The sequence below is a fragment of the Pelodiscus sinensis genome, chromosome 10, assembly GCF_052426305.1.
Source record: "Pelodiscus sinensis isolate ZL-2025 chromosome 10, ASM5242630v1, whole genome shotgun sequence".
NCBI lineage: Eukaryota > Metazoa > Chordata > Testudines > Trionychidae > Pelodiscus > Pelodiscus sinensis.
In genome coordinates, this window is record NC_143061.1 from 39,975,715 (window position 1) to 40,119,893 (window position 144,179).

Sequence of the window (144,179 nt, forward strand, 5' to 3'; positions counted from 1 at the left end):
TGTGATTAATGCAGAACTATAGGACTAATCAAGTCATCCCTAGACAGATTACATGCTTAGCACTCTGGACCTCAGTCTGAACATTTGCCACATACTGTAAAATCTCAAGTATAATGCACACTTTTTTCCCCTTTTTTTAGGGTCAAAGCCGGGGTGCACATTATACATAAGAGCTATTTTTTTAAAGTTTTAAACTCCCCCTCCCCTCCAAACAGAAACTTTCCCGCCACAGCCACGCCAGGCTCCTAGACAAGGTGAGGAGCCAGCTGCGCCGCCAGGCTGCAGCGCCCTGGCTCACTGCCTTCCCAGTGCTCCTTCAGGCTGCATCCAGGGACCCCCGCGGCAGGTCCGAGCTCAGCTGGGCAGGGGGCCCCCGCGGCAGGTGTGAGTTCAGCGCGGCGCGAGCTCAGCTGGGCAGGGGACCCCACGGCAGGTGAAGCAAGGAGCTGGGGGCGCCGCTAGGCTGCAGCGCCCTGACTCACTGCCTGCCAATCTTGGCGTGGGCAGTTGGGGAGAGGGCCCTGCGGCAGGCACGAGCCCCTTCCTTCCTATATATCCACACCATAAAATCGAGAGTGTAATGGGGGTGCGCATTATAAATAAGAGTTTAGTTTGTTCAAGAATTCTGACGTTTAAAAGGCAGGAGTGCATTACACAGAGGTGCGCATTATACTCGAGAGAAAGGGAGAATTAACGGGAGACAGGAATTTTACGCACGTGAGTAAAAATGTTACCAACAATTTTTTTAAATTCAAAGTATCTTCCCTTTGAAAATAGAAATATTCTCAATGGTCTTAATTCACTACCATTTTCAGAAGTGGCAAGAACGTAGTTTAAATGTGAAGGGTTAGATATATCCTCAACTGATGGACAAGTATCTGGTTCCACCAAATCAATGGCACAACTCTTCTGGGCTATGGTTCTGGTCCAGTCTGACTTTTTTGTGGGGAAAAACAAATCAACACTCTGAAAAAGTGAAGAACAGGAAGTTCAGGGCTTAATTTGTGAAACTCTATTTTACCTTTATTTTTGAAACAATGTCCAATTACAAATAAATAATTCATACAATATAACTCAGTTATGATATACACTTTTTCAGGCAGTTCATATTAACAACCAAACCAAGACTACATTGAAAATGAGTTTGCATTAAATAACCAATTACAGTAATATACAACTGGTCATTCAATTACATTTTCAGCCTGGTCTAATGTGTACAAACTTAAAAAGAGACTCCTCCTCTTGCCAGAACAGAAGACACAGATGTATACATTTCTTACAAGCTCAAACAAATGAACACATCACATTCATAAAAAAAAAAATGCTGCAACACAAGGTCTAAGTGGAGTTCTGAAACAGAGGAAAAAGCTTGTGAATTTCAACAGCATAAATATAAAAGTTTACTGCCATGCACTCTTATCTTATGGCAGTTTCTGCCTAAATTTACAAGCTTTGTAGGAAGTTTTTATGTAGAGGTTCAATTCCTTACATTTCTCCTCATCCTACCTAAAAAATTGATAGCACATATCTATGTGCCATATTTTTAGTTTTAATTGCACACAGCTTTTAACTTCAACCTCAGAAAAATTTTTTTACTGCTGAGAAGACACTGCTTCCCCTTGAGGTACAGTCAATTTTTCTGTAAACTGCAATAAAAGCAGCATCAATAAACTTATCATGTCTTTTCTGACATCTAATTTTTAATTTCCTAACCACATCCAGAAAAAAGCTCTCTCTATTCCCTATAAAAACACTTGTGACATCTGGATTGAAGCGCCAGTCTAAAGTCTTGAAGCAGTTAAAAAAATAACCCTTCAAAATGCAGAAGATTTGTGCCAACTATTCATCTTCCAGTCCTGGTTCTTACTGGGTCAATTAGTCCTCTTTTAAATGCAACTCAAAATTCATAGTTATGTACATTTTCACCTGGGGATAAGTAACTAATAATCACTATTATCCCACTGATTCAGAATTATAAAAATTTTAAATTTGTTCTTGTCAAAATGCTTCTTTGCAAGAGCCAACTTTTACAACTTTTACAACAGTCTCCTGGCTGCAGGTCCCACCCTCATATTCTTATTATGAGAACCATGAAAAAGTCAAGGCTAAATTCAGCTTTCATTTTAAAAAGTAAGTTCATAGCCATTTTCATTGCAAAAGTAACCTTGAAAATAGACATAAATACTATACTGTTGAAAGCCCGTGACTGATTTTTTAATAGGTTTTTTAGAATCCACTGTGGCCATTGCAACATGTGAAATCCATTCCATCAGGCTGGTAGATATATATTTTTTTAAGTTCTGGAGGCCAGGAAGAGCAGAAAGTCTCCAAATCAGTTCATAATTGGGGTCTGGGGCCAGTCAGGTAGGTTACCACCATCAGTGAACTATTCCTCTGCTAAACAGCTAGCATAGCCTAGAACCACAAGATGAAAGGATGATGGCAGTTCAAACACTCAAGATGTATTGTAGCTCAATGGATTACAATCACATGAGATATGTGCATTTCATTTCAGTTATGATTTATGACATGAGCTGCTTTTATGGCACTAGTTATTTAATGTAACTTTTCTCCCATAGAGACTGCTCTTAAGAAGCTCTGAATAGCCACAAGTGACTTTTAACAGGATTTACAGTTATTCAGAACCTCAGGATCAGGCCATTTATTTCCCCATCTTTGAAACAGACTTAAAATACTTACCAAAAAACAATTTTTAGGCCCACACAAAAATTCAAAGGCCTTTGTCACTAAGTAGAAACTGTATAAAATTGCTTTACTGATTTATTGTCATGTTCTGTAGAAGAAACAAAAGCTTTCTCTCTCTAACAAAACTAATCTGATGTCAGCAGAAACTGGAACAATTTCTCTACATCAACTTAAAAGTACATCACAAAAGAAAATTGGATTGAAAGACAGATGTAAACTTAGATTATAGCCCAACCTTCTGACAGAACTGGAAGGATAGTAAAGATATATTAATAAACTAACATTAAATGTGTTCAGTTCTATGATTTATTCCAAGTGCATTTAAGAATTTAACAGTATACTTTAAATTATCATTTCTTTCAGAGTTTATCTTCTGGATTAATAAAGTGTATAATATTTTAAATATACTGCAGAGTACAAGTTGTTAGCCATTTTTTTTATTACTTTAGTTTTCCTTGAATCACAAAAAAGTCATTTGCAAACTTGAGGAAAGTGTATCAGCTGCTTCAAAGTGCAGATTCTATTTATGAACTTTATTGCTTCTCTATGTCATTTGACAATGCTAATCCATATTTTATTCAACTTTTTTCTATACCTAACATAGTGACACTTTTCTTTTGAATTTGGCAATTCATGTGCTCCCATTCTTCAAATCACTTTCCTACAATTAGACTTAGCTTCATATATCTGACATGTGTTTGTAACATCCTTAAGATTCAGATCAATGACCATAGACTGAATTACAACAGACTCATTATCTTATTTCTCACACAAGAATGATTTAAACTTATTTTTAATTCTGACAATTCCATTTGACTAAATACACTAACCCTCACCAAAAGGTACAGAGTTAGCCAATACCAACAAAAGCGCAAGTCCATGGCAACCCTATAAGTGCTATTAAAAATACAGCTCACTCTTCTATTATTTAAGAGACTGAAACAAGGTATTATACACTTTCAGCAGCACAAGAAACCTGCTTGACTTTGGTCTCCTACACAACTGGACTGTATAAAGATCAATTTTCATATATTTCAGAATTAAATTTTTCATCAGAGTTCATGTGATTTACCAATGCTAAGAGCTGAATAGAACAGTTTCAGGTACTGAACTTCTTTTGTACAGCCTATAGCATCAAGCAAGCATAAAAGACCTGACTTTTTAAATTATAATTTTATACATATATCTCATAAGAGGGAAGAAAAATCTGCAAAATTTAAAGTTCTTTTAATACTTGTTGCATCACAAAATGCACCAATGCCTTTCCATAGTCTCATGTGACCCTGATCAGGATATTTTCTCTAAACTAAAAATAAAATACATATTTGAAACCAATCTATAGACTCTCACTTTAGACCTAGCTAGCACCCAGAACTTTTGAAATGAAAGCTTCACAGGGCTATTTATATTTAAATATAGAGACTCCTTTTTAAAAAGCCAAGAATTTGGGTGCAACAATTAAACAACCAAGCAAGTAAACTAATATGACCCTTGCTGACAAAACTTCAGACATCTGCCTTCACAACAAAAAAGATTATATCAAGAAAAGAACATGAAATGATTAATAGGGAAAGATTTTCAAAGGTGCAGATGGCAGTTGGATGTCCAACCCAACTGGAACCTAACTGACATTTATATCTTTAAAAAATTTCCCTCCAAAAGACTTGGACTGCACCTAGGTTTGAACATGACTATTATCAATTATTTATAAGCAACAAAACAGAAAAACTGAATTGTGCGTGTAAGACTCATGAGAAAAGAGATGATTTTGTTAAAGTTCTGACAAACTTTCAGAATTCATTTTACTTAACACTTTAAAGATCTCATAACTTTTGAACAATGCAACTTCTGTACAAAATGGCCTCAAAATATTTTAAAAGTGAATTTCTATATTAGATAGATTATTCACAGATGTAGCTTTTGCTGCACTAAATAGCATCTTGTATATTAATAAAACTTCAAACAACATATTCTCCAGGGCTGCCTGCTTATATACAATGCTGTGCCATGCCGGCCTTTCTTTTTTAGGAAAAAAAAATAAAATATTTAAGGAGCAACCATCAGGCACATCTTTCAGGTGTATTTCATAAAAGTCAGAATGTCAGACTTTTTCTCTCTCAATTTACAAAAACAATTGCACAGCAACAAATAATCTGGTCTTCTGTCCAACAGTGATTTGATGTATAAGCATTTTCAGATTACATAATTTTGCAATATCAATAACTTTTCATATTTAAATATTTATATAAAAAGGCCTCCAGAATAACTATTTCTTACATAGCCAAGTTATCCCTCTATACAGCCAAACGTTAAAAAGTTTCAACCAGAACATTATACAGGATTTATAAATCATATTTAAAAACTTGAGGCTCCAAAAAAATCCACAGTTTCCCAAAAGGACTCAGGAAAATCCATATACTGACAGGGTATCAGAGAAAACTGGAAAGAAGGAGACAGACACAAGTTTGCTGCCTTAACACTTTACTAATCCTGACAGTTAAAGATGTTGATGTTATCAGAAGTAACTGTTTAAACTGAAAATGAGGAATGGTGTTTTTGTTTGTTGGTCTCAAGTACTGAGACATGAGATTCAAGTATTTCCTATTTGATCTGAGCTCACTGTAGCAAAGCAGCACAGGAAAAGAATTATTTAGTTTTTCCGTACATTCGATCAATGTCCACCTGGTAGTATGATGTAAGCTCTCTGCGTTTTAACTTGAAAGCGTCTGTCACCAGACCTGTCTCAGGGGTCCAAGGATCAGGGCTCAAACGAATTTTTATTGGTATTTCAAATTTCTCCAGATGAGCTGCAATTAAAAACAAACAAATAAAAAAAGATTTCAAATGTATGTGGGTTTATTTTTGTTGTTTTCCCCTCAATTAAAACATAGATTGAGGGGGCTAAATCATGCTCTCATACAGAAAAGCCAATGCTACAAGGATAAAATTACTCTACATTAAACTTCAGTTTGCTGCCACACAGAGGTCTTCAAAGTAAGTGTAATCACAGGATCTCTGGAAATTATATTCTCATTATCATGGGATGTTCCCTATGTGCTTGGGCCATTGTGCTGCTCACTGGCTCACAGCTGCATGGCTCACTCAAGATCTATGATGCAAGGCCTGTTTTCTGACCCTGACTTTCTAAGTCGTAGAAAGCAAGGCACAGAAGTGAATTTATTTAGGATGAAACTAGTGCTACTTCCTCCTGTTTGTTTCCGATGGTATTCCTAGAAAGCTGCTGGGAGAACATGTTGAGTATAAAAGGAGATTACCTACCTCTACAGTAACTGATATTCTTCGAGATGAGTGTCTCTGTGGGCGTTCCACATTGGGTTGGTGTGCCGCTGCCGAGCCCAGTGATGGAGATTTTGACAGCTGAACTCCTGGAATGTGTATGCGCCGGCTGAGAGCGCCATGCGCTAACTGCCTACACTGCATATGCGCGAGCCCCACACCCCTTCCTCAGTTCCTTCTCTACCCCGGAGTCCGCTGCTAGACAAGCATAACCCCGAAGTAGAGGGAAAGAAAGGAGGGTAGTGGAGCACCCACGGAGACACTCATTTCAAAGAACACCAGTTACTGTAGAGGTAGGTAACCTCCTTTTCTTCTTCAAGAGCTGTCCCCGTGGGTGCTCCACATTAGGTGACGAAAAACCATGTCTTCTTGAGGAGGTAGGGACTTCGGGTCAGGAAGGAAGGCAGTGGATAAGACCGATTTTGAGACTCTGAGGTTTGATAGAGGGTCTGTAAGAGTGCATAGTGTTTAGCAAATGTTTGTTCCAAGGACCTTATAGCGGCCAAGCATATGTCTGCTAGTGGGACCTTCCTTAGGAAGGCAATAGAAGTGGAAACCACCCTGGTGGAATGGGTTGTTATTCTGTCTGAAGGAGCCACTCATGCTTGCTCATAGCAGAGCTTGATACAGTCTACAATCCAATGCGACAGTCTCTGTGAAGATAATGTGCTGCCCTTATTGTGGCTCACTATGGAGACAAAGAGTCTAGGAGAGGATAGGAAGGGTTTGATGCATTGTAGATAGAAAGGCAGAGCTCTACAGAGATCAAGGGTCTACATCCGGGTTTCAAAGTCATTCGTGTGGGGCTTCAGAAAAAGGGTAGGTAAATGAATAGTATGGTTGAGGTGAAATGAGGAATGTATCTTCGAGAAGAATCAGGAATGGGTGGGAATATGATCTTGTCCTTGAAGAAAATGGTATAGAGAGGGTTGGCCATGAGGGCTGTGCTTTCTCCCATTCTTCTAGCCAAGGTAATGGCCATGAGGAATGCTGTCTTCACGGACAAGTGCAGCAAGGAGCACAAAGCCATGGGTTCGAAGGAAACTGTTATAAGCGTGTTTAGTACCAGATGGAGGTACCATGGTTGCATAGGCGGGGCTACGTCTGGATAAAAAGCTTGGAGTCCCTTCAAAAACCTGCGTGTGAGTGGATACACAAAGACTGAAGTATCATTGATATTGACATGGAAGGTGGCGATAGCAGCGAGATGGACCCTGAAGGAAGTTAGCACCAGGCTGGTCTGTTTGAGATTGGGGAGGTAGTTGAGGATAGTTGATATTGGTGCTGTGCATGGTGAAAGGTTCTTTTGAGCGCACAACACCACAAACCCTCTCCATTTGTGTGCATAAGTTTTGCGCATGCTAGGGGCTCTGCTGTGGAGGAGAACTGTTTGTACTTTGTGGGAACATCAAAGATCTACGCCTGAGAGCCATCGAGGAGCCAAGCCATGAGGTGGAGAGAGGCGAGATTTGGGGGCTTGGACAGTGACAGCAGGGTAAGGAGGAGGTCCCAGAGGGGAGGTAAGTGAATGGGATGAACGAGGGACATCCTGGTCAGGAAAGGGAACCACGGTTGTTGAGGCCGTGTGGGCACAATGAGGATAAAGGGAGCTCTGTCCCTCCTGATTTTGTGTATCACTCTGTTTAGGAGTGGTATCGATGGGAAGGTATAGAGTAGGTGTTGTGCCCAGGTGAGTAAGGAGGTATTGCCCAGGGAACCCTTGCTGATGCCTGCCCTGGAACAGTAATGTTGGCATTGTATGTTCTTGGCAGTGGCGAATAGGTCTATGACTGGTTAGCCCCAGAGGTGGAAAATGTTGGCCTGAATGCTGAGGTTTAGTTAGTATTCGTGTTTCGGAGGAAGAGCTTGACTCAGAGTATCGGCAGTAGTGTTGAATATGCCTGAGAGGTAGACTGCTGTGATACTGATATTGTACCTTATGCACCAGTTCCATAATGTGCAGCCACTGAGCAAAGTGCGCGAAAGCGTGCGTCTCCTTGTCTATTGATGCAGAACATTGTGGCTACATTGTCAGAGTATAGTTGGATCTGGTGGTTGGCTAAAAGGGACAAGAATTTTTTGCATGCATAGCGGACAGCCCTGAGCTCCAAGCTGTTAATCTGAAGTTTTGCTATTTGAAACCACAGGCCTGGAGCGGTGTGCTGGTTCTCAGTTACTTCCTGCAAGGGGATATTAAGTTCCACCACAACTCGTTTGAGCAAGTCGTGGAAATGAACGAAGTCATCGGATGTGGACGGGGTTGGTGGAGGAGCTGCCTCGTCGCTGTTGATTGCTGTTGCGGGACTGGCTGGTAAATTCTCGTTGGGCAGCCCAGCGTCTGCTTGACATGGTTGTAATGTCTGCCTTTTATGCAAAGTGTGTTGATTACTACTTGACTTAGATTTTGATCGGGGTGCCACCCCCGTTCCTCCAGTACTGAAACTGCAGAAAAGGTATAGGTGAGGGTCCCCACAGGTTTGGATACCGGGGGACCATGTTATTGCAAGCTTGGTATGGAGCAGGTGAGTGTAGCGAATGACCTGACCAAGGAGACCCATGAGAAGAAAAACGGATAATAGATTCGCCCTCAAGAGTCAGAAGAGAAATCTTGATTGAGACCTGCTGGAGAGGCTGGCTTGACAGGTGAGTCGATATTGTCCAGAACAGGAGAACTGAGCGTGGAGGAGATCAGCAAGTTGCCCTGATGCATATATTGCTGTGGGGTGGCGTGAACGCGCAGTAGCATTGGCACCACTTGAGGTAGTGGGCGAAGAGACTGCACAGAGCAGGATGAGCCTTCCAATGGTGGCGGCATTAGAACATACAGCTGCTGCGTTATTCCCCAATGCGCTGCTATTGGCACAGGGTGTTCCCATATTGAGAGAGGCGGGCAGCTGGAAGCCTGAAGCCCCCGGGTGAGAGGAGGATTCCTCAGCCTTCGCAGGCACCGTGGCAGTGGTTCTGGAAACACCTGGGACGTCAAAGATGCTGAGGCGCAGTGCTGCAGATAAAACTGGCAGTGGGAACTTGGGAGACAGCCTCTTTGAAGGTGGGGCTGCATTCAGCATAGAGGTGGACCATTTCTTTGAGAGTGCCTTATCTTTGCATTTTTTGTGTTTTGACTAGCCAGGGTCCGAGGCAGGTATAACGAATCTTCGAGCATTATAAGCTTCGGCCTGAGATCGCTGTCATGTCTGGTTCTTGCCTTCATCATAGAGCAGTGAGGGCATTTGTGACAGGTGAGGGTATTTGTGACATGAGTTTCATCAAGGCATTGGATGCATTCATCATGTCCATTCGATACTGGGATTGCCTCCGTACAAGTCATGCAATGCTTAAACTGAGGGGATCCCAGCATTTCTAACCACAAGCACTTTGTTGCGATAGAGATTCCCTTAAAGTTATTTTACTCCATTGTTTTCTTTCTTCAGTTTCTGTTTCCTTTTCTCTCTCTCTCTCTCTCTTTTTTTGGGGGGGGGGTCAGGGAGTGTAAAACCCGGATTGTATTAAAATCTGTCAGTCTCATTGAGTTTGTCGTCCTAAATCTTTAGATCTTTATGTTAGTTGTGCTGTCAACTGCAGTGTCTCTGTGGGATGTTTTGTTTTTTTGAGCAGAAAAGAAAAAAAAGTGGTGCCACGGTTTAAAGCGCAGCATCCACAAGAAGTGAAAAACTCTTTACATCAACAGGAGAACTCTAACAATTGCAATGAAGAAACAAGTGATCTAATTATGAGAGAGGGGTCTAATTCTAGTAGAGAAAAGCTGAGAGAAAATGCTGTAAGGAGAGATGAAGGTTCCGTGTGAAGCCGGAGGCAGTAGAGAAGGAACTGGAGAGGGGAGGAGGATTTCCACATACTCAGTGTATGTAGTTAGTGAGTATGTGGTGCTCTCAGCCGGCGCATGCGCAATCCAGGGGTACAGCTGTCAAAATCTCCATCATTGGGCACGGCGGCGGCACATCGATCTAATGTGGAGCACCCCCGGGGGGACTTCTCTCTCTCGAAAAATAGGTGCTCCCCTCACTATAATATACAGTACTTTCCCAAACCTACACAGCCCATTAGACGGTTTGTGAAGATGATCTTCAGTGAACTCACCAGAAAAGGAAACTGACGAGAAGGAGAATATCATTTACATTTTACTTTCCCCCTTTCATTGTTTTCCCACCCTTTTTATTCACTATGGAACACAATGGAGAGGAATATTTGACTATTACTTTTTAGCATGAAAGCTAAAGTAATGAAGCAATGTAAAAATAAAGTCAACGGAAGACTGAACTAATGAAAACAAGTGTCAGTGTACTGCATATTGTATGCTCATTAGCTTACATAATAGATAATATAAGCAAATTAAATATTAAAGATTTTGAGATAGGCAAGGAGAAAAGTGAGAATTACTTGTCTGTAACTGGAGATACTTCAAGATGTTCTGCCCCTATCTATATTCTATATGTGGGTATACATTAAGGATATAACAGAGTAGTCGATTAATCTATTAACCAATAAGTAAAAGCTCCTTACTCCCGCTGCAACTTTGCATTTAAACTGTAGCAAGAGCCAGGTGGGCAGGCAGCCCGGCTCAGTCTCAATTTGCGCCAGTGGATCTATGGACCTACTCCCCGCTTGAGATCCCAGTGTAGTGTAGGCATTGCTACTAGGAGAAGGTCTTATTGACCATGCTCTAATAATCTGAATATAACAATAGGGATATATTACTGACCATTGGGCAGAATGGTGATAGTGACTGTGAAACACTAAGAGAGATTAGAGGTGCTATTAAAAAAAAAAAAACCCTCAAGAATAATGGTGGATTTTAACTATTCCCATACATGTCATTGCAAGATAGGGATAAAGTTTCTTGACACTTTAAATGACTGCTTCGTGGAGCAGCTGGTTCTGTAACCCACAAGAGGAGAGGCAGTTCTTGAAAAACACCTGACCTCACCATTCCTTATAACATCAGTCTGGAACACGAGTGGAACAACTGTGCAGGTGCACACTAAGAGTACGTCTACACAGCAGCATTATTTCGGAATAACTGACATTCTGAAATATCACAGTGCATGTCTACACTACAAGCCTTTATTTCAAAATAATGTTGAGCTGGAGGACTTCTTGCTTTGACTCATAGTAACCCACATTTAATGAGTAAGAGAAGTCGAAGGAAGAGTATTTTTCCTTCGACTTCCTGCTATGTAGAGCATGCCAAAAGCCAAGTTAAGCTATTTTGACTTCATCTACACAACTGATGTAGCTGAAGATGCATAGCTTAATTTGATGTTAGTCCTGCTGTGTAGACAGACCCTAAGACATTACTTGCTAGAAATATTCAGTATCAGCCACATGGAGCACTTATTTATCCATGTGAGATCACAGACACAAGCACTCTAAGACCAATTATGTAAATTATATCCCCTACCTCGCCCACACTCAAAAAGCATTCTTACAGTTAAAGTCAAGTTTTGCAAAAAACACAAACAACCATTATAGATGCCTTCTACTTCAGATGCAAATTATACATAATAAACATCTTTTGTAAATTGATATGTATCCTTTATTTCTATGGTTTTACATGTTATGGTTTTACAATACATTAAGCTCCACAAAGCAAATAAAAATTTAACTAACTGATCACCTGAGAAAGCAGCTTCAGTTAGTATCTTCAGTACCTCTTTTTCTATTTCAGGACTGGTGCAGATCTCTTCCCAGGTTCCTTTAAATCCTTTCTTTCGAGCTAGTTCTGTAAGCTCTTTTTGATTTGGCACAAGAAATGCAATGACGTAAGACTGGAAACTGAGAAGTATAAAATGTACTTTAGTATTAATTTTGTGGAGTTAACTAGTCATTTAAAAACAATTATAAAGTTCAAATTTTCTAGTTAATATGTTGATTTTTTACTTTTGTCTATCTAGAATCTCACAGAAATAGTACCTTTTCTTAATAAGCAAAAGTCTGTATTACCAAATATGGTTACTTATGCCACAACTGACCCAAGTAAGTATTAAGGGGAAACATGAGCCTTCCACTTCCTCCAGTGTAGAGAGTCAATGGAGCAGTCCTGTGCTTAAAACAGTGGCTGCCGTGTGCCTGAGGGTCCCTGCAGGGTGGTCTGCGGACTGGATCTAATGGCTTGGCAGGCCAGATTCGATTTGTGAGAGATGTCTTGCCCACCCCGCCCTAGGTAGATCCACCACTCACTATCCCCTAGGGAGGTGGAATAAGACACTAAAGACATAATTGACAGGAATATTTTTCCTAGATACACCAAGGACTGGTGGACCATTCTGGCAGGTTAACAGATATAAATGCAGGCTGGTCTATAAGGCTACAGCTACACGGCCATGAGTTGTTTTTTTTTGCGGAAGAGGATATGGAAATCATGCTCTCATTTGCATATCTTCTTCTGATGCTTTTTGTGGAAGAGGTTTAGCTGATAAAAAGCCCCGGGTAGATGGCACCATTTGTCAGAAAAAAAACCCTTTTTCGCACGATCCCTTATTCCTCAAAAATCAAGGTTTACAGGATCTTGCAAAAAAGGGTTTTTTTCCCCAGCAAACGGCCCTATCTACACGGGACTTTTTATTGGCAAAACCTCTTCCACAAAAAGATATGCAAATGAGAGTGCAATTTGCATATCCTCTTCCACAAAAATATGGCAGTGTAGCTGTAGCCTGAGTGTTCATGACACCAAGATATTTTGGAACTCAGTATTAGTTTAAATTACCAGGGAAAAGACTGCCCTCAGGAGCACTATGGACATTAATGACGTGGAGTTTTGTCCAGTTATTTTGGGAGATCCAACTTATCTCTTGGCACCCTAACAAACAGAGTCATTTTCAGGCTATGTGAAGAGAAGGAAGGAACATTGTAATTATAAATGATTGTGCATTTGGTCATTTGAAAGACAGACAGGACTGAAAGCAGCAGGGGGAAAAAATCCACTAAATTGTATTTTGTACAATGTTTGAGAGAGCAAGGGGGAAAGTCTTATAGGTGGGTGGGAGAGTGAAGAGAGGAGATTTGTAGGGCTGACATTTCCCTGCATCCCCCTTCTGCACCTACAGGGGAAAATGGACCCTCCTGGATGCATAAAACAGTTGGCATTGCTGCTTACTCCCCCACTGGACTGCTGCTTCTTTGCCCCAAGCAGCCCAGATGGTGCACAAACAAAGAAGGGAGAGCACAGCTGTTGATGCCTCAGCACAGCCCATGTGGGGAAGTGACCTGAATGCAAGGAGCCCTGGCTTGTGTCTTGAGGGGAGAGGAAGAGATAGAGCACATGCATGTCTGAGTATGAGTGCACTGTCTCTTTAGCAAAGCACTCGGGGTCAGGAACATGCAGGGCTTATGTTGCAACACAAGCAAGAAGAGCAGCTCCTGCCCCCACCACACCAGACAGGACAGTGCCAGTCCAAAGTGGTCAGGGTGGCTCAGGGGAAAAAGGGGTGGAGGACAGAAACAGCAACACCTGCACATGTTCTGGAGGAGCTGGGTGGTTATCTAGCTGCCTTCTGCAGCTCGGATCTCCCCAGCACCAGCACTGCTACTCACCTGCCTGCATACTGCCACCATCAGGGCAGGTCAGGTGGAGATCAAAATCCTACTCATGGTCAGGGGTAAAGTAACTTAAATTTCTTATGAATACTGTAGAGGATATGACTCTTCAAGCCTGGCCTGGGTTCCTGGCTGGGACTCTGGTTCAGCTGAACCAGATGCAGGGCAAGAATACTGTTCTGTTCTGGTAGGGCATGACTGCGGCTGGCTTTCCAGCTGTCCATAGTCAGGCTCCTGAGTGACTGGCTCTCAAGGAGCAACTCCTCTCCAGCCTCCTCCTACTCATTCTCTGATGATTCTAGCCAGTTGTCCTCACTGGGAGAACAAGGGCGTACAGGCAACAGTCTCAGAATAGTGGCTGGGATGGGCTGTACTGTAATTGGATAGAATCCCATCTCATTCATCAAAAGTGCACAGGTCATATGCCCTCTGCCAAACTGTTCTTTTATCTCCCGTTTCAATGTTTCTCCTAAGCATTTTGCTTTCTATCTGGCACTTGGATGGATCCAGCTCACTACCGCTCACGGACATCTGCTTTGTAATGTCCACCAAAAACTTCTTATATCTGTGGCTGGCCGCAAGCAGGGCTGGCCCACAACATTTTGGTACCTGAGAGGGGAGCTCAAATGATGCCCCCAGTCTGCCTGTTATGTCTTATGCCCTGCTTCCTACAGCACAACACTCTACCATCTTTGTATTTTCTTTGCTCAAGATGCACATATGCACCAGCAGGAGACACAATTTTCTACACTCTGGGTTCTAGTGCCTCAGTCTGGCACCTGAGGTGGCCGTCTCAGTCTGCCTCATGGTAAGGCCAGCCCTGGCCACAACAGTTTCTTGAACTGACACTTCTCTTTGAGTGTTGATGAGATCCAGTGACTCAGCTTGGCTCCAAATAGCTGTACAAGGCATGTTTTGGGGCTTCTCAAGTGCTATCACATTTGTATTTTCAGAATAATGATGCACTGAATCTAGGAGCAAAAACCAAAATCTGGCTCTGTATCACCTTTTAAAGGGGGGCAAGGGTCATTCAAGGCACTTGACACCAGGGTAGGAAGGGCACACGAGTAAATGAACAGATCGGTAAGAACTGACCTGAAAAGCACAGTGGGATGGCTGTTGGAAGCACGCAAAAAGGTGAACAGCAACCATAAGCACACAGACAAAAGACCAAACTAATTCAGTTAGGAGCAAACCTAGTCCACTTGCAGAAGTATTCCAGAGTTCCCATGAAACGTGGAGTTGGAGTGCAGTAATGAGGCACATCATGCATACTCAAGCATGTTCAAACCAGATTAACTAGATTTGATAAAGTTTAAAGTCCCCATGTAAACAAGCCCTCAATGAGATGCAACATTAGTAGCTGAAGAGCAGTTTTCCATTGCTGCCCTAGTATCTAATGGTGGATGGGTCAGCAGGATTCTCCTTTCACTCTTGCAGAGATCCTCAGCACATTCAGTTACTTGCAGCAGATATACAAAACAAGATTTCGCTACAGATGTATTAATTGTGTCATGCATGAGTACTTATGTATCAATGAGAGATAATCAATGCTTAATCTTTTCAAGTTTTAGATATGATTATATCTGGAGCCGAGTGTGCATAGGCACACTGCAAAATGTCAAAAAAAACCAAAACCACCCCAAAACAAAGAGGGTGCCCTTGAAAATTTTTAATGTTAAGAATGTGTACAGATTTATATTTTCTATATTTCTTTCAAATGGACAAAAACCTTTGTCAGCAAAAATGTTTCATGTTCAATCACTGTTGTGTTTAAATAATAGAAAATATAGAACCCAAAGCATTGGTAACATCAGCTCTTACCTGCTTGCATATGCACAAATGTTATCTACCAGTGAAAGACTCTTCAAAGCTGCCTCAACTTTTCCAAGAGAAACGTATTCTCCAGCCTGGAGTTTTACAAGGTCTTTTTTACGATCTGTTGATGAAGAGAAAAATTAAATAAATGTTGTTTGCAAAATGAAAATACCATGGCCTTAAGTCTACCCATTTCTGAGATCTAAGCATATAATGCAACATAAGCATATTTCTGTGCACTTTAAATGGGATAAATTTAGGGCCAAGTTCCAGTTTCTGGTATGCACAGACAAGAAGTAAATTAATCAAATTCCTTAGATAACTCACCAATTATTTTTAGACATCCATCTGCATGGAACTCTCCAATGTCTCCAGTGTGGAGCCACCTCTGTCCATTCTCATCCACAGTGAAATCTTTTTTGGTTCGTTCTTCATTTTTGTAGTAGCCCATGGTCACATTTTGGCCTCCAATAAGAATCTCACCTCTAGGATATGGCTTATCAGTATTATAATATCCACCTAAAAACAGAGTTAATTATTTTCTAAACATGATATTGGTTTTAAAAGAAATTAAACATAAATCTACAAAATAAAAACTATTCCAAGCAAATGTACATAGTTTAATAGATTTACGTTTGGTTTTTTTTAATGCAAATTAGGTTTTATAGGGTAAGTCATTAGTTTAGATTAGAATTGTTATTTTTGAAAGCATATTTTTTACAATAAATTTCTGAATCATAACTAAGGAATATTAGTGACTACAAACCATTTTTAGCGTCTAGCTAGAGATGGGTAAGCACTATGCATTAATGATGCTATTCCTACGAGAGTAGAGGGCCAACTCAAGGAATACATATCACCTAAATCTCATTCAAAGGATTTAAGTGAGACCCAAAACAAAGGGGTGAATTTAATTCAATGTCATGAGGAAAAATCTCTCCAAAAAACAGGCTATGTCTAGAATGCAGGCTTCTTTCAGAAGAACCTTTTTCATAAGAGATCTTCCAGAAAAACTCATTCTGAAACAGCATATCCACACTGCAAAAGGGCATCAAAAAAAGCTATCTGCTTTTTCGAAAGGTAGCGTCCTCATTGAATGGACACTGTCTCGCATTTCAGCTGTGATTACTATGGACGGAGTGGCCACCAGAGAGGGCAACTGTGCTTTTCCCCTTCTTTCGAAAGAAGTCCCTCTTCCACATCCACACACGCCTTTTTCTGAAAGAGCCCTCACAGAAAAAGGCTTCTTCCTTGTAGAATGAAGATTACCAGTGTCGGAAAAACCCCTCTGTTCTTTCAACTTTCTTTCGGAAGAACATGATTGCAGTGTGGATGTAACTGAAAAACTCTGTAGTGTAGACATGCCCACAGCCACTCCCCCATACAAACTAGATGAGACTTTGAAGGGAGGCAAAAAACTGAAACAGGTACTTCAAACATCTAATTAGATCCACTTAACTTAATAAGCTTCCAGTTCTTTCTCCCTTGTTTATTATTACATTGCTGCTTGTAAATTGCATTATGCCTATTGTGAAATTTTCTAACAACAATAAGAAAAGAAAATGTGTACTTGTAGTTTACCTTGAACCCTAGGGAATCCAAAAACCCTGGCGTGGTACATACAGAGCTGTATCTCTCATTTCAGTGTGTTAGCATTTAATAATTCTCTACATAGGAGGGCATGTGCATGTATGGTCATGTAACATGAAAAAATAAATAAATATTATAGTAAAATATTATTTTTATATTATCCTATTGCATAAGAACATAAGAACATCAGAACAGCCGTACTGGGTCAGACCAAAGGTCCATCAGCCCAGTAGCCTGTCTGCCGACAGTGGCCAGCACCAGGTGCCCCAGAGAGGGTGGATCGAAGACAATGATCAAGCCATTTGTCTCCCGTCATCCCTCTCCAGCCTCTGACAGAGGCCAGGGACACCAATTCTATCCCCTGGCTAATAGCCTTTTACGGACCTAACCTCCATGAAATTATCTAGCTTCTTTTTAAACTCTGTTATAGTCCTAGCCTTCACAGCCTCCTCTGGCAAGGAGTTCCACAGGTTGACTACACGCTGGGTGAAGAAGAACTTTCTTTTTTGAGTTTTAAACTTGCTACCCATTAATTTCATTTGGTGTCCTCTAGTTCTTCTATTACGGGAACTAATAAATAAACTTTTCTTTATCCACCCTCTCCACACCACTCATGATTTTATATACCTCTATCATATCCCTCCACAGTCTCCTCTTTTATAAACTGAAGAGTCCCAGTCACTTTAACCTCTCCTCATATGGGACCCATTCCAAACCCCTAATCATTTTAGTTGCCCTTTTCTGAACCCTTTCCAAGGCCAAAATATCTTTTTTGAGGTGAGGAGACCACATCTGTACACAGTATTCAAGATATGGACGTACCATGCTTTTATACAGGGGCGGTAAGAAATTGTGTCTTATTTTCTATCCCTTTCTTAATAATTCCTAGCATCCTATTTGCCTTTTTGACCGCCGCTGCAGACTGTGTGGAAGTTTTCAGAGAACTATCCACAATATCTCCAAGATCTCTTTCCTGATTTGTCGTAGCCAAATTAGCCCCCATCATACTGTACCTATAGTTGGGGTTATTTTTCCCGATGTGCATTACTTTACACTTATCCACATTAAATTTCATTTGCCATTTTGTTGCCCAATCACTCAGTTTGGTGAGATCTTTTTGGAGTCCCTCACAGTCTGCTTCTGTCTTGACTATCCTAAACAGTTTGGTATTATCCGCAAACTTAACCACCTCACTGCTTACCCCTTTCTCCAGATCATTTATGAATAAGTTGAACAGGATTGGTCCCAGGACTGACCCTTGGGGGACACCACTAGTTACCCCCTCCATTCTGAAAATTTACCATTTATTCCTACCTATGTTTCCTGTCTTTTAACCAGTTCTCAATCCAAGAAAGGACCTTCCCTCTTATCCCATGGCCATGTAATTTACACGAGAGCCTTTGGTGAAGGATCTTGTCAAAGGCTTTCTAAAAATCTAAGTATACTGTATCTACTGGATCCCCCTTGTCCACATGTTTGTTAACCCCTTCAAAGAACTCTAAAGGGAAATCCTGTCTTACTAATCTATTACAGAAACCATGTTGACTTTTGTCCAACAAATTATGTTCTTCTACATGCCTCACAATTTTATTCTTTGCTATTGTTTTGACTAATTTGCCCGGTACTGAAGTTAGGCTTACCGGTCTGTAATTGCCAGGATCGCCTCTAGAGCCCTTTTAAAATATTGGTGTCACGTTGGCTACCTTCCAGTCATTAAGTACGGAAGCTGATTTAAAGGATAGGTTACAAACCACAGGTAATAGTTCAGCAATTTCCCATTTGAGTTTTTAGAACCTTTGGATGAATGCCATCTGGTCCTGGAGATTTGTTAACATTAAGTTTTTCTCTTTGTTCCAAAACCTCCTCTAATGACACTTGAATCTGAGGAACTGTCCTGGATTGATCAACCACAAAGGATGCTGCAGATTTGGGAATCTCTCCAATGTCCTCAGCCGTGAAGACTGAAGCAAAGAAATCATTTAGTTTCTCCGCAATGGCTTTATCGTCCTTGATTGCTCCTTTTATATTTCGATCATCTAGGGGACCCACCGTTTTTTTAGCAGGCTTCCTGCTTCTAATGTACTTAAAAAACATTTTGTTATTTCTTTTTGAGTTTTTGGCTAGCTGTTCCTCAAAATCTTTTTTTGCTTTTCTTATTACATTTTTACACCTGATTTGACAGTGTTTATGTTCCTTTCTATTTATCTCACTAGGATTGGACTTCCACTTATTAAAAGATACCTTTTTGTCCTTCACTGCTTCTTTTACATGGTGGTTAAGCCACAGTGACTCTTTTTTAGGTCTCTTGCTATGTTTTTTAATTTGGGGTATACGTTTAAGTTGGGCCTCTATTATGGTGTCTTTAAAAAGTTTTCATGCAGCTTGCAGGGATTTGGCTCTAGTCATTGTGCCTTTTAATTTCTATTTAACTAACCTCCTCGTTTTTGTGTAATTCCCCTTTTTGAAATTAAATGCCAGGGTGCTGGACTGCTGAGGTGTTCTTCCCACCACAGGAATGTTAAATGCTATTATATTATGGTCACTATTCCCAAGCAGTCCTGTAACAGTTATCGCCTGGACCTGATCCTGCGCTCCACTCAGGACTAAATAGAGAACTGCCTCTCCCCTTGTGGGTTCCTGCACCAGCTGCTCTAAGAAGCAGTCATTTAAACCATTGAGAAATTTTATCTCCGCTTCTCTTCCTGAGGTGACATGTATCCAGTCAATATGGGGATAATTAAAATCCCCCGTTATTATAGAGTTCTTTATTTTGGTAGCCTCTCTAACCTCCCTCAGCATTTCAATGTCAGTATCACTGTCCTGGTCAGGAGCTCGGTAATATATCCCTACTGCTAATTTCTTATTATTGGAGCACAGAATTACTATCCATAGCAATTCTATGGAACATGTTGATTCATTTAATATTTTTATTTCATTTGATTCTACATTATCTTTCACATACAGTGCCACCCCGCCACCCACCCGGCCTGCTCTATCCTTTCGATATATTTTATATCCCGGTATGATTGTGTCCCACAGATTTTCCTCATTCCACTTGGTTTCAGTGATGCCTATTATGTCAATCTCCTCCTTTAATACGAGGTACTCTAGATCACCTATCTTATTAGTCAGACTCCTAGCATTTGTGTAGAAGCACTTCAAAAATTTGCCACTGCTTATTTGTCTGCCCTTCCCTGATGCATTGGATTCCTTTGTACGCGGTTGTTTGTCTCCTCCCTTCCTCTCTTTCTGACTACAGCTTAGAGAATCTCTATCAATGGATTCTCCTCTAAGAGAAGTCTCCTCCGATTTCCATGCATCTCCGTACCAATCGGCTTTCTCCCATCTCTTAGTTTAAAAACTGCTCTACGGCCTTTTTAATGTTTAGTGCCAGCAGCCTGGTTCCACCCTTGTTTAGGTGGAGCCCAACCTTCCTGTATAGGCTCCCCCACTCCCAAAAGTGTCCCCAGTTCCTAATAAATCCAAACCCCTCTTCCCTACACCATTGTCTCATCCACGCATTGAGACTCTGAAGCTCTGCCTGCCTACCTGGCCCTGCGCGTGGAACTGGAAGCATTTCCGAAAATGCCACCATAGAGGTCCTGGATTTCAGTCTCTTTCCTAGCAGCCTAAATTTGGCCTCCAGGACATCTCTCCTACCCTTCCCTACGTCATTGGTACCTACATGTACCACGACCACCGGCTCTTCCCCAGCACTACACATAAGTCTATCTAGATGCCTCGAGAGATCTGCAACCTTCGCACCAGGCAGGTAAGTGATCATACGGTTCTCCCAGTCATCACAAACCCAACTATCTATGTTAAATTGTCCTTTTCATATGTGTTCATTTTTTTAAATTGTATCCTTTGGTATATATGGTTGTGACTATTTTCTTCCACTATTTGATCTGAGGAAGTGGGTCTGGCCCACGAAAGCTCATCATCTAATAAACCATCTTGTTAGTCTTTAAAGTGCTACATAGTCCTGTATTTTGTTCCAACTATCTATGTTTCTAACGATCGAATCACCCACTACTAACACCTGCCTCTTCCTAACAACTGGCATTCCCTCCCCCTCCGAGGTATCCTCAGTGCGAGAGGATACCGCAACATCCTCTGGAAGAAGGGTCCCAACTATGGGATGGTTTCCCTCTGCTCCCATTGAATGCTCTGTTCCGTTGAGACTTTCATCCTCCTTAAGAGCACTGGGGCTCTCAGACTGGAGGTGGGACAGTGCTACAGTGTCCCAGAAAGTCTCATCAACATATCTCTCTACCTCCCTTAGCTCCTCCAGTTCAGCCACCCTGGCCTCAAAAGCCCGAACTCGGTCTCTGAGAGTCAGGAGCTCCTTGCAACGGGTGCACACATACGCCACCCGCCCACAGGGCAGGTAATCATACATGTTACACTCGACGCAATAAACAGGATAGCCTCCACTCTGCTGCTGGACTTCTGTCTCCATTTTTCTTATGAATAAGTTTAAGTATAAACTGGGCTTCTTTTTAAATTTCTGGAATATAGATTATTATAAGAGTTATTGCCTAGGAATTCCAGTCATGGACAAGCATCCCATTGTGCTAGGCAACATACTAACACAAGCTGTAAATCAGAACTGTTTAAAAATTATTGTAAGTATACGGATAACCAAATCTATAAATATTTATAAACTTTATAGCAGCTGGGGAGATTATTTTTTTTAAAATCACACCTGTGTGCAATGAGGTAGGAAAAAAAACATTCATCTACTAAACTAATATTATTGAAACACAGTAGGTTTCCATTCATCCTGAGACACCAAAAACAGACTAATTTCATGGTTTTATTATACTAACCATAATTTCCTTAGACAAATACCAATCATTTTCTATTGTCTACATTTAAAGTATCTAAATATTCTATTTCACTTCCTCTTCAGTAAATAACACATGCACTGTATTTCTTGGGGTACTGTTGTATGGGAGCTTGGTTGAAGCTTACTGGTCCTGTGCCATCCAGGCAACAGCTTTAACTTACAGTGTGGAAAACTGTACATAGTGTAGCCAAATAAATACAAACTGAAATACATACATACATGCATCTGGAGTTTCATTACATAAGAGTTTTCTTACCTTCTTCCCAGTTCATTAATTTGATTTCACAGCAAACCAAAGGTGCTCCTACTCTCCCTGTAGTGTAGTCCCAGACTAAAATTAAAACAATTTTTCAATGTAAAATATGCAAGTAGTGATAAGAAATACATTTTATTTATCAAAATTAAATAGTTGATCTTCTTAATTTAAGTGCTCACAGCACAACTTTCAAAATGTGCAATTAACATACACACACACACACACACACACACACACACACAGATTAGGACCTTGATCATGCAACAGGAGAATAAGGTGAAAAGCTCAGATTTAATCATATGGCTCTAGGCATTCACAGCAACTACCCTCATCGATCATATTACAGTACCAGAGCCTACAACTGTAAATGGAGGCTTACCTGCTTCCTGAGTAAGTCAACAATATATAAATTAAAAAATTCACAATAATTTATTGACACTGAATTTTGAATGTCTTTTCTGAACTACTTTTGAACTGATAAGATCCCAACATGGGAATTTCCATCTCAATGTTGGCCATCCTACGCCGCTGGATTCTTGCAACAAATTTATTCAGTTCAGCTAGCACATTCAAAATTCCAAAATTCAGTTCATACTATTTCAGGTTTACCGGCTACAATTTGAACAAAAATTTATAAATTAATATATTTAAGCACAAAACCTCCAGATTATGCCTTCTAAAATTAAACTATCCCTAAAAACCACAGAAGTCGTCCCTCAGTATTTTCCCTTTTACAAGTTTGTGGACATAAATCGAAATGAATACTCCATTGAAGATTATACAACCAAAGATCATGGCATCCATTTGGACATGCCAACACTAACCTTCGGTGATTGTTCCAGCCCCAGCTGACTCAGTTAATCCATATCCCTGTCCCACAGGGCAACAGAAACAGATGTTCATAAATCGCTGAGTTGCAGCAGAAAGTGGAGCTCCTCCACATAGCAGAATGCGAATTTTACCACCTAGCAGCATTCGTACTTTCCGGAAAATTAGGCTAAAAATGCAAAGTTAAGACAGCAGGATGTTTTGGTTGCTTAAAAATAAAAGAGCAAGAGAATTATCTTGTTTTGCACAGACATAAAAAATATTCTCAAAATTCAGAGATTTGTAGGTATGCAAGAATGCAGGATTAGATCCACAAACAATACACAAAAGTTTTTCAAAATAATGTTTAGATAGAAATTTTTCAAGTTATAATTTTTGCATTTTAATCTGCAGGATAAGTCAAATTGTCTTGAAGATGTTTTACTGAGATAGCACAGTTCTAATGTCTATTTGCCCACATTTTTTAAAAGAAAAACGAACTACAGAAATCTGTGCAACTTTATTATCTCTTTCAGGGTGCATTTACAAAGCACTCTTAGCTCAAGATAAGCTACGCAATTTGAATTATGCATAGCTTATTTCAAGTGTATTTCAAAATAACTTGCTATTCCAAAATGCCCCTTAGCCCTTATGGAATAAATGTTACTGGCAAGTTGGACTAAACTGTCTGTTATTTCAAAACCTATTTCGAAATAACAAGCTTCTTAAATAGACGCAGAATAGCTCCACAGTGTAGACATACCCTTAGTCTCAATAAAGTCTGGAATCACTTGACTCATACAAGTGATTTGAGCATAGAGGTATATTGCAGGAGTTAAGATTCTTGCAGAGTTGAAATCTGATTTTCCATGTATCATGTATATGTAAAAGGCTCAGAAAACGTGAACAGTAGTCCATAAATATTCCTGTGCTGTTCATTTTAATCAAGGATTACAAGGGGATTTGATTTAACTTGATGTGACTGGACCTTTTTGTCTGTATTTGCGAGCGACTACCTTCTGCTTCTATAAGAACTCTCATAGAAATATAGGGCTGGAATAGACTTCAACAAGTTATTAAGTCCAGCCCCCTGTACTGTTGCAGGACCAAGTAAACCTATATCATCCCTGGTACAGATACTAAGTTTGACTTTCACCATTCTTCTGAGACCTCCCCCATTCTTTAGGAGTTCTCAAAAATAACTGGTAACATTTCAAAGATTACTTCAGCTAGTTCCTTAAGTACCCTAAAATGAATTTCATCAAGTCCTGCCAACTTGAATACATTTAACTTACCTAAATATTCTTTAACTTGTACTTCCCTTACTCTGGTTTGCATTCCTTCTCCTTGTTGTTAATATGAATAGTATTGATGATCTGATCATCATTAACACTTGCAGTAGAAAACTCATGCAAAATAGGGATTATACGACTTAGCTTTCTTGATGTCATCAGCTATGGATTCTCTTTCCCCATTCATTTGAGGACTTACACTTTTCTTCATCTTTACCTTATTTCTAATATTTTTTAAAAAAACATAACTTTACATCCTGTTATGTTCCTTGCTAGGTGTAACTCACTTTATGCCTTAGATTTTGCTTTCTTGTGCCTTTCAGATTTTGTGCTATTCTTTTGTACTCCATTAGGAGTTTCTGCATGTTTCTGCTTTTTGTAGAATTCCTTTTGCTTTTTGGATTATTAAAGAGAAGCTGAAGGAGACATATAGGCCTCTTACTGTTCTTCCTATCTTTCAGAATAGTTTTGCTTTTAATACCTGTGTTGTTGAGAAACTACCAGCCCTCCTCAACTCCTTTTTCTTATTACCTTACAGCCCAGCTTTATAATAGTAAGGTTCACATTATGTTAAAAACAAAATATAATAAAACTTGCTTCGTTATAAAAATAGATTCTTCCTTCCAGGTATGTACAAAGCCCTCCTCCTGCCCCCCCAAAATAAAGCTAATAGAAGCAACACAATAACTTGAATAGGAAAATATCCAAGCTTTCAAATTACTGAAAAGAAAATAATTAACATTTCTATTATATTTATATTAATAAATGCTGAAGTAAACCCAATTGAAATACTGACTCATTGTGCGACTTTAGGTAAGTCAATGGACTTGTGCCTAAAACAAAGAGCTTTAAAATTAAAGAAAAGTAGGACTCACTGAAGACCATATATTGTACATATGGCAACATTTTTAAAAAGCCCAATAAAACAGAATTGAAAATCTACCTGTCACAAAGTGGTGTAGAGCAGCCTTTTGAAATCTGTTCCATTTTGTAATTGTAGGCCAATATAAACAGATTCCTTTGGAAACTGGTCATTTCGTTCACTTTATTCATGACATTTTTGTAGATCCGATCCATGATTTCCTTGTTAAATTAAAGAATTAAATACAAAAAGCTAAGCAAGTTAACAGCATTACTAAATTTAATGTACTAAAAGTCAAACATGCTAGTACATTTCAAGGAACAAAACCTGCCTGTTGCTCCTACTTCTACAGGATTACTGTAGCTGGGGCAGGGTCCTTAGGAAAAGGCCAACGAGACAGAGCAGCAGTAAAATGCACTCCCAGTGCGAGGAGGCGAACTGTGCAATCCTAATCCTACCAGCTGCCTGCAGTATAAGTGCTATGTACCTGGGGAGCTTGATATCTCCTAACCAGCATCTGATGCTGCACTGGATATGCTGTGCAAATGGCATGTTTGCTAACTCTCAGTGTTCTTAAATGCCGTGGAATTTGCTTATCCAAGGGTGTGGGCCCCGATCAATCCCTGTCCTATCCCTTCAGCATTAGCAAAGCCTAGAGAAAAACACTGTCCTCAATTTATAGTTAAACCTTAAAACGAGACAAAAATAATTATAAAATCTTAATGTACAAAGTAGAGTATTAGTCAGACATTTTGAGATTTCTGATGGCTTGCACTCCATACTAACTACATTTGGAAGTATAAAACTAACAATTACTGCTAGATATCGCTTTTCAAATATTCCATAAGTAATATACCACAAAGTGCAAAGCATACCCACTACATTCTTTACCCACAAAAGGCCTAATTATCTTGTGTATTTTTTTCCTTTAAACGAATGAATGAATGAATGTTTATGGCAAGACCAATTTTCCACATTCTTTTTACATAATGCTGGCAAACTCATTGCTCTGTAAGGGACATTGCTTATTAGGAGACAATAGTACAACAGGTGACAAATAGAACAAAATGTCTTCTATAGATCATATTTAGCGAATTTTACATAAATCATATTTATACCAGCTACTATTAGCAATAGCATGATAAAAGCTGAAATGCCATGATAAAGAAGTTACTCATTTTGTGCTGTAACAATGGTTCTTTGAGATGTTTGTCCCTGTGTGCGCTCCACTTCAGGTGCTGGTGTATCCTTGCACTAGCGATCCGAGGCTTTTCATAGCAGTGCCCTGTTGTGCCACACATGCGTAATCAGCACCTAGTGGGTCACTGGTGCCTGTTAACTGCTCACACAACATGGTTCCCTCCGTTCCTTCTCTACCATGGAAATCGGTATACAGCCTCCAAAGTAGGGGAGGAAGGAGGATGGCAGAGCACCCACAGAGACACATCTAGAAGAACTATCTTTACTGCACAAGGTAACTATTTCTCCTTCAAGTGCTGCCCCTTTGGAAGCTCAATTCAGGTGTTTGTAGAGCAGTGTCCATTCTGAGGAGGTGGGCCTTGGAGCTGGGCCATGGACATGGGTGAAAAGACAGTTAGTCCTACTGTGGCTTCAGGGACTGTCCCAGTGGTTATGGTGTAACGTTTAGCAAAAAAGTCAGAGGATAGGTGGCTGCTCTGCAAATATCGACAAGTGGAACATCTCTAAGGAAAACTGTAGATGCAGCTACCACTCCGGTGAAACGGGCTGTTATTGTCTGTGGCGGTTGTTTGTTATGAATGACATAACAGGTATGTATGTACAAGGAAAACTATTTGGAAAGCTGTTGGGAAGATATGGCTTCACCCTTGGAGCATTCAGCTATGGACAAAAAGAGTCTAGTTTATTCTTGTCCAGATGGAAGGCGAGAGCACAGCAGACGTAGAGCATGTGAAGCGATGCTTGCAGTGAAGTCTCATGTGGTTTGGTAAAGACGATATATCGGTAAATGAACAGTTTCATTAATATGGAAGGCGGATGCTACCTTAGGTAGGAACTTAGGGCGTGACTGTAAGGTGACGTTGCCTTTGGTGAAAACGGTGTCAGGACGGTCAGCCATGAGGGCCACTATTTCTCCAACATGTCTGCCTCATGTGACTGCCATAAGGAATGCCACATTTATGAATAGATGGAGAGGAGAACATATGGCCAATGGCTCAAAAGGGCTCCTTACCATGGGGTACGTGTTCTGAATCCCCATGAAAAAGCATTTTGTGATGGGATGGAGAAAAAAGCAAGGAGCCATTTATTGGGTCATGGAACACGGTGATGGCATCCAAATGGACCTTTAATGAGCTAAGATTTAAATTCCTTTAAATCTAATAGGTAGTCTAGTACTGTGAACAGAGGTACTGAGGTAGGTGGAGTGGGTTACGCAGTTGCATATGGGGGCTCCTGGGAAACCAGTGCATGTGGGGCTTTTAAGCTGGCTCCACTCATTTACTGGCTCTCACCTACTCACCCCCCTCCCTGCACTGCTGCCTCTGATAGAGGCAGCAGTGTGTGGGGGGGTGGGAGGGAGGGGAGGGAAGGGGAAGGAAAGGTGGCTCCCCGGTTAACTGTTTACACAGTTATACTTTCATGTGCCTAGTAGTATTTAGGGAACCAGAGGCAGCAGTGTGTGTGTGTGGAGGGGGGGGGGGGGTAAGGGGAGGGAAGGGGAAGGAAAGGTGGCTCCCCGGTTAACTGTTTACACAGTTATACTTTCACGTGCCTAGTAGTATGTAGGGAACCAGGTAGGTAAGCCACAATAAGTGTAACATCATGGCAGATGCACCAATTCCATAATTTAACAGCCTTTCACACAGAGGGCATTCGACTGTGCACGACTTTGTCGATTGATGTAATACATGAAGAAGGTGTTGTCTGTACGGATTCAGATCATTGTGTTCTGGTATAAATCACAGGAAGTGCTGGCAGGCTTTGAGTACTGCCCTGAGTTCTAATATGTTGATGTGTAGTGAAGATTCTTGAGGAGACCATTTCTCCTGAATCACGTGGCTTCCTACATGAGCTCCCCAACCAAGGAGAGAGGAATCTGTGGTTTTGACAGAAGTTAGCACGACCTGATGGAATGGAATGCCCTGGAGGATATTTTGAGGTTGTGTCCACCAACGTACAAAAGAAAGAATATGCTGTGCTACTGATACCATTTTTTTCAGTTCATCACTGGAGTGAACATATACTGTGGCAAGCTAAGCCTGAAGGCAGTGCATGGACAGCCTGTCAAACTTCACTACATATAAAACAACAAAAGGTCTGGTAGCACTTTATTGACTAACAAAACATGTAAATAGTATCATGAGCTTTCGTGGGCACAGCCCATTCACTACATATGTTGAGGCAGCTATATGTCCAAGAATTTGGAGGCAGGTCCTTGCTGTAGTGTAAGGGCAGATTCAAACTGTATCAACAAGAGGGATGAGTGTGTCAAGTCTGTCTTGGGCCCAGGCTTATTGATTAATCATGTAAATTGGGTAAACGTTCGCATCCCTATGTAGTACAGGAATCTTTCCTAGTATTCAAGACTTAGTCCATCTTGGAAGGAAAGACATGGCCCTCTTTAAGGCATTTGACACAGGATGAATGTCCATCAGAAATTGGCCTGGGGTCTTTACAGGTGTCAAATTTTTTTAAATTCTGGTAAACCAGGCATGATGTTGGTCAAATGGTGGGCAAAAAGTGAAAGGTGTGTGGGGTGGGGGAGGGAGTTCCTGTGAGTGGGAAGGCTCCAATACATAAGGGTTTTGATGGTTTGTTGGTTTCTTTGATTGTTTAGAAGAAAAGAACAAGGTTATTTGAAAAGGGGTAAAAAAGTCAAGGTGTTTAACTGTAGTCGTACTTTGTAGGTGAAGAGAGGGCAACTGCTGGGAGCTCCGTCTGCTACTGAAGATGGTAGAGAAGGAACTGAGGGAACTGTGCCACATGCACAGTCAATGGGTGCCAATGGCACCACTAGGTGCCGACTGTAAATGTGCTACAGGGCACTGCTATGAAAAGTCTCCTATTGCAGCATGAGGACACACCAGCACCTACAAGGACAGCACTTGAAGAAGAAGTGTAATTTCCACCAAATAGTGTTAGTCAGCTAGTATGTAAGAATGTTCACACCACCATGTAAATATTTATATCATATTTTAAATAAAAAGTATATAATGTAAACCTGTCTTACTGCCAAAGGTCTCCTCTTTGTAATTTACAGTAACTATCAAGATATTATTCCTCTTTGTCATGTAAGATTTGAATGATGAAATATCCTTAAAAGAAAGCATCAAACTTACTGGTACAGATGCCATTAGGGTAGGTCTAAGCATAGTAACATCTCCTTTGCTTCCTTTCTTTATTTTAGAGGACTAAATAGGAGAAATAAATAAGGTTAAGTGAAGCATTTATACAGATTTTAAAAATGTAAATATGTAAATAGAAAGGTGATTGTTTTCTTAACGAGAAAATCAGTGATATCAGTTTCTAGAGATCCTTCACTGTAAAAATTGCTTAGTAGTCTAATGTATTGATTTCTAACAAAAAATATACCTGTTTATATTTTGGTATGAAAAGATTTTCTTACTGCTTTCCTTTAAAAGTTTTGAACAGCTATTAAGAAATCTATTGAAAGTTTATCTTTTATTCCTGTGGTGCAACATATATGAGTTATATACCTGATCAGCTAACGTCTGGGGTGATGAGTAGCCAATACGGCATCCATGAGATACACAAACAAGTTCAGCGCTTAACTCCAGAACATGAGCAAGAGGCAAATATCCAATATAAACGTCTTTTTCCCTGAAAAAAATTAAAGACACATTCACATTGTACTATTTAGCATCTTCTGTACAATCACTTAAAATCAAACTGTTTTTACAGCACCCAATTAAACAGAAAAAAATAAAGAATATGAATGTGCCTGAAAACCAATCTCAGTATTTTTGAGCATGTATGTGTGGTTTCGAAAGTTATGAAATGTTCATTTTTAATTTAAGGCCTTTGAAGAATGTTATTTACTTATCAGAGAACAAAAGATTCAAAAAGTGATCACTTAAAACAAAGACCACAAAGATGGGACAAAAGTCTATGTTATACAAAATAAAGGCGCGGTATAGAATTTACAGCTACAGAGGGAAAATGAAGGCAGGGAGCTTTACCCTGCTTTTATGCCCTCCTGATTCTGGACTGCTCCAGGAACTTCTGTGGTCACAAAAATAATTTAGATCACTCTAAGGGCTAACTTACATCACCCACCACAGACTCAGGCACAGTGCTGCCCAGAATCTCTACAGAACACTGTGCTGCAACTCTGCCCCTCATATGCCCCTTCTGCCTCTGCCTTTCTGTGTCAATTTTTGCTAGTCATTTGGATTTAAAAAAAAAAAAAAACCCTTTAAAAAGATACATAAATAAAAAAAAGTCACTCCATTCAGAATATTCGCAGTGAACACTAACTTGTTTTTCTATGAAATATCATGCTTTTAACTTAAAGCTAAGATCTACCACATAGTAAATGGACAAAGAATCAAAAACACATCCTTTGAACAACTTGGAGAAAATAGCTGTATGCTTGCTTGTGGTCAACAACTTCACTCATGATACAAAGAAACTCTCCACATCGGGGAAAGATCTGCATGGGACACAACTTACTCAGGGGTCAGTCCATCACTGTGCAATGAGTGCCCAACGGAACTAAGGGCCATCACAAACTCACACTTTCTATTCCAAGTAAAAGGCCCATTTCTTTGAGTTTTCTATCCCTAACACAAATAAATGGAAAATCAACACCGTAACAGATATTCAAATACTAATGCACTACTGGAAAATACTCTGTATACTTCAGTGGTAATGAGTACATTCTAAGAATCTACATAGAGCATCTAGTTACACAATAATTAATTTATGATTACATGTAATTACAAGCCCTCTTTAATGAAAACTGTTATTGGTACATACCCCAAATGAGGAATTCTTTCAGCCATACCAGTTATGCCAGCAATAAGGTTGCAATGAGAGATCATGACTCCTTTTGGAAGTCCTGTAGATCCGCTTGTGTACATGATTACTGCAATATCTGAGGGTACAGGCCTGACGTGCTGTTTGCTTACTGTAATTTTTATTAAAACAAATTATGCACAATGTATAGAAAGCAACTATAAAATTTAAAATCTTGATAGCGTACAATATAGTGATTATTCTGCTAAGGAACTAGACATTACTTCTGTGTCTATTTACATTCAGTGAACCAGATTATGGCCAATCCCTGGCACCTGCACAGGGTGAAACAAAATTTAAAGTGTCCCCTAACTTCTCTGCAACATCTATAATACTGTGTAGTTACAGTAAAGTAAAAATCAGATTCTTCAAGTGTACTATATCTCCACCATACACATAGTTGAAACAGATGGGAAGAATGGGGAATGAACAAAACTTTGGTTCCAAAATTCAACGTGCTGGACAGCATAGCTGCACTAGCATGCTAGGAGATGTACATATTGGGGTGCATGAGTAGGCTGAGGACTGACTGGCTAAGCAGCAGTTCTGCAGAAAAGGACCTAGGGATTACAGTGGATGAGAAGCTACAGATGAGTCAACAGTGTGCACTTGCCAAGAAGGCTAATGGCATATTGGGGTGCATTAGTAGAAGCATTGCCAGCAGATCTGGGGAAGTGATTATTTCTCTTTATTCGGCACTAGTGAAGACACATATGGAGTACTGTGTCCAATTCTGCCCCGATCCACCCCGTTAGATAAAGGATGTGTATGCATTGGAGAGAATCCAGTGGAGGGCAACAAAAATGCTGGAGCACATAACACATGAGGAGAGGCTGAAGAATTTGGGCTTCTTTAGTCTACAGAAGAGTATGTGTATAGGAGGGGGCGAGGGCGTTGGGGGGTTTGCTGGCAACTTTCAACTACCTGAAGGGGGGTTCCAAAGAGGACGAAGAGAGGCTGTTGTCAGTGGTGACAGATCATAGGGTTGGAAGAGACCTCAGGAGCTCCAATCCCCTCCCAATTAAATCATTCCAGCCAGGGCTTTGTCAAGCCAGGACAGAACGGACAGATTACAGAACGAGGAGCAATGTTGCCAAGATGTAATGGGGGTGATCTAGGTTGGATATTAGGAAAAACTATTTCACTTTGAGGGTGGTGAAGCACTGGAATGGGTTACCTATGGAGGTAGCAGAATCTGCATCCTTAGTGGTTTTTAAATCCTGGCTTGATAAAGCCTTGGATAAAGATGATTTAATTGGGATTGGTCTTGCTTTTAGCAGGGGCCTGTATCCTTTCAACCCTATGATTCTATCTGTTGCACCAGGTATAGGGCACAATATATCCCCACCACAGCAGGGTGAGGAACCAGGAGTGTGACTGAGTCAACCTGCTTTTGTGTATTCCTGGGGAATAGCAACAACACACTGCCCCATACATGGGGTTCAGAACAAAGCTACACTTGAGCTAACATCAATTCTGAAAACCACATTCTATTCACCTACTATAATTTCTATGAAGATGGTGTAATTCATTTGAAATAAGGAATCTACATAGAACTGTAAGAACATAGGCCCTAATCCTGCAATTTATTTCCTATAATCAAATTTAGTTAGTTTACTGATTAAATGGGGACAGGCAGCAGGGACACTGCCAGGCTGGAGTGGCCTGACCTCCCCACTGCAGGCAGGGGCTGCTTCCAGCCACATGTGGGGCTGGCCAGCTCCCAGACTGCACAGTGCTGCTGCTTCCAGGAGCCATTGCCGGCCCCCTGCTGGGCTGCCAGCTCCCAACCACCTGCAGCAGGCCGTGGGTGGAGGATTGCTTACCAGGTATCTGCTAAGCACCACCCGTTCGGGTGGTAAGATGTTACATCCCTAGTTAGATATATAATTTATACATTATACCATGACCAAACAAGATTTTTTGCAGTAAAGGCCGGGACTCTCCTGACTCATTCAGGTTTAGCTGTACAACAGTTTCTCCAAACCAAGTATTTAAAAAGTACATACCATTATCTGCCTTGGCCCCCATTGCTTGCACGGAAGCCATGGTGTGAACAATGACACCCTTGGGGAATTCTGACCATGTTGATGGTTTGCCATCCACAGTAATGATATGTCGTAATAGTGGAACCTGAGAAACAATTTCCTGTGGAAATGGAGACTTGTGCTTCATTTTGCAAGAAAAGCTGGTGCAAAAGTTTATACCAAGAATGAAACAATGTATTTTTACAGCACACGTTAAAATATTACTGAGACCAGCAGACCACAGGCACCGGGACTGAAGAGGCAGCAGCGGCGGTTCCCTGCGCTTCTGAGGCTTTGCTCTGGCCGCCGCTGCTGGGGACTGTCCCCAGCAGACCACAGGCAGCGGGACTGAAGCCGCAGCCGTGGCGGGTTCCCGCCTGGTGCCCCTGGTTTGCTGGAGACGGTCTCCAGCAGACGAGGGGCACCGGAGCAGCTTACGAACGGGGCTTTCTCGCCCCGGAGCTCGCAGGTAGCAATCCGCCACCTCGACCTCCGGGGCGAGAAAGCCCCGTTCGTAAGTGCGGATCCGACGTAAGTCGGGGACTGCCTGTACTATTTTAGAATTTATAAAAAGCTAGTTACATTTCTGCATATATGCATTACCAGTTTTTTGACTTTTAATTATTTAAGATTTCAAACTGAATCCATGAATTAACAAAGCATTTCTGACTTTTGCTTAAGTAAAATTGATTCCACACTGAATGTAGCCATTTTTTAAACAGAGGAGAAATTCTCTCATGAAGTGTACTTATTTTTCCAAGTACAATATTAGATTTAACATGTTATTTCTGTAATTGAAAAGGATGCTGTTAGGCATGAGTGATTCAACCTTTAAGCAACTTTAATAAAGATGCTTAAGCTGATCTACCATTTCTAAAAATGACACTGAGTCAAGCACAAAGACTGCCATGTTGTACAATCCATTGTCTGATAGGAGAACAATTAACAATAATCTAGGAGTGCTGAATTTTGACACATTTACTATTACACATGTACTTCATGCATTATTGTGTTCTGTCTATTTGCGTCATTTCTGATTACTCAGGATACTGAAAATAAGTATCAGCCATGATCTTATAATACTTTACAGAACACAAGCAACCTTGTAGGTCTAACCTTACCTGCCCTGTTTTCTGCTAAAAGTAATAAACAAACCAGTTAAATGTTAGGTTTCACTGGTTAACCACTTAAATGTGGGCAGGTAGGCTGGGCAGGCCCTTCCTCTCCCCCCGCTATCAGGGGCTGCTCCAGCCAGGCTAAAGCACCCCCCCCCCCCCCCCCACTCACAGTTTGCTGCTCCAGTTGAGCCACGCTGGGCCCGCTGCAATCAAGGGCTGCTCTGGCCGGGCTGGAGCACTGATGGCAGGTCATGGGGCATAGAGGATGGGAGGCTGCTCCAGCCCTCGCTGGTAAACCAGTAAGGGTGATGCTTAGCGGTTAACCATTCACATCCCTACTTTGGCATTATTTTCACAAATCAAATGTGAGCATTTTTCCGCACAAATCCAGCTCCAACAGTGCAAACTCTTTTGTACTGGAGCCTTTTAGCTACCCAGCTCAGTAAAGGTAGGTAAGATATTCAAAATGCCTCCAGCTTGCCTACAGAATACAGTAAAAGTCCTTTTATTCAGCCCTTCACCAACTGGTAAGCTCAGTAAATCAGTGTTCCTGATCTGTACAGATAGTCCGGTTTATAGCGTGGCTGGTGTCGGGTTGGCAGGGAACTGGGGCATAAGAGGGGCTGCAGGGCCTGTCCTGGGAAGTAGTATGGGTCTGGGAGGTGGCCTGGGACGTGGGAATGGCTCAGGGTGTTGGTTGGTGGGAGGCGCTCACCTCTGGCAGCCCCCACAAGCAGTTCCCCCTCCCTGCTGTTGCTGGCAGAAGCACAGCCAAATGTCTCTATAGGCATGCTGCCTCCATCCCCCCCTCCAGGAGTGCTGACTCTGTGGGAATTGTGCGGGGGTGGCATCTGCTGATAGAAGCAGCATGCCTACTTGCAACAGAGCCACCTGGCCATGCCTCTATCAAGAGTAGCAGGGATGGAGAGCTGCTTGCAGGGACCCTCAGATGTGAGCACCCCCTCAATCCAGCACCCTTAGCCCCTCCCATGCCATCTCCCTTGCTCCCTCCCAGACCCAAACTCCCTCCCAAACCCTGGGTCCCACAGTCCCTCCCACATCCTTGCCCCACACCCACCCCTCACACTCCAAACCTTTCTCTATTAGTTAGCTGGGATTGTTAATTTACTGGCACCCTCTGTACCTTCAGCATGCCAGTTAAAAAAGCTTTTACTATGGCCTCCTCAATTGGAAGGACCTGTATTGTTGCACCAGTGCAAGTAAAATTATAACACATTTTCTGAGAGTAGTGGCAAAATTCCACCCAAATTCTTCTACTGCAACCATCAACTTAGTATCTGAAAACCTTACCACTAATAAGAGAGTTAAACCAATGAGTAACACTTTCCTTAATCTTGTTTGGCTACTTTAGATGTTAGTAGACAGATACATTAACATGCTTTCTTGCTTACTTATATAAAATTTTATAGGACTTATTCTACACTGCACTACTGCACAAAAGGGTAACGGGATTATAAAGTATGTGTAAACATCTACCGAATCAGACTGGTAGGTTTTTTACACTTCATCCTTGTAACATACAAGTTGGCAGATTCCTGCTATCTGTGAATAGTCCTTTGGTTTCAGTGAAGTTGTGTATGGGCTCACCTTTCTACACCCTACATTTCATATACAACATTAAGGCCTCACTTTGTACTGGTATAAATAACTACACCTTACACTCACAAAGAGTGTAAAATCACTCCAAGAGTCAAGGAGTGTAAAACATTTGCTTTAGAAAATGTTTGATATTTTTGTTCTCTTATATTGTGAAAAAAGAAACATTACAAAAAGGCAAGAATATCAATAAATTGGGACATATACATCAGCCTGTAGTCTCCTACATCAGCTCACATACACTACAACAAATTTAGTCACAAAGAAAAGGCATTCCTTACCTTCAACTTTGTTTGCATCAGTTCTTTACTAGTAATGATGGTTGTCACCTCACTTTCCTTTAATCCATGTACTATTGCTGGGCCTCCTAAAGTAGCATACAATGTAACAACTGTGGAAGAAAAATTGACATGATGAATCCTTATTACAAATATTCAAGATATTTCAAAGGTCTTCAAAAGAAAAGAAAAAGAACCTCAGATTAACCAACTCAGGCAAGGGACTCAGCACCTGTGTTGCCAGCTAAAATAATGGCCAAGAAGATACACAGTCCTATGGTGAATGCACGTTTTAGTTTGCTTATGAGAAAAATCAAGAATATTGCTGACATGAGTATTTGTAGTTAAGTAAACAATAACTGAATATTTCAAAACTCACACCAACCTGCATAACCCACTCTAAATTTTCTCCTCAACCTTCCTGGCTTTTATCATTTTAAATACAGACATCTGTTCTTAATGTGTAAGATTTTACACTGTACTTAATCTTCCTGCATATAAGCAGGCTAACTCTAACTGATTACTTTCTCTTTTCAAAAAAATTATATATTCCATTATTAGACCTTTTGAATCAGTGACTAATCAGAAGCTATTTATAAATTCTAATTAATACAAGGTTGAACTTTTCTTAGTTTAAATATGGGCTTAGAATTCCCTTCAAACAATTGTGACAAACAGCATTTCCATTGTCTGTCAAATACACAGTTTCTCTGTATATGACTAGTATAAGTTAAATATAATTGCATCTAGGAGACGCTGAACGTAGGTTCTGAACCCCATACAACAGGTGATAAAATTTATACATCCTTGACCAGTTTGTGACACTTACACCATCACTCATTTTAATTTCAACTTTAGCATATTCTTGTGCTTTAAAAGGTGCATGCTGATTGTCTGGGTGGTTCAAAAGTCCTGTTCTTCTGTATACAATGTTACACAGATAGAAGAATGTTAGGGCTTTTTTGCATTCCTCCAAGATAAAAAGAATTACCTTCTATCAGAGAGCAAGTCAGACTAGATACACAGGAATCTAATTCTATATGGCAAATCCTACTTTTTTTTAATCTAGTCAATTATAAAATCAAGTTAGACTATAAATCTAAGCCTCATCACATGATGTACTTCTAAGGATTCCCACTATTATCCATATGCATTATGTATAGCTAAACATCTGAAAACAATCCTGATTCATAGTCTTTATCCCACATTTTGTATGAGTTTGCCCCCAAATCATTTCCAGCTGTAATGAAAAAAAATGAGAGTTTGAGTGGGAGGAAAAACATGATTGCATTTATACAAATGCTTCAATAAATTCATATTCTGCTATTATTACTATTAAAAAGACTCTACACTGATTTTCAATTATATGTAACATTCAGTTAAATTATAAAATTATAATATGCACAACTGTAGTTTTCAAAAAACTACAGTAGCAAAAGTTTTCTTCTGCAACAAATGCCAAAATAAATTATATTTAAAATTAACTCCCCTCAGATTTGTGCCTAAAAGACTCTACACTGAACAGAGTATATAAATTTCCATATATAATTTATAAATAAAAGCAATGATGTTTAAGTAAATAAATGTTTATTCTTGAAAGCCTAATTCAATCATCTCCTAATGAAGCGAATAAAATATATTTTATTTCCTCATTTGCACAGTGTAGAATATGCAGTACGTGGCACTTCAAAACAGCAACTAAATGTTCTAAGTTTCCTTTATCTGACAAAACAGGACCAGTTATCCTTTTAATTTTGTCTGTGTTTAGTATATTACATTAAAATCACCAGATCTGAACTACCTATTGGACTTTTCAAACATTGATCCCAATTCTGCAATCAAATCTGCATATAAAGAAAAGGGCAGAAAGAACCATTCAGAGGGAAAGATCTTTTAAAAAAAAAAACCTACAGTATAATCTTAAAGGCAAAACTAACTTTACTTTCAGAAAATGGAATACCAACTGAGGAGCGAAGAGAGTTTAGTGCAGTTCACCGCCTGAACAAGTTGCAAGATTACTAATTCTTTTCACCTTTGGCACAAATAAACTGCAAGTTGAAACATAGAAGGAGGTGCCATTATCAGAATCAGATTTTTTTAAATTTCACTTGTGCTTTCATCTGGAATTAGTTTGCTGAAAATTTTTATGTGGTGAGGAGGGGAGAAGGGAACCACTACAATTTAAAGTGTATTATTGCACTAACTTTATTTTAGTAAAGACAAACCCCGATACCAACAAAGAAAAAAGTCTCAGCCTATTAGATGGCATTTAATTCTTGGAACTAACAACTCATTATGTTAAACTAAGAAAAATGCAAAAGCAGCCAGTTTCTTTTATTCAGAAAAGTTAATAGTTGACCTTTTCTTACTTTTTTCTTGTTAAAACTGTCTGTCATAGTTTAGGACTGTTGCAGGGCAAATGCACATGCACATTGTTTTCTTTAATTTGGTGGGAGAAAAGTACAGAAGAGTGGCTCTACTAGTTCCCACGAGCTCTCTCCACTTAGTCCAGTGACCCCTGTTATACAAACAACTTAGCAAAATTTAAGTTTCCCCAAGCCAATTAGCATACTGAAACTCTACAGTACTTGGGAGAGAAAAGTATAATATCTGAAACAATCATTTACAGAATTATGCACCTACAAAGCAAACAAGTGAAAAACAAATAAGTTATGTGAAAAAGTTGACTAGGCTGAGAGGTGTATATAGTTTTCAAGATGGTGTACTGACGTCATGGAGAAAAAGAAAAGTGAGCTATGACAGCTGCTAGCCATTATCACTAATGCTGATCTGCAAAGTCAGCACTTCTCAGCAAAAGAACCTAACACTTTCTCAGGCACATCTGAGATTTTATGATATATACAATCTTGTGATTAAGTCTGAAATTTAACTTCTATTTGTATATTTGATTTTGGTATTGATTCAAGAAACTTCAGAAAACCAAAACTTCTAAGCACTAAATGTGTCAGCTTTTAATACAGGGTGAAAACTTCACCCCATTAAAGTCAATGGGAATTTTTTCATTGATTTCCAAGATTTCACACACATTAAAATTAGATTAATTCACTCCCTACTATGACTTTAGAAACCTGATATTAGGGTGTTTATGGACTTACTCCTAAATTTGGTGAATTTTATAGATTTAATGAATTGCATAAAATTATGATGATTTGATTACATATTTTTCATTAAAAAGACTTCTATGAGGGAGCTATATCCGTAGTGGGAGAAAAAAAACCTAGAGACAGCCAACCTCTGATTATCAATGTATTAGAAGTATGTTAGGGGAAAAAGCAATACATGATTCCATGTTTTTTGTGGTGTTACTTAATACTAACTCGGGTCTTTCAGTTGTTCCAAATGAGTGGGATTTTGTGCATGAACAGATTTTGAAAAATGTAAAAATTCAATGTAACTGCTACATTACCAGTTAAAACTAGTTGCATAAATCACTTTCTTACATACCCACTCTTCTTTGAAATGTTAAACAATTTAAAATTTGAAATAAAAGGTAAAAATAAAAAATGAATTATGCAAGATTTTTCTAATTATCAATTAATCTTAAGTTTTATGCAGTTCATGAAATATATAAAAATACACCAAATATAGGCATAAGTCCATAAACACCAGGTTTCTAAAGGCATTATATTCATCACCATGCTGTCAGTTTAAAGCTTGTATACTATGCACTCTAGAATATATTTTGTTGATATGATACCATAAAAGATATTACATTTTACATTCCAAGAGTCTGGCATGGTACAGCAGAAATAAGTTTTCCTTTCCATATCATCAAATTTAAAAAAATATTAATATCCCTATGTATAATTAAAAGCTGGAGCAGCACAGTAAGTGAATCATTTACCATATTGCTAATGTTAGAACAGAATGAATTATGTTTTAACTAAGTGACTACGTGAACAGTGCATGACAATATCATCTGCCAACAAAAAGGTCAGCCAAGTTCACACAAGATCACATACTGCTTAGACACTAAATAAGATGTCAGACAGTGAGCTGAAGCACGTCTCACTGAGAGAATTTAAAACATTAAGCCAAATAAAGTAACTCCACACACTAAGGGTATGTCTACACTACAGCGCTAATTTGAACTAACTTAGTTCGAATTAGTTAATTCGAACTAAGCTAATTCGAACTAACGGATCCAGACTAAAAAACTAGTTCGAATTAGCGTTTTGCTAATTCGAACTAGCATGTCCACATTAAGTGGACCCTGAACCAGGCTTAAGGATGGCCGGAAGCAGTGCCGGCAGGGTATCAGAGGAGGACTTAGAGCGTGGAGATGCTGTCTCAGGCTAGCCCAGGGCTGCGCTTAAAGGGACCCGACCCCCACCCCGGACAGACAGTTCTCAGGGGTGCCCCGCTTGCAAAGCAGTCCTGGCTTGGAGTGCCCGAACTACCCACACTGGGCACATCACACCACTCGGCCATCAGCCCGGCTGCACTTGCCGCAGGCTGCCATCTGGGGTGAGGGGGCAATTGGGGGGCTGCAGGAGAGCTTCCACCCCCAGAAGCCCGCAGAGCCAGCCCAGTCCTCCCCATCGGGGGCTCGTACCCCATTCCTCCTTCACCTCCTTCCACTTACCCTTCCCTAGCCCCTCTTCTTGATGTACAAAATAAAGATAACGTGTAGTCAAAACTAGAAACTCTCTTTATTGAACAAAACTCAGGGAAACTGGGAAAAGGAGGTGGGAGAGGGGAAGAGAGAGGCTGGGAGAGGGGAGGGGGAAAACTGGGAGGAGGGAGCTGAAAGGGGGAAGCAAGGGAAAGGAGGGGGTAGGGAAACTGAAGGATCAGGGATGGGGGTCTCGCCGGGCCAACCGCCTCCCAGCACGGCGAGGGAGGGGGCCTCGGCATCCCCGGGGGGATGGGGTGGAGGGTGCGGAGGTTGAGGTGGGGGGTGTGGACATTGAGGAAGAGGTTGTGGGGGTTGAGGAGGAAGAGGTGGGAGGGGGGGCAGGAGTTGGGGGGGCAGCAGGCACAGGACCAGCACGGGGCACCATGCTCTGCAGCAGGAGCTGCAGGTTGGTGCTCAGCCCTTGGACCTCAGCCAGCAGCTCGTGGCGGACCTGCAGGTCTTCCCGCATCCAGGCCTGCAGTGTGCGGTGCACGGCTCGCAGGGCACCCAGGTGCTGGTCCCGGTACTCCTGCTCCGTGCTGGCGGTCCGGAGCAGGCCGCGGGTGCGGGAGCATGTCCCGGGCGGGGTGGTGCGCCCTGCACGAGCAGCTGGTGCAGCTGTAGAGAAAGAAGAGAAGTGGTCAGTTCTCCCTGGGGACGCAGAGGATGATGCCCAGCCCCCTCCCCCACCCCGCAACGTGAGGGTGACCATGTCCTGCACCGTCACAGCCGCTGTGCTTGTACAGAGGCCATGGTCAGGATGTCTGGCTCTCCCCGGGACTGGGAGCTGCCCCAAGACCGCACCCATGTCCCTGTGCCATGTATAGTGTGGCCGGGGCAGCAGGGGGGAGGGGGAGATGTCCCCTGCCTCCGTGTAGAGGGGACATGTGAAGGGAAAGCATCCTGCTGGTTCCTGCCCCGGGGTCGGGAGCATGTCACGTCTCTTTGCACAAGCATGTGCCTATTGGGCCATGGCCCCTGGGTGTCACGCAGCTGGAGCCACCTGCCCAAGGGTGGCATGGCACATGCTCGCACGTGCACAGGTGTCTGCGTGATCCGTGGAAGGCATGGCCCACGCGCGCGGTCTCTGGTCTCCCTCCCACCTCCACCCTCCCCTCCTCCCCGAACTACTTAATTCAAACTACTTACCCGGTACGGTCTCCCTGACCGACCCTGCTGGAACAGCTGGCGGTGGCCCCTCCGGTGCACCCAGGTCAGGGCCCTCTGGTCCCGGCTCGCTGTCCCCCGGGCTGGCACGGACTGCCCCTCCCCCCAAGAGTTGGTGGAGGGCGGGGAAGTAGGGGCAGGTGTCATCCCCTGCAGCAGCGCCACCCCTTGTGGCCCTGGCGTACCCCTGCCGCAGCTGCTTCAGCTTGATTCACACCTGCTCTTGGGTGCGCCTGTGTCTCTTGTGGGCCATGGCGGCTGCTATGCGTTCCTCCTCCTAGTGCGGAGATCTTGGAGATTGGGGGCCTGCCCCCAAATCTCAATGAGGTCCATGAGCTCCGCACTAGTCCAGGGGGCCACGCGCCGTCTACGGCCCCTGGGTGCTCGGGACTGGGCAGGGGACGGCTCGCTGCCACTGGCTGCCTGGCTCATGGTGGGGCCACTGGCTCAGGGGTAGACACTGCTGGCAGGGCTGTCTGACTCCAGTGCCGTCTGGCCAGAGTCTACCCCTTTAAGGGCCCGGGGCTGGGGGAGAGGAGAAGAGTTTTCCTGGTTGTGCCCAGAGAGGCCACCAGGGGGAACCTGGGAAGGGCTAGCCTCCCACTAGTTCGAATTAAGGGTCTACACAGCCCTTAATTCGAACTAGTAAGTTCGAACTAGGCTTAATCCTCGTAAAATGAGGTTTACCTAGTTCGAACTAAGCGCTCCGTTAGTTCGAATTAAGTTCGAACTAACGGAGCACTAGTGAAGCGCCTATGAAATTTAGTTCGAACTTACGTCTGTTAGTTCACTACAAAGTTAGTTCGTAGACATACCCTATTCTACACCATCCATTAAGACATTTCACTGTTACAAATTCCAGAAAATATTTAAAAAATTTAAATCTATTTCATTTCCAAGGATAAAATAAATGAACTGTGCAGCTGTATCTTATTCCCTTGGCTGTTCATTCAGAAAATAATGGATTCCACAAAAGTGGAAGAGGATGGATCTACACAGGAAATACATTCTGAAGTCTCAGTTAAAGGTGAGTAACCCTGTTCATTTGAGAACTGTCTGTGAGGATCCCTGTGCTTGGGAGTTTATCTAACAATAGGAATATTTAAAGATTAAAGGATTGTGTCTCATGATAAATCAGTTCTCCAATTATGGGTAATATTGTTATAAGTTGTATTAAAATTGTCCCTGGAGATCTCATGGGCATCATGGTATTAAGCAGTGGTTAGATATTTAGGGATAAAGGGACTGTGTCTCAAAGAAATTACTATTCAAACAGACATGACACGAGGGGAGGGATGGCACAAAGATAACTTATCCAGGGTCACACAAAGCAGATCAGTGGTAAAGCCAACAAACTGCGTTTCTCAAGTCGCAAGTTCAATGAAGTGACCTATCCACTGGACCATACTGTTTCTCTTCCTGTGCACCCAGGCTGACAATTCTCTACCACTTCACAAGAACTGGGCTTGGCAGATGCCTTTTGACTCTCCACTAACAACGTTGCATCTCCAATATACAATCAATTGCTTTTGGTTCCTACTGAGACAAAATGTTCCTGTCTCCCGAATGCAAGATCTAACCCCATTTCCAAGACCAAGATATTAGAACGGTCATAGATGATACGGAGCATTTTGTTTTCATAAACAAGTTAAACGTATTTGCTATTTCAACTGTGGAGCTGTGAATAAGTCACATGCATTCTGTCTAGCTTTTGTTTTCCTGATTACACTCAAAGTAGAAGCATAAGAGGGATGATATGGAAAATTCTGACAAGAATCTAGAGCAATGAAGAGAATGTTATTTAGCAGCAAAATAAATCTATTTGGTGGTTCTTATTTCCAGGCCTGCAATGAGAGGGAGCAAAGGGGACAGCTCCCCTGGCAATTTAAAAGGTCCCGGGGCTCCTGGCTGCCACTACTTCAACAACTACAGTGCCCAGAGTCCCAGACCTTTTAAATTGTCACCAGAGCCCGCAGCGACACATGCCTTGTGGCTTCAGTGGCAATGAAGAGCTGGCTTGGGGAGAAGATAACCCCCAGGCCCATCCCTTCTGTACGAGGTCCCACCCCTTCCAGGGACCGAAGCCAGCTCCCCCCAGGACCCAATAAAGTCTCTCTTGCCAGTTTTTGACTACAGACTTGATCATAGCACCTTTTGAAGACCACTCATAACATGCATAGTACTTGTGGCTCCACTGATTTGGCAGATGGAGAGATGTGTATTGCTCTTTACTAGCTTTTATTCCAATTCACTGAGTCTGGGTTCTTCCTGCTGAAGGAACAGATGGATTCAGGTACACTCCCAAGGCTGTGGAGAATGCATGAGCCTTAGTGAAGTGCACCCTAACCTGGGGTGGCTCCCTCTGAGCCAGCTTATAACACTCTCTAATACACGAGAAGACCCAGGTGGATAATCTTTGGGTCAAAATAGGAAAGCCCTACATTCTGTCTGTATAGGCAATAAACAGCTGTGTTGAATTACGGAAAAGTTTTGTTCTATCTATGTAAAAAGCCAAGGCACGCTTGGCATCTAAAGAATGCAACACCTGTTCTTTAGGGGAGCGGTGTGGTTTTGGAAAGAAAACGGGTAAGACAATTTCCTGTGCCATATGAAAAGGCGAAACCACCTTGGGGAGCCGGGTGTGGGCAGAGCCTAACATTATCCGCCGAGAACACCAAGTAAGGCAGCTCTATAGTCAATGTACAAAGCTCGGAGTCCTGGCGTGCCGAGGTTATGGCTACCAAGAATGCTACCTTTAGGGATAAATGTCTTAAGGAGCAGGTCGCCAAGGGCTCAAAAGGGGGAGACATCAATTTTTTGAGCACCAGACTGAGATCCCACTGGGGAACTGGCGGCTTCACATGAGGGCTCACTTTGTCTAGGCCCCTTAGGAATCTCTTTACTATCGGGTCAGTAAATAGGGAACTAGACCCCCCCCCCCCATTTACTGACCCGTGGAAAGCAGAAAGGGATGCCAAGTATACTTTAATAGATGAGGCGGATAGGCCAGTGTGCCGCAGTCCAAGTAGATAATTGAGCACCAGCGGAACTGGAGCCCAGCATGGGTCCAGCCCTTTTTGGGATGCCCATACGGTGAAACGTTTCCATTTAGCCTCATAAAACTTTCTAGTAGAGGGCTTTCTACTACCCAACAGGACCATCTGAACTGCCTGCGAGCAAGCCCGCTCAGCACGTGTTAACTACTGATAAGCCACGCCATAAGGTGGAGTGATCTGAGATTCGGATGGACTATGAGTCGTCCCCCCCTCCCCCGACAGGGCTGAGTGATGAGGTCCGGGACCATGAGCAGGGGTTGCGGCTTTGTACACAGCATCTCCAGCAATATCGTGAACCAAAATTGTCTGAGCCAGCTCGGGGCGATCAGGATTACTTGAGCTGTGAATGCTTTCACCCTGGCGAAGACCTTGGGGATCAATGGGAACGGTGGAAACGCATAGAGAAGTCCCTGAGGCCATTTCTCTGTTAGTGCATCTCCCCTGGACTGCTTGCCCAGCCCCAGAAATGAGTAATAGAGGGGGCATTTCTTGTTCTCTGCTGTGGCAAACATATCCACCCGGGGATAACCGCACCTGAGGAAAGTTTGACCCACGACCTCCCCTTTCAAAGACCACTCGTGGGCTCCGAAGGACCTGCTCAGTGCATCTGCTAGCAAGTTCTTGCAACCGGGCAGGTACTTGGCCTGAATGTGGATTTTGTGTTCTATGCACAGGTCCCATAGGAGCATCGCCTCCCTGCTCAGAGAGTAAGATCGGGCTCCCCCATTTGTTCACATAGGACACGGCTGCCATGTTGTCGAGGCGCACCAGAATTGAGCGCTGTGAAAGCATGGGTAAGAACACCTCGCACGCTTTCCTGACTGCCTGTAACTCTCTCACATTGATGTGTAGGATCCTCTCACAAGGTGTCCACACTCCCTGTGTTCTGCAGCGGTGTATGTGAGCTCCCCAGCCTACGTCAGAGGCATCCGTCACTAACGTGACTGAGGTCAGCTCGATCTGAAACGGTTCCCCCCCCGCAAACCACCTCCCTCTGAGTCCACCATTGTAAAGAGATAAGTACTTGCGGGGGAACAGTGAGTAGTACGTCCCAGTGTGCTGAAGTCTGATTGAAAACAGTCGCCAGCCACGCCTGGAGGGGCCGAAGTCTCAGCCTGGCGTGGTGGACGACGTAGGTGCATACCGCCATGTGACCAAGCAGCTTCATACAGGTGTAGGCCGAAACAAGGGGGGGGAATGCTTCAGGTCGTTCACCATGGTCAGTATGGTATCAAACCTTACCCTGGGGAAGGAGGCCCGTGCCAGCCTGGCACTGAGGAGGGCCCCAACAAATTCTCTCTCCTGACAAGGGATCAGCATTGACTTCTCGTCATTCAGTAAGAGCCCCAGCCTCCTGAAGAGGGACTGTATAAAGCCTACGTGAGCTGTTACCTGCGCGTGAGAGCGCCCTCGAACCAGCCAGTCATTCAGGTAGGGAAACACCTGTATACCTCAGGTCCTGAGAAATGCAGCTACCACCGCCATACATTTTGTAAACACTCTGGGGGCCGTAGAGAGCCCAAACGGAAGAACAATAAACTGGAAATGGTTGGGGAACACAACAAATCGCAGAAAATTCCTGTGACTCGGCCTTATCGCTATATGGAAATAAGCGTCTTTGAGGTCAAGGACCGTGTACCAATCGCCCTGCTCCAAGAGTGGAATGATGGAGGCCAGGGTTAACATTCTGAACTTCGTCTTTACCACCTCCTTGTTGAGGTTTCGAAGGTCCAGAATTGGGCGAAAGCACCCTTTCGGTTTTGGGATAACAAAATAACGTGAGTAAAACCTCCTGCCCTCCAAACGGGAGGGGACCCGTTCTATCGCACCTTTCTCAAGGACTGCGAGGACCTCCTGATGCAGGACGGCCTCATGCAATGGGTCCCTGAAAAGGGATGGGGAGGGAGGGAAGGAAGGGGGGGAAACCCAGAAACGGGATACAATAACCCAACCTTACAAGATCAAGAACCCATCTGTCCGAGGTAATCTCGGTCCACGTTTGCACGAAATGGGATAACCTGTCCCCAAACATTGGGGGGGGGGGGGAGATCGGGACATGGCCCTCGATGATGGTGTCAAAACTGGGGCTTAGCTTGGTGGGTAAGGGGCTGACTGGTTCCCCTAACATTATTATGATGAGGGCAACGACACCTGCAGTTAGAGGTTGAAGCTCCCATCGTCCCTGCGCCCCCACCGGGAGGACGAGGTTGGCGCCTCCAATAATTTCCACGGCCCTGCTGAAACTGTGGTAAACCCTGCTGTCAATAGGGGAGTTGTCGCCTTTGAGGAGCTGGCGTGTGTATTCCCAATGACCGAAGTGTCGACTGAGTATCCTTTAACATGTGCAGTCTAGAGTCTGTATGCTCTGAGAAGAGGGCCTTTCCCTCGAATGGGAGGTCCTGGATAGTAGACTCCACCTCCGGAGGAATGCCACACACCTGCAGCCAGGCGCTGCGCGCATAACCACGCCCGATGCCATAGTCCTGGCGGCCGAATCTACAGCCTCTAAAGAGGCTGTAGAGCTGTGCATGCGATTGTCCTGCCCTCAGCGGTCACGGTAGCAAATTCTTGTTGTGCATCAGGTGGGAGCCTATCTCTAAACTTGTCGACAGCCTGCAAGGTATTATAGGCATATCGGCTTAGCGTTGCCTGCTGGTTAGCAATTCAAAGCTGTACTCACCCCGTAGCATAAACCTTACACCCCAATAAGTCCAGGCGCTTAGGTTCCCTGGCCTTTGGGGTTGAGCCGGGTTGTGGCAGCTTTTCTTTTTGTGCAGCGGCTTGGACTATGATGGATCCCAGGACAGGGTGCGAGTACAAGAGCTCATGTCCGGACTGAGAAATAAAATAGCGCCTCTCAACCCCCTTAAAGTTCAGGGTGAGTGAGGCGGGGGTCTGCCAGAGAGTGGTAGTAATTTTGGCTACCGTTTTGTTTAGCGGCAAAGCAAGCCTGGCAGAAGCATCCTCTGACAGGATGTCCACCATGGGATCTGACTCTTGCGGAACTGGCTCCACAGGTACACCCAAGTTGGAGGGAAGGCGACGTAAAAGGTCCTGATGGGACCTAGAGTCCATTGCTGGCATGGATGGCACAGGGTCAGCTACAGCCTCATCTGGGGAAGAGGATGAGGAAGACTCTCTGAGGCTCTAAAGGTGGGAGCACCTCCGGCGGAATAGGCACCGAAGGAAGCTGTGGACCCAGCTGAGATGGCACCACAGCCAGAGGCAGGTGGTTTGGGGCCTCCATATGGAAAGCGTGAACCCCTGGAGGTGACGGAGGCCTGGGAAGCAACGCTGATGCAGGGGTGTGTCGGCAGGAGGCGGCGGACATCCGCGAAAGTATCGTGAGCCCCTGCCATTGATGATAAGCCCATGGCGTCCAAAAAGGCCAGGGGGGCTGAAGGCTGAGGGGGCCAGGACTGCTGAAACCCAGACTGGCGCGTGTGGGGCCGGGAACGAGAACGGTGCTTGGATGAAGGTCTGGAGGAAGCCTCCGAGCGGAGCGACTCCACATCTGACTCAGAGGAGTAGTCAGAAGCGGACCAAGGCAGTGCTAAGCCAGGCTAGTCTTGAGATGAAGGAGGCTTAAGCATGGCCATAGACTGCAGCTTTGTAGGAAGCCTCACTTGAGTCGGTGCCGACGAAGTGCGTGCATCAGCTGATGCTTGTTGACTGTGCTCCATGCTTTCTGGTGCAGGCACCGGATCACCGGTGCTAGATGGGGCAGGCACTAAATGGAGAGCCTGCATCATAACCGGTGCCGCAATGAAAACTGATGCTGGGGCGAGCGCTGTTGCCGGAGCTATGCCGGGTGCTTTTGCCGGTGCCCAGGCGGGTGCTAAGCCAGACGTCCGCGCCGGTGCCAAGGTAGGCGCTGGTGCTATTGTAGGGTCAGATGCCAGCACCGGCATTGAAATTGACGCTGGTGCCGCAGTAGAAGCGGCCAGTACCGGCGTGTGCAGCTGAGCCGGTGCCGTGGGCACATTAGTCAGCGCTGGAGTTGGGGGTGGCGCCCTCGCTTGGCACAGCACCTGTTAACACCCTGGTGGTTGTTGGGGCAGTGCAGCTACAGAAAACGGCGTGCACTGGTACAGGGCTGGCTGCGGGGCACAAGACACAGACATGGTCGGTGCTGGAAGCAGTGCCCATACCTTCTCTGGTGCCCACTGCACTTCCGTTATGGGTGCCGGCAGCGTAGTTGTAAGGGACGGCAACCCCATGTGCTGTTGCGGGGTGGTTGCCGGCACCACCGTCGACCAAGGCTCACAGTGTGGGGGGGCAACTGGGGCCATCATGGCTCCCAGTGTCAGCCGCTGCGATCCCGCTGGCCCCAGCACCAACTGCAGGGAAACCATGAGGTGGATCAGCTCACGGGCAGCCTTAAACGTCTCAGGTGTAGATGGCCGGTGCAGTGACAGCATGCCTGGGATGTCTGCCAACCCGCCTTTTTGAGTTCCCGAAAGTGCCTCAGAGCGCTCGGATCTCCGCCGATGGTGTTTTCCTGCACCAGACTTGTGGCCGGGCGATCTACCCCTTGAAGTCTTGGCCCTCTTCGGGGCCGGGGAATGTGAGCAGTGCCTTGGTGCCAGTGGCGTGGGCACCGATGCCCCATCACATGCCCCCCCTGCACTCGCCGTTTGCGGTGCAGAGGTTACCCCGGTCTCAGGACCCGGTGCCGGTTGCAGAGCCTCCTCCATCAACAAAAGTTTTAAGCTCGAGTCCTTCTCTTTCTTTGTCCGCGGATTAAATGCCGGATAGATTCTGCAGGTGTCTGTCAGGTGGCTTTCCCCCAGACACTTTAAGCAGTTGTCATGGGGGTCATCTCTGGGCATGAATTTTGCGCAGGAAGTGCATGGCTTAAATCCTTGTGGTCCAGGCATTCCCTACCCCCTAAGGGGGGGAGGGAGAACAAAGGAAAAGAAAGTCCAACACTAAATACCTAACCAATGGGATAACTATTAGAGAAGTATTTACATAAAGAGATAAGCGGGGAAATTGACTAGGTAATTGACATGCTCCAACCAACCGTCACTGACGGTAAGAAGGAACTGAGAAGGAGGAGCATCGGCAGGGGTACTTATGTGCTGCTATAGTGGCACCACTCCAGGGGGCGACCTGCCGGCGCTATGGGTGCTGCTAGGGGAAAAACGCTCCGCAGAACTGTGCACGTAGCGCACACACACCTCACTCGAATGGACAGGAGCAACCACTCGAAGAAGAAAGTGTGTTCTTGAGCTCTTCAAACACCTGATCTCTTATGGAAGATGAGCACCTGCTTCCGCCTGCCCCCTAAGTGTAAACTTGTAACCGCTGAAGTTTACAAAAATAAACGTTTGCTAAAATCCGTACTTACATTTACCCTTAAAAATGCATGTATCCTAACAAATGTTACAACAATTCTTCAAATTAAGCTATCCACAAGTTGCTAACAGACATCCTTAAACACAATGCCATAGAGCAGGGGTGGGCAATAATTTTTGGTGGGGGGCCACTCCAAGATTTTGGTAAGTGGTCAAGGGCCGTACTTTTCTGTAGACGACGGTGCAGGGTCTAGGGTGGAGGTTGGGTGCAGAAAGGTGCATGGGGTAAGGGATGGGGGTTCAGGAGATGGTGTGAGGTCTGAGAGGGTGTTTGGATGGAGGAAGGAGTTGTGACCTGGGTCAGGGGATTGGAGTGTAGGTTCCAGGAGGGAGTGTGGGTGCAGAAGAGGGTTCCGGCCAGGTGGAGGGTTCTAGGAGGGGATACAGGGTGGGGAGGGAGTTGTAACCTGGGGCAGGAGGGTGCAGAGGGTTTGGATGGTGATCTGGGGGAGGGAGTTAGGATGCAGGAGGGGTTGGGGTGCCAGAGTCAGGTGCTTGCTGGGAGGAGTTTGCCTAATTGTCTCCTGGCCAGTAGCCCCAACCTGCTTGAAAATACAGGCTGCTCCCTCCACGTGGCTTTCAACTCCTGCTGCCCCAGTCTCTCAGGCCAATCTTTCAGCTCTGATTGACTGGCTGTTTCCAGCTAATAGGAGCTCAGAGATTGGCTGAGGTCAGTTCTTATTGGCGGGTTGTTTCTGGCCAATAGGAGCTGAGGACTGAGCTGAAGGCAGGGAGATTGAAAGAAGACTCCCCTTCCCTGAAGAGCAGAGAAACACAGGGACTGTGTTAAGCTTGTGCCTGAGGGTCCCGGCAGGGTGGTCCGTGGGCTGGATCCTGTGGCTTAGCGGGCTGGATCCAGCCCCTGGGCCATATTTTGCCCAGCCCTGCCATACAGCCTACATTACCAACATCTTAAATGCAAAATGTAAGCAATGAAGCTGTAATGACTCATGAGAATTCCTGTTATTGCCTTGGCTCTGATATGGCTGCTTCATGTTCCAGGGTCTCTGGTATATTAGTGCAAATACAGATCTTCTGCAAACGCAATCGAATATATGGCACTCTAAACAGAATCCAAAATTTTACTATTTCTTATTTCATTTCTCTTTTGTTTTCACTTAGGTGGATCTTTGAAATGTTGCTTTTATTGACTAGTCCTAATTCTGTGAAAAATCCATCTCAAGTAGTGACTAGACCAATAAAGATGCCAAGAGGCAGAGCAGCTATTTCTTCAGCAGACTGAAAAAAAAGTAGTGGATGGAAATGAATGAGACCAGCAGAAATACAAATGCAGCAGGAGAAAAGAGGAAAGAAGGGAAGGAGAAAGAAAGAGGAGAATTAAGACAGATCAATGAGATTTAGGAGACTTACATGGCCATCCAAAATGGGTTCCTGAATGAACATTAGTCTTAAGTAAAACAATATAGCTTATTAAACTACAAATTATTTAAATTGAGTTAACTTTTACTTATAACAATTTGGCAGTCACTTCATGACAGTGAAGTGATGGATAATAGAAAAGATTAAAAAAATTGGGTAATCTCAGATACACTGGTATATAGTTTTGGTCTGATATAATACAATAAATATAAATCTTTATTCAAAGTAAATTTATAACAAGGAAAGAGTCAGCTTATAATGCAAAAGGCAGCAAGTATCCAATCAAATATAAACCATATCAAATAAAAATACACTTCTGACTCAGATTCAATTATTTCTTTCCAGATTTTTATTTATTGACTTTATTGTAAAGTAACTACTGTGATCTGCACTGCTCCTCTCTCATGGAGAAGCAAAGCACAAACCAATATGAGGAAAATATACTTATTTAACTTTTATATATTTATTGGAACTTTTCTACTTTTGTGGATCCAGGCTTGATAGGACATACCCAAGTTTTTGCATCTAAAGCAGCATTTCTCAAACTGTTAGTTGGCACCCCAAAGTAGGTCATGACCTCCTTTAAATGGGTCTCCCAAGCTATCTTAGACTTGCTGGGGCCCTGGGCTGAAGCCTGAGTCCCACTGGCTAGGCCCAAAGCCATAGCTTGAAGGTTTAGCCTGCTTGGCAACGCTCAGGTTACAGACCACCTGCCTGGGGCTCAAGCCCACCTTGGTCTTCAGCTGTGGTCCCTCCCAGCCAGGTGGGGCACTCAGCTTTGACCCCCCTTACTTGAAGCAATGAGGCTCAGATGGTTTCTGGCTTTGGTCTTCCGTGTGTTTGTGAAGTAATTTCTGTTATCAGAAGGTGATCATGGTGCAATGAAGTTTGAGAACACATAATCTAAGTGTGTAATGTAACACACCAGAACAGAATTAGACAGATTATTTTAGCATAATATTTTCCATGTAAGACTGCATACAGTCTATAAAATAAAATATATTAAAATAAACTTCTAAAACATGAAGTAAACTAAAGATCAATTTGAATTTTCAGATTGTGTCAATAGATCAAAAGATATTAATTATAGAGTATATGAAGTACTTACGTTGGTAATTGTACATAAAGCAGGCCTGTGCAGTGATCATCCACTCTGCTCTAGTCTCACAGAAGATGGCAATGTTAGTCTTCGGCTGCTGCCCCAATACTGCTAAGCCATTTCCAAAATTAGTAGCTTTAATGAAGACATCATCATATGAGAGCCAAGTGTATTTTCCAAGGATGACCTAATAAAAGTAATATAAATGTACATAAATGTAATTTAGAAAAAGGTAGGCCCCAAGATTTCAAATTGTGATCCTTATTATACCTTAGGTCATGTGAAAATATGAATGATGCAAGTCTAAAAATATAATTGTCAACATTTCCCAAAGGATAATATTCTTGCATTAAAACAAATTATAGCATCATGGAAGTTCCAATCTTGTCCCTCAAAGTCCAAATTAAAAAAAAAAAAGGCTCTGTACAAGGAAACTGTGGTTGTTGAGGGAATGGAAATTGGCTATAGAGTGAGTATGGTGTACAGTGGACCATAACCCCATATACAAGAACCACAATATAGATGTAGTTCAAAGTGCTAGGATATCCTCTCCTCTACTGTCCCTCCCTAAAAATGTGCCCACTACAAACCCAGAGAACTGGTACAATATTCAGTTCCACAATTTACAAGGAATGAGATCTCCTCTAACAAATACCGCAGTTTTTGTTTCTGCTCTTCCACTACAGCATTTGGGGTCTTCTGAGGGCTTGCTAAATACCACAATTATTAACCCTTTAACATTTAAGATTTTTAAAAGTTTATTTTGGAAAACATTAAAAGCTTAATAGTAAAGTATTCTCTCTAATATCCCTTTTGCTTTACTTGTATGGAAACCTTCCTGGTTTCCAGCCAGTTCACCTACCTGCCAACTTACCCTTCCCATTACCTCAGCAGCCTACCATGCAGGCTCCTGGGAAATCCTAACTCCCCAGTACCACACCAGTCATTTGGCTGAAAAGCTTAGGCTTCCCATCCTCAGCCTAGAAAACACAGGTTACTACAGAGACACAGAGTCTGAGAGCTCAGAAACCTGTCTGAAATTGACACAATATTCATCAATTTCATGACTATTCACCATTGAATAGCAGCTGTGAAACTGAACTAACTCTAGTTAGCTTCATTTAGCTGCTGCTTGTGAGTCATAGTAAAGGTAGGTACTGGGGTTATTCATAAAGAAAGAACTCCCTCATCAAAAATATGGGCAACTAAGAAACCAGGTGCTTGGCAACTCTGGCTCCCAAATTCCCAGTAGATCACTTGACTAGTTACCATAAAGTTAGGGAATCAAAGAGCCTGTGGATCTCATTCTATTTCAAAACACTGAAATATTCCTGCTGTGTTTTTAAAACATTATGTATTTAGCTGGTCTGTAAAAAATCCAAATATTTGGATATCCATCCTGTTTTGGGATGAAAACATTTCCAAAAGACTCAACCTTCTTTGCAGACCCAGAAATCAGTTTTACTGACAGCTACCTGGAGCAATGAGCAGCACAGCTCATTTAAGATCACCACCACCAAACTCTACTCTCAGCCTAGAATACTAAGGGATGCAAGGGGGGAACCTACTTCATGTAATATTTATGACTCTCTCCTTATATGATTTAAACCATCCACTAAAACATTTCCTGCCAATCAATATAATTTGCAGAAATGCATGCAAAGGTCCACAAATTACTATGAAATGAGTGGAAAGGGATCCATTAAATAAACAATGGATTAAATAAACAATTCCGTTAAAAGCACTTTAATCCTTCAACAGATTTGTGTTTATTAGATGTTACATTTAAGTTTAAACTAATTTGGCATGCAACATCTAAACTAGGGAAGTCCAACTCCAACAGATTTTATGATGCAGATTAGACTAGTGCTTTTCTTAACTAGAGATCAGCAATGATACAGGTTGTGTTTAGGGAGCTTTTATTAACAAGAGAAATTTTACCTCTATTAGCTACCTTGAGTACTGAAATAGTTAAGATGTAGCAGCATGCACCCCAGCACAGGTTGAACAAGCCTACCTGGAACACTGGTAAAGGCACATGCTGTTGAGGATTCACAAATGATCTCTCAGCTAGTCAGATCAAAGCTAGCTCCAATACATATACATGAACTGCAACTACATCTCCTGATTGCAGTGTCGATAAATCATTAGCTTCCTACACCTATGCTTCCTTGATTTCCTGAACTCATTTTCCTTATCCTAAGCCCCATGTACCCTGCATCCTTGTTTGTTCCTCTTTTCCATGACAGGTCAATGTTCTACCACCATCTATATGCCACTTCCTCCTGCCTTCATAAGCACACATTTTTTGAGAATGTGAAACAAAGCCTCATCACCCTCTCCAGGTCTCCTAATAGAGGGACAGCTGTGAATGGGAAAAGGGGGAGTGTCAGAAGGAGGTATGAGAAGAGGTAAAGCCTCAGCAGCACAGTGGCTGCTTCTCCAGACCGGGAAGGCTGATCCAGTTGGTTCTTACTTGCTTTTTGACCCAATCCTGGGTGCTGCAGCATCCACTCCTGCCCTTCCTGAACCCACTTTCATCTCCACAGCTTTACATAGGGGAAGAGCCCACAAAACATTTCCACTGCAGAGGTGCTAGACCTGACTACCCTTCCAGTTTTGCAATCCTTGTCTCCAAGTACTCTAACTCCAAATCTATTTCCCTTCTAATTTGACTGACACCATGTTCACATTCCTACCTAAACTACCTCAATTCAGCAGCCAGAGTCTTATCCACACACACACACACACACACACACACACACACACACACACAACCAGTTTATACTACTCAAAATACTAAGGCGATTTTTCCTCCTGTAGGCATACAAAGATAGGCTGCGTCTAGACTAGCAAGTTTTTCCGCAAAATCAGTTGCTTTTGTGGAAAAACTTGCCATTGTCTACACTGGCCGCTTGAATTTCCGCAAGAACACTGACGACCTCATGTAAGAAATCAGTGATTCTTGCGGAAATACTATGGTGCTCCCGTTCGGGCAAAAGTCCTTTTGCACAAAAGGGCCAGTGTAGACAGCTCAGATTTGTTTTGCGCGAAAATGGCGATCGGGGCTTTTTTGTGCAAAAGTGCATCTAGATTAGCCACGGATGCTTTTGTGCAAAAGTGCTTTTGCGGAAAAGCGTCTGTGCCAATCTAGACGCTCTTTTCCGCAAATGCTTTTAACGGAAAACTTTTCCGTTAAAAGCATTTGCGGAAAATCATGCCAGTCTAGACGTAGCCATAATGTATAGATATTTATCAAAAAACTATTTTGAAAATTGGTTTAAGAATTTCCCTTGCACAGCTTCAAGATTTCTACTAAATGGGGCGGGGTAAAATGATATTTTCCTTTCTCGTCATTCACTTTGAAGGTTCAGGAAAGAATTATGAGATACATTGGAAATCAATGGTTTAGAACCTTTGCAAAGGAATACCTCTAATTGTTTTTTTTTAAATTGTCATGGATTAGTTTGAATTTTAATGTAGTCATTGTTAAAAGGTTTTCTGATTTTTAAAACAATTCACAATTTTGGCTCTTAATCCACAGATAATACAAGAGCAACAAAGCTTGAGTATTTACAAAAGCACTTTCTAGTGTACAGTAGTTAATGCCAAACTTAACCAGTTTACTATACAGGATGAACCTCTTTAGTCTGGCACACTCTTGTCCAGCAGTAGCCGTGGTCTGCCATGATTTTAGTTAGCTGGATGTATACACATCATGGGTGTGGCTAAATTTCCTATGGTCCCATAAAGTTTGTTTACAGCCACTAGTTCTGGCTGTCCATAGTCTGTGCTCTTATTTCACTCTGATTTACCACTAGATGTCTTCTAAGAGCCCAATAAGCAGTGGAAATGTTAACGCTACCAGACAAATATTGACCTCCGCTGATCAGCAAATTCTCTGGTTCAGGACCAGTCAGGTCCCAAGCGTGCCAAGACTAGAGATGTTCAACCTGTATAAAAATCCCAGTCCTACAAACACTTATGTACATGTTTAACTTTAAACACTTCATCAGTCCCTATGGAGATTCCTCAAATATGTAAAGTTAAGTATGCACATAGTTGTTTAATGGGCTCTAAGGGGTCAAAAGGAAAGTAAAGAACCTCTCTTTTAGCAGACATTTATACCCTAACATTATACTAAGTACCAAGGCAATGCTTAAAAGGTCTCAGGAAGAAGCAGTCAACCTTAAGAGTGGAAAACAAAAAATAAATACTGCCCTCTAGTGCGTCTGATTTTTTCATTTATTTAAATAAATTAATTGCTAAAGTTATACAGAGTATTAATATGTACATTTTCCCATTAAACAGAAGTCAAATAAATATTAAATATATGACAATGTTTGAAAGCATTGAACAATAACCATTTAGTGGTTCTTGGACAAATCTCTTTCACATATTTGTCCATTCAGTATACAGGCAGTCCCCGGGTTACGTACAATATAGGAACTGTAGGTTTGTTCTTAAGTTGAATTTGTACGTAAGTCAGAACTGGCGTCCAGATTCAGCCACTGCTGACACTGACCAGCGGCTGACTATAGGAAGCCCGAGGCAGAGTTGCTCTGCCCTGGGCTTCCTGGAATCAGCCACTGATCAGTTTCAACAGCGGCTGAATTTGGACGCCTGGGACAGAGCAGCTGGGGCGCTGCCGGGTTGGTCCCGCAGCACCGCTCCTCGGCGCTACTGGACCACCCCGGCAGCACCCCAGCTGCTCTACCCCAGCTGTCCCCAAGTCAGCCGCTGCTGAAACTGATCAGCGGCTGATTCCAGGAAGCCCGGGTTAGAGCAACTCTGCCTCAGGCTTCCTGTAGTCAGCCACTGCTCAGTTTCATCAGCAGCTGACTTGGGGACGCCTGGGGCAGAGCAGCTGGGGTGCTGCCGGGTTGGTCCAGTAGTGCCAAGGAGCGGTGCTGCGGGACCAACCCGGCAGCGCCCCAGCTGCTCTACCCCAGGCGTCGTCGGCGAGAAAAGCCTGGTCTGCTGGGAGAGTGGGTGGCACACGAGCTGCGTCCCCCCCCCCCCAGCAGACCAGGGAGACGCGGGTGGCGGGACCGCCAAGACGCACCGCGGTCCCGCCCACATCCTCCACGGCTTTGCTCCGCCTCTCCCTGGTCTGCTGGGGAGGTGCTCCCCCCAGCAGACCAGGGAAATGGGGAGCAAAGCCTCGGAGGACGCCAGCCGCGGGACAGCCGCGGCGCATCTGGGCTGTCCCGCTGCCCGCGTGCTCCGCGGCTATGTTCCGCATCTCCCTGGTTTGCTGGTGGGGGGCTCCCTCCCCCAGCAGACCAGGGAGACATGGAGCAGCTTTTCTCGCCCCGGAGGACGTGGGCGGCGGGACCACGGCACATCTGGGCGTCCTGCCGCTCCCGTCCTCCGGGGCGAGGAAAGCCCCGTTCGTAACTGCGGATCCGACATAAGTCGGATCCGTGTAACTCGGGGACTGCCTGTAGTTGTCTCAACAGTCCCAGGATATTAGATTCTCCCATGTCTTCTCTGCATTCTTAGAATGTGTAAGATTTAAAGAAAATACATTTCTGGGGTGAAATCTTTGCTTCACTAAAATCAATGTGAGTTGTGAGATTAAGTTCAATGAAGCCAAAATGTTATGCCTGGTTTATAATCTCAAATCTATTGTCCAATTTACAGTATAGAGCTAAGAATGAGGAAGGTGTTCCAGTTGAAATTAATCTTTTTTTTTTCCAAACACAAAAGCATATAAGTTAAAGAAAACTAGTTAAACATCCTTTTCACAACCCAAATCCATTGAAACTTTCCAATTAAATTAGGCTTCCAGTTAAGTTTTCAACTATTTTCAAGATTCACACACCCTGGCATTTTCAAATAATACACGGGGAGAGGAGAGAGGGAAAAAGTTCGCTGGTTCTCTTGTTGATGTTTAAAAGCAAACTGATTGCAGTTCCAGTACTGTGAAATTCCAAAAAGATAGCAAAAAAATATTTTATCTTCATTCATTTATTGCAGTCTTGGTTATTATTCTCAAATACAGAACACTAGAAAGTGTACCCAGCACTGCTTGGTTCCTTAATTAATTGGGTTTTTCTTCATTTAACTCACTGCTCTGAAATGGGGCTGGAGATGAGAGATTCAGTATGCAGGTTGCCCCAGAAAGAGGGGTTCATCTGCCCACTGTCCCCAGGCAGAATGCACTGCAGCAAACAGTGTACTCTCCCCTCTCTCCCTGATGGAGAACAGCCAGCAATGTTCCTGGATGAATCTGGGGGCTGAAGCAGTCCCCAATGACTTCAAATGGAACCATAGTTATTCAGTGCTTCTGAAAATCAGATAGATCCTCTTTTTAAAAACTACAAAATTATACAACTCAACTTGCTAACATTCACACAAGCAAATTGCCTCTTCAGGGAGAGTGGCCCAAAAGACAGTGCTCTTGATCGGCTGTCAGAAGATCTGGGTTCTATGCCTAGATCTGCCCACTGACTTACTGAGCGACCCAAGGTAAGTCATTTTTCACCAGTTCATTCTGCTTCCCAACTGGCAATAATTAGCACCCTTTGTAAGTAAGTGAATATTTATCAATACACTATATGAATAAAAGTTATGAATTATTATATAAATGTTTAAAAGCTGGTTCTGAACAGTGACCAGCTGCATTTACAAAGAGAACTAGAGAATAAAGAATGATATAAAATGGGAAAATTAGCACACAGACCATTGAGAATTAGTAGATATTTGACTAAAGTATCAGTTAATCTGTTCTAGACAATAGGTTTCATAATTTTAGACCAATGAGAGAAATGTAAGACTTCTAGAAAGATGTAACATAGATTTGTTGTAACATTGTAGCATCTCTGGCAGATGCCTGTTAGTCTTCAAACTTTTTCATAATATGTTCTCTACAGAAGAGTTTTAGGGAATTACATTAAAAGCTATGGGAAGTTTTGCTATTGATTTCAGAGACAATAATTAGCCCAAAGTCCTATTTCAAAAATTGTACAGGTTGGATCTCCCTTGTTCAGCACCCTGGGAACCTGACTGGTCCTGGATGAGGGAACCGACCAGACAACGGGAGGTCCTCTGACACCTGCCCTTCAGCTTACTGCCCATCTGCACTGCTGCTTAGTTCCGTCCAGCCAGGCTGCCTACTGGCCAGCCCCTGCCCTGGCTCCACTACCTGCTGGGTGGCACCTGGCCAGCTGCTCTGCTTCAATTGGGCTGATGCAGCCACATTCCTCTCCCTGCTCCCAGCTGCTGGGTCCGCAGTCCCAGCCCCGCTGCTGGGTGGCACGTGACCTCAGCTATACTGCTTCTGTCGGGCTGCTGCAGCCCAGCCCGGCTTTCTCCTCCAAGGCTGCTGTGCTGCAGCCCTGGCCCTGCTGCCGGGAAGCAGGCTACCCCAATCATGCTACTGCCACTGCCCGGATAACTGCGGACCTGCTGCCACCACCTAGGATATTACAGCACCGCTGCTGCCTGGGCTGACGTGGCACCAGCCAGGCTACCCCTCCTGGGCAGCCATGGGCTTGGCCCTGCAGCAGGCCAGCAGGCAGCCCAGACAGCACTCCACTCCCGCCCGGACTGCCCCGGTACCGCCTCTGTCCTGGCTGCTGCAGCCCCGCTGCCACCAGGATAGTGGGGCTCCCAGCTGCTGGCCCTCCTGCTCCAGGGTCCTCTCATCTAGCAGCATCCATGGTCATGCCAGACCACAGATGTTGCCGGACAAGAGAGTCCTGGTCAAAGGAAGTGCAACCTGTATAAGCCAATTCCTGCCATCCCTACTGATGAAGTTCGCTGTCAAAACCCTGACTGCTTTCAATAGGTGTCCTACTAGAAAAATGTGCAAAGTACCTTTTAAAACGTTTACAGTTTGATTTGTTTTGCTAAACACTGTATATTACATTTTAAACAAGAGACAACATTTCTTAACACAAAAAGAAAATGTTAAGAAATTCTAAAAGCAATCTTATGCAGGAGTGCCACCCTATGGAACAAAACAGCATAGCATCAAGCATAGCAATCTGTCATATTAAACCTCAAGTAGGGACATTAGAAAGTGTAATTGAATAGTCGTGTAACTGCAAAAAATATTATCAATTACACGAGTATTTGACAGTCCCTGGGAGCGGGAGCGGCAGCCAGTGCACTCCCAACCCCGCTCCTAAGGAGCCCCTGCCACCTCACGCTTCTGCCTCTGTGTCAGAGACAGCAGCACAGGGTGTCAGGAGGAGCCAGTCCATGAGGGGAGCTGGCATAAAAACCTGCAGTGCAGGGTGGCAGCTGCCACTGTCTGTGGGGAATCAGAGCTCCCCAAAGACAGAGGCTGCTCCACAGGATGCGGAGCAGCCTCTATCCGCAAAGACCTCGGACCTCCCACGGACAGAGGCTGCTGCCGCAAAGCAGGCTCGCCATAGACACAGGCTGCTCCATGAAATGCAGAGCAGCCTCTCTCCATGGGGAGCTCAGCCCGCCACAGAGGTCCTCCCCACTGCACTGCTGCCTCTAATAGAGACAGTAGTGCAAGGGGGTGCAGGCACAGCCAGTGCTGGGAGGAACCGACTTTTAAGCTGGCTCCCCCCAGCACTAGCTCCTGCCAGCCCCTAGCCTCCTGCCTCTGTAGAAGGCAGCAAGGTGGTGGCAAGCAAGTCCACGGAGCCAATATGCACAGGGAGCTGGCTTGAAAGCTGGCAGAGACAGTAGTGTAGGGGTAGAGGTGGGCAGGCAGCTACTGTGCTCATAGAAAGCCAGTTTTTAAACCAGCTTCTCTCAGGCACTGGTTCCTGTGGGACGTGGGGGGAGAATTAGGGATGTAATAGACTCATAGACTTTAAAGTCAGAAGGGACCATTATGATCATCTAGTCTGACCCCCTGCACAGTGCAGGCCACAAAATCTCACCCACCACTCCTAGAATAATCCTCTCACCTATATCTCAGATACTGAAGCCTTCAAATACTTTGAAGACCCCAAGATGCAGAGAATCCTCCAGCTGTGATCTGTACCCCATGCTACAGAGGAAGGCGAAAAACCTCCAGGGCCTCTGCCAATCTACCCTGGAGGAAAATTCCTTCCCGACCCCAAATATGGCGATCAGCTAAACCCTGAGCATGTGGGCAAGACTCACCAGCCAGACACCCAGAAAGTTCTCTATAGTAACTCCTATCATCCCTCCATTGACCTATTTCCCACTGATAATGAATGGTCAATTAGTTACCAAGATCATGTTATCTCATCAAACCATTCCCTTCATAAACCCATCTAGTTTAATCTTGAAACCAGATAGATCTTTTGCCCCCACTACTTCCCTTGGAAGCCGTTCCAGAACCTCCCTCCTCTAAATGGTTAGAAACCTTCGTCTAATCTCAAGTCTAAACTTCCTACTAGCCAGCTTATATCCATTTGTTCTTGTGTCCACATTGGTATTAAACTTAAATAATTCCTCTCCCTCCCTGGTATTTATCCCTCTAATATATTTAAAGAGTGCAATCATGTCCCCCTTCAGCCTTCTTTTGGTTAAAGTAAACAAGCCAAGCTCCTTGAGTCTTCTTTCATAAGACAGGTTTTCCATTCCTCGGATCATCCTAGTGGCCCTTCTTTGTACCTGTTCCAGTTTGAATTCATCCTTCTTAAACCCGGGAGACCAGAACTGCACACAGTATTCCAAATGGGGTCTCACCAATGCCTTGTATAATGGCACTAACACCTCCTTATCCCTACTGGAAATACCTCGCCTAATACATCCCAAGATCGTATTAGCCTTTTTCACAGCCATGTCACAATGGCGGCTCATAGTCATCCTATAATCAACCAGGACTCCGAGGTCTTTCTCCTCCTCTGTTACTTCCAACTGATGTGTCCTCAGCTTATAACTAAAATTCTTGTTATTAATCCCTAAATGCATAACCTTACACTTCTCACTATTAAATTTCATCCTATTGCTATCACTCCAATTTACAAGATCATCCAGATCTTCCTGTATGATATCCCGATCCTTTTCTGAATTGGCAATAGCTCCCAACTTTGTGTCATCCACAAATTTTATTAGGACACTTCCACTTTTGGTGCCAAGATCAGCGATAAAAAGATTAAATAAAATTGGCCCCAAAACTGATCCCTAAGGAACTCCACTAGTAACCTTCCTCCAACCTGACAGTTCACCTTTCAATATGACCCGCTGTAGTCTCCCTTTAACCAGTTGCTTATCCACCTCTCAACTTCCATATTAATCCCTATCTTTTCCAATTTAACCAATAATTCCCCATGTGGTACTGTAACAAATGCCTTACTAAAGTCAAGGTAGATTAGATCCACTGCATTTCCTTTATCTAAAAAAATCTGTTACTTTCTCAAAAAAGGAGATCAGGTTGGTTTGGCACGATCTACCTTTTGTAAAACCATGTTGTAATTTGTCCCAATTGCCATTAGCCTCAATGTCTCTAACTACTTTCTCCTTCAAAATTTTTTCCAGGATCTTACATACTACAGATGTCAAACTAACAGGCCTATAGTTACCCAGGTCGCTTTTTTTTCCTTTCTTAAAAATCGGAACTATACTAGCAATTCTCCAGTCAAATGGTACAACCCCTGAGTTTAGAGATTTATTAAAAAATTTTGCTATTGGACTTGCAAGTTCATGTGCCAGTTCCTTTAATATTCTTGGATGAAGATTATCTGGGCCCCCCGATTTACTCCCATTAAGCTGTTCAAGTTTGGCTTTTACCTCGGATATGGTAATATCTACCTCCTTATCTTTAGTCCCATTTGTTAACTTACCATTATCCTTAAGCTCTTCATTAGCCTCATTAAAGACTGAAGCAAAGTATTTGTTCAAATATTGGGCCATTCCTAGATTATCCTTAACCTCCACTCCATCCTTAGTAATTTTAGCGGTCCTACTTCTTTTTTTGTTTTTTTCCTATTTATATGGCTATAAGAATAGTATAGTTGATTAACCAATTAACTGATAAGCAAAAGGTTATAGGATAATGCTACAGACTACACGCATTTCCCTCCCCCTGCCAATAAATTTTCTCTCAGGCAGACCATCAGCCCAGCTCAATCCTGGCTTGCGATGGGTCTGTAACCTACTTCTGCTGCAGCTCTGCATTTAAAGTGTGTTGGAAGACTTGGGTGGGCAGGCAGCCCGGTTCAGTTCCAGCTCGCGCCAGGTCCGGAAGCTCAGACAATCCATTCTAAGCTGCATGACAGCAGTTTCACAGGTGATTAATCAGCCCACCCTGTCAGTCAACGCCATGCATGGAGCCCTGAGCCTTTGACTGGGCAGGACTGATTAATCACCTGTGAAGCTGTGCTGCTGCACAGCTTAGAGAGAGCACTGGTCAGGACCCAGCATGAGCCGGGACTGCTTCAATTCCTGCTCAGGCTGGGTTCTCTGCTGTGCCTTTTCCTATGAAATGTAGCAAGAGCTGCTGGTGGCTCTTATTACATTTCAAGGCAGAGGCACAACAGGGATAGTGAGCGCCTCTTTACCCCCTTATCGACTAGTCAAGCAGTCAATGGAAATGCTATCAACTACTCAATTAGCTGATTAATCAAAATTTAGCATCACTAATACTCAGAAGCAAGCCCAATTTGCATGAAACATGAATGTGCTCTTGTGCTTATGTTACAAGCAAACAAAATTGGGAACTGTACATCAAAATAGGTTATATGTATGCACACCTTATGAAAACAAATGTTTCTGCACAGTATCTCCCTTTCACCAGCACATTATCTTCAGAGCAAGGCAAAAGGTTTGCCCTCAGTTAAAACTCCTCTGTAAGACAAGTTAAAAAAGAACACATATGCTAACATATGCTTGTGTGTGCATACATTACTATACGGATATTTTAACCATATTTTATGTTTTTTGTAAATAAAACACCACGTGTATAGTTAAAATATCCCTGTTAACTTTGAAAGTAAAGGAAGTTTCCAACTAAAAAGATTATCATCACCAAAATTAATCTTTTTATTAGGAAGATGGCAGCCCTTTCTTCCCTTTCTGGAAGTCCTAGAGAGCACAATACTGGCATTGATTGGTTCCTGATCAGAACATACTTGACTGAGGATACCATTGGAGCATGCAGATTTCATTTTCTAGATCTCAATACCTATCTATCCATGCAGATCTTAATAATACCATCTCACAATCATGCTATGAAAGAGTTTAAATAATGTGAAATAATGGAGGAAATATTACTTGACTTATCCTTTTAGGCAGTAGCATGCTTCCTAGAGCCTTACAAAAAGCATGAGTCAATCATCAACGAAGACCTTAATTTACAAAACTAAAGAAAAGGCTACTGTATGAAATCATCCCACTGTGCTATTTGAATTGTTCAAAAAGTACTATTGGAATGGTTTACATTTAAAAAAAAAAAAATCTGTATTTCACCTTTAAGGTGACTGCACCAAAACAAAAAGAAGACTTTGCAATTATGAGCTGTGGTGCCAAACAGGAAGTTCTTGTGCAAACAAAACGTCCATTAAATTCAATTTATTAGAAAAGCACATACTAGTTGATTTGTTTCAGATTCTATGTTGTCAAGGAAAGTTTAGAGAAACACAAGTAAGATTTTTCACAATACTTTAAATCCATTTCCTCCTCTACCTCTAGATTTCTAACAAGCAGTACATTCTCCCCAAAAAATCAGAATAATTTTGCACAATAATTTCACCATCCATTTTTCCTGTTTCATTGGAACCATAAGTGATGATATCTAAAAAGTGCAAAAAGGATTTTAGATTTGTCTTAAAACAGGGATTAATGTAAGAAGGAATTGTAACTCTTGCCATGGCTACTTAATCTCAGAAAGAAATTTAATTGTTTAGACCATATCACTCTAGTTAGAGCTGTTGCAAAGGAAAGTACTCTTTTTTAGTTAAAAATAAAAGTTAAAAGCAGACAAAAAAACCCTTACCTTTTTAAAAACTTTTCCAGAGGGCTGGATTTCATCTTCCTCTTTTAAGACTTCACGTGTCCCTAAGAGTTTTTTGTCCTTAAATTTAGTTTTAGCATATTTGAAAACTTTGTCGAGTGTGTCACATCCAGGATATAAAACTGAAGCTAAGCAATGCAAGCTGTTCACAGACCTGTAGGGACTTCCAGATTTGTTTGTCACTGGTTTAGCTTTAATTTGCTTTGATTTTGCTATGGTCTGTCTTGAGCCAGATAGTAGGTACCATGGAATGTAGGTTATAAATGAGTACACGAATATCATAAAGTTTATTAAGTGCAGAAGAACAGGATTGATAGTATGCTTTAGCTTCATTCTGCCAACTTGTGAAGGCTGTAGATCAACAGGAGAGTTTGACAAATTTGTTGATTACATGTAGATCAGGGATGACCTGAAAGAGAAAGAAAAGTCCATTTGCCATCCCATTCAAAAACATGTATTTAGCATTTTCTAATGAAGAGTTACCAAAGCAGTGATTTATATATTTAAGAGTTAATTTATGCATTTAAGCATACACAACATTTAAAAACTACTTACTAAGTCATCTTATTCTTCACTTGATTTAATCAAATTTCCAGTTCCAATTTTTAAATAGATGCACCCACAAAAACCAAAGACACACGACCCAACCACGTCAGAATATGATAAAATTCTGTGCGTATTTTTTAACCTGCTGAGACAGGATGTTTGCCCTGCACTGGCCCTTGAAGGGGCTGAGAGTGAAGCCCAGCTGGGGACAATATAAAGAGGGACTCTTGGAGGGAGGAGAAGAGACCTGACTGCTGCTCTGGCTAGAGAGCAGTAGGGACCTGACTGCCAGAGAAGCGAGAGATTTCCTGGAGATAGAGCAGGGCTGGGGAGGCTTTGGCCAAGTAAGCCCCAGGCTGTCAGGCCTGAAGCCTCGGGGGCTGTGACAGGCAGCCATAGTAGGCAGGGCTGTGAGAGGCAGCCTGGTAGGCAGAGGCAGCAGTCCACACACCCACTGCCAGTCTTCCTCTAGCCCCTGCCTCCAGATCACACTGCAGTCTGTACCAGCCACTCGTCACTGGCAAAGGGTGTGTGGACTTGCTGCCTATGCCTACCAGGCTGCCTCTCATAGCCCTGCCTACCATGGCTGCCTCTCACAGCCCCCAAGGTTTCAGGCCTTTCAGCCGGGGGCTTACTTGGCCAGAGCCTCCCCAGCCTACCATGTCTGCCTCTTGCAGCCTAGCCTATCATGGCTGCCTCTTGCAGCCCCTAGTAAGCTTCATGCCTTGTAGCCTGGGGCTTACCTGGCCAAAGCCTCCCCAGCCCTGCTCTATCTCCAGGAAATCTCTCGCTTCCCTGTCAGTCAGGTCCCTACTGCTCTCCTGCCAGAGCAGCAGTCAGGTCTCCTCTCCTCCCTCCAAGAGTCCCTCTTTATATCGTCCCCAGCTGGGCCCCCATTAGCAGAGCTGCCTCAGCTGGGCTTTACCCTCAGCCCCTTCAAGGGCCAGTGCAGAGCAAACACCCTGTTACACCTGCAATCTTCAACTCCTTCACTTTTGAACTATCAACCTACTTAAGTCTGTGAGGAAAAGTAGCAACACCACTGATTTCACATAGTGATCAATAGATACATCAAATTAAGATGTTGGCCAAGTCCCTATGAAATCCTACAGCAGGGGCCAGAATATTTTTGCAGTACAGCCCAGGAATCCGAGCAGCCCATGAGGGGTGTGTTCATACCTGTCCCCCAAGCCTCACCTCTTCCCATCACCAGGAGTGGCCTAGTGTAGGGTGGCAGCAACCATCAGTCCTAAACATAACCGTACCTTAATGACATTTGGAGACATGACAGAGGAATTAAGATAGTGATATAATTAGAATTTTGCTCTATGGACAGACTTAAATACTGCCATGGTTGCAGTCAAGTGTGCCTAAATTTCAATCAATAAAGTCCCCATTGTGCCTAAATCTCTACTGTGGGTATAGATGCAAGTACCAAGAGTGTCTGACACTTGAACACCTAGCTCATGCCCAAACTCTAGCAGAATTTTCAACACAGGCGTTGCTCTGGTCACCTTTACAGTAGGGCCCAATTCAGTAGGAGGTTTTGGAAGCCACTTACTGGATCAGGCCTCTCACAATATTGTAGTGTCCTTCTTACATTTAGCCCCACTGTTAAGTTGGGAACCACTGCTTTGTGGTCCATGGACCTCTGATAGTCTGAGATGGTACTGTAGGGGGTCCACAGAAAAATTAAAATTAATGTACAGTGTATAAACACAGATGTATTTTAATTAATAAATATTCCTATACTGTTTATTATAAATATACATTAAATACTTAGTTCCATGATCATGTTATATGTCACCCTGCTCTCACCATTCAAAAGTTGTGGGAAAAGTTTAGTTGGGCTAGCAAAAATAGATCGGTGGATCAAGACAGGGATTCTGAAAAGAAAAGAACTGGGAGACCATTGTGGAACATAAAGTTCCACTTCAAAATAAACACAAAGTAAAATGAAAACACAAAAATATAGCGATGTATAATATTTTTTTACTCCTCAAAAAATAAGGAGTAATGTTAGTTCGAACCAAGAGGTTTGGTTCGAACTAACACGTCCCAGCGCGCACTTCCTGGTTCAAAACAGCTGTTGAGTGGAGTAATGCGCCGGAAAGATCATGCTAATGAAGCACGGGATATTTAAATCCCCACTTCATTAGCAATTTCGGTCGCCTACATTTTCATCCCTAGCTCGAACTAGGGAGAAAGTGTAGACGTACCCTGAGTGATCAACTCTAGTACAGTATAGAATTTTTGTGCTTTCTTAATGGAATATCACCACTACAATTTGATAACATCTTCCAAAAGGGAATAAAATAGTATCTATAGTTCCTTTCTGAAGAAAGGATGGAAGTATATTTTAGTGATCCTACTATGATCTCGTTGCAATATGGAAATACTTGCAGAAGAATGATAAACTATGACAGAAGGAACTTCTTGTTGGCAACACAGATTTGTCACCTTCCTTGCATGGCTGAAAGGTGGAGAGAAAAAAAAAAAACTAAGATACTTTCACTCCTTTGTTTTTCTTTAACAATTTTTCTCCCACACTGATAGGGAAAGGAATCTCAGGCGGGGAATTAAATAAGTGCTCTGTATCTGAATGAATAAACATGACAACATTTTCAGCACAATGAGATTAACACACTCCAGAACAGATCTATATTTGCATTAGCCATATAGGCCATGGACCCTTTGTCTTGTAAGCAAAAAAGTCAAAAAAGCTGTCAGAGGGAATAGAGAAAACCCCCACATCAAGTACTCCTGCAATGTCCACCTTGCCACTGAAGAAAACATGGATCACCAGCAAGTCTTGAGCAGATGGTCATATTTATAGGTAAAGCAAACAGATATTTATGTTCTCTCCACTGGAAAGATATCTGAACTGTTATCTCCTACCCAGGAATCACCCATAAGGGTATGTTATGGAGCGAGCACTCCTTCTTGCCAGATTAACAGCAATTAAGAAGGCCTTACAGAATGCAATCCAATAGTCAGAGGAGATATGGACCTATACCTTTCCGCTAATGTATTCAGAATGATAGCCTAACTGTTCATTTACACCAAAACTTAGGCTCCCAAGACTCTGAAAGACATTCAGTGCACAGAGCATTTTCCCCATCATCAAATGTACAGGTGGACATTTCTCAGGAGATATCAAATGCTTGTAGGTTCCTTATGTGTGGATAATGATGTGGGAGAAGGAAAAAAATCCAGCTTCTCTATGAAGAGGCAAAGTTGAATTTCTAGGACTAGCAATTACAGTCTCTTCCCGACTTATGAACCGGTTACGGACCAAGCAATTGGTTGTAACTCAGTTCGTTCGTAAGTCGGACCCCATAGAGTTACACGCGACTGCGCTGTTCATAAGCACGGATCGCGTTCGTAACTTGGGGTCTGCCATTTACAATAGCTTCAGTCGTAACTGCGAATGGTCGACCGTTTGCAACTCGGGGACCAGCTGTCCGAAAAAAAACCCCAATCATCTTTTTATATGCAGATTCACCAGTTCTTATATGAATTTTTTTCTTATCTTCATGCAGTCAACCATAGAGGAATGCGTTGCTGTTTTTACAGAAAATCACCTCTCCCCCCCACCCAAGTAGATTTTTTTAAATGCTCAACAAAAAACACTCTTATATTCACATTTTAAAAATTGAATAAAAGATTATTTTCATTAAGATACAAATATCTGTAGATTAATGTGTTCTGTAGAATAGAGAGACTAAATTTTGCATATGAACTATATGTCAGTGACCCTTTAACATTAGATATTCCAGAAATTCAATGTAGGAAAATGTAAATAAATATTCAGCAGCTGCTGTATATATAAAGACCTACTACAAGCCAGACCATCACATTTTGTGTAGGACTGGTTCCAATAATCTGGCTATGGAGTAAGAAAAAGCCACGTTGATCCTGGAGTGGTCAAACTGATTCTGGAATCAGATCCTGATTATTAAGTATGAGATGCAAGATAACTCAGGAGCATCAGTATAAATCTTTGAGGAAAAGCTGCTACTAAGAAGTACACAAACATTGCAGAAAGCTAGAAATAAGCATGTTAACGTGCACACACAAAATTGCTACACAGTTGTACATGATAATTTTTTGATGGAGCAGTAAAACGTGAGAATGGGAGGAAACTAGAAATCTCCTCTGTTCTCTCTTTCACTCCTCCAAGTCAATGCAAGTCAGGCATATTTATTCTGGATCTAGGGGAAATGGGACTGGCAGTTTCCAGAGCTGATCCTTCCTTCTTGGGGTATAATCTGTGATTTGACCTGGTGATCTACTTATCATGCTAATACTATTCTACCCTTTACTTTCAAAAGTAAACTTTTGTGAAATGAGAAAGAAAGAAATCCGTACAAAAATGTGTTTACTAACTGATCTGCTTATCCTGTAACAACAACCACACTAGAATACACATGAGCGTCAAGAAAAAGAAACCTTATGCAACTTTTCATAGTGGCAGGTAAAGATGTGAAAGCCACTGCCGGATGCTTCAGTCTCAGCTTATCCCAGAGGTGCTGTCACAGGCAAGCGTGTGAAATCTACAGAAGAAAAATCCCAATTAAATAAGGCAATTATAAATGCATTGGAATTGTTGGACTTTCACCCAAATAACTTCTGTAGCTTAAGGTCTGTAATTTTCCAAACAATGCTACTCGTGTTGCATAAAATAGCAATTGAGTAATCAAATGTTTTCAAAATTTAACAAGAAGATTTACAAGTAGTTATTGGCTTGTTTGACTCAATATGCTGATTGTCAGATGTGATATCATAATGGCAATACAAAATGAAACACAATTGCAGTGTGTGAAAAGACAGACCAAGGAAATACTAGATTACAATTGTTTCTACAGAGAGACTAGAAGAATCAGGAAAACCAGTGATGCTTGTCTCAAGAATTAGAGGTTTGGGGGTTTTTTAAGTTCAAGATAGAAGCTTTACCTGGTGTTGCGTGGGTCATTAACTCAAATAATTTTTGTTTTTGGAAAATAAAATGAAATAAAATGCTACATTTAAATTGTTGCTCTGGGGTGGAGCTAGGGATGACGGTTTCAGTATGCAGGTAGTCCAGAGAGAAAGAGAGGTCCAGGTCCAGGTTTGTCTGCCCCTGCACTCCCCAGCCAGGGTGAGGAATGCAACAAACTGGTGTGCTTTCCCCTCACTTCCTGATGAAGGAGAATAGTCAGCAATGTTCCAATATGAATGAGAGGAGGGGGAGCTTCAGCCCTTCCCTAATGGTCATGTAGGGGGTGCGAGAACAGACCCAGCTAGCCCCTTTCACCTGCCTGGTGATTCTGTTTCTTTTCAGTTTGGTTTTAGGTGAAGCAATCCCATTCCAGGCATATCCCATTTTTTCCAGGCACAACCAAACCCTTACTTCAGGATTTAATGCATCTGAGAGTACTAAGAAATTTGGCAAATGTCATTGCGGAGCCTTTGGCCATTATCTTCGAAAACTCGTGGAGATCGGGAGAGATCCCAGATGATTGGAAAATGGCAAATGTACTGTCCATCTTTAAAAAAGGGAAGAAGGACAATCCAGGGAACTACAAACCAATCAGCCTTACCTCAGTGCCCAGAAAAATCATGGAGGGGATCCTCAAAGAATCCATTTTGAAGCACTTGGAAGAGGGGGAAGTGATCAGGAAGTCAACATGGATTTGCGAAGGGCAAGTCCTGCCTGACCAACCCGATTAGCTTCTATGATGAGGTAACTGGCTCTGTGGATATGGGAACGTCAGTGGATGTGATATACCTTGACTTTAGCAAAGCTTTTGATACAGTCTCCCACAATATTCTTGCCACAAGTTAAGGGAATATGGATTGGACACATGGACTGTAAAATGGATAGAAAGCTGACTAGAGTGACAGGCCCAACGGGTAGCGATCAATGGCTCGATGTCAGGTTGGCGGTCGGTTTCTAACAGAGTGCCCCAAGGATCTTTTCTAGGACTGGTTTTGTTTACCATTTTTATTAATTACCTGGATGTGGGGATGGATTGCACCCTCAACAACTTCATAGATTACACTAAACTGGGAGAAGCAGATACGGTAGAGGGCAGGGATAGGGTCCAGAGTGACCTGGAAAGATTAGAGGATTGGACCAAAAGAAATGTGATGAGGTTCAACAAGGACAAGTGTAGAGTCCTACACTTGGGATGGAAGTATCCCAAGCGTTGTTACAGGCTGGGAACCAAATGGCTAAGTAGCCGTTTTGTAAAAAAGGACCTGGGGATTACAGTGGATGAGAAGCTGGATATGAGTCAACTGTGTGCCTTTGTAGCCAAGAAGGCTAATGGCATATTAGGGTGCATTAGAAGGAACATTGCTAGCAGATCCAGAGAAGTGATTGATTCCCCTTTATGCGGTTTTGGTGAGGCCACATCTGGAGCATTGTGTCCAATTCTGTCCAGTCCACTACTGAAAGGATGTGGACGCATTGGAGAGGGTCCAGCGGAGGGCAACCAAAATAATTAGGGGGCTGGAGCGCATGACCTATGAGGAGAGAGTGAGGGATTTGGGTTTGTTTAGTCTGCAGTAGAGAAGAGTGAGGGGGGATTTGATAGCAGCCTTCAACTTCCTGAAGGGAGGTTCAAAGAGGACGAAGAAAGGCTTTTCACAGTAGTGACGGATGATAGAACAAGGAGCAATGGTCTCAAGTTACAGTGAGAGAGGTCTAGGTTGGATATTAGGAAAAACTATTTCACTAGGAGGGTGGTGAAGCACTGGAATGGGTTACATCGGGAGGTGGTGGAATCTCCATCCCTAGAGGTTTTTAAGTCTCGGCTTGACAAAGCACTGGCTGGGTTGATTTCGTTGGGATTGGTCCTGCCTTGGGCAGGGGGCTGGACTTGATGACCTCCTGAGTTCTCTTCCAGCTCTATGATACCTTGCTTTAAGATATGATAAAAGGAAGCTGCATACCAAAGTTGGTGGTCCTAGCTCTTACTATTTAAGAGGCGTCTTGGACAGACAGACAGATACACAGACAAACAGACATACAAACTCTCAAATATATAGTAGGCTAGGTCACATGGACTGCAGTCTCCAAACCAAGGACCACTTCACTCTGCTTAACAAGTTACATGTGTCAATGAATTTATTTTTAACAACTGTTTAAGGTAATTATGCTGAAAGTTCTCATTTCTAGTGTCTCTCTACTCTAGCTCCACTTTTGGTGAATCCACTGGGAGACTGTTTAAAAAAGCTAGAACACGGAAATCCCACAAATTCATAGAAAAATTTCAAAGATGGTCACACAAGTACAATTTTGGGGTCAGTATACATTAGCATGAATGTTCATAACACTTTCAAATTCGGTGAACCTTGTGAACAAAAAATCATTTGCTTTTTATTAATATTCACAGAAATTAAAGGGATTGAGATTATAGGTTTTATTTAAAAAAGCATTTGAATACTTTTTTAAGTCGCTTCAGGGGATAGCCAAGTTACTTGAAAAACTTTAACTTGAAAAACTTAAACAACAAATAATCTTACAGAACCTTAGACTAAGAAAACTTGTAGATGGTATCATAAGCTTTTGCGGGCACAACCCACTTTTTAAGTAATTAGTCAAGGTAATCAAGTCGATATAAACACTTGTAATACACAAATTTAAATGTAAAAAAAGTTTGTCTCCACTAGCTTCCATCTGCATTTTCTCTGTCTCCTTTCTTTCACTGACCTCTACCATATTTCAGCACACTCATAAAAATCCTCCATTCTAGCTGTTAACCAAAATATTTTAGGTGATTTCCAGCAAATTATTTACTAGCAAGAGGGATGCAGTGAGAAGCAAGATATACTACTGAAATCATAATTTATATTAGCAATCATTTAATTAATGATTACTCTGATACTTCACTCAAACCTATTTTACTTAAACCTAATTATTAAGTTAACATATTAAGAATAACCTCATTAAGTATCATCAGTACAATATTGTCAACACTTGGAATGATAATTTCCAAGTGGACAGATACTTGAAAACTTGAGTTTAATGTTTTGAGATGGGAACAGAGATTGAGAGATGACTGTAGTCACTCATCAGCTTAAATTCTTTTAGTCTGGGAAGAGAGGGGAAGCAAAACTGCATTAGGTGGTTTTTTCCAGTGTTTTACATATAACCATCACTGCATTAGCTAATGCAATTTTTACACCAACCAACCAATTTCAGTCAACAAGAAGTTAAATTTACTGTTTTACTGAACTTTTCAAGATGTACAGTCAAAATCCTGGCTTTAAATTTCTCATTTTGGACTTTAAATATATTCTTGCTTAGCTCACAGATTGTCTTTTTGGTTAAATTTTCATGTGGTCTCTATTTTCCAGTCAATATACACACACAAGCAGGAAACAGATACAAAAGTGACTATCGAGCTACATTTTACCAGGGAAAGTGCTCTAAATCAAATGGGTCTCTAGATGTCTTATAGAAAGAATATTTTCTCAAAATAACTTTTCTTATTTAAAAAAAACCCGCGCAAAGTCAAAACATTTTCTCGAGACACGTAGCAAAACCTTCCTCCCAGAAAATGAAATATTTCGTCCCTGTACTTAAATGATAACCTGGGGCAGGGTCCATTTTCCTGAACTCTGCCGCCAGCACAGCCTAAGTGAAAGGAAATTGAAGGCAAGACGCAGCGCACACCTCGGAACTAGAAACCGGCAACGGCGTCAAACCACGCTCCTCTCCACAGCTAGGGAGGATCACTGACCCCCAGCCTCTCTCCTTCCCACCGTTCTCCGGCTCCCCAACGATCGTCTACCCTGCACTCCCTTAAAAGGTCTGTGCGCTTCCGCCCGACCTTACCTGCGATCCTCTCCCGGGCAGCCCACTCGCCTTCCCCCCACACGCCCCCGCGAAGTCTGGCAGGCAGCTCCTACTGCCATTCATTCAACGGGGAGCGGGGTTAAACGCGGCTCTAAGCCGGCCAGCGTCTCCGTAGCAACGGAAAATCTGCTTTGTGACGCGTTCACACACGCTCTCTTCCCTCCTGTCCCCGGGCCCCCACCCCACTTGTGACCCAGACAAAGGCAGTTGGTCTTCCTTATACCTTGCTGCTAACGCGCTGGTGCTGGCTCCATTCAGTTCTCCTCAGGCCCCTCACTTTCTCGAGGAGCCCTAGCGCCTCCCCCATCTCAGTCATTTCCCTGTAATTTCTAGAATGCTGCCACACTCGTTTCTGGATCCTTTCAGTACAGGAACTCCGATTTCTCGCTTTCGCCCTGGCTTGTGCTGTTCTGCACGGTGCCTCCATTAACAAATTACAAGCAGAGACAGTGATTTCAGATCCTGGTGAGGGTAATGAATGCCACAGTGAAACACAGCAAACTCTTCACCGTTTTTTAAACACGGCTTTAACATTAATTCCTCCACACAGTGTGGGATAGGTCTGGAAGTTTGTGGCAAAGCAGGGAATTGAACTCAGGTCTGCTATTGTTTATTGATGCTTTGTCCTTAGTGCAACATACCCTAACTTATCACCGAGCTTAGGAAATAGAAGACTGCTGAAGTCACTTCCAAAGAAGAATAAATGCTTTCAATGTAGGTTATTAAGATTTATCTAAAACCCTTTCCTAATGGCGAGTGCACTCTGAAGAGCAAGAAATGATCTGCCATCAGGAAGCTACCTGGCTTTCACTATCCCCTCCAATGTGGCAGTCCTCACAATGGAAATATTTCTCCGTACCCTGCAATCCCTACTTTCTCATTGCAGGATCTGAGCTAAATACATGGTTTTCCCAGCATCATGTGCATGCATGTGAGAAATTATTAGTTTACATAGGAAAAGGTACATACAAAAGGATAAAAGTTACTCCACAGTTGTTTTTTCTAAGGATATTAAAACCAGTCTTGCACAGACAGATATGTTCTAAATGTCCTCAGCTAGCAAAGAACAATTATATTTACTCATTTTGGTGCAAGATTAATGTGTGTACCTGCATGTGCAGTTCAGCAATTGTAATTTGCTTAATATTAAAAAAAAAATCACTAAAAACAGCACTGGCATCTCATGGTCACTACTTTCATGATATAAACTCAATGTATTGTTGCTGAGGATAAAGCCATTTCTACCTCAGTCTTTCCAGCAAATCTCATAGAGAGAAAAGCCATGAAATAGTGGAATTGGCTGAACCATTAGAGCAGCAGTTCTCAAACTTTTTGGCGTGCCCAGAGCATAAAAACAAACTGGAGCTTTAAAAAAAAAAAACTTACATATGCAGCTATAATATAAGGGGGTGTATATAACTGGTAAGAAAGTAAATATTAAATCAAAATAATTAAACAGATAAAGGGCTTTAACTTTATTTAAACACATTTTGGTACACTAAGTAAAATAATTAATTTATGTCCAAAACGAAAGGTTTCAACATTGTCTTTATGACAGGTGGGAAGCTCGAGGCTTTTCCCTGCTGGACAAGGTTTCCTCATTGCCTTGCCCCCAGCCAAGGGGACAGGGACAGGGAATGGTAGTGGAGCAGCTTGTTCCCACCACAAGCTGGATTAAGCCCACAAGACTCGGGGGTTCCCACTCCCTCAACCAGAAGTCAGCGCTGGTGATCTAACATCATGGGGGGTTGGAGAGATTGTGGAGTTGAAGCGCGAGTGCAGGTTCCCAGCTGCAGGGGGCGGTGAAGTTTGAGAACCACTGTGTTATGAGAATATCAAAAACTAGCACCGCCACTTAGATCTTGGTAATAGAGGCAGCCAACCTGGTTAATTTTCCCTTACTATAGCACAAACAAAAGGATCATGAAGTTCTATAGCAAACAATTGTCAAGAAAACAAATAAATCTGTTTATCAGAGCTTTTAATATATCCTACATGAAAGTAAAGTACAGATCCTCTAACCAAGGAAAGAACAATCTGTTCTGCAACATTCCATCAACATTTCTAATCTTCAAGGTTTCATTCTCTGGTTTCTATGAATGTACCAATTATTTTCTTGTAAAGTGGTTTTACGTGACCAGAAAACCCAGCCTGGCAACCAGTTATCTATGGCAGTTTGGCGTCTACTCACACTTCAGTGATTAAGCTCTTTTTGGAACTTTCATGTATGCCAGCTGTACTAAAAATTTCTATTGTGTAAGCTCTTGTGTAGAAAGGACATAGGCATTTTTTACCATCCAAAAAACTATTAGAGATAATGATAGAAACAAATGCACCCATAGGGGGATACAAACTCCCATAATGGATCAGAGCCCAAGTTCATCAACCTGTTTCCAACAGTAACCTGCAGCATATGCTTCAAAGAATAACACCTACTACTTATATAGCATTTTCTTCTCAGTGGTTCTCAATTGCTGCATAATTTTCAATGTTTATCCTCCTAACACCCAGTAAGGCATCTAAGTATTAACCCCATTTTATAGATAGGAAACTGAGGCACTGAAGCTAGATAATTTAACCAATGGAAATTTGGGACAAAGCAGGGAACTGAACTCAGGTCACCTAACACAAGGCTAGTGGGCTAACCCCTGGATATAAGAGATAGTCAGGAGGTAATTGTGGAATATCCTATTCTCAATATTGGCTCTCACCTTGATTTCTAATCACCAGAGACTGGCTTAAGCCCTGAAACATACTGGATAAGTCTACACTGCAAGGCTTTTGCACAAAAACGGTCGGTTTTGTGCAAAAACCTGCAGAGTGTCCACACCTCATATGCGCTTTTACGCAAGTAAATCAGCAATAAAATGGCAGAACAGAGGGCTTTTGCCAGTGTAGGTAAAACTTCTACGAGGCGTAACTCCCTTTTGTGCTACAGCTATTGTGCAAAAAGGCAAGTGTGAATGCTCCAGAGGGGTTTCTTGTGCAAGAAACCCCTATGGGAAAAAGCACAGGTGCTCTGATGGCCATTCTGTGAAGAGAGCGTCCATGCTGCATGGACACTCTTGCACAAGAAAGAGTGCAAGAGTGTCCGTGCAGCGTGGATGCTCTCTTGCACAAAAGCACATCACTTTTGCGATGCGCTTTTAGGGATGGACATGCTCTTGCACAAGAAGTTTTTGCACAAGAACTCATCCGCAAAAGACTTCTTGCGCAAAAACCTTGCAGTGTAGACGTAGCCAAAGTGTATCCCTTCCAAACTATTACCAAGTATCCAGAGTTAATATTAATGTGTCAAATCTCTTTTTAAATCTTCCTAAGTTTGGCCTCAACTTCCTGTAGAAATGAGTTTCACATGACAATAACTAGTGAAAAAATATTTCCTTCTATCAGTTCTTAATTTGTCATCTTTTAATTTAATTAAATGTTCCCTTGATGTTGTGTTATAAAACAAGGATAACAGAAAACCCTGATTTTTTCCCTTATATATATTTATATACTTATCATGTTCCACTCTAGTTACTTTTTTGAGCTAACACCATAAAAAAAACCACAAGATTTTCTTTGTGTAGAAACACCACAATTCAATCAATTTATTCAGATGAATCAGCAACTGTTGATCTCCAAGTGTAAACAAGAACAAATCCATGATTAGCCCAAGTTTCATTAAACTGATTGCTGATATTTAAAAAAAACCCTACCAAAAGAGTGCTACTTCTAAGCTTCAAAGAGAGCTTAGAACATTCTACAAGAAGGATGATCCTATGGTTATGGTACCGGATTTGGACTCCAAGATCTGGATTCAATGCCAAGCTCCTGCACATTCTGCATAGATAACCCTGGGAAACTCACTAAGGTCTAGGTTTTTAAAGATATTTTGGTGTTGCTATGCTCAGCACTGCAAAATCCCAAGTGACAAAGGGTCTGATCCTTTAGAGAGTCCTAGTGACCTCAATGTGTTCTGAATAAGGCTTTCCTGATCTTTAAAAAAAAAAAAAAAGAGGGGGCTAATATTTCCCTACCTCATACGGGATATTTTGAGGATAAGTTTGTTAGTATTTGTAAAGTATTCAGATATTACAATGGTAGGGCTTATATAAAAGGAGAGAGAAAGCTAAATATAATAAGCATGAAGATAGCTTACTGGAAAACAAAGAATACCTCCAAACTGAGCCAAAAGTCCTTTCAACATTTGACAGAGGCAAAATTTTAGGGTAAGGTGCAAGTTTTATTTCTGAAATTGTGGCTAATTAATAGGGAGAGTAAGCAGCTGGCTTCTGTTTTTACTTTGTATCTTGTCCCTCCTTCCTGGGGTGTTTTTTTTTTTAAATTCCATATACTAATGTTTTTTGGTTCTCTGTGCATTTCCTGTTTCACCACTTCCCCTACTTGTCTACTTAACAGAAAGAGGAGGGGCACTTCTTTTCCTCCTGTCTGCTCCTCCCTCAAGTAACCTCTTAGGCCAAGACTGCAAAATGAATCACTGCTTTCCCTTCCAGTTATACTACAACAGCTTTACTTCCCCAGTACTGTGAGAAGAAAGCAGACTCAACCTTTATAATCAAATGCTGTTGATCTGCCACTACCTTTTATAGCTGCCTGTGCAGAGATGAGGCAAAGGGCCTAAACCTCTCGGCAAAGGCTTCAACTCCAACTGTACTCATACTATAATGACAAACAGCAGTGTGTCAGGGATGGTAGTAGCAGTGCTTTAAGTGCTGCTTTCCTTCAAAGAAATTTTTGTAGCATGGCTGTAAGAAATAGCATGAACCCAGCTAGACCAATATTGCAATAATGGCATTTTTTCTTAGTGCAATTGCACTTTGGACCCATCTATACCACAAAACACTTCTCCAGTGTAGGCAGGATCCCAGATACACAAAGATTTCAATGAACATACCTCTGAAATAAATAGAAGAAATTCACACTTCTTACAGGCAAATACTTCAGTGAGTTCATAAACTTTTTCTACCTACAAGTGGGATAAGTGGGGTGTGATGTGCAGAATGCTCTGTGCCTATACGGGGAGGAGCAGGGCCACAGAACAGCTTGTTAATGTGTCTGCGGAGAATCTTGTCTACACAGCTCCATGAAGCTCTCACACAAACTCTTTAATCCTTCTCACAAGGTTTTTGGGGAGGCCAATCTTTTGCTGTCCTCTGCAGTAGGACACTTTCCCATACCAAGCCACCAGGCAGTGGTCTGGTGTCACCGAGCCACAAATCATTGCAGCATAACACCCAGATTTATGGTCATATTCAATCAGCATTCACTCCCAATCACTCTGGCTACGTCTACATTGGCCCCTTTTCCGGAAGGGGCATGGTAATTTTTGAAATCGCAATGGGGAAATGCGCGGGGGATTTAAATATCCCCCGCGGCATTTAAATAAAAATGTCCGCCGCTTTTTTCCGGCTTTTAGAAAAGCCGGAAAAGAGCGTCTACACTGGCCCCGATCCTCCGGAAAAAAAGCCCTTTTCTGGAGGATCTTATTCCTACTTCCGGAAAAGGGGCCAATGTAGACGTAGCCTCTCTGTGATTCAGAGAAGACTGATATCTCATAACATATGGCAACCTGAAGGAAGGAGAAGGAAAAAGCTATTAGAACTCTTCCCAGGAGGTCATATGTGCCAGACACAGCATGTGCTGGACACAGCAGGAAGCAGTCTCCCCCTTTCCTTCTGCAGACTCCTGCCTTAGCTGGCCCTTTTCCATGCCTGCCTGCCTCCAGACCGAGTGCTCCCCAAAGCTCCCCTGAAAACTCTGCACTTGCTGTAAAGTGTCTGCTTTAAAGCAAACATTTGGCCTTGCACGGAACACATCTCCATTGTATTAATGGAGACCTTCAGTGTAGGCTAAGATTAGGGATAGGCTTAACACAATGCATCTCCTGTAATGTCTGCCCCTGGGACTGCAGCTAGCTCAGTGCATGTTTTCCCTCTTCCAGCATCTGTCTACTTGGCTCACATCCACAGGAAAAAGCAGATTAAGACATGTTCCGGGAGTAGATGGACTGCATGAACTCCCTCGTGGAGGAGATGCTGGCAGAACACATGGAATACCAGGAGAGAAGAGCTGCCAGGGAGCAACAGGTAAGACCATGTTTGCTTCTCTGGGCACTTTTATGGAATGGCTGGCTTCATGCCTGAAGAGGGCCCCCTCCCAGAATCCCATCTGCCCCAACAACAACCTCGGCCCCACCTCCCCCAACCTCGTGGCTTCCACTCCCAGGATTCCTGAGGCCGCCAGGGCCCCAGGACACAGGAGGTGGGGACTCCAGGGCAGCTGTTCCCTCCAGGACTTTGGGAGGCAGAAGGCAGTCCCACTCACATTCCTAAGCCCCCCTCCTCCCTTTGGGTTCCTACTTCTTTCTTTTCCCTGCTGTTTTTCCCAAATAAAAACTCCTGTTCTTTGAAAACGGTCTCTCTACTGCTTCAACTGCAGGATTGGGGTAGGGGATTAAAGGCAAACACAGGGAATGCGAGTATCAGAGGGGTAGCTGTGTTTGTCTGAATCTGACAAAGTGGGTCTTTGCCCACGAAAGCTTATGCTCCAATAAGTCTATAAGGAGCCACATGACTCTCTGTCGCTTTTACAAGGAGTGCAGGAGCAACTTGTGGAAAGCCATGTGGAAGAGTCTCAAAATTGGCCATGCTGCTACTTCCTCTGTGGTTTTCTTACTGAACTAGCTAGATTAAAGCTACCATGGATTAGTATACCTGGTCTGAAAATTATACCCTGATTGCAGTGTAAACTATAGTACAATGCTTCATTTTAAAGGTTTCCCTCCAAACTAAGTAGGCTAAAAGCCTTTGATCTTTAAATGAAAAGTTTAATTTTGGAGAAATTGGTAAATAAGCTCCCTTATATCTAGCTCTTATATACCAGTTTTCAACAATAGATCACTAGAGCCCTGTATGGATAGGAAATTAGAGCTGTAGATATCCAAATCCACATCTGTCGATGCACATATCCACAGATAAAGTGAATACTCTTGGATTTGCAGGGCTCTATCAATCATGAATTTTTTTTTAAGAAGGTCAGTACCATTACCCACATTTTACAGAGAGGGGATGTGAGTTGCCCAAGGTCACCCAGCAGCCCAATGACAGAGCCAAGAACAGAATCCAAGTCCCTCTCAAATGCTCTATCAACCAGGCCATGCTTGCTGCTAGACAGGGAAAAATTAATGTTCACTGTTAATAGGCAAGTGGCTTTATCAAGCCTTACTACTTAATTAAAAATATAGTTACTAAAACACTTTAAACAAAAGAGAAAATAGTATTATACAACTCTAAACAGTACAAAAAAATAAAACCAAAATCAACAGAGTAACATACACATGAGAGTCACAAAATTCAATGTTTAAGTATCTATTCCTTAAACGCATGGGATAAGTTGTGTTCTATTACTTGGGATAAAGTTGCATATTAAGGTAACATCTCAATATTGATATACAAATTTAAATCCTGAAAAATAGATTCATGGTCGACAAACACCATTTTGAATAAAAAAGAACCACACTATTCGAGAAAATGTTAGTTACTGGTAATGTCTCAGAATTCTAACTCCCAATGTCCTTGACATACAAAAGGTCAAGACACACTGTGATACTGAAATAAGAACACAAATAATACAATGCACAAAGTCATTTGTGATAGTAAAGAGAGGTACAGGTTGGACCTCGCAAAATCAGGACTCTCTAGTCTGCCAGGACCACGGATGTTTCTGGACCAGGGAGTCCAGACTGGGAGCCCCAGAGGCAAGATGGCTGGTAGCTGCGAGCCCAGCAGGGCTATGGCTGGAGCTGTGACCAGGGCTGGAGCCCTGGTAGGGAAGCTGGGCCATGACAGTCCCGGTAGCAGGGACAGGGTTGAGGCAGCTGCTGCAGCCCCAGTAATGGGGAAAGGGATGTGACAGCCATGGCAGCCCAGCAGGAGGGACAACTGGGATCGGCCACAGGGAGGAGCGGTGGGCTGGGAGGCCAGTAGCAGGAGACCAACACTGGTCCTGAGTGTTAGAATATGGAGGTGTAAACTATTAGGAGATTATAAATCACTGTGATTAATTTTACTGTTTATTTTAGAATTGTGCTTTTGTCTATCTGTGAGTCCATTTGTTCAAGAATTCCTCAGTAAGAGCTAGGACTACCAAAGTTGACATGAGGCTTCCACTTACAACTTAAAGCAAGGTCAGGGTTTGATTTTCCCAGGATAATAAGATTAGCATGGAATTTTGATTGTTTCTCATAAAATGAAAAGGTCCAACAGGAAGCAAGGGGCCAGAGATGGGGACCGGAACAGCTATAACCCCAAAGGGCCAGCAGAAGGCAGGGGTGGAGAAAGGGACAGCAATCTACTATATATGTCAGAGAGTTTGTGCGTGTCTGCTTGTCTGTCCCCAGCCAGGGGACATGCACCACTCCCCCAGCTTTGCTTACTACAGCTGCAGCATCTATGAACAAGCACTTCTCACCTGGCTCCAAGCTGCTGCATGAAAGAGGGCTGGGACTGTCCTCTCTCCCCAGGGCAGCCTGCATACAGAACCCCTCATCGCCTGTCCCACCCCAGAACAATTATTTAAATAAAAGAAAACAAGAGTTATTTGAGTTGAGGACCCAAACAATGCCAGGTAAATCTTCTAGTAAAACAAATGGAAACAAATTAAAATTATAAGTGCCCCCACACAATAAAGTGTTAAAGGAAAGAGTTCTGGAATAAATAGGCTTTGATCTACACTGCAGAGAGAAAGACAGCCAAAGAACAAATATGTCCTCTCTGAAAACTTAAGAAGAGTTATGGAGATTTTATTAATATCATCTAAAAGTCTCCTTCCAAGTACTTCCACTGGATGGCAGGCTTTACTTTCACATGAATGGACAGAGGAAAAAACTACTATGGTTTAAAGAACTTTTCTCTGTTATACAACTCGTTATTTGATCAATTCTCCGAAGTTTTGCTCCCATTTTTTCTAGAAGCCTCAGCATTTAGGAAGCAGTCCTTCAGGTAAATTTGAAAGGGTATGGTCAAATAGTCAGAGGGGAACAACAAACATAGGTGACTGGAATGGGTGAATACAGAAATTGATTTAAAATATATCAGCAGAATATCTACCTAATTCTTGAAAAATACTAAAAGACTGAAAAATTCAGCAACACCTAAAGGTGCTGAAAGGATGGGGCACACACTATTAAAGTCTTGGATGCAGCTTTGAGGGATTTGTTCTTTTTTCAATGCACACACTTAAATAGTACAAACTCCTTTAATGCATTTAAAGAGAATTTCTACTTATTTTAAACAAAATATAACTCATTTTAAAGAATAAAAACTATTTAATTGGGCTTCTTTAAATTATGTATTTAAAAAGCAGCCTGCTGACCCAATTCAAAATCTTGCACTGCCAAGGGTGCCAATGAGTTTGGGAGATCAGTAGACCTTGCCACCTACTTCATAATGTTTTCCAACACCGCAAGAAGTAGAAGTTTCAAGTATGTTCATTGTGAATATTTTTTTAAAACTACAGTGAACCCTCGTTTATCGCGGTAGATAGGTTCCAAACCCGACTGCGATAGCTGAAAATCCGCGAAGTAGGGACACCATATTTACGTACTGTAAATAGAAACCGATAGGTCCCCCCACCCCCTACAAAGTTTCCCCTGTGATTAGCCTATACTGTATTGTAATTCCATATCATTCTTTAATGCTGCACAAAAGCCATCTGTAATGACGAATGATATGAAAGTATAAAGACAATAGGCAAGCACGATATGATACGGATATAAAAAACGTCCGCGAAGTCGTGAATCCGCGATGGTCGAACCGCGAAGTAGCGAGGGCTCACTGTACTAATTTTCCAATTTCTGCTTTGGCATTTTCAACTGTATCTTACCTAAACCCTATACGAATAAGCAGTTGCAACTGCATTGCTAGAAAAACCAAGCTGGATGGATAAAGTGTTTTTTGTGCTTCAAATAAGGCATCAAGATTTGCAAAGAAAAAGCCTCAGCAGGATACATATGGTAAAAATAATGACAGGATGAATGACCAACTGACATCCCAGCACTACCATTCCCCATTTTGATAAAAATCTCCTTTGAAGGAACGCAGGTGCAGGCATGGAGTTCCTTCTAAAGCAGGGCTATTCAACACGAAGCCCGTGGGCCGCATGCGGCCCACAGCTACTTGAGCCGCTTCCCAGGTCACTTGCCTGCCTCATTGCTGGGGCTCCAACTGCAGAACCGAGCACCAAGCCACACAGCTTTGAGCCAGGCCATGTGCGCAGGAGCTGCCTGCTGTGGGGGAGCAGGGGAGAAGCAGCGGCAGAGCACGCTTGCCACATCTGCCACAGAGCCAAGCCGCGTGGCATGGCACTGACACAATCCACGTCTGCACATGTATGGGAGCTGCCGGCTGGCTGGGAGGGGAATTGCCAAAAGGTGTGCTGGGTCTTCTCCAGATGTGAAACTGCAACATTCCTGTGCAATTATGGTAATCTGAGATTTTCAGGGCTACACAGTACAGTCTGCTCAGAATTTTTTTTTTCCAATTTACATTTAACTGTTTTACATGGCAGTCATTTATGAAGACTGTTTCTGCAGCACGCAATGCCAATCCCCCTATTGACAGGTGCACACCTATGTCACTCTTTCAAATGCATAACCAACCAACTCACAATTAACTTTTAGGCAACTTACTTTTACAGAAGTATTTTTCAAATCTGTCCTCTACGCTAGTTCTCATTTAACACTAAGAACATACAAATTAGCTGGTCAGTGATTACATGGTTACACGCACCTGCAATGTGGCCTCTGATACAGAGGTAGCAGCGCGGGGTGGCAGCCAGCTCACCAGGACCCATTGCGCACCAGAAGCCAGCTGTAGCAGAGGCAGCAGTGCAGGGCAACAGCTGGCTCTCAGTGTGCACCAGTCCCATCTGCAGCCTCGCTCCCAGGGGACTGGCTGCCACTCCTGTGCTACTGGCTTTGTGGCAGCCGGCTCCCCAGCAGCAAAGTGGGAGCCTGAGCATAACTGTTAATGGTAACCAATAAACCCAGGCTTATCAGTTAACCATTTAAACAGTTATACTTTTAAATCCCTACTCCTCCATCCTGTCACATTCTGACATGTCTATGGTGTCTATAATGAAAGCTGGTTGGGAATTATTTGACAAACATTTATTCAGAAATGCAGATGAAACACTTTTTCATGACCTGATCAATTTTGGGAAAAAACTCCTCACTCATAAGTTCTCCCAGGACTGATTTTCTAGTCAAAATAAGAGGCATACACCCTCCCCTCTTGCCTCCAAAACAGCCAACAACCTACTGGTTAAGGCACTCACATCAGATTCAAGTCACTCTGAATCAGCCAGGGCATGGACTTGAACCTGGGTCTCCCACATGAGTTCCCTCATCACTATTAGGCTATATGCTATACCATTGAAGGAAAATGGGGGGCGCATCTCTGGTTTTTCCACAACAAAAAAATATTAAAAAAAAAATTAAAATTTCATCCCAATTCAAAGTTTTTCTTTTCTGAAATCTCAAACATTTTTGTATAGTGGAAAAATAATTTCCCACCCTGCTGTTTGTTACCTCAACATGACTACTGCATTCCTAAAAATGTTGTGCTTAAGTCACAGAATATATAAAGGTTCTAGCTCAGCAACAGACAACCTAGGCTAGCAACTGGGCCTCATGAGTGGCCCTTCAACTCAGTGGGCCAAAAGATTTTCATAACCACAACAATCTCCCGGATAGGATACCTGTGTACTTAGAATTTGCAGGGTGTGCCAAATGAACCACAGCGGTACTTTGACTTGATACAGAGAGTGTTTGGCTGATGAGTCAATGTTGTGTGCAATCGGCATGCACCTCACTTCACGTGCCCTTGCTTTATTAGTGTGTCACTTTACTAATACCCGTGGGGGGGGGGGGGGGAATCTTGAGCAAGTCAACTGCTTACTTCCCTTGTGAAGATATGTACTACTCCTTTAAGTGACTAAGGAGAACCTGGAATGTAATCAAAGAAGCCCTGTTCCAACCTAGAACTGGGTTACGTAAACAGAAAGAAAGAAAGAAAACCCATGCAAGCTGCAGTGGTTTCTTTCAAGCTCTAAGTCAGGGATCAGAAAACTTCAGCACACAACATATCAGAGTAACCTGCTGTCAAGCTGAGACACATTTGCACTGCCTCTCACAGCACTCTGTGACCATGGTTCACTGTTCCTGGTCAAAGGGAGCTGCAGGAAGCAATGCAAGCCAGCAGTCACTTGGGGAGGGAGCGTGCCAATGGATAGGCAACAAACAAAATGTCTCACAGCCCACCAGAAGATTACCCCTCCTCTGGGAGACCAGCCTAATCAGACTCAGCATGTGTCTACACAGGGATAAATGATCTACAGAACAGCTGCATATGGCTTAGGTCATATAACTTGGCTCAAGGGATTTGGGCTGCAAGGCTAAAATTGCTGTGTAGATCATTTGGGCTCAAGCTGGAACCGGAGCTCTGGGACCCTCAATTCTTGCAGTTGTGGGCTTTTATTCCTGGGTAGTCATACCCTCAGGACCTACGTACACTATAAACCTACATGGACTTTTACTGGGCCAACTTCTTGCAGTGGTTCATGTGCAACACTGACAGAAGATGGGCAGTGTGGACATCATCATCCCCTCCCATCAATTTATGAGACAGAGACCTGACTTGCTGCCCTCATCACCACTTTGGCTGCCCAATGGGAACAGGGCAGCCAGACTCCTGGAATGGAGTTCCCAACCCAGCACAGCTTTGCTCCCTGTGATGAGCAAGAAGCCAAAAGCCAGAAGGGCAGCAGGATCCCTGGAAGGAGATCCACACCCCAGAGCCCAGTCAGCTGCCATGCTCCTGATGGAGAGCAGTGAAGTTAGAGCCTGAGTGGTAGCCCAGCTGGGAGTAGAAAGTCTGAGCCAGGGCAGCAGCCGTGCTGGAGAGACAGCTTTTCTGTCAATTTCATGGTTCCAGCTTGACTCAAATGTTAGTAACACAGTGTACACAATAGGAGATAATGCTTACCATTTAACCAGAAGCCCAGCTGGAGCAGCCCACCGTGATATGGTGTTGGGGGGGCAGAGGGAGTAGCTCCAGCCCAGTTGGGCCCACCAGGCCACACCACAGAGTGGGACTGCATTTAAGCAGTTAATTGATTAAATGTTACATTTAACTGGTTAACTGATTCCCACTCTCACTTTGCCTCCATTTCACCACTTTTCCCCTTCTCTCCAGAGTGATGCTGGGGACCAGTGAGGTGGAGCACAGTATAGTATCGTCAGTAGCAGTGCTGCTGGCCCCTGCACTGACCAGGCACCACGTCTCCTGAAGCAGGGATGGAGTAAAGTAGGGCCATGCTGCCATCCTCCAACCACCCAGGCCTCACGTCCCTCTAAGGCTGGGTATAGTAGAGTGCAGCCAGTAACACTGTCACTAGGCCCCACAATGCTCAGTGCCCACATACCCCAGAAGTGCAGATGGGGCAGAATGAAGCAGGGCTGGTGGTACTGCTCAGGCCCTGTATCTCCCTAAAGCGGGATGGAGCAGAGCAGAGTGGGGCCACTAGCACTGCTGCCAGGGCCCTCTCTGAACCTTCCTATGGCTGTAGTATAGACCAGTGGTTCCCAACCACTAGTCTGCAGCCGGACCATGGGGGCTCCAGCTGCCGGGCCATGATAGCTCTGGGGGCCAGAATACGCTGCTCCCACTATGGCTGTTGGGAGAGGCGTGTCCTGCCCCCACCTTTCAGCCAACCAACACTGGGCAGGATCTCTTACCAGACACAGAAGAACGTTTTGCTGAACAGCAGAAGGTCTGCACAGAACTCAGGCAGCAGTACTCAGATGGTGGCTGGGAGACAGTGCAAGGCTAGGTGAGGGGACAGGGCTAGTACTGGGGAAATCTGGGGGCAAAACTAATACTGGAGGCCTCTGGGAGTGGGGCTAATACTAGGGAGTCTAAGGGGTGGAGGGCTGACACTGGGGCATCCAGGGTGGGGAGCTGGCTCTGAGGGGTTCTGGGGGCAGGGCTAGTAGTGGGGACTGGGGGCTAGCACTGAGAGGGGCTCTAGAGGTGTTGAGTATAGTGGATCTCTCGAAACAGGATCCGAGGGATCTGGTAGTGAGGAGTTCTAAGGGGTGGGGGGCTGGCACTAAGGCATTTGTGATACTGGAGGGGGCTCTGAGGCAGGAGGCTGGCACTGGGGGGGGGTTGGGTGCAAGGGACTCTGGGGTCAGTGGCTGGTGCTGGAGGGTAGCGAAGGGGTTGGGGCTCTAGGAGTTAGGGCTAGCACTGGAGGTGCTGGGGGACGGGGCTTTTGGTGGACTAGTAACATTTTATTTGTATAGTTGCGTATTCATTATTTGCATAATGAATATGCAAATAAAATGTTATCGGTCCACTAAAAGTTTGTGAATGATTTTGCCGGTCCCCATTAAAAAAGGGCTTGGGAACAGCTGGTATAGACCAGGCCTCAGAGATGTGGTGTTACAGATGTTAAGTTTGGGAGCTGAACCAGGGTCCTGAGGTGGGGATCTTTTGAACCATTTACTGTAATTCCTAAGGCAATAGCCTATTTTGTTAACACATTTTGATGGCTCCTTGTCCAGACTATGCACCTGAATACATTTCTACCAATCAGGGGAAATTAAAGTGGTGTACACCTGCAGAACCACACAAGGGACACTTTTAGGCCTCCATACTTGCTGTATATCTTGTTTATTTAAACGATAAGCTCTTTGAGGTAGGGATTGTCTGACACTTTTTTTTTTGGTAGTGCTGAGCCCAACAATGAACTAATTTTTGTACTTGTACTCTCTAGAGTAGGGGTGGGCAAAAATCAGGCCCACCAAGCAATTCTCTCCAGCCTGATTAGCAGTGTGTGCACTCTTAAAGCTGGCAGAATAGTCAGCTCCCCTCCCCCCCACCTTGCTCTGTCCTGCCTCCCAGCTGGCATCTAGGAATCTCCTGCTAATTGTACAGAAGGAAGGACAGAGGGAAGTACTGAAGTCAGAGTATCCCCCTGGCCCTGTACCCCATCTCTGCAGAGCAAGGGTCAGTGAGAGGGAGACACCCATAGGGGGGCTGCTCCAGTCTGAAGTGTGGATGGTAAGTGACTCAGTCGATGCACAGTGAGGAGAGACAACAGAGCAGGAGAGATTTCCCTTAAAGAAACAGAACGTGGCTTCTCTCAGAAACTTATCCAGCATACGCACTCTGTAACACTATCACATCTGGATACACTGGAGAAATGGTCTGAGATAAATAGGATAAAGTTTAATAAGGACAAATGCAAAGTACTCCACTTAGGGAGGAACAATTCATGTTACATGTACAGAACGGGAAGTGACTGTCTAGGGAGAAGTACTGAAGATCTAGAGGTCATAGTGGACCACAAGCTAAATATGAGTCAACTGTGTGATGCTGTTTCAAAAAAAAGCAACATGATTCTGGGATGCATTAACAGGTGTGTTGTGAGCAAGACACAAGAGGTCATTCTTTGACTCTACTCTGCATGGAGTAAGCCTCAGTTGAAGTACTGTGTCCAGTTCTGGGCACCACATGTCAAGAAAGATGTGGGGAAATTAGAAGAGGTACAGAGAAGAGCAACAAGAATGATTAAAGGTCTAGAGAACATGACCTATGAAGGAAGACTGAAAGAACTGGGCTTGTTTAGTTCGAAAAGAAGACGACAGAGAGAGGACATGATAGCAGTTTTCAGGTATTTAAAAGGATGTCACAAGGAGGAGGGAGAAAAATTGTTCTCCTTAGCCTCTGAGGATAGGACAAGCAGTAATGGGCTTAAACTGCAGCTGGGGAGGTTTAGGTTGGACATTAGGAAATACTTCCTGTCAGGGTGGTGAAACACTGGAATAAATTGCCCAGGGAGGTTGTGGAATCTCCATCTCTGGAGATATTTAAGAGCAGGTTAGAGAGACATCTATCAGGGATGATCTAGACAGTACTGGGTCCTACCATGAGGGCAGGGGACTGAACTCGATGACCTCTCGAGGTCCCTTCCAGTTCTAGTGCTATATGAAATCTATAATAATTTTCTAACCCGTTTTTGAAACTGTATAAATTGTAAATTCAGAATTCATCAGTTCATTGTGATGGCCTCCTTTGCCTCTTCATGTGAAGAACTCAGTTTGTCCCACGAGAAATTTTACTTAACTAGTATGGCCTATGGAGGATAACTGGGAAGCATGACTTCCGCCTCTACATGTCTTGCACTTTGTCTCTTCTGTGGAGTTAAGCAAGGGAAATCAGCCTAACTTGACCTATTCTGGGCTCCAGATTCAGTACAAAAACTAGCAACAGGATGTGTATAAAGATACTCTAATCCTTTTCTAGAGCATCATGTAAAAATAGTCAGTACTTTTGGAAGGGGGACTGAAGGCTAGTTTCAAAGTATTTATGTTGAGAAAGTGGCTTTCCATTTCTCAATTGTTTGAACTGGAATATGTTGAAAACCTCAGTGAGATTTTTTCAATACCCAACTATTTCAGGTTTAATTAGCTAATCGAGCAGTTGATGGAATTTCTATCAACTGCCTGATTAGTCGATAAGGAGGGGGGCACTTGCTATCCTGTGCCTCTGCCTTTTAAATGTAGTAAAAGCTACCTGTGGCTCTTACTACATTTAAAAGGCAGAGGTACAGCAGGGAACCCAGGGTGAGCAGGGACTCAAGCAGTCCCGCTCGTGCTAGGTCCCGACTGCTGCGCTTCGGTCTTTAAAATGCCATAGGGCTCTCACTATATTTAAAAGGCAGAGGCACAGCAGTTGGGACCCAGCGCAAGTCTCAACATCCCCATCCTACCATTTCCCTTTCCTGCCATCAACCCCATACACCCTTTTTCCTCTACTCATCTTCACTCCCCTTCCCCACTCAAACCTCCTTAGGGGCACCTCTTCACTTTCCACTGGAGCTTAACCTACTGGCATTTGATTTAGCAGGTCTAGTCAAGTCCTGTAAATCAAATGCTGAGGGCAGCTGCAGCTGGTGCCAGTAGTCCTTGCAGTCATGAGGTGTAAGGGAAGCCAATGGGAGCATTTGCTCCCATCGGCCTCCCGTTGTGGGGACTAGGTCAACCTTGTCTTAAGTCTTACATGTTCTACGTAGCTGGAGTTGATACCTTCAGCCAACCTTCCAGGCCTACTGTAGACCTGGCCTCACACACACACACCAACTTCACCCTTCTCCATCCCCAATCTCAGTCCCACAAACCTCACTCAATTCCCCACCTCCTCAATTTGCCACACCCACCAACCACACCCCTTCCCAATCTCAGCCCCTCCCCACCCTCATCCTGCTAGCACTCCATCCCTTCTTAGTCTCACTCTTCACCAATGTTCCCCTCTAATCTTTTCCACCAGTACGCGGAATAAATTTTATGTGCACCAAGGTATGTGGAATTGTGCACTACCAGGAGAGACAGAAAAACAGCTGCACTGGAATCTCTCCTAAGCACCTTATAGACTCTCAGATATATTGGAGCATAGTCAGTTGCATGAGACTGCAGATTCAGACTGACATGGTTACCCCTCTGATACTTGTCTCCTGAGCAGCCACACAAGCGCATAGCTCACAGGGAACACTGGTCCTCATCCCCTTGAGCCCTTCCCCCCCCCCCCCACTCCCCACATCCATCAACCTCACCCCCACCCACCTCACTCAACTCCCCAACCACACCTCTCCCACACCCCCAAGCCTCGCCCCCAAAGCCGCAGCCTCACCCCCGCACTAACCTCACTTCCCACCCCCGCGCCCCGCCTCCTTCCCCACACCCAGCCCCGTCGCCCCCCACCACGCACCAGCCACGAGCCTAGCCAGCCCGTGTCCCCCCGCAAAGGCGCCCAAGCGAAGCAGCAGCTCCCCTCCGCCAGCTCCGCGGGCGGCTCTCACCGCGCCTTGCCGGATCCGGTGCCCAGGCCGCGACGCAGGGGACCAGCCTCGGGCTTATACCCACAGCGCCAGCCGGCTACCCACGCGCCCCCAGCTCCATGGGCCGGCACCGCGGAGCCAATCCGGGCCCGGCTGAACCCCCCCTTACTGCACACACCTCCAGAAGCCAACGCAGCAGCCGAGCACCCTCGTTCCATATACATGATCGGCGCTCTCTGATTGGCCGGAGCGGGGTGGCGCGCCGAGAGGCTGGCTCTGTGTACGTTACAAACGGCTGCCACGCAGGGGTTATTACAGGGCGTTCGCTGCCGGGGTCAGCGGTTGTATTGCGCAGGGCTGCTGGGAGGGGGGCGCGAGGACAGCGTGGGCAGCCGTTGGAGCGGCTCGAGTCTGGGGCTGGGAGTGTGAACAATTGATCTGTACAGTGTGATACGAGTGACAATTGACGTTCCAAAGCGCTGGTGTCCACGCAGGGATTATTATGCACATACATTGCCGCGCGTGGTGTAAATAATGTGTAAACAATTCCTGCCTCCCAGTCACGCGCCTCTCCTTCCCTGCTGCAATGGAAACAAGCGGGATTTCTTACACAACCGCGTAATCCTCAAATCGCGCTGTAAGCCCGTATGCGAACTGCTGTAAGCACCTCGGAGATTTACAAGCCGCTAAACGGTCATTTTAGCTAATTTAAGGCAGGAGCAACATTGTGAATCGGAGATTCATTTTGTGGTTACAGATGTGGCGCTATCTGAAAATAAATATCAATATAACAAGGTTGCAGTCACAAGAACAAAAGGAAGGCAAAAGTTTTTATTTTTAACTTCTGCAGCGCGCTGACACTGTAACCAGCTTTTTCAAAATATTTATTTAAGAGTGATAGGTGTGAAGTGATAGAGAAATAATCGCTTCACCTTAAGAGACTTTCCCCATATTTTCAGTTACTACTATTTTCAGCAGGGCATAGTCCACACCCAAGAGTTGAAATGATCTTGGTACTCCCTTCCAGTGCCAGCTCGAGCTATTCCTGCGCCCCAGGCAGCGGGCGCATGACGCATGGCGCATGTGTGGCCCTGCACCCTGGCGTGCTGCGCACCTTACAACTGCAATCGGGGGCGCGACATCTGATGGCAGCTCTAAGGGGTGCCACGCAGCCCCCAGCCCCGGGCCCACCGCGCCTGATTGCAGCTCTAAGGGGTGCCAGGCATGCAGCTCCCCTTACAGCTGCCATCAGGTTCCCCCCATAGGTTGGTGCCCCGAGCAGCTGCCTGGCTAGCCCCCCCCCCTTTAATCCGGCCCTGCTCCCTCTTCTCAAAATACAAGGAGTCTTGGTTAGATGACCTGAGGGAAACTCTCCTGTTCTCTTCTGTGACTTACAGGCTTCCAGAAAGACTTACAAATTGGCCTGGGCTGCCTGCTTCATGGGTTCTTTCATCCCAGATATGTGATTGGTGGAGATGTCATATTGACACCACCTCCTGGGAGACCCCGGCACAAGATGGATCGACATAGCGCATGCTGAGCCACCAAGGCTGTCAAACATCTGAAGCCAGAAGGACAACCATAGCAGAAGAGAAGCAAGCACTCCGTAAAGCCAGAATTGCAAACGTTGCAACAGTGGTGCCTACACGTGTCTGCCCGACATGTGGCAGAACTTTTCGTGCCCGCATTGGCCTTATCAGCCATCTGCGGACACACCGTGGACAGCCCACAAATCGTTAGATGTCAAGGTCCTCTTCGAACACAATGGACGAACATCATCATCATTATAATTACATGAATCTCCTTCACAAAGGGAGGAAATAGTGGAAGATAGAAATAGGAAATATTAGAGATTTCTGAGCTATAAACCAGCTTGAAGGATTCTGGGTCAATAAAAGTGATAGAAGCAATACAGGTAATATTACAATATTAGATTAAAAATTCAAGAGTTCCATATTCACAGAGATAAGACAAAAGAAGGTTAAAAATTCTGTACCTGAAAATGGAAGAACCTCAAGCACTTGTTCAAAGAAAGAAAAACATTTCAATCTCTTCAGAAAAAGGGAATCCAAGTAACATTCCACTAAGGGATTCAATTATTTCAACAAACACATGCCAAATTAAAGATAGTGCAATGTGAACAACTCACAAAAAAGAGCAACACCAGAGTTCTGATGAACACTCTGGTTTGAACTTCTAATCTTTTAAATTTCACGTCAGGGAAAGAACCAAGGACAAAATTCCTGGATAAATCAAGAGTAGCTATTTTATGAAAACACAGGCAAGATTTCACAGGGTACAGACAGCACTCAGTAAAGGATAGTGCTTTATCCTTTATGATAGCTGGTGCATGGATGAAAGAATGAATTCCTTTTCTTGTGCTTACCTATGGTTGTTCTATGGACAATGACATAAGAATGGCCACACTGGATCAGATCAATGGTCTGTCTAGCCCATCATTCTGTCTTCTGACAGGTGCTTCAGAGGGAATGAACAGAATATGCATTCATTGCGTGATGTATCCCATCATCCAGTCCCAGTTTCTGACAATCAGAGGCCCAGGGTTCCCAAACCATGGGGTTGCATCCCTGACCATCTTGGTTAATTGATGCCATTGGTGGTCTTATCCTCAGTGAATTTATCATATTCTTTTTTGAACCCTGTTATAGTGTTGGCCTTCACAACATCCCCTATCAATGGCTATGTCTACACTGGCAGGTTCTTGTTCAAGAACACGTCCACACTGCCATGTGCGAGATGTGCTTTTGCACAAGAGCATCCATGGCAGTGTGGACGCTCTCTTGCACAAGAAAGCGCTGATGGCCATTTTAGCCATAGGGCTTTCTTGTGGAAGAAACACCTGCCGTGCGTCCACACTGCCCTCTTGTGCAAGTGCTGTTGCGCAAGAAGGCTTACACTTGTAAAAAAAGAGCGTAGCTCTTGCACAACAAGCCCTCTCTTACCATGCCGTACTGTAAAACTTCTTGTGCAAGAGCGGACAGGCAGTATAGACATAGCCAATGAATTTTATAGGTTGACATAGTGGTATGTGAAGATGCACTACACCAAATGAGAGTTTTAGTTCCAAAGACTATTAGGCTACGTCTACACTGCAGCCTTTTGTCGGCAGAGACAATGCAAATGAAGCACTCATTAGCATTTGTCGCATCGTCATATCCATATTCTCTGCCGATGCTTTTTGCAGAAGAGATTTTTGCGCAAAAACAAGCATTGTACACGGGGCCATTTTGCGCAAAAAACCCTTTTGAGCAAGATCCCTTATGCCTCAAAAAAGGATACAGGATCTTGAGCAAAAGGGTTTTTTTTTTTAATAAAATGGCCCCGTCTACACTGCTTGTTTTTTCGCAAACACCTCTTCCGCAAAAAGCATCGGCAGAGAATATGCAAATGTAAGGGGACTGTTACCCCTTACTAAAACTCTGTGGGAGTTTTTTGGTTTACCAGCTTCAGAAGGGGAAGGGTTCATGAGACTGACAGACCCCAGAGACAATGGAAAGCAGTCAACACTCCAGCTCAGCCTGACTGACAGGTTGTAAGTGGGGATTGTTCTGGCTCTGTCTCTGAACAAACAAGCTGTGTGCAGAAGAGGTCCTGCAAAGACAGAGATCTGAAAGAGGAGTACAAGAAGAAGTCCTGCAGCGACAGAACCAGACACAGACAGGCCAAGCAGTGCAGACCCTGGTGTTGAGCAGCAGACTGGCAGTGCTCAGAAAGCCAAAAGGAACAGAGAAACAACACAAGAAGCTGGAACTGGCCAAGCAGCACAACCTGCAGCTGGATGTGGTGAGCTACTGGGACCTGCAAAGTGTGGGGAAAGGCTCTGGACTGGGAGAGGGGTCTGGCCACTTAGAGACTGAGGCTGTGTGGTCACTGCCAGTGCAAGCGTGTCCAGCCTGCAGCCCCTTGCAGCACATCCAGGGCTTCTAAGGAAGAGACTGTGAACTGTCCTTACACTCTGCAGACTGCTGTGTTGATGTCCCTGTGCTACAGAGCAGGGCTGTGTGTTCTCATTTAACCATTCTCATTGTTTCTTATTCTATTCTCTTTAATCAGTTGATGTTTAATAAATTGTATTTGCTTTGAACCTTATGAAGTGATCACTGGGCCAAGAAGGCCTGCAGTGTAAAGAGAGCACCTCGGAGTGGGGACACCCTAACTCCTGCCCCTAGTGACTACAAGGTCAGGGATTAAGCCCCAGGAAACCTGGGCCCAGCCTTGTTGGGGTTTCAAGGGCTCTGCTACTCAGGAGAGTGGAGGGGGAGCCCTCAGGATCAGGGAGCCGTGGGGTAAAGGAAGTGGGAGCGGGGACTCAGATCCTTTCGCTGGTTCATTTCACCGGGGTGTATAGAAGCCAGGAAAGTTCCCCACAAGAGCAGGACCATTCCCCCGCTTACACAAATGACAGGGCGACAAATGCTAATGAGCGCTTCATTTGCATTGCTTCTGCAGACAAAAGGCTGCAGTGTAGATGTAGCCTTAAGACTCCTAACTTGGAATTAGAAATGGCTCTCACCCAACCTCCGGGATTTATAATTATCAACTTTAAAAAAAGCGGGTCACTTTTTTATTCCAAATCTGGATCTTGTTTTAAAGTTTGCACCTTGTCTCCATCTTTATAAAAGGCTGCGCTAACTGCTGGATCTAAACATGTCTGAAATTTGAAATACAAACACAAGCTCATAGACCCACTCCACTCTAAATGGAAACTTCCCAGGACAATGAGCTGTTAAAAGGGAGTTTGGAGAGGGAGTTCTCCAGACAAAAGGAGGAAGCTAATCCAGGACCCTTGAGGGAAGTGGCTATCTGTAGTGTGTATTTGTGATTGTGTTTAGGGTTTTCTTGCTGTGTGCTGAGTTTGTGTTTGGCTGTTTGGGTTTTTTTTTCTCCTTTCCCCTTCTCCCTCCTCCTCCCCCCCTCCCGACAGAGTGAGTGCTATGGCTGGCAGGTGGAAGCTGTGAGCTTCTAATCAGGGTTTGAAATCTAGAAGCCTCTTGGAGCCTTAATCCGGGGGAGGAGGTATCAGGCAGTCCAGGGCTGTGTCTAGACTGGCAAGTTTTTCCGCAAAATCATCTGCTTTTGCGGAAAAACTTGCCAGCAGTCTACACTGGTCTCTTGAATTTCTGCAAAAGCACTGATGATCGTATGTAAGATTGTCAATGCTTTTGCAGAAATACTATGCTGCTCCCGTTCAGGCAAAAGTCTTTTTCTGAAAAACTTTTGCGCAAAGGACTAGTGTAGACAGCAGAGATTTGTTTTCCACAAAAAAGCCCCGTTCGCAAAAATGGCCATCGGGGCTTTTTTGCGGAAAAGCGTGTCTAGATTGGCCACAAATGCTTTTCCGCAAAAAGTGCTTTTGTGGAAAAGCATCCTGCCAATCTAGACATGCTTTTCCGAAAATGCTTTTAACGGAAAACTTTTCCATTAAAAGCATTTCCAGAAAGTCATGCCAGTGTAGACGTAGCCCAGGAGTTTATAAAGGAGTGTGAGCGAGCAACCAGGAACTTATGAACAGGGGCTGTTAACAGGGAGTTTGGAGAGGGAGTTGGGAAAGGGGTGAAATACACTCGCCATTCTTGAAAATCTTTTCACTACACTCTTGCCCTTCAAAGAGGCATTTATAAAAAGGGAAATAAGAACAACCAAGGAAACTACAGACCAGTTAGTTTAACTTCTGTGCCAGGGAAGATAATGGAGCAAGTAATTAAGGAAATCATCTGTAAACACTTGGAAGGTAGCAAGGTGATAGGGAACAGCCAGCATGGATTTGTAAAGAACAAATCATGTCAATCTGATAGCTTTCTTTGATAGGATAACAAGTCTTGTGGATAAGGGAGAAGCGGTGGATGTGGTATACGTAGACATTAGTAAGGCATTTGATACAGTTTCGCATGATATTCTTATCAATAAACTAGGCAAATATAACTTAGATGGGGCTACTATAAGGTGAGTGCATAACTAGCTGGATAACCGTACTCAGAGAGTAGTTATTAATGGTTCACAATCCTGTTGGAAAGGTATAACAAGTGGGGTTCCGCAGGGGTCTGTTTTGGGACCAGCTCTGTTCAATATCTTCATCAACGATTTAGATATTGGCATAGAAAGTACGCTTATTAAGTTTGCAGATGATACCAAGCTGGAAGGTGTTGTGACTAATCTGGAAGATAGGGTCATAATTCAAAATGATCTGGACAAATTGGAGAAATGAACTGAGGTAAACAGGATGTAGTTTAATAAAGACAAATGCAAAGTGCTTCACTAGGAAGGAACAATCAGTTTCACACATACAGAATGGGAAGCGACTGTCTAGGAAGGAGTACAGCAGAAAGGGATCTAGGGGTTATAATGGACCACAAGCTGAATATGAGTCAGCAGTGTGATGCTGTTGCAAAAAAAGCAAATATGATTCTGGGATGCATTAACAGATGTGTTGTGAGCAAGACACGAGAAGTCATTTTTCTGCTCTATTCTGCGCTAGTTAAGCCACAGTTGGAATATTGTGTCCAGTTCTGGGCACTGCATTTCAAGAACGATGTGGAGAAATTGGAGAGGGTCCAGAGAAGAGCAACACGAATGAGTAAAGGTCTAGAGAACATGACCTATGAAGGAAGGCTGAAAGAATTAGGTTTGTTTAGTTTAGAAAAGAGAAGATTGAGGGGAGACATGATAGCCGGTTTCAGGTATCTAAAAGGGTGTCATAAGGAGGAGGGAGCAAACTTGTTCATCTTGGCCTCTGAGGACAGAACAAGAAGCAATGGGCTTAAACTGCAGCAAGGGAGGTTTAGGTTGGACATTAGGAAAAAGTTCCTGTCAGGGTAGTCAAACACAGGAATAAATTGCTCAGGGAGGTTGTGGAATCTCCATCTCTGGAGATATTTAAGAGTAGGTTGATAAATGTCTATCAGGGATGGTCTACACAGTATTTGGTCCTGCCATGAAGGCAGGGGACTGGACTCGATGACCTCTCAAGGTCCCTTCCAATCTTAGTATTCTATGCTTCTATGATTTAATAGCAACTGAGGAATCTCTCAGAAGGAAGCCAGGTATGGATGGTGATAGGTCTGCTATTGTTACCTGCACAGCATGTGCCATGTTTGTCTTCCTCCCTGAAGAAAGAAGGGATTTCATCTGGACTAAGTGCAAACTGGTCGCCATTTTAGAAGAAAAAAATAGAGGACTTGAGGTCCAGGCATCGACCCTATGTACTATCAGAGAGGATGAAGACTTCCTCCACAGAAGGCAGTGTTTAATCCTGCAGGCACAGCAGACTGAAGAGCCAGTCAGGGCAGTACAGTACAAGGAAGAGAATTGGCAGCATGTAACCTCTAGAAGGAGAAGAAGGCCAACTCAGGTATTCCCCATTCCTGTAGATGTAAGTAGCCACTATCAGGCTCTCTCCATGGGCACTGTGGTGGAGAATGCTTTGGCAGGGACCTCTCAGGGAAGAAATCAGAAGGGAACACCATTTACCGGAAGGCCTGGGATGCGTAGTCCTAGGGATGGGGGTTCCATGACCACCACCACCAAAAGAAGAAGATGGGTGGTGGTGGTCGGGGACTCCCTCCTAACAGGGACTGAGTCATCCATCTGCCATCCAGATCTGCAATTTCGAAAAGTGTGCTGCTTACCGGGAGCTCGCATTCAGGATGTGACCAAGAGTCTTCCGAAAGTGATCAAACCTTTGGATCGCTACTCCTTCCTGCTTCTCCATGTGGGAACTAATGATACGGCCAAGAATAACTTGAGCGGGTCACAGCAGATTATGTAGTGCTGGGAAGAAGGATCAAGGAATTTTATGCGCAAGTGGTATTCTCATTCATCCTTCTGGTTGAAGGAAAAGGTCCGTGGGGATTGTCAAATTGCGGAAGTCAATGCGTGGTTGCGCAGATGGTGTCAGAGAGAGGGCTTTGGTTTCTTCGACCATGGGACACTGTTCCGGGCAGAAGGATTGTTAGGAACAGATGGGATCCACCTAACCATCGTGGGCAGGCTTGCAAACCTAGTGAGGAGGGCTTTAAACTAGGTTAGTTGGGGAATGGTGACCAAAGCCCTCAGATAAGTGAGGAAGTCGGACACTGGGAAGAATCACAAGGAGCAACGAGCAACAAAGGAGGACCCCTGATTCAGATGGAGAAGGTAGGGTGATCAACTGGATATCTAAGGTGTTTGTACACAAATGTGAGAAGCCTGGGAAACAAAGAGGAAGAATTAGAAGCCCTGTCCCAGTAGAAGAACTATGATTTGACTGGAATAACGGAGACTTAGTGGGATGACTCGTATGACTGGAGCACTGTCATGGAAGAGTATAAACTGTTCAGGAAGAACAGGAGGGGCAGAAAAGGAGGAGGAGTTGCATTATGTGTGTAAGAGAGCAGTATGATTGCTTGGAGCTCTAGTATTTAGAGGGAGCAAGACTGTTGAGAGTCTATGGGTTAATTTTAGAGGTGAAAGCAACAGGGGTGATGTTGTGGTTGGGGTCTGCTATAGACCCCATCTATGAGGTAGATGAGGTTTTCTTCAGACAACTGAGAGAAGCTTCCAGATCACAGGCCCTGGTTCTCATGGACAACTTTAATCACCCTGACATCTGTTGGGAGACAGATAAAACAGTACACAGACAATCCAGGAAGTTTTTGGAGAATGTTGGGGATAACTTCTTGATACAAGTGCTAAAGGAACCGACCAGGGGCCATGCGCAGCTTGACCTGCTGCTCACAAATAGGGATGAACTAGTAGAGGAAGTAGAGGTGAGTGACAACCTGGGAAGCAGTGATCATAAGATGGTAGATTTCAGGATCCTGACCAAAGGAAGAAAGCAGAGTACCAAAATATACACCCTGGACTTCAGAAGAGCAGACTTTGACTCCCTCAGAAAACTGATGGGCAGGATTCCCTGGGATGCTTACATGAAAGGAAAAGGAGTCCAGGAGAGCTGGCAGTATTTTAAAGAAGCCTTATTAAAGGCACAGGAAGAAACTATCCCAGTGCACAGCAAGAAAAGCAAATATGTTAGGCGACCAGATTGGCTTACCGGGGACATCCTTGGTGAACTTAAACACAAAAAGGAAGCTTACAAGAAGTGGAAACTTGGACAGATGACTAGGGAGGAGTATAAATATATTGCTCAAGAATGCAGGGAAGTTATCAGGAAGGTGAAAGCGCAATTGGAATTGCAGCTAGCAAGGGATATAAAAGATAACAAGAAAAGTTTCTACGGGCATCTTAGCAATAAGAGGGTGATTAGAGAGGGTATGGGGCCCTTACTGGATGAGGGAGGTAACCTAGTAACAGATGGTGTGGGAAAAGCTGAAGTACCAATTGCTTTCTTTGCCTCTGTCTTCACGGACAAGGTCAGCTCTCAGACAAATGCACTAGACAACGCCATATGGGAAGGAGATGAACAGCCCTTGGTGGAGAACGAACAAGTTAGGAACTATTTAGAAAAGCTAAACATACACAAATCCATGGGCCCAGATTTAATGCATCCGAGGGTACCGAGGGAATTGGCAAGTGTCAATGCGGAGCCTTTGGCCATTATCTTTGAAAACTCATGGAGATCTGGAGAGATCCCGGATGATTGGCAAAAAGGCAAATGTAGGGCCCATTTTAAAAAAGGGAAGAAGGACAATCCAGGGAACTACAAACCTCTCAGCCTTACCTCAGTTCCTGGAAAAATCATGGAGGGGATGCTCAAGGAATCCATTTTGAAGCACTTGGAAGAGGGGAATGTGATCAGGAATAGTCAACATGGATTCACAAAGGGCAAATCGTGCCTAACCAATCTGATTACCTTCTATGATGAGGTAACTGGCTCTGTGGATATGGGAAAGTCAGTGGATGTGATATACCTTGACTTTAGCAAAGCTTTTGACATGGTCTCCCACAATATTCTTGCCAGCAAATTAAGGGAATATGGATTGAATAAATGGACTATAAAATGGATAGAAAGCTGGCTAGACTGTGGGGCCCAATGGCTTGATGTCAGGTTGGCGATCAGTTTCTAGCAGAGTGCCCCAAGGATCTGTTCTAGGACAGGTTTTGTTCAACATCTTTATTAATGACCTGGATGAGGGGATGGATTGCACCCTCAGCAAGTTTACAGATGACACTAAGCTAGGGGGAGAGGTAGATACGCTGGAGGACAGGGATAGGGTCCAGAGTGACCTGGAAAGATTAGAGGATTGGGCCAAAAGAAATCTGATGAGGTTCAACAAGGACAAGTGTAGAGTCCTGCACTTGGGACGGAAGAATCCTAAGCATTGCTACAGGCTGGGGACCAAATGGCTAAGTAGCAGTTCTGCAGAAAAGGACCTGGGGATTACAGTAGATGAGAACTTGGATATGAGTCAACTGTGTGCCCTTGTAGCCAAGAAGGATAATGCCATATTGGGGTGCATTAGGAGGAGCACTGCCAGCAGATCCAGAGAAGTGATTATTCCCCTTTATTCAGCTCTGCTGAGGCCACATCTAGAATATTGTGTCCAGTTCTGTCCAGTCCACTCTAGAAAGGATGTGGATGCATTGGAGAAGGTGCAGCAGAGGGCGACCATAATGATTAGGGGGTTGGAGCTCATGGCCTATGAGGAGAGACTGAAGGATTTGGGTTTTTTAGTCTGCAGAAGAGAAGAGTGGGGGGGGGGAGGGGGAGTTTGATAGCAGCCTTCATTTTACTGAAGGGAGGTTCCAAAGAGGACGGAGAAAGGCTGTTCACAGTAGTGATGGATGGCAGAACAAGGAGCAATGGTCTTAAGTTACAGGTCTACCTCGGGAGATGGCTAAGTAGCAGTTCTGCAGAAAAGGACCTGAGGATTACAGTGGATGGGAAGCTGGATATGATATGAGTCAACAGTGTGCTCTTGTAGCCAAGAAGGCTAATGGCATATTAGGGTGCATTGCCAGCAGATCCAGAGAAGTAATTATTCCCCTTTACTTGGCTTTGGTGAGGCCACACCTGGAGCATAGTGTCCAATTTTTTGGGCCCCCCACTATAGAAAGGATTTGGATGCATTGAAGAGGGTCCAGCAGAGGGCAAGCAAAATTATTTGGGTTTGTTTAGTCTGAAGAAGAGAAGAGTGAGGGGGGATTTGATAGCAGCCTTCAACTTTCTGAAGGGAGGTTCCAAAGAGGATGGAGAAAGGCTGTTCACAGTAGTGATGGATGGCATATTGAGGAGCAATGGTCTGAAGTTACAGTGGGGGAGGTCTAGGCTGGATATTAAGAGAAACTTTTTCACTAAGAGGGTGGTGAAGCACTGGAATGGGTTACCTAAGGAGGTGGTGGAATCTCCATCCCTAGAGGTGTTTAAGTCTCAGATTGACATAGTCCTGGCTGGATTGATTTAGTTAGGATTGGTCCTGCCTTGGGCAGGGGGCTGGACTTGATGACCTCCTGAGGTCTCTTCCAGCTCTATGATTCTATGATTCTAATGCATATGTTAATTTTCCCCCATATAGTATGGCAATATCAGGACCTCTGAAGACATCCTCTGCAGAAGAGGAAGTCTAAGAAACTTTAGTAACATAACACCCAATATTCAGAGATGCTGGGTACTCAAAATTTTCACTGGCTTTATTTCAACTCCCTTCTATAGAATTTTGTGTGAATGCAGACTGTGCCAAGCAATCTGTTTTCTGTAGAATTGAAGGGAGTGAGTAACAGCAAAACTAGCTAACGTTCCACTACACATCTGCAATAGTTTGATCCATTTCCCCCCCTAACACACAGTCCAGAGTGGATAGAATAAATATTAATATACAGGTAGTTGGGTGTGAGAACAGTGATCAGAAAATCCAATACACTCAGAATCTTTTTGTGTCTGTGAAGCAGCCTTTACATCCCACAATGGCTGTCCTGCACATCGAAGCTGAAAACTTAGTAAGATGCAGAAAGGAACTAAACATCAACAGTACCTAGAGTTAGATAATGATACATTTTAAGATGTTCACTCATGCTTCAAGGTTTTAACCAGTCTCTAATTAAGAGAGATTAAAAGGACATCCTCTTTAAGTTCACCTTCAAATATAATGAGTTTCAGTAATTAAGCCTGGAGGTGACAAATGACTGGTAATGATGAATGAATGGCCAGGTTCTCATCTAGGATGAAGGGTTCAAACCCAAACATCAGCCTGTCAGTGCATTGCTTGATTACACAGGGTTTGCGGGTTGGTGAGGTAAACACAGAATTTTTATGTTTCTTGGTACAAAGGCAGTTGAGCTTTCCTTTACTAAAACATCAGAAATGTTTCTCATTTGGAAAACATCCTCCAGACTGTGCAGATCTGCCCAGAAAATCAGAGACTTGTAATCAGCTTCCCATCTCTCAGCTGCACCAAGTGGCAACAGAACCAAAGAATCTAGACCTTAATATAGAAGGGTTTTTTTATACCAACTCTGTTCTCAGAGCCTAATGACTAGTCAGTTTATGACTTTTCTGTCTGAGAGATTATATTAAAAAGTCTGAAGCAATTATAGTGGATTCAGAAAACTATTTTTTATAGACAATTGATATTATCAGTCCATTTGAATTAAATACCATAAAATCTGGTATTGACTTCTGGAAAAAAATTTGCACATTCATAGGAAGAATATCAGCTGTTAATACTAAGAAAAAAGGGAAGTTCATTGCAACATTTTATGTACAGATAGGTGAAATAGTTACTTAGAATATTTGTAATTTGTTTCCTTGGCACCAATGATTTCAAGTACCAGGAGGTAGGAGTTTCTCTAAGTAATTGAAAACAAAATTGGCATTTTATTGTATCATAGAAAAAATTACTATATATACTAATATCTTAAATTATTGTTCCTTTTTGTCAATTTTTCTTTCATCATTGTGTCAATTTTTCTTTCATCATTGTGTCAATTTTTCTTTCATCATTAGAAAATACTAATATAAGGGGGGAAATTAGTCAGAATTAAAATTTTTGTTAAGTTTTAAATGTGTCTATGAACTCTGAAAGTTTTCACTGTATGATATAATGGTTCCATGCTGAATATTTGTAAGGAAACCAAAGGAAAAACTGGGAATTTGTTATATATGTAATAAACAGAAATGCTATTTTTAAAAAAATAGATTATCTGTATTTATACTCAAAATTCATATATACAAAAGATATATGCTAAATATGTTTGTGAAATTCTGAAACATCTTTCTTCAAGAGCTTAGCAAGAAAACAGTGAGGGTATGTCTACACTACAGAGTTTTGTCAGGAAAACAGTGTTTTTCTGACAAAACCTAAGTTACGACCACACCGCAATCGCGTTCTTCCAAAAGTAAAAGAAAAGAACAGAGGTTTTTTTCCGGCTTTGGTAATCCCCTTTTTACAAGGAAGAAGCCTTTTTCCAAAAGAGCTCTTTTGGAAAAAGGCATGTGTGGACAGGGAAGTGGGAGTCTTTCAAAAGAATAGAAAAGAAGAAAAAGCAAGGTGCCCTGGTGGCCACTCCGTCAATAGTAATCACAGCCTTAATGCGACATAGCATCCATTCAGTGTGGATGCTATCTTTCGAAAAAGCAGATCGCTCTGTTGATGTGCTTTTGTGTGTGGACACTCTCTTTTGGAAGAAGTTTTTTCAGAAGATCTCTTCTGAAAAAAAGTTCTTCCAAAAGAAGCCTGCAGTTTAGAGATAGTCTGAGAGATGATCAAAGATGGAAGGCAATATTTAGTAGTGTTATTATAAACCCAGAGCCGGCCCAAGCTACGGGCTGACCAGGCGATAGCCTGGTGCACCTGATTGTAAGGGGCGCAGCGCGGTGCTGCCCGGCCGGGCGGGGGTAGCGCCTCACGCCCGGCGCTCAGGGCGCAAGAAGGGCTCAGGCCAGCTCTGTATAAACCAGAAATGAACATGATCTTGCAAATAAAGGAAGTGTAGCTCTTTCATTATTCTTGAGAATTAAGGCAATCAAGGGATATTTGTGAAAATGTTCATGAATCCCAAAAGTTGCAGAAATTTATTGGAAAATTTGTACCAAAAGAGAATTATACACTATTCTTATTTCCTGTCTTAAAAAGTTTCTGTCATCCATTCAAAGAACAGAAACCTTGAGGCTTGGATGACCAACCACAGAACATGAATAATGAATCACTAATAGCTCATGAATTATTTTTAGACTGCAAATTATCCAGAGTACATACAAACACCAAATGCATTTAAAGAAAGTGAGGATCAGTAAGTAGACAACTCTCCAGAAAAAGGGACTAAACAACAAATGTTATTTGTAACAAATGGTTTGGCCAGCTCTACATTAATACACTGTAGACACAAAAGCAAAACGAGGAGCCACATAATGGGACATGCTCTGTGAATGGAGTAATTACACGGGAATCTCTCAATTCCTTTATTATGAGCAGAGTCTGCTATATCTTGATGTATAGAAAGTTTTGCTGTTAAAACTAAATAGAAATCCAAATTAAGTAAAAATCCAATGAGGGACATAGTTGAACAAAATTAAGTACTTTAAGAAAGTCAACAACTCAAATTGCAATGGGCACAAGGAATGTAGAGCATGGTGATGATATCATGTGAACTAACAGAGACAACTAAGAATGCGTTGGGTAGAGCTAAGCTCCATCCATGGCTGGATATGATTTTTTTAATACATTTTAAATCTTTTTAAGAGAAAATGACTGCTAATAGCAAATTTACTATATGACTCACTGGATAACTGGACAATACCAATGATGCAGCATTGCTCATATAATGTCCCATTGGATTGCAATAATAAAAAGCATAACAATGTAACCACATGCTAAATAAACATTTCAAAAGCAGAGGTGTCAGATTTCTTGCGGTTCAAAAGCAACAGCCTTCTCAAATGTATACACATAAATGCACACTGAGACTCCCATGAGATTTTGATTCACACAGAGTCTAGAGTATAAAATCCCTTTCTTATTCAAGGAGTTCATTTTCAATAATATCCTAATAATTTTGCATGTTTTTTGCAAATTTGAGGGTGCAAATCAATTGGGCTGAAAGAAAATGAAGAATTATAGCAGCAGGGACAGACTACATTCCTAAGCTTGTTCATTTCAAGGAATGTTAATATTTGAGTAGGGAGATAGATTGTTTAAGTGTAGAATTTTTATAAAGGAAGTAATACAGACTGTTAGCTAGTTAGCATTCAAATACAAATTTAATTACTTTGTTTGTTTGCTTTCTTGAAAAAGAAGTTTTTTGTTGGCAGATAAAGAAATGAATGAGTGAATCTCCAAATCCGATTTAGAGAATAAAAAACATTCTGGCAATATGTCCAAACTAATTCAGTATTTACTATAACATTTAATAAAACTTTCAAACTATTCTAATGTCGTCAAGATACAGCCTGATCACATCCCATGATTTCTGACACTGGAAGACATCATGAGATTAATGACAAAGTGAGCAATGGCTAAGCAATATATCTGAAACCACAGATATATTGCCAGACTGATGCAAATAAATCAGAATGACACCTGTATAACACTATTTCAACAACTTCCATCCCACCATCAGCCTCAGCCTGGATCAATCCACACAAGAGATCCACTTCCTTGACACTACAGTGCAATTAAACAATGGGACAAATTTTCTCCACCCTATACCAGAAGCCTACCAACCGCTACACTTACCTTCATGCCTCTAGCTTCCATCCCAGACCCATTTCTCAATCTATTGTATACAGATAAGCCCTAAAATACAACCGGATTTGCTCCAATCCTACAGACAGAGACAAACGCCTACAGGATCTATATCAGTGGTCACCAACCAGTAGCTCGAGATCCTGACTGGTTTGGCTGGAAGACTATCAAGTGCCAGCACTTCAGCTGCCCCTCCCCCCACTGCTGCACATCTCCTGCCCTTTGCCTTGGAGCTGCCCCACACACTGGGGAGCCTTCTGCTTTCTGTGCAGAGCAGGAAAGGGAGAGGAGAGTGCTGATGTCAAAGTGCCCCCTCCCACTCTGTATCCTTTCTCCATGGAGCAGAGAGGGGGCACAACAGGACTTGGGATGGAGTTTGCTGGCTGCTTTTGGGAGTGGTCCAGGGCCAGGATAGGGGTGAACCTGCCTTAACCCTACTGCACAACCAGGAGCCACCAGCAGTGCCCAGCTAGAGTCCACATCCTGAATTCCTACCCCAGTCACAAACTCCCTTCTGCACCCCAAGCACCCCTGCATCCAAACGCCATCAGAGCCTGCACCTAGACCCCCCTCCCACATCCCAACTGCCTGTCCCAATAGCAGCTTAGAGCCCCTCTCACACTCCAGATCCCTTAATCCAAGACCAGAACCTGCACCCCAACCCTCTGCCCCAGCCTGATGAAAGTGAGTGAGGATGGGCAGGAGAGGGAGGATGGAGTGATCTGGGGAGGGGCCTCAGAGAAGGGGAGGGAAGGAGGTGGGCAAGGGTATTTATATTTGAGGTAGATCTTGGATTGCACTTAAATTCAAAACATGATCTCGTGCTTAAAAAGGTTGGAGACCACTGATCTATATAGAACATTCTTAAAACTGAAATACCCACCCAGAGAAGTGAAGAAACAGATCAACAGAGCCAAAACAAGTACCCAGACATGAACTTCTTCAAGACAGGCCCAAAAGAGAAAACAACAGAATTCCACTTGTCATCACCTACAGCCCACAACTTAAACCCCTCCAATGCATTATCAACAATCTACAACCTATCCTGGAAAATGACCCCTCACTCTCAGAAGTCTTGGGGGAAAGGCCAATCCTCACATACAGGCAACCCCCAACCTTAAACAAATTATTTCCAGTAACCACACAACACACCTCTATCATAATCATCCAGGAACCCACCCCTGCAATCAGCCCCAGTGCCAACTCTGTCCACACATCTGCACAAGCGAGTTCATCACTGGACCCAACAACATCAGTCACTACATCAGGGGCTCATTTAACTACAAATCCACTAATGTGATCTATGCCATCAAATGCCAGCAGTGCTCCACTGCAATGTATATTGACCAAACTGTATAGTTTCTACGGGAAAGAATTAATGGACACAAATCAGATATCCATAAAAGCAATACACAGAAACCTGTGGGAGAACACTGTAACCTACTTGGGCACTCATTAATAGATCTCCACGTCACCACGTTGTTTCAGGCCAATTCCACAAGCCAAATACACAGGGAAGGGTTGGAAATGAACTTCATTTACAAATTTAATTCTTATGCTAATGGAATGAACAGAGACATCAGCTGCCTGCACACTACCTTCCATATCCTAATGACTTAGCCAACCAACCAAACAATGGAGGTGTCAATTGTTCTTATCAGCCTCTTGTAACTACTTGAACAATCTACTCACTGTCTCTTTTTCTTCCTCCCTCCCTTTTCCCTTATTTATTCTTGGATCTGGACATCTAATACTTCAGTCATCTGAAGAAGTCGGCTGTGCCCACAAAAGCTCATGATACCAGCTACATGTTTTTTTAGTCTTTAAGGTGCTACTAGACTTTTAGTTGTTTTTTTAAGTTTTTCCTGTTACAGACTAACTCAGCTATCCCCCTGAAACTGTACAACAATAGTATGATAACCTGACAAGATTGAAATATTTACCCAAGGAAAGTATATACATGGTAAATGGGTTGGGACCTATAATAAAAATCTGCAAAGAACAACATGGAAATTTGCCATATTATCAGAAATTTTGTCACCAAAGGAAATAGGAGATGGCATTAAAAATAGGATATAAAACTGTTCTTGAACAGTTTGCATGAAAGCCTCAGACTGTTACCAAACCCAGTTCAACACTATAATTTGGTTGATACCACCAGAAGCAAAAGAAGAATCAAAGGCATCAACCATGAACATTGACCAGAATCTGCATAGAAAGACAATAGTGACAGTCATTGGACAAAGACATTTATGTAGTATACCCACCTTGAAAATTTGAATGAAATTTATCAGATGGGTACCTTTGAGTGATGGAGTGGGGAGTAAGATAAAAATGGTATTCTAATAGTCTGCTATAAATTTGAGGGTACGTCTACACTAGCCCCCTAGTTTGAACTAGGGAGGCTAATGAGGGCGACCGAAGTTGCTAATGAAGCATGGGATTTAAATATCCCGTGCTTGATTAGCATAATCCCGTCTGGTCGCCATTTTGGAAACTGACTAACCCGAAGTAACTGCCCGCGTCTATACGCGGCAGAGGAGCGGGATTCCGAGATAAACCCCTTAGTTTGAATTAACTGTTAAACCTCATTCCACGAGGAGTAACAGTTAATTCGAACTAAAGGGTTTATGTCGGAATCCTGCTTCTCTGCCACGTATAGATGCGGGCAGTTACTTCGGGCAAGTCAGTTTCCAAAATGGCGACGGGCCGGGATTATGCTAATCAAGCGCGGGATATTTAAATCCTGCTCTTCATTAGCAACTTCGGTCGCCCTCATTAGCCTCCCTAGTTCGAACTAGGGGGCTAGTGTAGACGTACCCTGAGAGAGTTTGTTTGTGAGTGTGTCTGTTCATTCAAGAGCTTCTCCTAAACAGTAAAAGCTAGGACCACCAAATTCAGTATACAACTTCCTCTTATCATAAGTTAAAGCAAGGCAGGGTTTGGTTGTTCCAGGAAAAGGGGATGTTCCTGGAATAGGACTGTTTCTCATAAAACCATACAGAAGACAGAGAGAGAGTTACGAGGTGAGGGCTAAAGCTCCTGCCCTGGTCCCAAGCCTCCCATCCTCCAGGCACCCTTTAAGAAGCGTTTGAGGGCTGAAGCACCCTGCCCCCCAGATTCATAAAGGGATACATAAAACTATACAGAAAAGAGAATAACCTGGCAAGTGGAAGGGGCTGGCTGGGAGTGGGCCCTCCACTGCCACCTTCCCCCAGGGACAGATTCTCACCCCCCTGGGGCCTCCCTCTTTCCTGGACTGCCCCAGCCCTGAGCCTTTTACCCTCCCCACACCCATGTGCTCTTTAGGGAGGGTGGGAGAGTTCAAGTGTAAGCAAGACACAAGAAGTAATTCTTCCGCATTACTGCGCTCTGATTAGACCTCAGCAGGACTATTTTGTCCAGTTCTGGGTGCTACATTCCAGGAAAAATGTGACAAATTGAAGAAAGTCCAGAGAAGAGCAACAAAAATGATTAAACATGTAAAAATCATGACCTATGAGCAAAGATTAAAACATTGGATTTGTTTAGTCAAAAGAAAAGACTGAAAGGGGACAAGATAACAGCTTTCAAGTGCATAACAGGTTGTTACAAGGAGGAGGGGACAAAATTATTCTCCTTAACCTCTGAGGATAGGACAAGAAGTAATGGGCTTAAACTGTAGCATGGGAAGTTTAGGTTGGATATTAGGAAAAACTTCTAAACTGTCAGCTTGGTTAAGCACTGGAATAAATTGCCTAGGTAGGTTGTGTAACCTCCATCATTGGAGATTTTTAAAAGCAGGTTTAACAAACACTTGTCAGGAATAGTCTAGATAAAAATAATGCTTCCATGAGCACAGGGGACTAAATTAGATGATTTCTTGAGTTCCCTTCCAGTTCTATGATTCAATGGTGGGCAGAACTGTGTTTATTATGTATAGAAAAGTTGGTTTAAAGTAACCAAGTAAACCTTTCCCACCAAAGTGGAGTGAAAACTGAATGAGCTTGCAATGTTTTGCTATGAGGTTTTATTTATCTAACTACTCTGAGATGTTTTCCTAAAAATGAAAATAGCTTAGTTTATGGCATTAAATCTGCAATCAAACAATCCTTACCAATACATTCCAAAATAGAAACCTAAAGTTGGTTTCCTAAATTACAAGGGATTTCTTTTTCAGAAGTGTTATTCACCATGAAATGCTGGGTCTTTAGCACTTCTGATAATCAGATCAGTTAATCCGTTGCCTTCATATGAATTTAACTCTTTTAGAAATATTTGGCCCCTGTGTCTTACAACCTCATGCACACAACCTACAATTATGATGTACCTACTTCATTCCAACTTGTAATAAAAAAAGGTCAATTGTTAGCCTATAATTACTCACAGTTGTTAGGAAACTTTTTTCAAGTGAGCAGTCAACACTACGGCTGTGTCTACATTGGCAAGATTTTTCGCAAAATCTTGCCGCCTGTCTACACTGGCCGCGAGTATTTGCGCAAGAACATTGACTTGTAATGTACAAAATCAGTGCTTCTTGCGCAAATACTCTGACACTCCCGCTCAGGGATAAGTCCTTTTGTGCAAGTGATCTTGCGCAAGAGGCCAGTGTAGACACATAACATCAATTTCTTGCGCAAGAAAGCCCGATGGCTAAAATGGCCATCTGAGCTTTCTTGTGCAAGAGAGCATCTACACTGGCCAGTATAGATGCTCTCTTGCGCAAATACTTTTAATGGAAAAACTCTTCCGTTAAAAGTATTTGCGCAAAATCATGCCAGTGTAGACGCAGCCTACATGATTACAAAATTCCTCCTGACATGAACATCTATCAGTTTAGTTACGACTACTCCTAAGATGTAAATTATGCTAAGCATGATTCTTATGAGCACAACGAAAAATTTAAGTCAACAAGCTAAGTCAACAGTAAAGGGAATAAATGATTACATTTCCTCTATCTCAAAAGAGAGAATGGCTAACAATACAGATATTTTTGGAAGTGACAAGCACTTACCCCAATTTCTTATATAAAGCTAAATTATCAGATATAAAAGAGTGGTAACCAATTACAGTGAATTAGGATATTGTAGAAAATGAGTATATAGTGAAGTAGAATGAAAGCCTTGAAATTTTTGAAAGCAAAGCATCGGAATGTGCAAATTGTAGTTCTGATTACAGTGAAGTTGTTCCTGGAAAAAATATAACTTCCTTGTAATGATGCAGCTGTGCTCTGTTTTGCATTGGAGATAATTTTCAAATCCTATTTTTAGCCCTTTATAAATTTGACTAAAAAAATTGGTTTGGCTTGAAAATTGCCAGTTTTCTGTGATGGCTAAGATGGATTTTTCTTTAAAGCTGGAGAAAATGGTAAAAGTCCTGAATTAACAAGTTAGTAAAATATATTCTGGTTTGAAATGCTGCCTTTTGTTAAGAACAACATAAACTAGAAGTTGGTGTAGCACTTGTTTTCTTACATGTGCCAGGTGCAGAAAGAGAGAGTAATAACTTTACAACAAAACTTCCAATATATTAGAACACCCTCTGTAGTTCATGTATAGGAAGTACAAAGTGACATCTTCCTCCCTGTGCAACCACCTCCCTTCTCTGTATGGACAAGCAAGTATTTATTCCTAAACTTTGCTCTTCCCCCTTTCACATCTCATTTCCTAACTCCAAAATCCCTAAGTCCAATTGAACAATCATTTTTCCACAGCATTGGAAAGAAGAACTGGTAACACTCAAAGGTCTGACACGCTTTAAGAAGTATGTCATAAATCCTGTTCCACAGGTTGGGGTTTTACAAGACTTGAATCGAATAACTAAAAACGTGGGAAAGGGAGATGTGGGAAAAGGAGACACAAAAGTATTTTATAGCCCATCCCTTTTTGTCTCTCTCCTTTACAAGGCAGGAGGCTGCCACAGAAATGATTTAGGCACCAGACTTAATCCAATCGCAAATATCAGATTTTGAATCATGATACCCACTATAAGCAAAAAAGTTAACTCTCTCCTGACTTTTATTGGATTACATGTAACTTCCTATCATCTAACTTTTTAATATTTAAAAGAATGTGTTGCCATGGTAGGGGCCTGGAGTCCTCTGTCAACTGTATCGGCACTGGCACTTGATACTTTCTTCTACCCCATCTGCATCATTGCTGAGGTCTGATCCAATGCCCATTAAAGTCAATTGAAATATTTTAATAGGATCTGGAGTTTATAGAAGGATTATTTCTATAAATTACAGGCAGATTAAATTTCATGCTCATTTAGGGCTTCTCTATGTAAAACAGTTTTGATGTAAACAGTGTCTTTTAATGTGCATGATGGGTCCAATTATTCTACATAGTTTGATATGTAAATTTGCTGAAGGGCAAGATTCCTATTATAAGAGGTATGGATAGAAACTTTTTGAATGGCTCACAAATTGCTATGGTTGTAAAACTTGAAATTTCATACCAGTGTAAATTCTCAAGGGTCTCTCTCTCTCTCCTTCTCTCACTTAAAAAAAGTATGTAATGGAAAATACCACGGAGAAAATCATGAAGGGTATAATCTAAAGCTCATTCAAGACAAAGATAATCTAATTTAGGGGAGAAATTCCTATTTTTATCATATTCTTTCTTATTTTATAGATTTCTAGCACTTGCACTATTTGTAAAGCATCCCCAGATGAAGTAGGAAGTAGGAAGAATTAAAAGACTAAGATCAAGACTATTATAGACACTATAAATAAGATATATGCTCTGCAGAGCTGAGATTTCCTGGAGATTAGACTGTGTGTCAACTCCCTACCACACCAGTCTATCTTCTTTACTAGTTAACTGCTCTCCCAACCCAGACATTGCACAGAAAGGCTATGCCTACACAGCAGCATTATTTTGGACTAACAGACGTTAGTCCAAAATAACATAGAGCACGTCTACACTGCCAGCATTTATTTCAAAAGAATGTTGAGCTGGAGGACTTCTTACTCCAACTCCTGTATCCCTCATTTCATGAGGAGTAAGAGAAGCTGAAGGAAGAGTATTTTCCCTTCAACTTCCTGCTGTGTAGACAACGCCAAAAGCCAAAATAAGCTATCTCAGCTTAAGCTATGCAAGCGACATAGCTGAAGTTGCATATCTTATTCCGACTTTAGCCCTGCTATGTAGACATGCCCAAACAGTGGAGCCGACAGCCTCTGTGGACCCCTGGCTAAGGTATGTGTGGGGAGAGGAGCACCTCTATGCTCCTGGAAGGGGCAGGACTGGGTCATCCAGCCCACAGCAGTCCCCAGAACACGACACACCCACCTCTCCAATCAGAGCTGCACAGAGCTAGCAGTATAGTGCTCTGACAGTGATTTAAAGAGCCTGGAGATCTGGCCACCACCCCTACTGCAGTAACAACTAACATCTTTTCCACACCCCACCCTTTCCTGCCTTCCCTCCCCCCGCAACCTGACCAGCAATAACAATCAGTGAACTCTAGCACCTGAGCTCCTCAGAGATGTTTCTCTGCAATGCACAGCCCCTAGAACTGTGCATTCACAGAAACTATTGTTTTCTGTTCTGTTAAAGAATCAGTACATCACAGTTTATTACTTTAACAGCGCTGAGTTGGTTTATAGTAAAAAGTAAGACATGTTGATTAAAAAAAGGACATGGATTAAGTGACAAGTAAAAAAGTTGACAGTAGAAATGGTTACAGGCACAAGTGAAAACACATCTAAGAGTATAAAACTTAATCTAGCAAAATAGATTCTTTGTTCAAGGTGGTTTCTCTCAGGGTATGTCTAGACTGCATCCCTCTGTCGGCAGAGGGATTCAGATTAGGCAGGTCGACATTGCAAATGAGGCAGGGATTTAAATATCCCGTGCCTAATTTGCATAAAAATGGCTGTCACGGTTTGCCGACTCAGCACTTTGTTAGCAAAAAGCGGCAGTCTAGAGGGGGATCTGTCAAGAAAGAAAGCCTTTTTCGACAGATCCCTTATGCCTCCTGCAAGGAGGTTTACAGGATCTGTCGAAAAAGGCTTTCTTTCTCGACAGATCCCCCTCTAGACTGCCGCTTTTTGCCGACAAAGTGCTGAGTTGGCAAAACGCAGTGGCCATTTTTATGCAAATTAGGCGTGGGATATTTAAACCTCTGCCTCATTTGCAGTGTTGACCTGCCTAATCTGTATCCCTCTGCTGACAGAGGGATGCTGTCTAGACCTACCCTCAGTGTCCTTTCCACCTTTTTATTGGTCAGCCTGTCCAGGACCCACCACAGAGATCAAGTAACTTGGCTTCCAGAACCATCCTATCCATAGGGCAGTTCAGAATGGCCACCCGAAGCCACGCACTTTGGGGTGCCCTGCTGTGGCCACTCTAACTGTCCTATGGGCAGCACAGTCTTCCATGTTGGTAGCAGGACCCAGAACAGCCTAGAGGATTACCTTCAGGGGGACTGGTGTGTGGGGCAGTAGCAGAGGTTGAACCCTCCCCCCCCCCAGGCACTCTGGCAGTGAGAGCAGAGGGAATCAGAGCAGGCTGCATAGTTGCTCCATCTACTTCCCTCCGCTCCTGCTGCTGTGGTGAGTGTTTGTGTGTGTGGAGGGGGCTGACCCCTACTGCCACCCTATGCCAGGCTGCTCCCCATGTAACCCCCCAGATCATGTCTCTCTGGGAAGTGGTGCAATGGGGACAGGAGTGGGTGGGGCAGGAGACGAAAGAGGTGGGGCATGGTGGAGCAGAGATGGGGCTAGAGGGAAAGGGTGGAGCAGGCCCCACGCCCCCCTAAGGATGACCCCATTGGTTTCTTTATCTCCTTAAGATGAAGGAGCAAGATGGATTCTCTCTGTGCCTTAGATTTCCTAAGGGAAGTCTTTGTCTTGTATGTCAGGAAGGCTACTGAGGATTCAGTCTCCTGTGTCTCTCAGGTCCGTGAGCTACGTTAATTCTCAGTCTCTGGAGTTCAGGTTCAGGACATCCTCTGCTGGTTTAGCTAGAGAACTTTGTTTACAGCTAATATGTAAAGTGAGGCAAACCCACACGTCTTGGTCTAAGACAGAGCCGTTCATCACTGTGACAGTTCCTCCCATGCTTTATGACAGGCATGTCCAAAGTCCGGCCCGCGGGCCAATTGCGGCCCGTGTTCCGATTTAATACGGCCCCCGCTTCCTCCCCCTCTCCTGGCTCCCCGGCTCTCTTTTGAACTGGCGCGCCCAACACGCCGCTTCCGGCTGCGCCACCGCCGCCCATGGCCTCCGCGGTCCTAGAGCCTGCCCTGTAGGGCACGTCCGCAGCCCCGCTCCTCCGCTCGGCTGCGGGTTCGCCCTGCCCCCAGGCCGCCGTGAGGCCGGCGTGCCCTGCGCTCTCCGCCCGCCTCCGACCCTGCGGGACCCTCCGCCTTGGGGCTGAGAGTGCGGGGACGGCCCTCACGCATGTTCACTTCTTCAAATCTGGCCCTCTTTGAAAAAAGTTTGGACACCCTTGCTTTCTGAAAATTGATTTATGAATATAAATATACATAACTCATAGATGCTCTGGACAAAATACCTCAATTTTAATATTACAATGTACTGGAGCTGTATATCCTATTTTAGTGCATGTATAATTATTGTATGTGGAATTAGAAGTATGTAGTGTGAGTCTGTTTATAGTTTTATATGTGCTAATGAGCCTAATGAATGAATGATTTGTAATAGAGATGTCAACATCTAGTTGACTATACGATTAACTGATAAGCCTAAGCTTATTGGTTAAACATGTCAAATACACGCATTCCACCGCTCCCCCTTCTTTCCTCTGTATCAGAGGCAGCAGAGTTGGGGAGCTGACTTTAAGCAGGATCAGCCTGCTCCTCCCACCCTTGCACTGCTGCCTCTGATCCTGGAGCCGATATGTTCAGAGAGCTGGCTTTGAAGCAAAGCATCCTTTCTCCATGGCAGGCCTCAGATACCCATGGACAGAGACTGCTTCATGGGTTGGGGAGCAGCCTCTGTCCATGGCATTGCAGAAGCTAATTCGAACTAACGAATCCAGACTAAAAAACTAGTTCGAATTAGCGTTTTGCTAATTCGAACTAGCATGTCCACATTAAGTGGACCCTGAACCGGAGTTAAGGATGGCCGGAAGCAGTGCCGGCAGGGTATCAGAGGAGGACTTAGAGCGTGGAGCTGCTGTCTCAGCTAGCCGAGGGCTGTGCTTAAAGGGACCGACCCCCACCCCGGACAGACAGTTCTTGGGGTGCTCCGCTTGCAAAGCAGTTCTGGCTTGGATTGCTCGGAGTACCCACACTCGGCACATCACAGCGCTCAGCCATCAGACTGGCTGCAGTTGCTGCAGGCTGCCATCCGGGGAAAGGAGGCAATTGGGGGGCTGCAGGAGAGCTTCCACCCTGAGGAGCCTGCAGAGCCAGCCCAGTCCTCCCCATCGGGGGCTCGTACCCCATTCCTCCCTCACCTCCTTCCACTTACCCTTCCCTAGCCCCCCTTCCTGATGTACAAAATAAAGGACACGTGTGTTCAAAAATAGAAACTCTTTATTTAACAAAACTGGGGGAAACTGGGAAAAGGAGGTGGGAGAGGGGAAGAGAGAGGGTGGGAGAAGGGAGGGGGAAAACTGGGAGGAGGGAGCTGGAAGGAGGAAGCAAGGGAAAGGAGGGGGTGGGGAAACTCAAGGATCAGGGGTGGGGGTCTCACCGGGCCAACCACCTCCCAGCACGGCGAGGGAGGGGGCCTCGGCATCCCCGGGGGGATGGGCTGGAGGGTGCAGAGGTTGAGGTGGGGGGTGTGGACATTGAGGAAGAGGGTGTGGGGGTTGAGGAGGAAGAGGTGGGAGGGGCGGCAGGAGTGGGAGGAAGGACAGTAGTTGGGGGGGCAGCAGGCGCAGGACCGGCATGGGGCACCATGCTCTGCAGCAGGGCCTGCAGGTTTGTGCTCACCCCTTGGACCTCAGCCAGCAGCTCGTGGCGGAGCTGCAGGTCTGCCCGCATCCAGGCCTCCAGTGTGTGGTGCAGGGCTCGCAGGGCACCCAGGTGCTGGTTCCAATACTCCTGCTCCATGCTGGTGGTCCGGAGCAGGCCACGGGTGCGGGAGCATGTCCCGGGCGGGGTGGTGCGCCCTGCATGAGCAGCTGGTGCAGCTGAAGAGAAAGAAGAGAAGGGGTCAGTTCTCTCTGGGGATGCAGAGGATGATGCCCAGCCCTCTCCCCCACCCCGCAACGTAAGGGTGACCATGTCCTGCACCGTCAGAGCCGCAGTGCTTGTACAGAGGCCATGGTCAGGATGTCTGGCTCTCCCTGGGACTGGGAGCTGCCCCAAGACCACACCCATGTCCCTGTGCCGTGTATAGTGTGGCCAGGGCGGCGGAGGAGAGGGGGAGATGTCCCCTGCCTCCGTGTAGAGGGGACACGTGAAGGGAAAGCATCCTGATGGGTCCCACCCCGGGGTTGGGAGCATGTCAGGTCTCTTCGCACAAGCATGTGCCTATTGGGCCATGGCCCCTGGATGTCACGCAGCTGGAGCCACCTGCCCAAGGGTGGCATGGCACGTGCGAGCACGTGCACAGGTGTCTGCGTGATCCGTGGAAGGCATGGCCCACGCGCGTGGTCTCTCATCTCCCTCCCGCCTCGCCCCCCCCGAACTACTTCATTCGAACTACTTACCCGGTACGGTATCCCTGGATGCTGGGACATCCTGCGGTGGCCCCTCCGGTGTGCCCGGGTCAGGGCTCTCCGGTCCCGGCTCACTGTCCCCCGGGCTGGCACGGACTGCCCCGCCCCCCCAAGAGTCTGTCGAGGGCGGGGAAGTAGGGGCAGGTGTCAGCCCCTGCAGCGGCGCCGCCCCTGGTGGCCCTGGCGTACCCCTGCCGCAGCTGCTTCACTTTAATGTGCACCTGCTCCCGGGAGTGCCTGTGTCCCTTTCGGGCCATGGCAGTTGCTATGCAGCCATAGACGGCCGTGTTCCTCCTCCTAGTGCGGAGATCATGGAGATTGAGGGCCTGCCCCCAAACCTCAATGAGGTCCATGACCTCCGCACTAGTCCAGCGCCGTCTACGGCCCCTGGCTGGCCCTTGGGTGCTGGGGGACTGGGCAGGGGACGGCTCGCTGCCACTGGCTGCCTGGCTCATCGTGGGGCCACTGGGTCAGGGGCAGAGACTGCTGGCAGGGCTGGCTGTCTCAAGTGCCGTCTGGCCAGAGTCTACCCCTTTAAGGGCCCGGGGCTGGGGGAGAGGAGAAGAGTTTTCCTGGTTGTGCCCAGAGAGGCCACCAGGGGGAACCTGGGGAGGGCTAGCCTCCCACTAGTTTGAATTAAGGGTCTACAGAGCCCTTAATTCGAACTAGTAAGTTTGAACTAGGCTTAGTCCTCGTGGAATGAGGTTTACCTAGTTCGAACTAAGCGCTCTGTTAGTTCGGGTTAAGTTTGAACTAGCGGAGCGCTAGTGTAGCGCCTATCAAAGTTAATTCGAACTAACGTCCATTAGTTCGAATTAACTTTGTAGTGTAGGCATACCCAGAGAAGGGAAGAAGGACAATCCAGGGAACTACAGACACATCGGCCTCACCTCAGTCCCCAGAAAAATCATGGAGGAGATTCTCAAGGAATCCATTTTGAAGCACTTGGAAGAGAGGAAAGTGATCAGGAATAAGATTCACCAAGGTCATGCCTGACCAACCTGATTGCCTTCTATGACAAGGTAACTGGCTCTGTGGATATGGGCAAGGCAGTGGATGTGATATACCTTGACTTTAGCAACACTTTTGATACGGTCTCCCACGGTATTCTTGCCAGCAAGTTAAAAAAGTATGGATTGGATAAATGGACTGTAAAGTGGATAGATAGCTGGCTACATTGTCAGGCTCAGCGGGTAGTGATCAATGGCTTGATGGTCAGTGCCCCAGGGGTTAGTTCTGGGGTTGGTTTTGTTCAACATCATTATTAATGACCTGGAAGAGGGGATGGATTGCACCCTCAGCAAGTTCACAGATGACACTAAGCTAGGGGGAAGAGTTGATATTTTGGAGGATAGGGCTAGTGTCCAGAGTGACCTAGACAGATTAGAGGATTGGTCCAAAACAAATCTGATGAGGTTCAACAAGGAGAAGTGCAGAGTCCTGCACTTGGGACAGAAGAATCCCAAGCCTTGTTACAGGCTGGGGCCTGACTAACTGAGCAGTAGTTCTGCAGAAAAAGACCTGGGGATTACAGTGGATGAGAAGCTGGATATGAGTCAGTGTACCCTTGTTGCCAAGAAGGCTAACAGCATATTAAGTTGTATTAGGAGGAGCATAGCCAGCGGATCTAGAGAAGTAATCATTCCCCTTTATTCGGCACTGGTGAGGCCACATCTGGAGTATTGCATCCAGTTCTGGGTCCCCCATTACAGAAAGGATGTAGACACATTGGAGAAAGTCCAGGGACCAATGAAAATAATTAGGGGGCTGGAGCTCATGACTTATGAGGAGAGAGTGAGGGATTTGGGCTTATTTAGTCTACAGAACAGAAGAGTGAGGGGGAATTTGGTAACAGCCTTCCACTCCCTGACAGGGGGTTCCAAAGAGAATGGAGAGAGGCTGTTCTCAGTGGTAACAGGTGACAGAACAAGGAGCAATGGTCTCAAGTTGCAGTGGGAGAGGTCTAGGTTGGATATTAGGAAAAACTATTTCACTAGGAGGGTGGTGAAGCACTGGAATGGGTGTGCTAGTGAGGTGGTGGAATCTGCAACCCTAGAGGTTTTTAAGTCTAGGCTTGAAAAAGCCCTGGCTGGGATGATTTAGTTGGGATTGATCCTGCTTTTAGTAGGGGGTTTGATGATCTTCTGAGATCTCTTCCAACCCTGTGATTCTAAGCAGCTCCCATCCACAGGGATCCAAGATCTGTGTGGACAAAGGCTGCTGTGTGGGATGCAGAGTAGCCTCTGTCCATCACAAGCCTGGGCCCACCGTGGGGAAAGGCTGCTTTCTGGAAGGTCCATGTTCCCTGCAGATAGAGGATAGTCAGGGGGAGCTGTTTTTTAAACTGACTACCCTTGCGGATCAACTCCGCCTGCTACCCCACAAATAGGGCCAGGGACAATTGAATAGTTCTGTAACCACTAAAATGTCATGCAGTTACACGACTGTTCAATTACCCGATAGCTAACATCCCTGATTTGTAAACAGCCTTGTTTGTCCTGCAAGTCTGGAAGGTGGTCAGTTTGGAGAAACATGTGACCTTACCTCCTGGGGGAGCGTCTACATAAGCAATGGGAAGCTATCAGCCCGTGATCTTCAGCTGGCCTGGGAAACCACTTGGCAATACAAGGACATAAAAAGGGCTGGAGACCTAAGTCAGAGTAAAAAAGTTTGTCTCTAATTTGAAGCTCATGCCTGAAGTAACATCGTTGTAGGGTAAGACTCTGCTTGCCGTAAGTTTCTTGGTGAATTAGAACTCGCTATGCATTTTCTTTTCATTTTAATTTAGATACTTACTTTGATCTGTCTGTTTCACTTGCAACCATGCAAATCCTACTGTGTGTAGTAAATGAAAATGTTTTTATTAAGTATCAGGTTCAGTGTAAATAATTGGTACGTGGGGGGAACAAACATTGTACATCCCTCTTTCTTTGATAAGGGGGGCTTACCTGATGTGCTTTCATTGTGCCCCTGGAAGGGGTAGGGCCTCAGGCAAAAGCACAGGCAATGTGTGTGTGGAGTGCATGTGAGTGCACGTGTATGTGCAACCTGCACACACCCTCCCTCGAGGCAGGAAGGCTAGTGCCAGCAGCTCATGCTATGCCCCCCACCCACTTGCTTCACTCACTGGCAGTGGGAAAGTCCCTCAGGGCTTCAGGGAGTGCTGGAAAAAGGCAGGGGGAAGGTGTAGAGTAAGGGCAGGGTAGAGCAAGGATAGATGGAGCTGGTACCCCCCTTCTTTCCCCTGCCATACGTCACCACTGGATAGGGCCAGAGGCAGCCAGCCCTCACCACTGCCTGGACTACAGCACTCCCTCCAGCGCTATCTGGAATGTGCCATACAGCACCGCCACGTCTCCAGACAGCCCTAAGAGCTGCCCACCGTGCTCCTGAAGCAATTTAAAGGACTTGGGCATCTGGGCACTGCCGCTGCTGCAGCAGTTCCACGTCCCTTTCAATTGCCGGGCCCCAGGATAACTACACCCTTTGCCTCCCTCTGTTTTGTGGGCTGGTTAACGTGGGCCTCTTACAAAGATATTAATAACCAGAGCATTATTAAGCTTTCACTTGTTTTTACATGGCATATTTTGTACAAATATTATTGCAGTAGTGTGTAGGGAGAGAATACTGAGGTGCCTAGCATCACAGACCGCAAATACTCTACACATTTTGAATAAAGAAAGCATTTGTGATACAGTCCTTTGCTTTTACCTTTGCCTTTTCAAATCTGGCATTTTTAACACAACGTAATCCACACACATTTTGAGTGTGGTGTTCAATCCCATTTAGTAGCACTGAATCCACTTAGAGACAGATTAGTGAGTCTGCTCTACAGCCTTAGCTAAGGGCCACATGGCTTTTCACTCATGCAGTAGAGGCTCATGCACTAAGTTCCAGAGGTCCCAGGTTCATTCCCTGGGGCTATGTTTACACAGCAGCATTATTTTGGAATAACTAACATTATTCTGAAGTAACAAAGAGCGTGTCTATACTGCAAACCATTATTTTGAAATACTGGCGAGCTGGAGGACTTCTTACTCCTACTCCTGTAACCCTCATTTTACAAGGAAAAAGGGAAGTCAAAAGAAGAGTGTTCTTCCTTTGACTTCCTGCTGTGTGGACAGCGCCAAAAGTTGAATTAAGTTATTTAGATTTAAGCTTCACAATTGATGTAGCTCGAGTTGCGTAGTTTAATTCAACTTTTGCTTTGCTGTGTAGATGTGCCGTTGGTGTTACAATAAGAAGAGCCATACTGGATCAATACCAATGGTCCATCTAACCCACTATTCTGACTTTCAAAAGTGACCAATGCCAGGTGCTTCAGAGGAAATGAACAGAACAGGTAATCATCAAGTGTTTTATCCCCGGTCACCCACTCCCAGCTTCTGACAAACAGAAGCTAGGAACTCTCATAGTACGGTATTACATCACCGCTTATACCGACTAATAACCATTGATGGACCTGTCTTCCATGAACTTATCTAGATCTCTTTTTCCTACGCACACACATCAGTTCTACATCTGTCAGTTTCAGAGCAAGTATCAGGTGCCATTGATAGATGCATCCTGATTCATTTATCCAGACTGGCTTATGAACACATTCACTAAATTGATTTTGAATCTAGGACAGTTCCTGAATCCTCCAACTTAAATCTAATTTCACATTTGTGGCAGCAAAAAAATCATTTTAATCATTCATACTACATCACTGGCTTGTTACAAAACACATTTACAGAGAACATTTGGATGTCCTTTAGTCTAAAGTGGTGGAAAAGTGTGTGTAAAAAATAAAAATAACTGTATGTTCTGAGATAGCATTTTTATTCTGTGGCCAGCAATGTGCTTTATGAAGGTATCATTATCCCCTTTCTATAGATAGGAAAATTAAGAGCTAATATTCTCTTCCCCGAAATCTGTGGGAGAGCTGAGAACAGAATCCAGGCTTCCAGTCCTCACTGCTCTTTACTAGACCATGCTAACCACTACTAGTGCATTGCCTGCAATTGCTTTATGATGGGCATGAGTTGGTTGCATTTATTCCCATGAAGTACTTATGTTCATCTAACTACTGAAAGCACTATTATTTTAGGAACGTATTCGGTAAGCAGTGACAAAATAACAAGCATACTGTGTACAGGAATTTTGCCAGTTAAAAAGTGAACTATTTCTTTGCTTTTATTGATGTACAGGTTAATCTTTGATGTATGTACATATGACACATTTAATATCTGTTAGGCTATGTCTAGACTGCAGAATTTTGTCGTAAAAAGATACGCAAATTGCAAACTACAATTTGCATATCTTTTCCACTTTTTTTGCGGAAGAGGCTTTTCAGAAATTTGGCCCATCTCCTCACTGAGAGGAATACAGGGATGCCGAAAGAATGCACCCGCTTTTTTGGAAACTGTTCCAAAAAAGCAGGCATGTTCCTTGGATGTGGCAGAGCTTGGTATTCTGGAAAAACTATGCAGTCTAGACATAGCCTTAGTCTGTCTTCCAACAACCTCTTCTTCCCATGGATAGAATTTCAGTCCTGCTCAAATGTGAGATTATATTGCACTCTAGTGGTTACATAATACAGATAATACAAGCTTTACTACTGTGACAAGCTTGAATTACTCCCATGTTACTCCTAGCTAATGTTAATAGGACTTGCATTTATGTATTGACTGAAAGATATATCCACTTGGAAAGCTGAAAACCATATATCAGATACACCACAGACAATGGAATATTGTATTGCTAATAACTGGGATTTTTCTTAGCTCCATAAATGAGTAGCTTCAGTAAACTTTAAGAGAATCTTACTGTAATATTAAAGAAAGGATTAAGTTAAAGACTGATGAGAGTAAAAGCTTGAATCCAGTACAAACACATTTAAATAGCCTTCAAAAGTGTGCCATTCTATTTTGTATGATAAGATGTCAGAAAAAAAACTACAAAATATAGACCTGAATGCTTATGTTACCAAGACAAACAGGAAATATATGGACAAAATAGAGAAAAGACCAATAAAAGGACTAGTTTAACCTGCAGTAAAATGTGCAGAGGGCATTTTTGTAATAATCATTATATGTTGACGTTATCACCATGTATTTGAGAAAAGGAATTAAAATTGAAGGCAGTTGTGATTTCTGTGAGAAAGTTGTTGCAATATTCTGTATTTAAATACAGGTTGGCTTGATCTGACCCTGTATGGGTATGTGTATGTAAGTTGCTCCTTTCAATCTGTGTATAAAAATCTTAGTGTTCACAACTTTAAAATATTTACCACTGTTTTCACACACTTCTTCACTAGGCATTCACACTGCCATTAGCTGCTGAGAAAAGGGTGTGCAAATTTGGAGGAGTCAGGTTGGTGTAGCATACTACCCACTCTCTCTGAAGCTGTCATCAGTTCTCCAGAATTAAGTAAACAAAGAACAAAGCCAAAAAAACCACACCCACGGATCTTTAGTTGTTATGATTGCTAAGAAAATTTTGAAAATGTGAGCCGACTGTAATCAATACAGCAATCTGCCGGAATTTGCAGAGTCTGAAACAATAGCTCTGAGTTCTGAAATGCTTGTTCATTTTAGTGGATACCATCTCATATACTAATGGTGAGACTTTAAATGTCAACTTTTTTAACAATTTCAGTGATCATCAAAGTATGAAGAAAGGTTTTTTAAAAGGTATCATATTATGAAGATCTACATAGTCTAACTATAGCTTGTTTTGGCACCACAAATTGGTGGATTTGGAAAAAAACCCACCTGTTATTTTTAATCCAAGTCATGAAGTAACCAGTATAGTACAGGGAGAATACACGATCATATTCTGCACAATCAACAGAGACCAAAGTCTCACTTTGTTGTCCCAGGTGGATGCAGTTTTATGTATGTTATGGTTAGAAGAATACAACTATTCCCTTGTCCAAATTCAATTACTGGCAGAGTTTACAAGCACATGTAATGAGTAAGGGTATGTCTAGGGTGGTTAATGTAGGCAACCAAAGTCACAAATGAAGCCCGGGATTTAAATATCCCGGGCTTCATTTACATCTTGCCGGGCGCCGCCATTTTTAAAGCCCCGGTAGTTCGGACTCCGTGCCCGCGGCTACACGAACTACCATTACTCCTCGTGGAACTTCGGTTTGCAATTTTGGTTACCTACATTAACCACCCTAGTTCGAACTAGGGTGGTAGTGTAGACATACCCTAAATTCCTTTATTCTCCAAATATTTCAGAACAGGCAAGAATGTTATTAATACAAATTATTTTAGGTTTATGTGTTTCTTCACACTGCTGTGTCACGGCCTAGTTCCCTGAAAGTAACAATTAATCTAACAGATGGCGCTTAAGCCATGAAAATACGTTATTTTAGAACGATAGAAACTCCAAATTACAATCTTATTTTTTTCAACAACAAACCTTGATTAAAGCTATTCTGCAGATATATGAAGAAAGCACAGCTCATTATGCTACACATTAAATCCTATCACCATTTCATGTTAGTAAAAATAATATGTGGCTTTAACAGATAGCATCTTTCTCCTTGACGTATCCCAAAGACCTAAGGGCCTGATCCTGTAATGTGCTGTGTGTCTTCACATGTAACCGAAGAACACCTCTCACAATGTTGTCAACTCACATGATTTTATCTTAAGTCTTGCAATAATAGATGCTTTTACTAAAGCACCCGCTTCTGGAGCCATGTGAGTAAGAGGTTTTTTTGTTTTGTCTGAAAGCACAGATTAAACTGTTATGGAAGAAAGCTTGAAAACAAATCTTACAGGCTCAGAAACCAGAATACATAGAAAAAAATCACAAATTTTATTTTTCTGGGCTTGACTCCTGATTTTTTGAATGTTTGGTGTTGACCAAGTGTTTTTAGGAGACACTCTGTTTACAGAATAGGGCCAGGGATCAATTCAAACACACCCAAAATTCAGTCATTTCAGCAGTGACAATTGTGGAACACACACCAACACTACAAAACAGCCTAGGAAAGGAAGTGAAGAATACTTTATCTCACTGAAAACATAGGAATAGTATAAATGCAATTGGCAATTTGATAAAGAAGGCACAATACAATATGAAATACAATATGAACTGACCTTTAAATCATGTGTCAGGAGAGAGAAGCCAAGGAGTGAATAGGTATGAGGGTGAAACTGATTGTGGCACATGAGAATAACTCCGTACTTATTAGGTACTTATTATATTCCAAGAACAGGACACTCCCTGAAGTTCAATGTTCGGGAGTTGGCAAAGTACATCCTTTTCCCTTAAGTCATCAATCTGCATCACATTTCAGCTGGAAGAAAGCTTGGCTGTAATGACTCTCCTCCTCTACCATTCTCTGAAATAGCCTAGTGACTAGAGGATGGTGGGGTGATAATTTAGTTGTTGAACTCTTGATTTAGTGAAAATTGAAGTGCAATGGACATTGGTAGTCCTGAAGGGTACTGATCAGTAGGAAAGAGCCTATTTAGACTGTAAATTTCTAGTGAGATAATAAGCTTTTGACAGGAGATATCTTTTTGTTCAGTTTGTACAGCACCCAGCACTATGGGGACTGGTTCATGACTGGGGCTTTTAGGCAGTACTACAATACAAATAATAATACTCATTTATCTTACGGCTTGATTTTAGTCTCACAGCAGTTTTACACAAGTATGACTCCATTGACTTCACTGGATTTACTCTTCATTTGCACAAGTGTGAATGAGCTGAAAATCAGGACCCCTACCTTTACTCTGGCTCTCTTATCAGTCTGGTGAGATAGTTGCGCATCTTCTTCACTAGAATGTTGTCACTATACACGTCAGTTCTTCTTAGACATATATTGGTTCAAATTCGTTATAACTCTGGTTCTGGGATTAGTGCCTGACGGTGAGATACCCTGGGAGGAGGGGATTGTTTCCAAAGTTATGAAAAGTTCTTGGCTGTCGGTGACACCAGTTGTCCCGCTCTCCTCCTGCTGACCCAGTCTCCTCCTCATGCTCTACCATGCTGTACTCTGTGCTGCTGCCCAAGGCTGCCTGAGTGTCTTGGGAGGAATCCATGGACTGGCTAGGGAAGTTGGTCAAGTTCCCCCGAGGGATCACATACAGCTGTTCGTAGAAGCAGCATATTTGTGGCGATGCTCCAAACTGTCTGTTTGCCTCCTTTGTCTTTTGGTATGGCTGCCTCAGCTCCTTTATTTTCATTCAGCAATGCTGGGTATCCCTGGTATGTCCTTTCTGCTCTATGACCTTTGTGATCTAGGCATAGATATCTGCCCTCTTTTGCTGGTTCGTAGTTCTGCAAGAATAGATTTCTCCCCCCACACAGCAATGTGGTCCAGGACATTATGCACACGTCATGTTGGTGCTTGTCTGTCACCCTGGGAGTCATAGAACTTGAACTTGAACTTGAGCAGTCTACATTGCTCCTTCTTGCGCAAAAAAACCCTCTTGCACAAAATGGTGGCTCATTAAGTATGCAAATGAGGTGCGGCGATATTCATTGCCGTGCCTCATTTGCATATGTTCTTGCACAAGACTGGGTAGTGTAGACGTAGCCTAGCTGTATCACTTGGTTATGTATGGGTGCATCTACACTGTGGGCTTAACTCGAAATAAGCTACACAAATTGAGCTACATCAACTGTGTATCTTATTTCAAAATAGCTTATTTCAAAATAGGGAGCATCTAAGCAGCACTTATTTCAAAATAGAGCACTCTTCCTCCGACTTCCTTTATTCCTCATACAATGAGGGTCACAGAAGTCGGAGTAATAAGTCCTCCAGCTTGACATTATTTTGACACTATTTCGAAATAACTGCCTGCTGCGTAGATGCGGACTAAGATATTTCAGAATTGCACTAATTATTTTGAAATAGTGTTGCAATGCAGATGTACTCTATGACACGGGCCTCTGCAAATAGATGTGCCAGTGCAGTGAGAGTGGGAGTAAGGATTCATGCCTTTAGATCTATTGGCAAGATAGCAACCTTAGAGCAGGCCTGAGCAAAATACAGCCTGGGGGGCAGGATCCAGACCACCATGCCTCTGTATCTGGCCTGCAGACACAGCAGGGGGCCTCACGCAGACTCCCTGCTTGCCCTGCACACACACACCCATACTGCTGAGAGAAAAACGGCTGTAGCAGCCTTTTCTCCTTCTCAGCTGTGAGCCCATGGGAGGGAGGAGTGGTGCTTCATGTTCTGCTCCTGCCCCCAGCACAATCCTATTGGTCAATTTCTGGCCAATGGGAGCTGCCTGTTTGAAAAACAGGCAACACACAGCACATGGCCACTGCACCTGTGCATGGGCAGGGCAGGCAGGCTGCCTGCCTGCCTGAGAAACCTGCTGGGATCCTGTCTGGGAGTCTCTCAAGTAAGTCTCCCAGCCAGAGCCTGCCTCCGAAACCCCAGCCCCTCTCTCTCCCCAACCCTCTGCTCCCTCATCCCACATAAGTCAAACACTCTATCCCCCTCCTGAACTCATACCCCTCCCTGACCCTGCATCCCAATCCCCTGTCCAAGGTAACAACCCAAACCCCTGCACCTCTCCTGCATTCCAATTCCCTGCCCTAGGTCACAACCACCTCCTTCATCCAGACCCCACATCCTCTTCTGCACCCCAGTCCCTTACTCCAAGTTCCCTTCTGCACCCAAACTGCATCCCAGACCTGCATCTCCTCCATTAATATCTTGGAAGAGAGCAGCCTTTGACCACTTTCCAAAATCTTCAAGTGCCCTCCCCCCTCCCCCCCCCCCATCAAAAATTATTACCCACCCCTGCCTTCGAGTATAAATTCTTTCTGGCCAGGGGAAATATCTTCACATTCACCCATTGCCATCATCAGTCATGCCATGCCATGTGCATTGTAAGCTTTTTGGAACAAGGCCAGTGTCTGTATACACCTGTGACACAGAATCCCATTGGTGGTTCCTGGTTTTGTCTCAGCATCTGCAGGCCTGACACAATCAGTGCACCCCAACACATTTTTGTCATGACATATATCCAAAAGGTGGCATGTAATATATCATTGGAAAACTGGTAACCCACTGATCATTAAGGGTGCATCTACATAGCACCCTAAATTCGAAATAAGATGCACAATTTGCACTACGCAAATTGCGTATCTTATTTCAACTGAATTTTAAAATAGCATATTTTGAAATTTGGTATGTCTACACAGTGCCAAATTTTGAAATAACGTGCTATTTTAAGACATCCCTTAACCCTCATGGAACAAAGGTTACAGGGATGCTGAAATAGTGTGTGCGCTATTTCGAGACCTAGCTCAAAATAGCAGGCACATTAAAAAGATTTGGGATAGCTATTTTGAGATACTTCTGGTATCCCACAATAGCCCCGCTGTGTAGACGTATCCTCAGATTCTGTCATGGTGGATATATGGTCAACCCACAAAGGGCTTTGTTGAAATCTGCTACCAAGATGTTCTTAAAACGAATTTGGCAAGCAATGCCTAAATCATGCCTGTTCCAGACAAGAGGATGTAGTGCCACTTGCCTGAATGTGGAGCTGATATAAATTAGGCAAGATTAGACCAAAGACAAATTAAAACACTTTTATACATAAGGTGCATAGAGCCATATGGAGGGCAAATGGGGAAAGAAAATCACTTAATCTTGATGGCAATTGTAGGCTGCAACCCAGGGAGCCCTTTCTGGCTTTAGAAAGGAAGATATAAACAGGGACAAAAAGCCATGTTGGCATCCTTCAACTGAACAGACAAACAAACCAAGCACTCTGAGACCTGTGAAGGGTCCTGGCCATAACATCTGATGATCCATGCTGGAAAAGAGACTTGGTTGAAAACATTTCCTTGCACAAGAATCTAATTTGTTTAGCACAGGTTTCCGTCTCAGAAGCATATTTAGACTTTGTAGCTTACCTTTCTATCTTCATTCCTTATTCTCAGAGCTAGCTTAACTCTTCTGGGGGCCTAGGGCTAGTAGCTTTTGTGGGCCCCCCTTGGCTACAAGGTGGGGCCAAAAATGAGGGGTTCCACATGCAGCAGGGAGTTGCTGGGGAGTGGGATTCAGAGGGGACTAATGGTGGGCATGCGGGGTTTGTGAGGAGGGGAGGGTGCAGAAAGGAACAGGGGATTGGGGATCTTACCTGGGACAGCTCCTCTTTGACAGAGGGAAGGAACAGGTGGTTCCACATCATCCTGCACTTGCAGGCAGTGCCCCTTGCTATTCCCATTGGCTGCAATTTCCAGCCAATGGGAGTGTAGAGCTGAAGAATGAAATCACCCTATTAATAAATTATATTTACCAATGTGACATTATGTAACCTCATTAATTGCATCCCAATTTTTATGAATGAGCTTTGGATTAATTTGATAGTAATCTTTTAAGAATCACCTTTGGAGAATCTGTTGTTGTAACTTTTTTTGTAACTTTTTTATATATTGCAACTAAAACTCCATTTTAAACTGTTAATACATTGTAACTAAAGTAACCCATTTCAAACTTTGTACTGCCTTAACTGTTTAAAGTTAGGTGTGTGTCTATGTAAAAATGTGTGTGTGTGTGAGGGAAAGAGAGAGTGTGTATGTAGAGAAATCAGTCGTTGAAGCTAGCTTGTCTGGGTGACCAACCGCCAGCACTACCTTGATGGCCAAAAAACAACACAGGCAAGTTCTGAAAAAGAACCCATCCAAGAAAGACAAAAGCCCCATCAAGAAAAGCAGATCAAAGTCCCATCTACAGTTAACTGATGACTCATGGTCAATCAGTGCCATGGGACAATGGGACAGGCAAATCTATGGACTAAAACATAAAAAGATGAGAACAAAATTACAGAATTGAGTCTTTTGGTTCTACAAGCATCCTCCAGGAGCATCAGTGTGCACTGACATGACCCAGCTCCCCTCATGTCTAGACCATCTGGCCAATGGAATAACATGTGCAACTGAGGCTGGCAATTATATCCCATCTGTAGAACTGTGAGTCTGAGCATGTGTATGCTTGGTGGATAATTTTAGTAGCTAGGGATAGTAAATGAATTCTGCCTTCACAATAAACACAGCATATTGCCTTATCCCCTGGTAGTTCTATTTCTACAAGTAGGACAGCAGCAGCAGGGGAAAAGGCTGCAGGTGAGCACAGAGATAGGGTTCCCCTGCACTCATGATGATGTGGCTGAATCCCAGGACAGTGGGGAAACCGTAGCATGGGCTGCCTCCCTCCCCTTACCCCCACCAGGAATGGTGTATTAACCCCAGTTATACCCTAGCAGACAGTCGCGTGTTGTCTTTCAAAAGGGAACACAAACTGACTCTCCCGTGCGTGGTTCCCAGAAAAGGGCTGGACACTACTTGGAGATAATTTCAGGACTAGGTGGGTGCTGGGGTCATGCTGCAAACAGTAACTGGGCAATGGAAGCCAGGGTGTGGCCTGCATGCTTGTATATAGGCTGTTTGTGACTGGGCTGTGAGACACATCAACATGGCTTCTTAGGCATGCAAAGATGCCAGGCAGGCGGAGACACAATCCTTTACTGGGTTGGGCTGAAGCAAAGCACTACAGCATAAACAGTTATGATGGCATCAAATTAATAATTCCCTGTCAATGATACATACCCCACTTCTTTCTATTTTTTACTTACACTATGGGCTGAGATGTCCCAGGAAGGCAATAAGAGCTGGTCATGAATTTGCTGAACTGGATAGCAAGCTTGTGTGTGCAGGAAGTGTGATGCACTTTAAAAGCAATTGGAAGCCTGGTGCTCCATTTGCTTCATACTCATGTTCCTCATCACTAATTATAATAATAACCCTCCTTCATAACAGGCTTAATTATCTACTCTAAATGACTGTATCTTCTGCCCTTTAACTCCGTTATTGAATTCTCCCCTGCTTGGGTGACAGATTGCTTGGGCTGAAATTAGAAGGAAGAAGGATTACCGACTGATGCTAGTTCTTTAGTTCTTGTTGGCTCAGAACAGCGTGTGCTGTTGGTTTTTGTTCATTCATTCAGTGGATGGTTGAGAGGATGGGATAATAGGCCTTTGATTCGTCCACAGCAGTAATTTCCTGGCTCTCTGAGACTTGTGGCCAGTTTTGACAGGAAAATAATTTATCTGTGGGGGTTTTGCTATTCCCAAAGTGAAGGTATTGCTGCTCCCAAAGCTAGCCATGTTAAAGACATATTTAAACAGGGAACTATTTAGATTGGGGCAAAGGGCATCATACTCAACATTTCTCTTCTCCTGCAGGTTCCACTACAAATGACACATACTAACTAAAGGATAAGTTATGTAGTTCTTAATCGAGCAAAATCCACATGGTCTTCAGTAGTTTTGCCCAATTAAGAAACTCGGAATGCAGTCCCAGATATGTGAACAAATGCCAGAGATACTGGTCTATACAAAGGATTATTTCTAGAATTAAGTATCAAATACTGAGGAAGTTAAAAGGTTCATTCTGTGTATTAAGTATCAGGGGTAGCCGTGTTAGTCTGAATCTGCAAAAGCGGCGAGGAGTCCTGGGGCACCTTATAGACTAACTGAAGTGTTGGAGCATAAGCTTTCGTGGGCAAAGACCCACTTCATCAGATGCATGTAGTGGCAATTTCCAGAGGCAGGTATAAAGATGCAGGCCAGAATCAGGCTAGAGATGACGAGGTGGATCCAATCAGGGAGGATGAGGCCCACTTCTAGTAGCTGATCTGGAAGTGTGAATACCAAAAGAGGAGAAGCTACTTTTGTAGTTAGCAAGCCATTCACACTCTGGTTGTGTCTAGACTGGCCAGTTTTTCCGGAAAATCAGCCACTTTTCCGGAAAAACTTACCAGCTGTCTACACTGGCCGCTTGAATTTCCGCAAAAGCACTGATGATCTCATGTAAGATTGTCAGTGTTCTTGCGGAAATACTATTTGCGCAAAACTTTTGTGCAAAAGGGCCTGTGTAGACAGCTCAGATTTGTTTTCCACAAAAAAGCCCCGATGGCAAAAATGGCGATTGGGGCTTTTTTGCGGAAAAGCACGTCTAGATTGGCACGGATGCTTTACCGCAAAAAGTGCTTTTGCGGAAAAGCGTCCGTGCCAATCTAGATGCTCTGTTCCGAAAATGCTTTTAACAGAAAACTTTTCCCTTAAAAGCATTTCCGGAAAATCATGCCAGTCTAGATGTAGCCTCTTTGTTTAATCCTGAGTTGATTGTGTCAAACTTGAAGATGAACTGTAGCTCAGCAGTTTCTCTTTGAAGTCTGGTCCTGAAGTTTTTTTGCTGAAGGATGGCTACCTTTAGATCTGCAATTGTGAGTCCAGGGAGATTGAAGTGTTCCCCTACAGATTTTTGTATGTTGCCATTCCTAATATCTGATTTGTGTCCATTTATTCTTTTTTTCCACTACATGCATCTGACGAAGTGGGTCTTTGTGCACAAAAGCTTATGCTCCAACACTTTGGTTAGTCTATAAGGTGCCACAGGACTCCTCACCACTTTTGCATTCTCTGTATTGTCTGCCTAACCACTCCCTAACTCTTCTTTTATTTTTCCTCCCATCCATCCCTTAAGAAAAAAATTGAAAAAACAGACATAATGGGGCTAGTTATCCGAGTAAGTGCCCACCACTTTGAGTAAGAGCTCCACAATCTGCCCCATCAACACTGATTCACCACCCACCCACATTTTAAATCACTGCAGCATGTCTATACCAATGTAGCTATATTGGTGTACTACAACAGTGCCTAAAACCCCATGTAGGCAAGGCCTGAGGTACATGAAAAGCTTGGCAAATGAGGGAAATAAGGAAACACTAGTTAGTAATACAGCTGCATTTTCTCCCATGGATAGTCATGTTAACATTTTTAAAATTATTAGTTTGCTTGTAAAAAATATTATTGCACGTAAAACCAAAACAGTACATATTGCATTTTCTTTGGAGTCAAATCCCAACATTCTTGCATTTTTCTCATCACCAACTCAAGAAAACTTCCAATGAAGTCAGCAGGCCAAAATGCTACACTCTAAGATACTCCAACTTTGGTGTTTTTTTTAACATTAACAATTTTTAAATAATGTGTTAAAAGAAGAAAATTGGAAAATCATGCCATAGACTAAAATATGTTTACCCAACCCTCTGCATGCTACTTTAATATTAACACTTCTGTGTCTTACATCTCAAAATGATGCATTTCTAGTGAATACACAACTGACATGTATTTTTTCCTCCAAAATTTAATTAAAAGCCATCTAACTTCACAATGTGAAGGAGAAAATAACAGAGTTGGAATTTTGCTGGGATTGAGGCACATTGCTTTAAAAACACACCTTTATAACTGTTGTGCTTGCATGATAGGAGGCAAGATTAAACTATATAGAGTTCCCGGTTGGTTTGGGCAACTAAATTACAACTATGGACAGTAGCCAAGTATGCAGTTTGCACTTGGACTCATAAGTGCATCTTTAAAAAAAATCATATATACAGATAGAACTAATGAGAAAATAAGCAGTAGATGGCAATGGCAAGGAGCACACGCACTATGTTGGAGAGAGAATCACATATTGTATTCCAAAAACAGTGATAGAGACTGATCTGAGGAAGTGGGTTTGGCCCACGAAAGCTCATCACCTAATAAACCATCTTGTTAGTCTTTAAAGTGCTACATTCTTCTGTCTTTTGTATTCCAAAAACAATTTTCATTTTTAATGTAATAGATCTACACTCACAAATGACAGCTGCTTTCCACTCTCACTTGCTGATTAAATCAAAGCCAATCAGCCTTCTGCAATCCAGTGACAACACCAGACATTGATTTCAATGGTTTGGACCATTCCAGCTAAATGCTCATTCTGACCTATGATTTCTAAAGAAGAGATCTCGCTGGGGCCCCAACCTGCACTGATGGATAGATTCCAACACCAGAACAGACCACTGTGGTGCTCTAATCTGGCCTCCTGCATGACACAGGCCAGAGAACTTCCGCAACATAATTCCTAGACCTTATCTTTGTGGAAAACATGCCAGCTTGATTAAAAAGTTGTCCGTGATGAAGATTCCACTGTAATCTTTTGTAAATTGCTCCAAGATTAATGACCCTCACTCCCCTTGTCTGGAAATGGCGAACTGAAGCCACTGGGAGCTGCAGGGCTCCATGGCTATGGACCCATTAGGTAAACAAAGGGGGCCCATGGAACACTTTGAGAAACACTGTTTTAGTCTATCAATATAAGGCATAGTTTATATCCCTTAATTATTCTTGTGGCTCCTCTCTGAACCACTCCAGTTTATTAATAGCCTTCTGGAACTGTTGGTATCTGAACAGGACATAGTATTACTGCAGCAGTTTCACCAGCATCTAATATAAAGAAATAAAAAAACCCTCTCTTCTCCTATGTGAGATTCCCCTCTTTATGCTTCTAATGATCTTTTGGCTGCATTGTTCACATTGGGAGCTCGTGTGCAGCTGATTATTCACTATGACCCAAATCTTTTCAGTCACTGCTTCCCCAGATAAAGCCCTACAGTCTGTAAGTACGGTCTACATTCTTTGTTGCTAGATGAATACATTTCCATATTAAAATGTGTATTATTTGCTGGAAACTAGTTTACCAAGCAGTGACTGTCTGATTCAGTGACTCTTCATTATTTACCACTACCCCAATTTTTATGACCTCTGCAATGTATATCAGTGATTAATTTTGTTTTTGTCCAGATCATTGATAAAAACTTTAAAGCGTAGGGCCAAGAACCAATCCCTGCAGAACCTCATGGGAAGCAAATCTACTTGATGACTGCTTCCCATTTACAGTGAAATTTTGAGACCTCTCATTTAGCCAGTTTTTAATCCATCTAATATAGGGCATGTTAATTTTGTATCATTCTAACTTTTTATTCAAAATGTTGTATAGTATAAGTAAAGTCCAAGTATAGTATGTCCACTATCATCTTTATCAGCCAAACTTTTAATCTCCTCCAGAAAAGCTGACAGGAGCTATTATCCTTAAACTCATTGTGATGCACTGATGTACATGAGTTACATTATCCTCATATCATTTTTTATTAATCGACTCTCATGTCCACCACTCCAATATCTTGTCTGGATGGATGTCAGGCTAACAGACCTGTAATTACCCAGGTCATCCCATTTATCCTTTCTAAAATTTGGCACAATAGCTTTCTTCCAGTCTTTTGGAAGAAATCCAGTGCTCCAAGGCTTGCTGAAACTCAGTATTAACAATCCAGAAAGCTTGTCAGCTAGTTCTTTTAAAACTCTTGGTTACAAGTTATCTGGATCTGCTGATTTAAATAAATGTTCCTTAGCAGTGTCTGTTTAACATTCTCCAGCGATACTAGTGGAATGGAAAAAATGTTATCAGCCTCACATGGCGAGTTTCAGAAGTTGTTCGGAAAAAGAATGTGCAGGGCTGGGTTCACTCTCCTGTGGGCCCATCACTATTAGATTTTGTCCAGCCTCAGACCTGGGTAGGGAGATTGGGGAGCAGAAAGGGATGAGAGGTGCAGGCTCCAGCCAGGAGGTACTTATCATTGTTTTGAGTGAAATGCTGGAAGTCTCATGATGCTGGCGCTAAAGCATCCTTGGACTTTCCAAACATTATAGATGACAACTTCACAACTCAAAAAAACATTGCAGCCATCAGGGGGAATTCTTTATTAGATCTTGCCTTAACAGATAAAGAACTAATCATAGAACTAAAAATTAATGGCAACTTAGGGATAGTGGCCGTGACTTGATCACATTCAAGATGCGCAAGCAGAATGAAGTCCAGGCCAGTAATATATACATTTAGTGCTTTAACTAGGCCAATTTAACAAAGCTAAAAACAATTATGAGCCAAATCAACAGGGAAAAGAATGTAGTCAGAAAAATTCAAATGATAATCAGATAATTACTTAAGAGCACCTTATGTGTTACCCAAAGATTCTCAATCCCCCGATGGAGGAGGAAGGCCATGCTGGTTAAAACAAAATCCTAGTTTAATGGGTAAATCAAGGTAACTATAATGTATATATACATACAAACAGCTGCAAGAAGAGAAAGCTCATAGTAATCAACATAGGTGCTGGAACTAGGGATGCGGCGGAGAGGAGTTGCAGCACCCTCTGACTTGAAGTGGTTTCTATTATATCCTGCGTTTATAGTTTGGTTCAGTGGCAATCAGCACCCCACTATAAAAATTGTTCCAGCACTCCTGGTAAGTAATATAAATTAGAAGTTAGGAACTGTAAAAAAATTGATAAGGGAAACTAAGGAACACAAGGTGACCAGCAGAAGTAAGGACAGTAAGGATTTTTTTAAGGACAGTTAGGCTATGTCTATACTTACACGGATTTTCAAATTAAGACATGCAACTCCAGCTATGTTAATTGCACAGCTGGAATCAGCATGCCTTACTTCAAACTTCAGATCCTTCTCCACAGTGGGAGATGGACAGGAGCAAACAATCCCATCAACTTCCCTTACTCCTTGCAAGAAGTAGGAGTTCTGGAGTTACTAGGAATTACCAGACCCACTAAATCAAACTCCAAAAGATTGATAGCCACAGCGTTGATCTTCCAGGAAGTGAAGATGTAGTCTGAGATACCTAATGAATGTGGTATATATGCCTAGTTGAGAGATAGACCTGTGCCAGCTGTGTGCTCTTGCTCCTCCAGAGAAGCTGTCTCTCTGTTCACTGCATGAGGATCAGTAGTTGCACTGCAGGCAGAACAGGAATTCTCAGAAAAGTAGCAGGCACAAGGTAAAATCACAGCATCTTTGTGAGTGGGTTCTGTATCTTAGCAGTACAGGTTGGACCTCCCTGGTCTAGCACTCTTGGGACCTGACTGGTCCCAGACAAGGGAGTTTCCAGACATAGGGAGGTCTGGGTGGGGAGTGCCAGCCTCCTTGCCCTGCAAGCTGCGGCAGCCCTGCCACCCAGACACAGCTCGCAACAGCCCCACCACCCTGCTGGAGCTTGCAGCAGCCCCGTTGTCTTCAGGCTCCTCTGCCTCATGAGCTTCAGCACCCCCCTCCAGCTTCCCTGCCTCACTAGCTACAGGCTTTGATGCCCCACGAGATCTGCTGACCTGGTGGCCCTGCTGGCAGGCTCATCTTTGAACCACTGATAACCTCTGCTGCTGCTGGGGCTTTCTAGTTCTGCAACATCTGTGGTCTTTCTGGACCACGGATGTTACCAGACCAGAGAGTCCTGGGCCACAGAGGTTCAACCTGTAATACACATTGAAATAGTGCATGCTTGGCAGGTTCAGTTTGTATTTGTAAGCAGAGTGGTTAGACTTATTCCAGAAAGTGTTAGCAAGATTCTGTGATCCACAGCATCATTGGCAGCTGGAGAAAATACCATTGCAAAACATAGCTATCTGATGTAGTTGTGTTATTTGTAGGATGTGTAGTTGTGTTATGAGGAGGATGTGATGAAGGCTAGGACTTTAACAGGGTTCAAAAAAGAGCTAGATAGATTCATGGAAGCTAGGTCCATCAATGGCTATTATCCAGGATGGGTAGGAATGGTGTCCCTCGCCTCTGTTTCTCTGGAGGTGGATGATGGGGGAGGGATCATGAGAGGATTATCTGTTGTGTTCCCTCCCTCTGGAGCGTCTGGTATTTGCCACTGTTGGCAGACAGGATACTAGGCTAGATGAACTGTTGGTCTGACCCCGTATGGCCATTCTTATGTTCTTATGTGTGAAAAAGAAATTCAGTAGCCCATTATGAGTAAAGGAAAATGTGGATAGCTAACTTCCACATTGCTTTTGGGTACCATTCCTAATTATACAGAATAATTTTGACTTGCCAAAATCTACATGATAGAGATACTAATATACATAGCACACCCACAGTAATGCTAGACTTTTAATGAAGAAACAGAAAGATTACAGATGCCATTGACAGAACATAAGAATCCTTAGGGTTTGTCTCCCACAGGGAGAGCAGGCGTGCAGCCCCAGCCTCCCCTGCCCCAGAACATGGGGAGTGCGGGTGACGCATGGCTCCAGAATACAGGGACAGAGGCGGGCGCTGGGGGCAGCAGCACTTCACTCCCAGTATGTCTGTAGTAGGTATCCTGGGGTTAGAGTGTGGGAGGGGCCAGGCTGGCAGCTGCCCATGGTGTCATCTACATTTGGAGGAGAGGGAAAGGTTCGGTTTTGGAGACATATATTGCGAGTACATGAAAAGTCCCAGTGCACCAGCTAATGTGCCTGTGTTACTGATCATATTGCCCTCTAGTGCGTGTCAGTAGAGAATGTATGCTGTAATGTAGATATGCTAAGAGAGATGCTCTTTTGTCACGTTATAAAAACCAATGCTGTTGGTGCTAATAGTTTTGAATTCTTTACCTTAGGATGCCTGGCCTACCGACTGGAGCATTGCTCTGGAATCAGGTGTCATGAATTTTATTACTGGTTATGCCAGTACATTTGGGCAAGTTATTAAACACCGTTCCTCAGATGAAGGTGATCTGTTAAAAAAATTGCTTCTGCCTTATCTATTTAATGTATTTATTGTTCTTTGCAAGTATAAAGAAGGGCTGGACTGTGTTGTACGGTTCATTTTTGGTCCAGATTGCAAGGTGTGTTTTTCCACTTGGTTTTTACTACAGAACAGCAATGGGCAATCTAGGCTACTGAGTGGGCTGCATGAGTGGTGCTCTTTCATCTCAGTGGACTACAAGATTGAAATCAGTTGTGCATTAACCATGACCCCAAGAATAAGATTGAATGCATTAATACCTGGCATGCTGAATATTTAAAAACAAGCAGAAATGCTTTAATCAGTCACGTACTAATATAATTGTCATCAACTTCAAATAATAAAGGTTTCAGGAGGTAGCTGAGTTAGTCTGTACAGGACAAACTTAAAAAACAAGAAGTAGTCTGGTACCACTTTAAAGACTAACAAAACATGTAGATCAGGGCTGGCCAACCTGTGGCTTGCATGCAGCTCTTCCCCCCCTTAAATTATGGCTCGTGAAGCCTCCCCCGTGGCTTGTGAAGCTGCCCCTGCGCCCCTAAAAACCGTCCCTTGGCCCCCAGTTCCCTGTGCTCATCATCCGGCAAGATGGTGCCGATCGATGGGAACCTGGTGTGGCCATAAAGTCACCTGGAGTTTTGTTTGTCCTTTCTTTTTTTTTTTTTTAGCTCAACCAAACACGGCTGGGGCTGTTTTTTTAATTTGTTTTTTGGCTCAACCAAAAGTGGCTGGGGCTTTCTTTTCTTTTTCTTTCTTTTTTTTGTTTTGCTTGACAACTTTTTTCCCTCAGCCCTTTATGCTATCCCCCCGACTATTGTGGCTCTTTGCCTTTAATGGGTTGGCCACCCCTGATGTAGATGGTATCATGAGCTTTCATGGGCACAGCCCACTTCTTCAGATGACCAGAGTGTTGGATGTCCAAAACTAAAATAAATAGGGGGTGGGGGAGTGTAGAGGAAGCCCTAAATTCTCTGAGCTGTACTGTATCGTGCTGAGCACTTTGCCACCATCAAAACAAACATATAATATCTGCACCATCAATGTGCCTGGTGTTTGAGAGAAACTAAGAACTAAAGCTCAGATGCTCAGCTGATGTATAGCAACACAAATCCATTTATCGTAGTCTGCTGATTTGCACCATGAGAGGCATTTAGCATTGTTCTAAATATGAGTAGTCCTGTGGCACCTTTAGAAGAGACTAACAAAAATATATAATATGATGAGCTTTTGTGGGTAAGACCCACCCACTTCATCAGATGAGTTAGAGTGGAAATACCAGAAATCAATGTATGCATAACAGCAAAAGCATTACCTGTCAGTTGTAGGGCCCAGATTAATATGGTTAATTAAGTGGGCTGGATATGTTCCATTCATAAGTTAATATCTTTATTCAAGCCCAGGGGAACAGTGTTAAATGTGTAGATGGATTCCACTTCTGCAGCCTCTCTGAGGGTATGTCTACACTATCCTCCTAGTTCGAACTAGGAGGGTAATGTAGGCATACTGCACTTGCTAATGAAGCCCGGGATTTGAATTTCCCAGGCTTCATTTGCATAAGCAGGGAGCCGCCATTTTTAAATCCCCGCTGCTTCGAACCCCGTGCAGCGCGGCTACACGGGGCTCGAACTAGGTAGTTCGGACTAGGTTCCTATTCCGAACTACCGTTACTCCTCGTGAAATGAGGTGTACTGGTAGTTCGGAATAGGCACCCTAGTCCGAACTACCTAGTTCGAGCCCCGTGTAGCCGCGCTGCACGGGGTTCGAAGCAGCGGGGATTTAAAAATGGCGGCTCCCCGCTTATGCAAATGAAGCCCGGGAAATTCAAATCCTGGGCTTCATTTGCAAGTACGGTATGCATACATTACCCTCCTAGTTCGAACTAGCGGGGTAGTGTAGACATACCCTGTGTAATTGGGTAGTGAAATTCCTTTGCAGAAAAATGGTTACTTTTAAATCCACGATTGAGTGACCAGGTAGGTTAAAATGTTCCCTTAGAGGTTTATGTGTGTTACCATTTCTGATTTCTGATTTGTGTCCATTTATCCTTTGTTGCAGAGATTGTCTAGTTTGGCCCATATACAACCTGACAGTCTCTTGTGGCAATGGGCAAGTCACTTTACTTTTCTGTATCTTGGATTCCCCATCTGTAAAAAGAAGTTCTGAAGAAGGCTATATAACATGGAAGTGCTTTGGCCCAGATCTTCCACAGAAGATAGTCTCCTAATTTGGAGTTAGGAACCTAAATACTTTGGAGGACCTGGACCTTTTGACATCTACGGATAAGAAGCACTGTATAAGTGTTAGATTAAAATGTAATGATATTTCAGAAAGGAGAATTTAAAGGTAAAAGATGAGATTCTTAATAGAGGCTGTGGTGTAAGCTAGTGTTCTGCACAGGTCAGCAGCTTGAACATATTCCACATTTTTAAAGAGTTCTAGTGATGAGATTCTTTTAAAGGTTACATGCTGA

At 43.5% G+C, this 144,179-nt stretch overlaps 1 protein-coding gene across 13 annotated transcripts; it reads right to left on the reverse strand.

Annotated features, from left to right (window-relative positions):
• Nucleotides 1–5,170: 5,170 nt before the first annotated feature.
• Nucleotides 5,171–93,334, reverse strand: ACSL3 (acyl-CoA synthetase long chain family member 3). 13 transcript variants are annotated; one of them, XM_075937547.2, is made up of 17 exons: nucleotides 93,186–93,282; nucleotides 70,705–70,808; nucleotides 67,814–67,922; nucleotides 65,689–66,115; nucleotides 52,803–52,980; nucleotides 36,096–36,205; nucleotides 33,062–33,200; nucleotides 31,014–31,164; nucleotides 29,732–29,855; nucleotides 29,354–29,425; nucleotides 25,116–25,255; nucleotides 22,898–23,070; nucleotides 22,074–22,148; nucleotides 15,703–15,894; nucleotides 15,382–15,496; nucleotides 11,639–11,796; nucleotides 5,171–5,513 (listed from the first exon to the last, which is right to left on the reverse strand). In XM_075937547.2, the coding sequence occupies exons 4-17, from the start codon at nucleotides 66,037–66,039 to the stop codon at nucleotides 5,353–5,355; spliced, it is 2,139 nt and encodes a 712-aa protein (XP_075793662.1). In that variant the 5' UTR covers nucleotides 66,040–66,115; nucleotides 67,814–67,922; nucleotides 70,705–70,808; nucleotides 93,186–93,282; the 3' UTR covers nucleotides 5,171–5,352. The 13 variants fall into 13 exon arrangements, with proteins under 13 accessions (XP_075793662.1, XP_075793663.1, XP_025046353.1 ...); XM_075937548.2 differs by lacking the exon at nucleotides 93,186–93,282 and adding an exon at nucleotides 93,029–93,142; XM_025190568.3 differs by lacking the exon at nucleotides 93,186–93,282 and adding an exon at nucleotides 75,080–75,235.
• Between the last annotated feature and the right edge of the window lie 50,845 nt (nucleotides 93,335–144,179).

What these genes read in the sequence shown, in the direction of transcription:
- ACSL3 (XM_075937551.2), bottom strand. Translation starts at nt 66,039, where the DNA reads ATGAAGCTAAAGCATACTATCAATCCTGTTCTTCTGCACTTAATAAAC. An exon ending in ATTAATGAACTGGGAAGAAG is followed by an intron (nt 15,895 to 22,073) that starts GTAAGAAAACTC and finishes CTCTGTTTTTAG; the next exon opens with GTGGATATTATAATACTGAT. An exon ending in AACTGAAGCTGCTTTCTCAG is followed by an intron (nt 5,514 to 11,638) that starts GTGATCAGTTAG and finishes TTTTAATTGCAG; the next exon opens with CTCATCTGGAGAAATTTGAA.